Genomic DNA, 144,179 nt, shown 5'->3' on the forward strand with positions numbered 1-144,179 from the left:
TCGGTTGTTTTTCCCCCAAAAAACAACAACTCAGCCGCTACCTAAAGACAACAAGCTAACTTTTACTTTGTTCACCTGTCGGCTAGCCGCTCGAGCTAAAGTCACTTTAAACGGGGAAGTTCCGACGCTATTTATATGCAATGTATTAAATTCGCAATGTTTTCACTGTTTGTCATGTGAGCGGTTCTTCGTACCTGACACTACGGTTCATACAGCAGCCACACACCACAGCTCCACAGCCGCCGTTTGGCAACTGAACGAACTCCGCCGTTTCTACCTGATAAGTTCTGTCCGCTGGGAGGAACCAAACTGCTTTCAAAGAGAGGGGGGTCTGGCTGCACTAGTCAAGCCAATATAGTGATATTAATGCACAAACAATACTTTTGATGTCTTTTGTCTTAATATTAAGTGCAAAAAAATGCTTAATTTGAGAATAAAATGTAAAAATGTCTTTATTTACCCAATCTGAAAAATCCGATCGAGCATATCCCCTTTCGATTAAATGTGCACTACACCTCGGCCCTACTAACCACGTACAGGCTACCTAGCAATAAAAAAAAAAACCTCCAGCAACACCCCAGGAAAAATGTGCTTTAACCTGACATTGGCTTAGTTAGTCGGTACACACACTGCTCCTTTACAAAATGTAGGACTTGTAATATTTATATTAATTATTGTAAATGTTGTATTTTTGTTAATCACAAGACCACTTTCTGGTATTTTAGTAGCTCACCCAAAAGTCTACTAAAAAAAATACATTACGAAATAAACCATCAGTCACTTGTTAGAAAGAAAAAAAATATGTGCTTCCTCATGCTGTGGTATAACTGACACTAGATGTAAATGCAAGATACCAGGGCTGTATGATAGATACAATTCAAGCCTTTTGGGACAAAATAATTATTTGATTTTGTTAACAACAGTGAAAGATATCCTGCAATATCTCTTGTCAGGGCTTTATAATCTAAACGACATTTACAAAGGCAGATGAATTTTTTCTGCAGTGTTAATTAGCATAATAATATGTTATTTCTGCTACAGGACAGACCAGATGTTCGCTGCAATTAAGGGTGAAAAATATGTTCATATATTCAGTCAAATTAGTTGGCAAATATCACTATATTGTGTGTCAGCAAAAAATTACATCATACTTCCTTATTTCATACACAAAGCTGCTGAGGCTGATGGAAATGCCACAAGTGTTGCAGATCATAAAACCAAAGTATTCAGCTAGAACTTGACCTAACTTGGACCTCTGTCATCCTATGGGGAGGGACACGAATAACTGCATCCAATTCCATAGAACCAACCAACCATTTCACTGAAAAACAAACATGTCATCCTCATGGTTGCACTAAAGGAAAACAAAGTGATTAGGAATGTTGTTCTAATCCATCTAATGTTGCGCTGTTTCTCAGGGTAAGAGAAAAGGTTGACCTGCTGTTGTTGGCATCAGTAAAGCCAGAGGATTACTGTAGACTTTAGGACATGTTCTCTGGTGACCACAGATTTCTTAGCAATCCATCCCATAGTTGCTGAAATATTTAAATCTTGACCACATTGATGGACTGACTTTGTTGATCCCTCCATTAACTTGGCTGAAAATTTAGCTTTTTGATGGAGATTAGCTGGTGTTGCTATAACATAAGTTCAAAAAATAGCATGCGGCGACATGAAAATCAGCACCAAACGTGGGACAACAAAAAAAAATTAAAAATATTGTTGGCTGTTTCACAATTAAGGGCAGCACTCATTTTGGGGGGAAAAAATCAAGTCTTAAAATGAACAAGAAATTGAAGAAAACAAGAATGGTCTAATAAATTTTCCATGACTGCATGTTTACTCTCTATAACATTTGGAATGAAAAACTATTTCTGTTATCAAGAATAGTAGCGTGTTTATGTTTAGGGTCTATTTGACGACAGAAAAAACAAACACAATTTTAAAAAAGTTCAGGGCCCTACAGCTTTTTGAAGATGATAAAACTACATTTTATAGTGATGTTAGTGTCATCCAAAACAACCAAAACAAAACTGTGTAAAATGTTGATATTTCTTCTATACAGCGAAAAGCCTGGGGTCCAATTGCTCCAAAGAACACTGGTGGGTACAACATGTGTACAGGACATTTGGAAACATATCATCACGGTAACTTTATGTTCACCCAGTTGTCCCTGTTGAATTAGGAAAAGTCATTAAATATGAAGCGAAAAACAAAAAAGATGGCAGTCATGTATTTAGAGACGCTAAACACTGAATGGGGTCAAATTGAACCCACAGATAATAGGAGAGTTAAATGAAGTATATCAGAGTGACAAGAGTGCAGCAGCTGATATGACACTCCAGACCCGTAGCAAAACACTTTGGGAATACTATTTTGTACAAATCAAAGAAATACAATTGAGCTAATACAAAAAAAGAGTTTAATTTTTATATAAAATAATCTAAGACTGCAGTATTTCTGTCATTGTGTGTTTGACAGTCACATTTCAGTTGAAAAAAAAATTGTTTCATCACTATGTATGAGACTATGAAGAATTTAGACTATTATTCTAACTTCTGGGCACATTAGAGTGCTGTGCATTTATATGGAAATGAACATTTTTGGTGTCAAGACCCATCAAGAGTTTGTTGGCTGTATTGAAAATTCAAAGTTTTATAAGTTGGTGAATCGTGTTGCAGCAACATTTGTTTCATTTGAATATTTTGAGTTATTGTCAGGGTATAATCCTGCCTAGAGGGGGCATGAAAAAGCCTTTCCCAAATGATACCCTAGGGTATAAACTGTACTAGGCCAGACTATTCCTTTATGCTGGTATAAAACTGTCTGAGCAGAGGGTACACTGCAAAAACTGAAAATCTGGCCAAGTCTATTTGTTTATTTTTAGTCAAAATGTCTCATCCCACTTGATTTAAGATAAATTCACTTAAGTGACATTTCAGCAAGATGGGGGGACTTGTTTGAAGACAACGCATCTTAAATATCTTAAGACAAACAATCTTGAAATTATCTTGTTTTAACCCCCACGTCATCCTTTCAAAAAAAGTTTAAAATGTGGGAAAAAAAAAAAAAAAAAAAAAAAAATATATATATATATATATATATATATATATATATATATATATATTTGTTGGGAAATTTTTGAATATTTTTGGTGGAAAAAAATATCCAAAAAAAAAAAGTTTCTTTAAGAACATTCAGAAAAAAAATCAACCAAAATCCAGTGATTTTTTTCTCAAATGTTCTTCAAGAAAATATCAGAAGTTTTATTGATATAAATCACTTTAGATATTTTTAGGATTTTTTTTGGGAAGATTTTTACTCATTTTTATGAAAATATTTACAATTTTTAGATTTTTTAAATTTTTTATTTCTTGCAAAATCTGTTTTTTTTTAAATACAATTTTTAAGGGAAACTTTCAAGGAATTTTCTTCCTGAAGATTTTGTAAATTTGTTTATAAATTTGGGGATTTTTTTTGCTGAACTTTTTTTTTTTTTTTTTTCAGATGAGGGAACAATATTTATTTGTGCTGTAAATGAGGACAACAGGAGGGTTAAGACACCCGAGTTTGACAATCCTGGTAAAATATAGCTTAAAATAAGTTTTCCCAGCTAATTTTAAGATCTTAATATTCTAAATATATCTTATTTCAAGAAATCTTACCAAGCCATTTTCCCACTTGTTCTACTGGCAGATTTTTTTCACTTATTTCAAGGTAAAAGTTCTTTAAAAAATATTTTTCTTGTTTTGAGAGGGGCATTTTTTTCCACTGTATATTTTGGCCTTTTGCACCACACACATCTTCAGTCATTTAATTCAAGAAGTTCTGCTCCAGCAGCGTGAAAATGAACAGCGAAGAATCAAACACGCTAATATTATCAAAATAGATTTTATTCTAGACCTTGAGATCTGAGTGATATTACAACAGTCTGATCAGGAGGCTGCAGACTGCAACCATGTGAGTGAGAGAGAAAGAGAGTACAACATAGGTGAGGGAAAAGACAAAAAAAAAACATCTGCAAATTGGTATTTACATGTTCTGTGTGTTATAATACATCAACAATTAAATCCAGATTCTAAAGTTTTTGTTCATTTTGAGTACGTAGCTACAAATAAATCAAAATTACAAAAGTTTTGATAAGTACAAAACCTTCAAGGGCTCTCCAACGTAGCAAAGATAGAATTAACGTTAGTACTTTCGGTAGGAACAAAAAATAGCAAACACACTTGAATGCAGTGTAAAAAGCTTATCTAAAAACAAACCATTATAAAATACCATTCCACTGTCATAGACATCATTGGAAATAGTGTCTTTGTGATACAGCCCGATCACTGCTGACTGTATTAAAGCAAACGTTAAAATAGTCTATAGCTTCGGTAGAAAATTTCTTTTTTAAAACAAGTAACATTCGGAACAAAACGTCTGAAATGTCCGACGACGTGTGCACCTATCAAGCCGTTTAGATCTTGGACATGGCTGCGAGATGAGACCTGGAATGCCATGAAGCTGGCTTGTTTCTACTTAACGCACCCAAGGAGTCAGACGAGACACTATTCACCCTTATTTACTCACTGGAACGCTGCACGCTTTCTGCATCAATTCTGATTCACCCTTAAGAGCATTCTGAACATCGGATGTGTCTACGATGGCTTGAATAAACACACCTCCCTGTTTCTCCATTTTTAGTCTAAAGTGCAGGAAAAAAAGAATAAAAATCACCTCTCAAAGTGTCGCTCTTATTTTTTACATTTAGCTATGACTGTTTAATGGTATTTTATAAAAAAAAGAAAACCATTCCTCATGGTCACGACCCTCACTGACGCTCAAAAACATCAAACTGTATTTCAAGCATCTTCAAAAAGTTACTTTTAAATCCATCCTTAGCATAGGAGTGGCATAGAAAAGAATCCCCTGTAATAGCACAGATTTATATATATTTATATATATATACTGATGTAACATGGGGTCTGTTTATAAGGTATTTATCATATATTTTATATGCAGACACCATGTTGCATCAAGTCGTATGCTGCTGCGAGGCTGCTTTTGAACAACAAGCACAGACCTGCCTCAAAACGCCAACTCTGAACACTACAAACAAAAGCGCCATCTATCCGTGCATAGGCCTGAAAACAGCCCGTCTCCAGAGAATGTGTGTGTGTGTGTGTGTGTGTGTGATGGATGTGTGTGTGCATGTGTGTGTGCGTTAGCGCTGGGCAACAACTGCCTGCCAACAGCAAACCAAAGCAGGGACTGTAGTGTGTTCTTGGGTCGACACCGGACACGAAAGCTGCACAGAGTGAAAGTTTCGCAAACAGCCGCTGAATGTGACAAACTAATCTGCACTCCAGCACCGTCGCTTCAGCCGAGATGCGAGCGAACGCTGGTTAGTCTGGCAAAAGCGGCGACCACAGATCCCGTGCCTGCAGAGGCGGCGACACTCCAAATGACGTCCTGATGCATAATTACCAAGCAGGGGAAACAGGACACAATTAGGCCGACTTAGTCTGATTATCATTCAGCATTGGTTAGCAATCAGCCATAAATTGAGGAAGCAAGCACAATTACAACCAATAATTATTCACGTCTGATGGATGCAAGCTGCTGAGGGCCTGTTTTTCCCAAACCTACTGTTAGCTCACTACTGACACAAAAGCGCAGCCATCTATTCGTAACTGTAAGACACAGATCCAGGACGACCTCTGTTTCAGTGACGGGAACCTGACGCTGACTGCACTTTGATGTCTTTCGGTTGCGAGGATTATCTTTCGGCCAGGAGCTTTTTGAATTCCTTGGGGCTCCGTCTTAACCTGATGAATTGTGATCACCTGAAAACCATTTCTGAGGATAAAAGTTGCAAACAAAGGGCAGTCCATCCTCTGATTAACTGCTTTATACTTTGTTAAAAAAAAATGGCAAAAATGAAACAAACTTATTAGATAAAAATAGTTGACAAAACTATAGATCGTTTTCAGAGCTGTACATCTGCATTTTTGAACCTTAAAGAGCGCAGGCAAGAAGATTAATGGATCTCCCAACCGACAACTTTGAACATCCATTTTAAAAGACTCAACAACCGCTCTCTTCTCTCCCACCCCACATGTAATAGAAAACCTACAGAGATCAGTAAAATCCTAATTCAACACAACAATGTCCACAGGACACCAAATGCTGACATATGCAATATGCACACACCAACAGAGAACAAAAATCTTTACAATTCTGATACAAAGGATAAAAAGAGGAAAGCAAGAAGAATCCTGGTGTTTTGGTTCGCTTGTGACGGGTCCAACAAGTTTCTACTATGTGACAGAGAAATGTTTCTGGTCGGTGGAGCAACACAAACGTCCGTACAGACCTGTTGTATGTCTGATGCATGTGCGTAAAAACTGTGTGTGTGGTCCTTGTGTGTACGTATGAGGGAGGGAGCGCTCCGGTTGGCTGTAACGGCGGGCCATGGCATCTGATGGGACTACAGCAGTGTGGCGGACAGGCAGGGACAGTCATTTTGGCTATGTACACATTCGTAGTCGGTCCATGGCTCCCCCAGTCGTGTGTCATTTCCTCAGATCGAGAACACAAACCTGGAAAACAAGAAGCCACGGACAGTTAGACAAACCGATACTTTCTCCGCCACGCAGGTTTCACTTTCTGCTGCACGGAATGGGAAGATGATACATTTCTCATCAATGGTAAAAGATTTTTTACACGAGCCAAATTTAAATTCAAATGAGAACCTGATCTGTTGCTGTATAGCAAAGCAAACTTAACATAGTGAGAGTGTGTTTCTGCCATGGCCTTGCTTAGCATTCACGCAAAGCTGGTTACTTACTAAACCCAGAGTCTATGAATCCAACAATAAGCGTGTTCACAGAGGATGACTGATGAGACAAACAGAAGGCCAATCCCAAACACAGACCGGTCTAGAACTGCACATTTCTCACAAAGAGAAACTAGAATCCTAAACCAACATAAGAAATATCAAACTGTTACAGACTTAAAGCTGCATCCAAAAAACAAAAGTGCAGACTGTGAACGTGAGCTACTAGACTTACCAATAATAATAATACTACCTCATATAAGGAACAATCTGAATACCTTCTTAATTATGTACGAGCTGTTTAGATGTTGGTTTCTTATTAAACATTCAGTTCAACTATCATTATTTAGCAAGACTGAATGATGAATTCACACGTCGTCCCTTTATGCCATCAATAAAAGACTAATAATGTGAAGAATTAATTATTGAGCAATAAAAATAAAACAATTTTCATGCAAAATGAAAGACAAAAAATCCCGGACATTTAAAATGAAATAAGGCCGGCATCACAGATGAGCATCATGTTCTAGACGAGTTCTCCAAAGCGCTTGGATTAACTTTCCTGACAAGTGTACAAAGGAAAACTGGTTGTTTTGTAAAAACAAAATATAGATCTGATTTAGTCTAAGTCAGGTATTTAATATTCTTCATTATAATTAATATATATATATATATATGGCACAGTGGGTAGAGTGGCCGTCTTGTAACTGGAAGGTTGCCGGTTCGATCCTCGGCCCGTTGTGCTCATGTCGAGGTGTCCCTGAGCAAGACACCGAACCCCTAATTGCTCCTGATGGGTCGTGGTTAGCGCCTTGCATGGCAGCTTCCACCATCTGTGTGAGAATGGGTGAATGTGGAAAAGCGCTATATAAATACAGACCATTTACCATAATTGTGCTATTAAACACTCTGGCTTATTTATTTACTTATTTTTAACCTATCACAATTGTTTCAGGTGGTGCTAAGCCCAGGAGGCAGTAATGCTGCCCCCTGCAAAAGAAGTCTTGAGGGATTGTTTTAGTGAAACGTTAGCACCATGTGGCCTTGTTGCAACCTTCATAAAAACTTGACATTTTCATTGTGTGAGTGGCGCGGAGGTTGTTGTTGTTTCCTGTAGTGAAGGGAGTTTTAAAAACGATAACATAGTGGAAAGGGAGAAAGCTGTGTGATGTGCAGAGGAAAGTGGAAATTTCCACCTGAAGTTTACATCCGGTGAGTCACACTAGTTATTAAGGGGGAGTACACCTTATTTCACAGGTTCACAAAGCCATTATATTGTATAGGCTCTTAATGTTTGATATGACCCAATTTAACATGCCATACATCATTTTAAAGCTTATGAGTAGCAAATTCTCATTTTAACAGAAGTTACATGCAGTGATCCCTGGGGACAAAATCTTGTCATAAACATGCCAATACACATTTCCCGGTGACCCATCTTTAGATGCCATCTACTCAGAGTCCATAAATTTTGGGTTAATGACTATTATACCTTTTGATAAAGTAACCTACTGTAAAACAAATAATGGGTGCTTTGGGGATAACTTTTTCTTATTGCCACAGCAACCATTTCAATATAAATAACTCTTTACCTCAGAATGAAAATGGTCTTAAGTGGTCAGATTATAAAGTACTTAAAAAAGCATCCATTATATTAAGAAGTACTGTCTTAAGAACAATCTGTGAAAAAATCAGCATGATTGCTCAAATAGTTTAAAAGTTATTAGGTTTTATGTAACGCCTGTCCCAAAAAATACAGATATTGAGAAAATGCCAGATAAAGATTGTGAACCATGCACAAGTACTTGCCAAGCTGTTGTATGTCACTAACTAAACATTTCTTTGATACCTAATGAATAGTTCAAGCACTTAATTTTTTTTTTAGATTTTTTGAAGGCATATAAGGTGTTCTCCCTCCTTAACTGAAAACCGTTCATATTATTACTAAAAGCACCCGTACTTTACAGTTGGTGGTTAAAACAGGCTGACTGTTGGCTGTTAAGTTCTCCTTAACAGACCTTGTTTACAGCTGACATTTCCATTTGTCACAGCAGGAAAAACACACGTGAAATTAATGATGGCTGCATTCCACTAACGGGAAGGTCCTCTCTTAAACGAGCAGATTATTTCCATCTGTGCTTTCCCCTAACGTGATTAAAACGTCTGCTGTGAAGGAGGTCTTCTTCTGACGCCCTTCAACTCTATGTAGCCTGATCTCTAAACAAAAACAAACAAACAAACAAAAAAAAAACCACAGACAACATGACATATGAGCTGCCAATTCTCGGCATTCATTGCGGTGGTTAAAAGGAAACTTAAATGACCAGATTAACACAATATAGACTGATTATCAGCGTTTTAAAGCATTTATTGTTGTGACAAGGTGGCACACTAACAAGCAGCCTCTACTAATGAAACCTTTATCCTATTTGTAAGAATAGAAAAAAGATTGATTAAACTTTTTACTGGGGTTTTACCGATGACGACGTAATCATTACAGATCTAGATTTAAAATGAACACTACACAGAGATTAGCCAAACCTGTAACAGATAAATGAGAACGTTTAAATCAGGGGGGCTCCAGACTGCAAAGAGTGTGTAAGTGGAAATTTCGAGGGCATGATGATCATTAAGCTGTGTAGGTGTCGCTCTAACTGGCACATTCAGCAGCCGTACTGACCACAACGGAAACAAGTAGCACTTTTTTTAACTTTGGTGGACTGTAGTACTTGCATTTAATAATGAGGTCTTCTCGTGAAATGCAGAGTGACCGACATGCACTGTTTTTCTACTCATAGAAAATAGCGCATGTAGAAAAAAACTCACTCAGTTTCATACAAAGTTTTCCAGAGTAATTTTTGGTCACACACCTGTCCGAGCACCACGGCCAGAGCAGCTTCCACAGCCTGCACTATGGGGCGTTCAGGGAACATCGGTAAAGCTTAGTGTCTATCGATAAGAAAAAGTGCTGTGTTTTGCCTGAGACAAAGTCGAACTGGTGCTACCAGCGAAAAAGTTGGTGTTGAAATATCTGTTTTAAAACACTTTCTGATGTATTCTCTTTGGAGCTGGGTCAAATCCTAATCTACGGTTGTTTGAAACTAGAAAACACCCATTTTATTATCATTAGTTATATATCTTTTCTTTTTTCTTTCATGAATAAGCTACAGGTTTCACAGATCTAAAAGTGGGTTTTAGCTTGCTTTAACTCACCCTTTTCACGTTAAAACTGGATCTGCAGATGACAAATACCGAAGCATAACCCTGATTAAAAGCATCCTCTGTTAGTCCTGGACACTTTAATCCACTTCTAATGGGATCTTCACATATGGTTAGTGGTGTGAGAAGCTGCACTGTTTACTAGTTGTTTTCCAAGCCTGACATTAAAAAGAGGGTTTTTTTGTTTGTTTTTAACAGTTTTGAAAGAATTGAAAAAATATATTCCATTAAATTACATTTCATTTTGTAATTTAGGTTTCCGGCAACTTTATCCTTCCATTCAGAGTTCAGACAGAGAAGCAGTTTTTCTCCAGTACTCAGTGATGAGATTCTTACACTCAGCAAAAATATAAACGCAACACTTTTGTTTTCGCTCCCATTTTTTATGAGATGAACTCAAAGATCTAAAACTTTTTCCACATACACAATATCACCATTTCTCTCAAATATTGTTCATAAATCTGTGATAGTGAGCACTTCTCCTTTGCTGAGATAATCCATCCCACCTCACAGGTGTGCCTTAGACTGCCCACAATAAAAGGCCACTCTGAAATGTGCAGTTTTGTTTTATTGGCTGTGCGAAGCTGCTGGATATTTGTGGGAACTGGTACACGCTGTCGTACACGCCGATCCAGAGCATCCCAAACATGCTCAATGGGTGACATGTCCGGTGAGTATTGTGGGCAGTCTAAGGCACACCTGTGAGGTGGGATGGATTATCTCAGCAAAGGAGAAGTGCTCACTATCACAGATTTAGACAGATTTGTGAACAATATTTGAGAGAAATGGTGATATTGTGTATGTGGAAAAAGTTTTAGATCTTTGAGTTCATCTCATAAAAAATGGGAGCGAAAACAAAAATGTTGCGTTTATATTTTTGTTGAGTGTATGACTGAATATGCAAAACTTCAGTTTAGTTCTACATGTTATCCAGTCAAGACTACTTTAATTGGACTACACCTCAATTAAAGCAGGGTCAACAGTATTTTTCCACTGGTATTTTTTTCAGTTCAGCTCCTGCATCTCCTCCACCAATAACTTTCACATTTGAATAACCTGTTTTGATTATTTTGGAACCCTTGGAGACTTTTTTTTTTATTCACCAGCCCACAACTTGGTGCAGATACCATCATCCTGCAATTCTAACTTCATTCAACCTTGAATATTACTTCAGCTCTTAAACACTTTAGAGAATTGGATGAACACATTCTGAGGTTTATTTGGAAAGGGAAAAAAAGAGACCTCGAGTAACATAATGAACCTTGCAGCTGCTGAGGGAGGAATAGTATTGATTTGCTCTGTTAAGATCAGTAGTGTTTTGGTGTAACTCAGCCTTTGCAGCTACATGGAAAGACAGAATTTCCGTAATGGATACACGAGTACAGTGGACTGGTTGGTCTCGACAGGGTGAAAGAAATATTCCTATTACAGAATCAGTGTCTGTCTTTTTATTAAGAAGTAGCTAGGGCCGGTTAAACAATTCCAGCTCCAGAGTGAGGAAGAAGTATTAAGTTAGTCAGCGAACATAGCAAGATTCACACCAGCGTTGTCTAATCAAACCACAGATATACGCAAAGGACCAACATGGCATCACTGCTCTCTGTAGAATTACACCACGCACAGAGAATGTGGTAAGTTTCAGAAACAACGGCAATTATTCAAATTAAATAAGACAGGATTCTCACAAGTAGACCGTATCTTTTTCTGAAAAGACCCTGAAATGCTCTCTAAAATGATTTTCATGGATTCTTCTGAGGGCTACAAAGGGGTTAAAGGCAAACTATACAATGCTACAACCCCAATCAATTTAAAAAGGATGAAACGATGGTTTGTGTAGGGACAGCAGCTATCTCCTGAAGATTCGCATGTAAATAAAAACCTGTCTCCATTGACAGCTCTCTGGTTTTCGTGTTGGTTACACCTCTAACTATAGATGCAGTCTGCACAGGCAAAACCCAAATCTGAAACTGAACGTCGACACTGAGCGCTATTTATTGTTTGAATAATCAATGGAATAAGACACACCTGTCAGTCACATTTTACAATACTTTTGCTCACAAAAGTATTGTAAAAAAATGTGTGGTTTCAAACAAAAGGTGCTATCTTCTATGTTGTGTATCAGATCCACATGTAAACATCTGAAAGTAAAAGCTGAAATGTTGATCTCTTGTCGCGTATTCATTGTTAAGTGCCAAACCCAAATATTTTCAGTTGACAGCAAAATAAAGGAACTGCCCTCACTGTTCCAGTACTTTTGGATGGGAGTGTTTGTTGTTAATCATCTAAATTCCATGGAAAGATGATTTACACCCTTCATCAACAGAAAGATAGTGGGGAAATACTGGAAGAAATGGAACAGCTACTCAGAAAATAGCAAACCAATAAGCCCCACATCCCATTCTCTCTCTCTCTTATGCTGAAATGTCCTTAAAGTGTAAATGTTTGACGATACCAAACAACACCTCATGTTCCCTACCTCACATTAACTTCAAATGTCAAAAACAAATACATTTCAGCTTCCAGTTGTTGTGCAAAGATTTGACAGATTTTCAGAATATTCTAGACGACACGATGGTTTTCGCTTTCTTTTCATTAATAAATCTAACAAACTTAACAGGATGCCATGACACATAGTCAAGAGACTGTCTTTAGTCTTTTGCAGAAGTCCAGGGTGGTAATTTTAGCAGTGAGTTCTCTTGTAGACCACTCCACTACTTCTAACAGTTTCGCTCAAATTCACATCAAAACCTCACAACCTTTCTGACTTCAGCTGAGAAGTTTCCGTGAACAGATGGCTGTTAGAGTCCTTTCACTCCACAGTGGCTTCTCTCTGCCCACTAGGTCATAAATTCCTGACTGATGGAAGGTTGCAGTCACCTCTCTGATCATGCTGCTTCTCGCTCGCTGTGTTTGGCCAAAAAGACCAACAGCCAAAAAAATACATAATCCAATAAATGCGAACAGGGATCTGAATATTTTCCATCAAATGTTGAATAGTGCTGATAACAGGCTGCTGTTTGAGTGCTGAAAACTTAAGGTGGTTCATTTATTGAGCGGTAATTCACATTTCATGTACTAATGGCTCTATCTAGTGTCACCTAATGGCACTGCAGCATCAACTGTTATGTTTTCATTCAGTTTTTGAGTCTGCTCAGCTCAAGTTGCCCGAGTTGTCACAGCTGTGTGTTCAAATGCTGATCCCTCAGTCTTCACGACATTATTCACCACCACAAACACACTCATCCCTACATTAGCCATGAGTTTAATGACTGGATGCATGCGGGCTTTGAGTCACATCTGCGTCTGATTGGTCAAACACGGACTCCCCGTAAGCGCTGAACTTAATTCTTCAGAAGTCGGTCTGACCTCAGTTTCAACCCTGATTCCTACCCCGGGCATTTGAAGGCATCTGCTTACCCTTTATTACATATGGACGATGTGCACATTTCTCAGGTCAGGAGGCTGGTGTAAAATTCGTCCACAGAGTGGATGTGGGGGGCTGCTACTTTCAACAGTGATTATAATGTGGGTGACCAACTGCTCGGGCAGGAAAACTCACCGATCCATCTGACGCGCTGGCTCCTACTTTGTCTCCTGTGGCGTTCCAGCAAACTTCGAAGATCCCTCCTGTCCCTCGGTAGCTGTGGACTAAAGCACCCGTCTGAAGACACATACACACAGCTGGATCAATGGCAGGCAAAACCTATATCATGTATGTGTTGCATTAGTTCACTGTTTACTAAAATGCGTGGCTATACTGTGCTTATAAGAAGTATTCACGCTCACTTTGAGGTTTTTCCCTTCACAACAAGAATTTGCGAGAAAAAAAAGACTAGCCAAAGCAAAAACAGATTTCTACCAAGTAATATTAATTAAATAAAAATAGAAAATGCAATATAAGGGATTGCATTCATATTTGCCACCTTTCAAGGAAGTCACCTTATTCAACACACATGGAGCCAGTTTGTGCTAGAAGTCAAGTAATTAGAGAAATGGAGATCAGCTTAGTGCAGCAAACGTGTCAAGTGATTGTAGCATGAAGACACCTGCATCTGAAAAGTCCAGTCACTGAATCAGCATCAAAATCTATGTAACCACGCAAAAAACAGACTGCTGAGGGAGGCCAACCTTATGACACCTCTGATGGAAGTCCCAAGCTTCAGCAGTTAAGATTGGAGATGTTGCACACACAACAACTACTGCCTGGTTGGTTTTCGGTCAAAGCTTTTTCAGAGAAAGCCACTGATTAAAGCGCTCATTAGAAATCCTGACTAAAGTTTTCCAGAAGGCATGTGGGAGACTCTGAACTCAACTGACGGAAGGTTATTTGGCCTAATGTGACCAAACTTTCTGTCTATACTAGACCAAACACTTTACATCATTACAAACACAACATCCACACTATGAAGCATGGTGGTGGCAGCATCATGAAGTGGAGATGCTTCTCAGCAGTAAAAGTAGATAAAATGAATGCAGCAAAGACAACGAGACAACCTGATGCAGCCTGCAAGACAACTGTGACTTGGGAGAAGATTTCTTTTCCAGCAAGAGTACAAACCAAAGTTACACATAACTGGTTTTAAGACAACTAGGTGTACAATCCTGTCAAAAAAGTCAAAATATATTGACCATGTTTCAATGTTGAAAAGCAATAAAAGGGTAACACTTCCAAGGGTGGTGAATACTTTTTATAGGCACAGTAATTTCAAAGTATTATCCCAGACCTGAGTGTTCCAGATGTGGACACATTTGTCGAAGGAGCCGCTGGCGAGATGCCGGCCATCTGGGCTGAAGGCCACGCTGTAGACGGGCTCCTGGTGGCGGGTCAGTGTGTGGATGCACACCCCACGCTCTACATCCCACAGACGCACTGTAGAGTCAAAGGATGCACTGGAGAGAGACAGAAAGAGTGGAGGACGCAAAATGAGCTCGGTGTCATGTGTTCTGAACCATGTACCACAGCTATAAAAATATAATGTGTCAAGTGGACATGCTAACTAACTGAAACAATCCATTTACTGCACCTGTCTATGAAAGAATATTATCCTCTTCCTTTACTTATGCATCAACTGTGTCCAAAATCAGTGACAAAAACCTTACAAGCATTCAAAAGCCTTGCTAAATTAAGTCAAATGCTCAAGACAAAGATAAAATTCAGAGATGCACTGTGTGGAAAAACCAACATGGCACAACTGTTACATCTAAAAGATGAAGAAATGGAGAAATACTGTCTTTCAATAATTCACACTAGCTCTGTCAGTTCTATATAAACTATGACAATCTAATGAGTTGTGGAGGTGTAAAGCCCATTGTCATCTGTTTGACCCGGTTATTTCAGGCTTAGCTGAACCGCTGTGGACAGGGTGCTAACTACAGTGGAGCCACAGGGAGCTTGGCTCGTCTTAAGACATGAGCTCCCCTAAAACTATGATTGTGAAATTTTGTGTGGTCTGTTTTTGCCGTGCATTTATATTTTTATGTATCTTTGTCATCATGTATAAAATTAGAGTATGACTAATGTATGATTTATGCATCAGGTGGATTAATCTTGGAATCCCTTTAATAAAGACACCGTATGCATGCTGTTCCTGCCATCACCACTAAAGTGACGTGGTGCAGCCTCACTTGATTTAACTAAAAAATCTGGTTAATTGACAAAAAACTAAACAGAAGAACAAACCGAACCCTTTGTGGTGCTGAAAGCAGACACCAGCAGCCACTTCTCACTAGTTTTCTTATTCTTCATATTCTTGGCATCAAGTTCCAGGAGGAGGAAGATGGGTAAGGAAAATGCTGTTCTGTACTCTCACCTGGCCAGCATGAGGTTGGCGTTTGGGTTATTGGTCCCAGGGCCTGTGGGGCTCCACTTGATGGTATAGATTTCTTTACTGTGGGCCTGGAGGTCGTGAACACATGAGTCCTGCTTCATACTCCAGATCTATACCAGAGAGCACAGAGGCAGGAAAAAAAAAAGCGGTGGTGAGTATTACAACACATCAGTAATCAAAACAGATTTGAGTAAGGTCCACTTTATGCTTTTCTGGACCATTGGGTGACATCAGCTTGTTATGTGAACTGACCTTGAGTGTCATATCATCAGAGCAGGAGGCCAGCAAGCTGCCAGTGGGATCCCACTTGATGGCGTTAACTTCATTCTAACATGAAAAAGGAGTGTTAGAAAAACATGTGGCTGTTGTACTAAGCCAGAATGAATTTAGAAGAATAATGTGCAGTTAATGTATATACACTTAAATCAATGAAAAAGTATCTCAACCCTTGTTAGTAACTTAATTACATTATTTCCTGTTTTGTCACAGCAATTAGGGTGATTTTCAACAGGCAGATGTAGTCAGATCAGTGTCTTCATTTACTTTGAAGGCAATGAAACCCTGACTAGAAGCGTCATCCAGTGCAACCCCTCATATTATTTAACAGGAGTATATCTGGCCAGCTGGGCATTTCTGTTTCCCTCACTGTGAGAAAGCAGCACTCACACCAAAAGTGTCCTGACTTACCGTGTGTCCCTGGAAAGTCTTGACAGGTCTGTCCTGACCCAGCTTACACACATGGATGCACATGTCGGTGCTGCAGGACGCAAATGTGTTATTGCTCTGCCAGTCTACATCCAGAGCAGGAGCTGTTGGGAAGCAGAGACACAACTTAGCGCTAAAGCAGCAATGAATTATGCACACAAGCTATGAGACTAAATCTAGACTTCTGATTACCACATTTAACTTAGGTGAATTATAAATAGCACGATACCGTAAGTCAAGACCTTAGAATACAATAGAGAAAAACCTAACAGCTGCCCCTGAGAAAGTACTTTGTGATATTTGGGACAAACAAATACTTTTTGAAACCAGATATGACAGTAACTTAGATCAATACTATGATTATAGAGGTGTGACTTCTTGGTATGTGACATATCGCAACAAACCAAAAATACAAAGCTAGTTAGCAAAAGGTGTGAAGATAAGCTTGACGGAAGACGACATGATCAAAGACAATAATATTCATTGTCATCTTTACTTACAAAGCACTCTCTTAAACTCACATTTGTGGAACACAAACACCAAAACAAGCAGATCACAAAATCAAGTTAACAATGACCGTTTAATACATCTACACCAAGCATTACACGTACAGCCACACCTGCTACAACTATGCAACTAAATCCATTTATAGTAATTCTTTTAGTCATGTTTATTTATTTTGTAAATAAGTTGTCTGAAATGGAATGGACCTTGAATCAGCCTTTGTGGTTCTGAACATGCAACACAAATTAGAGCCTGAACAATATATTATTTGGTCAGTATCACAGATCCAACAGTTCCATGATGACGTTTTTCACACAACATACTGCAAAAAAGATGCTTCTGGTAATTTAGCAGCTATGGCATTGCATAGTTTATCCATCTGACTCACAACATCACCTGCAGCACATGAAGCAGAGCATGTTTCTCAGTGAAGCAGACGGTGGAGCAGAGGCAAGCTTTGTCTTCATAGCAAGTTTAGAACTAATTTTGTGAAATGCATTTCTGGAAAGTTAATTAGCAAGGACCCCGTCCTTTTTCAATATAACTCATATGTATACACAATATTGGAAAATATATCAAAATCTGAATCTCAAATATCCAATATTGGTCGGGCTCCAATATCTATAAAGGTGGCAATCTCAGCACCACTGAAGTTATAGCAATGCCTGCAAACAAGCACAGCAGCTACTGTGACTATCCCATCCACTGCATCCAAAGTAACTCTTGCAGCTACATGTAGCAACATCATGAGCACCTCAATCAGTAGCTACAGCAACACCTGCAACAAAACAGAAAAACTAGTATACCTGAACCAGCTCCCGACACTACAGGAATATCTAAAACTAGACAACATCCTGCCACACACCTGCCACTGAAACTAACAACTCCTGTAACTGACAGCACCAACTACTGAACCTAAATCAAACTGTTCTCGCAAATATACAAGGTAACTTCTGTAACCAAAGCACACACTGAAACTGAAGCCAGGCCATAAGTCACAATGTGAAGAAAGACTCGACGGCAGACAATAATGAATTTATGATCACTATGAGCTCACTGCAGTTCAGCAAAAGGTAACATCGGTCTAAAAGCGGAAAGTCTCCTGCATGAAAAGTCATGTGGAACAATCCAGCTGACTCCTGTCACTCACCCGAATGGAAAGGAAATTGTTGCTTCGCCTCTCCTGTGTGTGCGTCCCAAATAATTGTTGTCTGTGGGGAGGAGGAGACTGTCATTGTTTATAATAAACAACTGGCATCGTTCATGTCAAGAAATCAATAAAAAACATTACCTAGACTACAAAAAGGCGGTTTGGGTCTTATTTAAAAATGCTGCAAGTCATAATGAAAAATGTTCACCAGTAGAGATACACAGGGAGGCTAATAGATCACATTATCTAAATCCTCTTTGTACCTCCAAGACATCAGCACCAGAGTATTAATATGTATGTTGAAGCTCCATAATGCTTCCCTACACTAGGTGGCAGTGTTGAACCGCTTATACAATGAGCTTGATTGTGATTCTGACAGCATAAATCCATCTGATTTTTGATTATATGCCCCTCAATCATCTGTCAGCCTCACACATTTGTGAAGTGCACAAAGAACCTGATGTGCTGCACGGATCTGAGCAGTAACCAGTCAGTCCTCATTACATAGATATCTGTGGCCGAAAAGCATGACACCACTGTGCTACGCCTTCCCTTTTCATAACAAACGTTTGTAGTAGGGGTGATGTAATGCACTTCTTTGTGTACACACTGTAATGTCTGTTATTGTGACCTATTCACCTTTTATTGCAACCTATTGTTCTGTGTTTAACTGTATGTTTCACTGTTGTGTTTTCTTGGTGTGCTTTTTGCAATGTGCTTTTATTGTGACTTATTGTCTTATGTATCACTGTTACGTCCTTTTTCTGTTTTTTTTTTCTGCCTAGGCACTGCGGATGTAAATTAGCATTGTTGCTTATAATTCGGCTCATTTATGTCCATTGCTGTATAAACAGACGTTCATTAAAGTGCACTGTCCCTACCAAATAAAGAAATAAATAATATTGCTTGCTAACTGTAAAAATGTAATATATATATATATATATATATATATATATATATATATTTATTGCTAGTAATACACATATAATACAGCAAAACAAAAAATCAGAAACACTGTCTGACACTTCATCATAGTGGGGTGGTTAAACTTGACATTTAGTGATGGCAGATGTGGGGGTTTTTGTTTATATGTTCATCTCCTACACTTTTATACAGTTACAGACTCTCTTCCTACACTCAAGACAAACACAGAAGTCAAGTTAAAGGGGAACTTCATTTTTTTTCGCGCCAAAATACCGGTTTTGGCACGAGCTATCGCGCAATTTCAGAACGAGATTTGCTTTCTAGCGTCCTGAGATTTGGATACAGACCACAACAAATAGCGATCACCAAGTAATGTGGAGGTTTTCGTTCACTTCTCATCTCTAGTATGTTGTGGGACACTCGTTGAGACTATCTGAGCCGGTCAGTGTGGGAAAAAAAACACGTTAGGGAGGACTTTGATGTGGGGGGGGCCAGTTGCCCCATACTTTTCGCTAGCTGAGCTGCTAGCTGAGCTGCTAAGCTGCCTGCCTGGCTAAATACTGGAGCTATGTCGAAAATTCATTTCTCCATCACTCACATGTATGAAATGACATATGAAAACAGACCCCAGGTTGAAAAAAAAACGAAGTTCCCCTTTAAAGAAGAATTTGGCTCTTTTTATCCAAATTTTTTCTACAAACATTGTGATATTGTTATTCTGAATGATTTTATACAACATGTAATTGTATAATGAAGCCCTGTTTTGTACAAAATAACTTTAATCTAGTTATCAGAATGAAAATTTTGGCTATATCTTTTTTTTTATTACTATTGATCTGTTTTTGCATGACATCATTTGATAAAATGTTTAAATAAAATGACCAACACAGCCCAAGACAACCTCTTCAAGTCACTTATTTGGTCCCACCAGCAGGCCAGACATTCATAGACAATGAGTTTATAGAGCTATAAATCAGAAAACAAACTACAGCTAAAATCAGTATGCCTTACCTTGTCTACACCGGCACTGAGGATAAAGTTTCCTTTCTTATTCCACTTCAGTGCAAATATCGGGCCTTTATGCTGACCCAAAGTACTGGCAAGGTTACCTGAAAACACAATAACAAATGCAGCTCAGGAAGAGCTCAGAAACATAAGCTTACAAAGCTACGATGTTGTAAACGCCGAGAGTCTTACCGTCTTTTGTCCATATTCTAGCAAAGCCATCATATGAGCCTGTTGCTAGCAACGTACCCTCACTCTGAAAGAAAGAGATCGTCAGGTTCACTCAGTGGCATTAAATCTCTCCCAGTTCATAATCACGTCTTATTTCACAGATATATCCCTCTGTCTCTATTGAGGAGACACATTTTAAGTAGTTAATGACAGATAAAATATTAGGGCTCATTAGGGTGTTGTGCATTGACTTGTATTACTCAGAGAAAAAATAGTTAGCAGCTGAGTGGCATAAAAGGCCTTCATCCCTTGTGGGAGTGACTCACCCCCATATATATGGCTGGAAGGAATGCCTTTAGCAAATGCAGCGGTCACAGGCACGCACACACACACCAGTAGATTAGATTACTAAAAACTGCTCTCAGTGAAACACACACACACGGACACACAAACTCACATTCCAGTCTAGTGAGGTGACGTCTTTGTTGCTGGGTACGTCCTGGCCCCCTTCCCGTATGCAGTGCCTCAGAACCAGCTGGGTGGATCCGCCTGTGCTGTTCTCGCTCAGGTTCCAGATCCGGGCCGTCGAGTCCCCAGACCTGCCCGAGGCGAGACAACCTCACGTTAGGCGCCCGAACAGAGCTTCAGCTTCAAAAATCATTACTGAAAATATTACAAAACTGACCATCACTGCTCCTGAGTAGGGTTGGGGATTAAAGGCATTTTATTGAACCTGAACCCAAACCATCAAATCCAAAACCTTTTTAAATCCCTATCAAAACTTTTCACATCATCTGTTGAAGAAAAAGGAGAAAGACATTTTACAAGCACAAAACTCATTAACGTTTACGTGGCTCGTGTGGATATTTGCCCCCACATGCAGATCCTGATAAATCAGAGGGTTGTTCTAGATGTAATTACTCCAATTCTCCTTTTCTATCTCATCTGAAGAAGCGTGCCCATACTTAGGAGCAGGACTGCTGAATATACACCAAGTACCCAGCTGAACACTTACCTCCGTTGGACTATTTTCAGAACTGACACTAAATTGTTTAATTTAGGAGAAAGTCTAACATGATTTTAGAAAGATGACGAATTTCGTTTGGCAATGCAACATCATTTTCTCCAAGCATCGTGACCACACTGCGCTTATTTCTCACACTTGAATAATTTATTTCAGGAATCTCATTATTTTAATGTTTACTGCTGCATTTGGATTCAACAGAAACAAGCTGTGCATTTAGTTCAATTTTGCTTCTTTCCCCGCACTCCAAAATGTGGGGATCTCACTCGAGCCATGTTGACAAACACTGGAAAGGAGGAGTGGAGGATGTATGACATCATCTAAGCGGATAATTGATTCAATAAGGGGCTTTGTTTGACTTGGACATTTACAAATTGTTTAACCTTGGCCCTAATAATTAAATAAGAGCAGAGTGAAATGCCATGTTTGCGGTTAGGACCAATCAGCTAAGAGGTACACGGTGCACAGAACCCAACTCAGGCCATCTGCTGAAGCCAAAAAAAAAAGCCAATAAACACAGAGTGCAGACTGCTGATGGCAAAATGCACAGATTGCAGTGAACACCAGACATACTTGTTGTCAATTGATCCGTCAGTATGGGCGGGTTGAGTTATAGCTATTTAGTGAATTTGCTGCTCGGGTTCCAGCTGTTACTGGAATCTCTGGCACATTAGCAGCATAAGAGTAATATTCTGAGATACGCTTAACCAAAACGTCATCAACACTACACATTCATCTCTGATAACAATGACTCTGTTTGTTTGGTGACATAAAGGAGGAGTTATTTATTAAAACAAGGCTATTCTTTTAACAAACATAAAGTTACTTAAAACCAAATTTTGAGAGGTGTAATTACAGTTGGAAAAATTGGCTAGTTTGTTTATAATGAAAGGATAATTCCAATCGTACGATTGTTTCTTAATTTTGGATATAAAAAAAAAAATATGGACGTAAAATGTGGAATTGGCAATACTGTGCAAGAAAACTGCAACCACAAAACAGCCATACTATAATCCTACTGGGCATCTGTTCACCTTAGGAATGGGCATTGTTAAGATTTCAACAGCTCTTACTAATTATTGATGTACCATTTTAACAGTACTGTTGTTGTTTCTTTTTGCTATTTCTAACAAAATACATCAAAAACAGAATTGATGCTTCATTTTCCATCGCTGCAGTTTCTGGGCCACTCGTTGTTTTTGAGTAGAAAATTGAATGCAGGACTTTTTTAGGGATAAAGTTTCGAGTACTTCTTCTGCCACTGCCAAAATTGGCATTCAGAAAGAGGAAAAATAAAGCAAAAAACAGAGCTTGGTTGCAGCCACCTAATCACTAAATCCGTGCTGCATTGAGCACTCTCAGATGATGCTCCGAACATTTTAGGTTCAATTTAACACACCTATAATGGCTATATGGTAACTTTTAAATATTAGCCCATGTTCATACAAATGATTGTTTGCATATATAAGACAGTCGGGGCTCGAGAGATTAAAGTGCAAGCCATGCAGTCCAAAATTGCGCAATTGTGCGAGATGTTTCCGCTATTACATGCAAAAGACTTGTTGGCAAGACTTTAACATCAGTTCTAGTAAAGTGTAACTACACTTTTGAATGTTTACTTCTTTCTACCATTGTCACAAAGAGCAACGTTTCTCTGTGCATGTGTGACAGAGACAGTAGGATCTGCCCTTCACACAGGCTCACAGAGAGAGAGACCTTCTGGATAGAGATAAAAGACAAGATCATGTTTATGAAGCAATAATAAATAGGAATAAATATAGATTTTACACATTTTCTTCTCATGCAACTTCTACTGCAGAGTCAGTCACTTCTTTTTAAATCACTTCTTGAAACCCACTTTTATAGACTTGCTTTTATGTGAAGTTTACTTTTAGTTTTAGTGTTTTATTCTGTATTATGTTCTGTTTATTTTAGATGTTCTCTCTTGTTTTATTTTACTTTTAGCTGCCTGGTTCTTTGGTGTGAAGTTGTCTCTAATTTTTTTTCGCCTAGTTCCTTTGTTTGATTTGCGTGCTAATCTACCAAATCATTCATTTAATTTACTGTCATTTTTACTACTTATTATTAATTGACTGCTCTCACTCGTCTCCTATAGCTTGCTTGATTGTCTCCGTTTGCATTTTTTAACTGTCAAAGCAATTTGTGAACGCTGTTCTTAAGGGTGTTATAAAAATAAAGTTATTCTTAGTATTACTGTACAGACAACAGAACCAATGAGGTCAGAGCTCATCAATCCACTGCTATTCAATAATTTAGCCCAGATGTTTGATTAAAACCAGATTTTGATACCCATCTTTAGCCCTCATGACAGTAAAAGTTCTTGTTTGCAGAGATAGACGTGTTTAACGTGGAGTGCTGCGATGAAATCCCATAAAACGCGAGTTGGTGCAGGAAGATAAAAGTGTAAACATGAGCAAAAGTTAGAGAAAGCTGTCGAGGGAAGAATGAAGTCACGTTACAGAGTTACAATTGAGGAAGACACTGTTGTCAAAACACTCCACCTTGCTGACAATTGTGCTTTCAGTGACCATTTTGACCGGCTGACATCTGCCAGTCAGACAGACAGAAGAAATCCTACACCAAAACACCTCTTCAGAAAGAAAAACAGCATTCTAAGAGCAGAGGGATCTGCTGCTGACCGAAAGGTGGCAATGTTATCAAGTAGAGGTATTTTGTTGACCTAACTGTGACACACAATAGAACACTAGGATAATGGCAAAAACCACCACTTAGTCAGCAGTACATGTATGAGTAGATTACACTGCAGCCATTTTGCAGTTGTAAGTTGTATCACTGTTGCAATATTGGAGTGACCCCAAATATTTTTGTCCCTATTAATAATTTCCACGCATAAATATTAGAAAACAGGCATAAGGTTTAAAAATATTTGAATTATCCTTTAAATCATCATGATCTGTGAGTGAATTTTAACTTAAATCTCTTGACTACAAACAGGACCAGAGGAGCTAACTGAATTATGATTACTGTGGGTGGCCACAGCATCTAAAAATACAACAAATAAGCGACTAATACATATCAAAGAAGCTAACATATTGGTAAACTTGACTATCCCTGTCAGAATGATACTTTTTTTAGACACTAGACAAGCAGTGACAGATGTGGGGACAGACAGAGTGGTGCTACTGACCCAGAGGCAAGGAGGTCGTTCACTGGGTTCCAGGCACAGATAAAAACTTCGGATTCGTGGCCCCTCAAGACCATGGCTTTACTTTGGGGGATCTCCACATCCCTGTCCACCTCCATCATCTCTGAGTGGTGATCTACAGCAAAGAGAGTGACACAAAAACTTCAGCTTAAGGTTTGCAAAACATTATTCATTTAGTGCAATGCAATTACAACTTTCAATGGTAAGATAATATCAATAATATTTAGCGAATCATCACTTCCAGTAAAACAGCCCATTACTTGCAAAATGAATAACTAATGCTTCCCAACACCAAGGTTTTATTGTGGAAAGCACATTACCAACGAGGCGAGCTAAACTGCAAAAACATTTAACAATGGCAGAAGTTCATAATGACAGTCTGACATCATATAATTACTACAAACCAGACCAGTCCCACAGCAGCACACATGCACGTCACTGCTTGGTCTTAATTCAAACAGAGCGGCGACGCCAGTGTTTCTTAAGGAGATTTAAGTAAATGGTGCTGAACTGAGTACACTGGACCGACCAGCTGTGGAATTAAAGAGCAGGCTGTGCTGTTGTCAAACGGCTAACACCACCGTGTCCACACAGAAGGAGCAGCCTGCTCTGTGTCGAGGCATTCAGACACCGCACTCTGCATTCAGAGTCTAACAATCACTATAGCTATGCATGTCAAACTGCAAAATGAATGTAAAACAAGATAATGCACCTCGGATTGAGAAGAGTGTTTACAGCAAATCTGTCCCTGATATGAAATATACAAGTTATCAACCCCGTGTCATAAAGCCATTTTATACTGCAGGAACTTGCATGTCACTTTAGGGTGGCCTGAAACATTGTGCATGTTCTGACCTCAAGAACCACCCCTGTGGAACGTATTTCAGCAATCTTTTTTCAAGTGAGAAAAAGTACATAGCAGGTACTCCACACTGAAAAACTGCTGTGCGGGTCTCAACACTGACTGGTTCAACATGGAGAAAATATGCCAAAAATATTAAAAATGACAAACCCTTGAATATGCCATTCAAGCTAAGATGACAAACCCTCATTTTCCCCCCACTTCCTACACAGTCATAAAACTGGAGTCACATCCAGTAACTACCATTTACTGTTGTTTTGGCACATTTGGGGTTGCCATCACTGCCAAAGCTGCCAGATCAAGCATTACAGCGGACATAAGTCGCCACAAAGTACAGATTATAGGATAATATCTGTAAATATCGGTGCCCCCTTGCATCAGCCCCAAGTTCCTGCATTAGAAAGTTCAAAATGAGAATCTAAAATAATTTCAGTCTAATGTTTTGAGTATTATCAATAATTGGCGCACATGGGAGACCAACCAGGCCACAATTTTCCTCTTACATTTAAGCAAAGAGTTTTATGCTTCATTTGCAGCAGCTTCATTTGGCGTTCAGAATTCAGTATAATATACAGATTATGCGCCCTGATGTTCAACGCAAGGGAACGCTTTTATATACAGATACATTTAAACGGCTCTGCAGCCATTTTATACATTCTTCACACTGCTGAAATTAGGGATAGGGTTTTATTTCATACCTTTACTCGTGTGTGCAATATAAATTTCGGTCATACAACACTGCACCAAGTTACAGAATTTAAGCGCGTGTGGTTGTTTTGTTTTTTCATTTTGGGCAATGTGTGCAAAAGTCAACTCAGTTTTGTGGTGTAACCTCATACCAATGCAAAAATAACATCCCGCCTATGACCATTTCTTTTCTTTAACCCAAAAACATGCAAACAGCTACTGCGCAAGAAGCTGATTCAGAGATTGTTTACAAACACGAGTTAGATTACTGGCTAAGGCGTGGGATCCGTTCTCCTCCCCGTTGGCTGCACCCTCTCCGTTCTTGGTGCTTCCCTGTGGCCCTGTGCTGCTGCCACTGCCTGCTGCCGCCTGCTGCTGCTGGGCCAACTTGTCTCTGTAGGCCTGCTGTCTGGTCTGGACCACATCTGGCATCACGGCATCGATCAGAGACAGCGACTCGATGGGTCGACCGTCAAATAAGGTCCCGTCCTGCAAAGACGACATGCAACTTTACATAAGCGAAGTCGCCTTTTGGGGTTAATAATGGACGTTGTTGGTGATCAACTGAACAATAATGAAAAAATACCCTCCACTGTATAAGCCAACAGACTCACAAAGCTGACAGTGCACCTCTTCCTGCCACTACATTGCATGTTTCCACTAATTAGAAAATGACGATGTAAAGACGGAGCCTGACCTCATTGATGCTGACTTCAGCCTCCACGTACTGCAGGCCCTTCTGGATGATGGAGATGAGGGCAGCAGGGGGCACCAGGGCTCCATTGATGTTGGACTGGCTGATGTGGCTCTCTATGCCAAAGGTGAATGCTGAATGGGAGAAGCCTAGAGACGAAATGGATAATTTGGAAAGCAGTATGGATTCAAAGTTCATTTAATCAAGAGCATCACAGTGTAATATTACATTTGAATCATGTTTAAATTTGCGCAATTTACAGCCACTAGGACTGAAGTATTAGACAAAAAAATGCTCAGACATACCTGACTCTTGCAGGTATCTGTAAACCAGGAAATTAACCTCATCACTGCTTATGCTCATTTTTAGTCCTGGTGATTAAACCATTGGGTCAGCACAGGATAGGAGCCTGGAAAAGCAAAACAGAGCAAAGAGATTTAATTAATTAAAAGATAATGATAATATATGCCTTAGAAATGTGTTACAAGTTGGGTTTTGGTAGTGTTTGGAACATTAATACCATCAATTACATTCACTAACATCCTACTGAAACATAAACGGTACATAAAAAAAACAACCTGGCATTCTAGGGCACAGTCAGGTGTAAAAGAGAGCTATCACACACACACACCACAAGGATGGTGTTACACTAGAAGTTAACTACTAAATTGGCACACAGGATGAAAACAGAGAAGAGGAAGAGGTTAAAAAAACATCACCTTGCTTGACCTACATCTTGCAACTTCAAAAACAGAGAACTACGCAAAGGAAAATGGCATCTGATAAATAACGACGTCTGGTTCCTCTCTACTTTTGGTGGCTGCAGAAGTCTCCTGGGTTTAGGCTGGGCACCAGTTTCCATTCATTAACCTACAACTGGAAATAATTACCCACAGTCTTCACAAGGCAGGCTGGGTATTTTGGAGCAAAACGTCTGGAACAGACAGCTTTAAACCTCAGCAAAAACCCATCCTGCAGTGCTTGTGTTCGTCCTCCATATTTGCTCATGCAGAACCCGCACTGTTTAAATGAGACTGTGGAAATAAACAAGGGGTCTGGACGAGGGACAGAACCTCCACTGTTTTCACCATGCCAGCCCGATGAAAAAGTCAACATGTCTCCTGCCGCATCCCAGAGGCTGAGATCCAAGATCAACTGAATCAAGAGGCCTGGAATTTAGTAAAAGCCCTTCCGCAATCCCCAACAAGGTGGTCAGAAAGTCCTGATTGCTACTGTTTCTCACAACTTAGTGCTACCGCTAGAACCCAGCAAAACACGTGATAAAATCAGAATAGCTCACCCAAACTTTGTTAAAGACGAAACCAACAGTAAAAGATGCCAATATTTTTTCCACTTAAAAACACAAAATAGGTGCTGCCCCACAGCACCACTACTGTACTTGTGCTGTAACAGTGCACTGTGCTTTCCATGACATTTTGTCCAACGTTCAGTATGCTTAAGGCACACTAAAAGCATGTTGATTCAGCGCTCCTGCTTATCTGACACTCGCCTGGCTTTCAAAGGGTGCCGACAAAATGTCATCACCATGCAAGTGACGCAGGAGCACTGAACGGGGTCAGGGCTCAGTTACAAGAATAAGTCGACCATTTCATCTGGCTGATTCAATGTCCAATATCCAAATGTTTTACAAACATCACCACTGAATAACTGCTTTGTCGGAATCACCGACAGTTTGCTATTCACATCATTAAGCTATTCAAAAAAAGCAAACAGCATGTTTCTTTTCCTGTGGGAATAATCCAGCTGCTAGCTTAGACAAGGGAGATGCACAAGAAAATGAAATATCCTCACCTGACTGAATGATACCATATAACAGCATTATCAGGTTTAGATTTGTTCAGGAAGCATTTGACAGACTAATTAGCAGCAAGCTGCGTGGAAATCAGGCCGAAGCGGCAAGCGAGTGGTTGCCAGAGTCTCTCAGTTAACTTTCAAGTTTATGTGATCAAATTTTAATGCTCATCAGCTTAATAGTTCTGAGTCGTAAATCCCACAGATTCAGCGCTGCTACACTAAAACTGGCTCAAGCAGCTCGAATGGAGGTTGTGCAAGATATAATTTACATTCTACTGTTAGACTCACTGACATTTGTCCAACATTACTCCAAGTCCAGGCTGCATTTGCAATATGCCAATGCAGGTTTCACACTGAGTGAGTCTGCTGTTTTTAAGAGTGACAACTGACTACTCGTTATTGTTTTTGTACTTCAGTTTAAAGTTGATTACAAAGGCTCTGGCTTCTTTCAATGGAGCTAATTTTTGTTTATAGTTTCGAATTCAGCTTAACCCACATCTAAAAAACTGGCTGAAAGTGTGCTAATTTTGAGCTTGTCCCTCGCCAACAATGATGGTAAGATTTGGATTATTAATGATGCTTCAGTATCAAACTCAGGATATGATACAGCATGGAACTGATCAGAATTTAAAGCTGGAATTTTGAGACTAAAAACATGAAAGTTCATAGACAAAGAAAGCGGTTCATTTTCATGCCGCATGTTTAGCTCTCTGCAGTTTCTCCCGTCTTCCTTTCAGCCTCACTCACTCTCATCGCACTGACGGTTTTACAATGACCACCCACCAAATGTTTCTAAATAGTTTACACAGGTGTAAAAGACAACAAATGAGTCAACTGTACAAACAAGAAAGTCTGCCAAAGACATTTCCAGACTGTGGACTGACGAGCAGAAGTGTTTTTTTTTAAAGCGGCTATTGATTTATCAAAAATATTCTTACATAAATACGACACACAATTAAAAACATTAACACTGGTCAAAAGACAAAGTGTATTCAAGCAGTAACACACTCCACTAAACCTCAAGTGTGGCACAATCAACCTCAGCTCATTCTCAAAACAACAAGGCCTGCTGGTTGCAGGATTTTCATAACATTTACATTCAAGTGAACACTTCAACTGATTAAAGCTGCAAATGGGTTACTTCACAGGGTTTTCCCCGCCATAAAAAGGCTTAGGCGCAGCGCCCAAGTGTTTTTGCGGAGCGGCTTAAGCCCAATGACCGTAAAAAGACATTTAGGCAACATATCAGACTGAATGTAAAAACAGCAGTGAGAGTTATGTGAGAGGAGTGGTGGACTGGGCTCAAAAGAAAAGGTAAGCTGGCATCAGGAATAACCTGCCAATCAAGAATCTGTATTTGAATGAATGTCTGTGTGGCTGCTGTGTAATCCAACAGCTGACTGTATCGCCGATCTCTGCACTGTCAGCAAAGGATGGTATTTACAACCATAAACTCTGATAAACAAGTTGCAAACCACTGATAAGGTAGGCCTTAAAAAAAGAGCTAATGAAGCACAAATTTTTCTCTTGACGATGGTAATAATAGTGAGACTAAACATATCATTTAGCTACTGTAGCCTATTTTGCAATTAGATAGATTGCTAAATAAGCTACAGAGATATTAGGCCGGAGTGATAAAACCATAGCAATAGCAGAGATAAACACTTCATCAATACCAATAAGAACACTTTTAGCTGCAATGTTCAATAGTTTCACTTAAATGCATTAGATGCAAACTGCGATGAAACCACATAATAGAGACATAAAGATAACTTCCACAAACAAACTCCAAGCATGCTTCCTCTCTGGCTCATAAACAGCTTATGATATCCTTTAATAATGGAGCCAATTCGCCCTCAGTCACTCTCTCAGTGGTAGTCCACAGCCCTTTGAGCCTCTCCTCACCTTCGTCCACACCCACAGACCTCCCCTGCTGGATGGACCCACGCTTTACCTTACAAGACAGGCTTCACAGTCTAAAAACGCCCACGACCCTGTGTCCTCATACCACTTAAGTGATAACGGCCTGACGAACTTGATGTCAGAGTGCACAGAGAGGCCGGTGCACAGCCTCCCCTGGTGAGACCCAAACCAGGTTGGCTAATGATGACCTTAATCTCGACACTGGTCTCCCACTTTGCTCCTCTGAGTTTTCCTTTCTTATTTTGTCTTATTTGATAAGTATTAAGATGAGAAAAATTATTTTATCCTTTTTCATTGTCGTGTACCTTTAATACATTTCATATGCGTGATTTTCATTGTTGAGCTTACATTTAAGTCATTACCTGTATACACACACTAAAGTGGTTAAATTCCAAGTAAATATTTTTCTCCTGGTCTTTATTAAAAATAAGCAATTTTTAAAAAATTGACAGGCCTTCAGCTTTTTTGGACAGCCCGAACAGGAATCAAAGTACATACATTATCCAGTGACGACAGTTGATATTACCTACCTTGAGTGAACTAATGCAGTATCTAATGTAGCCTCGAAGCTTAAAAAATTAGGCCGTGCTTATACACAACATCTTTACTGTGACGAAAAACTCCTGTCAAAGCATTTTATCTTACAAAATTGCTGTTACAAAACGTAGTTGGCAGTTTCCTTTGTTAGCATAGCTTACACTAATCCAGAGTTACCATTAGGCAATGGACTAGTTTTGCAAGCAACTGAAAGAAGCACAAAGACGAACCAGAAACTCTTAGGAATTGCCTAGTTTTATTCCTCAAATGAATATTGGTGCCACAAGGTGTTTATTCCTTTAATGTGTAAAAGGCATCAACATATATTTTCTTTAAATCCAAAACATGTTATTTGGAATTTGGACGGTAAGTATCTCCGGTGTTGCTGGCATTCCATGGCAAACACCAATAGAAAGCCACCAATCCTCAAGAAAACTCTGATTTCAGGTATTTGAAGGTGAAGTTTGAACAAGTGTAATTTGTTTCATGGACATATTAAGTCCTAGTCTTTTTGGGGACATTCCAGATGCTAGCTGTTGTCTTGTCTAAATGACTTAGGGTTTCTTGTTCACCATCATACCACTGCTTAGACCAAAACTAAATCATCTTCTCTACGCGACGCCTGACACTTTGTAATAGTGATGTTCTGCAGGGCGACACAAGAGTGAAGCCATGAAAAGAGACTAAACAAAAGCTATACAAATAACAAAACAAAAGCATGACAATAAAAAAAAAGAGATACAATACCCATGTGATCAAGATATCTTCAGAGGTGCATCATGGCTCTGGTGTCCTCAGCAAGAACTGTCAGCCTTACAAGGGGAGAAAGAGAAAGAAACTGAATGTGTAATTTCAAAAATTTCTAAAATACTACGTATAGTACATGTTCAGATTATATAGATGATACAGACTGCATAGGTTCTCCAGAGTGCTAACACTTAGGAAAATCAGTATTGAGTTAATATACATATAGCAGTATTCCTGTCAGTAATCTTACAAACACAAATGGGAATCCTTCCTTTCATGTAACAGTGGCCGCATTTCCATACTTCAGATCGCATCCCATCATGTGTCGGGGTCGAATAATCTGTTCCAACTTTCCAAGAAACACCTAAGTAACACCTTTTGCATATGCAACAACAACCAGCACAAGAACCACGCAGACCCTGCCAAGTATTCATACAGGATGATGTCTCCATATCAGCACAGTGACAAATTACAGTAATTAGGATGGACATTTTAGCAGCAGCGTGTCAGAGACTGGGTGAAAAGGCAGCCAGAGGAAAGTGCTCTGAACGAAGGGGCGTGTCACCAAACAATGAGAGAAACTGGGTCAGCAATGTAAAAAGCCAAAACACCAAATGGGTATTTTGTGCCATGTATGACCTGGCTATTCCTGAAGGACTGCAGTTATAACACAACTCTCCTCATTTACTGTGTAAAGGAAATGAAACACAGACATGCCACTGCTGTTGTGTTTTAGTAAAGCTACATTTAAGGCATTTGCCCCCTGAAATATTACCAAACATCTCACAAGTGGTGCTGGATCACTGAGTAAAGCCCGGGACTGTGATGGTTTGTATGTTGCTATATTCAGCAGCACAAATCAGATGTTGTTTTATCGCCATTTCAGAGGAAATGTTGTCTATGTGACTTGCCATCTTATGTCTGATTGATGTCGTGCAAGTTATGTCACCACGCTAATCTGCCTGCAGCTAAATAAGCAAGATAGTCATGGCCAGCTACTTGCGGAAACACACCGGCTGCCTGCCCACCCAACACACACACAGAGGAGTGAATGGGCTGGACAAACTTCAGTGTTCACTTACACGTTGTATAAAGCAGTTAGACACCAGCCCCCAGTTTAAACTTTATGTATCTTTGCTGTTTTTAAACAAGTCAGAATAAATTGGCTCGTCCTTTGTTAACAGATTGCTAAAAGGTATTACAGCAGAGTACTTAAAAGTACTTGAAGTCATTACTACTGTACTGTCAGACTGACAATTGCCCACATGTAATGGGCAAGTGGATGAACGGGGCAATGGGAACGGGCGTTATCGGCCCCAGTATTCTATATAAATAGCCAAAAACACGCATCACTTGCATGTTTTTTAAATTTACTCCACTAAGAAAATTTGCAGTTTATTGTTTAAAAAAACATTTTAACGCGATGCCCGGTCTAACTGCCATTAGCCAAGTAGCGTTAGCTCCGTGGCTAACATGCGAGTTAACATTAGTTTTGCCTTGGCGGCGGCCGTACCCGTCACCACACATGCCAGTCAGGCAAGGCGGACTACAGTTCAGTTAATTTGATACAGCTCACCAACAATTAGCAACAATATATTCTGACATTATATATGCCGTGGTTGCTATTGTTGTTTTTGTATAGCAATGTAGTACTATAATGTCAAGTTAGTTTGCTTTAAACTTCATTTCTGACTAGTACAGTAAGGTCGTAAGCCCGCTACCACTCTAACAAGCTGCCAACAAGCTAGCTAGCACGCTAGCTGGCTTAGCCTAGCATGCTATGCTAATGACAGTTTAGCTACAATCTCGTACCTACTTGGATAAAACCTTTCAATTGACGATATCTTCCACAGCGCTTGTGTTCACGTCAGACCATGTTATCTCTTTAACCGATTGCACGGCGGATAGTTTTCGCACGTACATTAACTGTCGTAAGGTTATAATATTAAAGCTAAAGCCAGGCGGTAAGAAGCCAGCAACGGCTTCAGACATTAGACACAGTGGAGTGACCCGGCATGCACAAATGAGCTGCCTGTAACTACTGTTATTTCAAAGCGCCACACACTAAAGCTGAATATAAAGATTAACCCGTGACAACGGGAGTGGACCGTTCACTCACCGTGTCCTCTAACCTGTACAGCACCGTGTGTAATTAACTAAGAATAACAGCTAATTTCTAATTTCGACCGAGTGCCTGTGGAACATAACGTTGTGTCGGTAACTAACCTATTTTCAAAAAAGCCACCAAACACCAGCTCGTGTTTAGCAAAATCTGAAAGCAGTCCTCCAAGCGGTGATTATCGATTAGCTCCTGGTCCGTTTGACACGTTCACTGCGAGACGAAGCCGCATTTCCTCGTTGAAACCGACCGATGAGATGGAAACGAGGGGGAGGAAAAAACGAGGCCTCTGGAAGTTTGTCCCGCAGCCAAGCACCAGTCATAACACAGTCCTCGCCCATCCCCCACTACACCCCATTTGCGCGTGTCGGGTCACTACTAGCCGTGGATTAATGACACCCCACCCCCTCCGCTCTGCTCAGTCATTCAGACTGGGAAAGTCAACAACAAGCTTACATCATCATTGCAATCTGTGTTTTACACTGGGTGATTTTTTTTAGCTGCATACATAATCCATAATCATACCAATTTCCCCAACGCTCCTAATAAAAAATGCTGCAATGTTCACACTGTACTCTGATAAGGATCCACTCTAACATAAGTCGACCTTCAGAGTTCAGTATAATGCATGTATCCACTGTGATTAGTGGCTGTCCCCATTTAAGTAGCTGCACTGCTTTGGCATTTTCTTGTGTAATATGATGACATATTGTGAAATGCTGAATTGGGGATCATTAAATAACATGTATAATAGCAGAAACTGCATAGCATAGCCTCTGTTACACTGCATTTTCCTGTCTCCGCATATAATAATGTCTGATCTGGACACAGATGCAGCATCCCTTTCATTTCTCACACTTGATGCATACTCACAAATACATCACAATGATGTGTGTGTGTGTGTGTGTGTGTGTGTGTGTGTGTGTGTGTGTGTGTGTGTGTGTGTGTGTGTGTGATTATATATGCATATATATGCAGCTGATCGTTTATCATTTCCTCAGTGAGCTCTGCCAAAGATGCCACAGCATCTATAACCAAATCAGTGCTGATAATACAGCAGAGGTTTTGCATTTGCATGCAATCAGATGGAAAAAGTGTAAAAGCAGCGTTTATTTGTATAGCCTATCTGATTAGCTGTGTGCCTGAGTGATAAATTTGTCTGTAGCAGATAATGTATGTTACTGCAGTCCTCTGCTACTTCCCAGCCTCTGAGCTGTTTGATCCTCCCACTCAATAATCTCAATGCTCATCTGCCTCTTTGTCATCATCCTTGCAACTTGTCCACCAGACCTTCCTGTCTAATATCTTCTGCTGTGAATTCACCAACAGGGTGACACAATGTTAGAGTGCTTTGTAATTTATTTACTCAATGAAAAGCTGGGAGGATTCTAATACAAAAAAAGATAAAACATGGATTGGGGCTACGTTTGGACATCAAGCAAAACGGTGCACATAATTCTGCAAGAATGAGTGCTGTTTGTCTCCATTAGTTAATTTATGAGTGATTTCCCACATTCTGCCTCTCACTTTCTTTCTCCTCCAGCCAGGAGAAACAGAAATATGTGCTCCATCACTCCCACTGTGTGAGGGTGTTTTGGCTGCCAGTGCAGAAATGTGAAGCAAATTCCTCATCTCTGATGCCAGGCTTTACGCAATATATGATTCACTCTAAAGGCAAATATTGTGAATTGACTCACCTCTTCTCTGTGAGTGTAAATCCTACTCATCCAATTTTTTTTTTACCTACTGTACATGAACCGTATACTGTACATGTCTGTGTACATTTATACACCAGCAGGTCTGCTTGTGTCTGTACAGTACAGCACTTCTCCATAAGATGAGATTAGCATTGTTTCCCTTCATAAATGCGAGACTAGGAGTACAGCAGTGTGATATCTGTGTGGGGGCGGGGAACAAATCTGAAGGACAATAACAAGAAAGACCAGGCTTTATCAACTGCCTTGGCAACAGCAGTATTGCCTTTCCATTTGTGTGCATGTGTCTGTGTTTGTGCATAGAGAAGAGGGAAAAAAATGAACAGGAGATTGGAGGCCATTTTTCAGATAAGGACAAGTAATCTAAGGTTTTCATCTTTAAAAGAGGCACATGTAATAACTTGATAACAAGAAGCTCTGTTCTTTTTCATTTTTTTTCTTGCAGACCCCTTAAGATTTGCCTTGATCCCTTGTTGCAAGTGTTCATCTGCACATCAGCTGGTGTAAATATGTATAACTGAAGCTCAGTCTGACATTCAAGATGCACAGGTGACACACAAATATTAACACTGCTCCCTGTGTGCAAGGTGCTGCATGATAACAGCAGTTTAAATACGGCATCAGACCGACTCAGCCGCATTTGAGCCAGACGTCACCTCTCATGCATCATTAGCATGATGCATTACGCGTGAGAAAGTGGGAGATAGTGGGGGGGAAGAAAGAGGAAAAGGGAGCAAGAGAAGGGACTGCAGCTAAGCTTCACTGCCTGCTCAGCAAGAGCTATTTTTAGATCCCGAGAAACAAAGAAGCAGAATCGCCTTTCATCCCCCCTGTAACTGTGTTGTTTCACCTCCAAATGTGGCACTTGAAGACAGTCTGCACTTGGTAGCTATGTTTAGCCTTCACCTCAAATACATACAAATGCCTTTCCATCTGCCCTTGAGTGTTTTTTTTCTTCTCATGCTGCTATATTTGCATGAATGTCTCCCTACTGTCTTACTGTATGCAAAAGGGAATGTTGTTTATCTTTCAAGGCTAAACCCAAGGCCGGGGTGTAATTAAAGGAGAAAGCATCTGAGACGAGAGCCCTGGAGTTCTTCAGAGGGATTGTCTTGTGTTGTGCTTGTACTCACTGGTCATCAGCTGAATGGAGCTTAGGGGAGGCAGTGTGAGTGGAAGGCAGTGACTCCTAACAGTATCTAATCTGATGCTGCGACAGACATTCATAATCACACACATCCAAGCGGGATGAGGAAAGACTGCAGCCAAGATGGCTCATCAGCCGGGGTCAGAGAGGAAAAATACCCCATCTGTTCAGGCTGTTGAGGAAATGACTGCACACAGAGAGGTTGTGCAATAATAATAATAATTTTTAAAAATATGCTAGAAAACCTCTACAGATTAAATATGGCACAAAAATACACAATGTCATCAGTCACGTTGTATTTGATTTTTCATAAGCAAAACATTTTACAGAGGTCAACTGTAAATTTAACCTCTTAAGTTAACCTGCAATGCTTCACTGGCAATTTACCCTGTTGTTTACAAGGCTAATCTATTCAAGGGTCTTTGAAAATAACATGTACAATATTAAACACACAATCACATACAATGATTCCACTTTTCTCTGGCCCAAAATGGAGAAATTAGAATCTCTTACACCTGCGAAGATTTGCTCTCAGTCTTTCTTTCTTTTAAAACTGAATTTTGTTGCCATTATTACCTTTATTAGACAAAACAACACAGAGAAAGACAGAAAAAGGATGAGAGAGAAGTGTACGAGATACATCAAGGGTCCCCAGCTGAAATAAAAGCAGCGATGCCATGGTTATCTGCTGTGGCCTTCCGCCTTTTCCAATCTGACCTTTTCCACACATAGTAACACATCCTCCTACAAAATATTACACATCTACACCCGTCTTTTTCTACCAGGATAAAAGCAAAATCCCTCAAAATTAAAAGCTTTCCATCCGTTACGGGTAATCAGTCATAGAGGAAACCCCCCACCCAAAAAAAAAAGAAAAAAAAAAGATCTTTCTCCAGTTTCTGAGGTTGCAGAGACACCTTGTGGCCACATGGAGCCACAAGTCTTCATTTTGTCCCAGTGTTTGACTTTCAACTTGCCTATACATACTGTACATTTATGACATGCAACAGCAGAGGTGTTTGAAATAACAGCTCCCAGATTCCTCTGTACATGTGCAGCAGTGTCTGCAACAAACATAGCAACAGTCCAGCCAGTTATTCAGAGGTACAGTGGAGAGGCATTGTGCTGGACCGGTTCATTTTAAGCTTGAAGGCATTGTACAAGGAACTCATATTACTGACACAGGTATGGCGGGAATCCTGTTCACTTGAGTTTAAATAAGAGGTAGCCAGCTGCCATCCCTTGGAGCCCAGACCACGATGGAGAGCCACTGCTGACAGTCGCAAACCAAACTCTGGATTATCATAACAACCCCTCGACAAGAGGTAGGACCTCACTGCTTGTACGTATTATCACCGCTATTTTGAATCAACATACACTAGCCCCATGCAAAAGCTGGGGATTACTGCAGTTTGACTGTGATAAGAAAGAGATTATCACAGGTACTGGGGAGAAACACTGGATAACACGGTGGATAACAGAGACCATGTGCTTAAAAATGATCCAGAACACAACAAAGTGTTGATAGAAAGCTGGAAACACAAAAAAAGTTCTAATCTCTTTCTGGTTTCATACATGTGATATTGATTTATAGGAACATTTTATAACTGACCTGCAGAATAAGATAATTCAGAGCTTATTTCTTGGGATCCCTTATGAATCCTAATTGGATATTAGGCTCATGCTGTTATTTACTCACTTTGAGGAACACAGTAAAAGCTGTAAAATACACCGAATACAATTATGGATGGATGTTTTGGTTTTGACATTATATTCAATGCAGTAATTTCAACACCGTGTACAACGTGCTTGAGGCGCGCGGTGCACTGTTCACGTTATTCAATTGTCAGTTTGTACACCTCAGGTAAGTGTTTACTGCTTTGTTATACCTCTGTGGGGAGCTGTGCGGCACAGCATGTGACATTTTTAAGGCAACAGCGCTGGGACACATGATGGAGAAACAATAATCACTGGAAGGACAAGGCAAAAAATACATCCTGAGACATTCTTGATCAGAGAAAGTGTTGATGGGAGGCCAGATTTCAAATTCCTCAGTGCTAAACACTAAAGCAAAAGATTAAAAGTGAGCCCCCAGACTATTCTCTGTCTATTACACGCAGCGTTATTTGACTTTTATGATGTGTATGCAATATGAGCTCAATAAAGTCTAAAGAAAGTCACAAATTTAGGAGTTATAAAAGATTATGGCTACATTATGAGACAATGGGCCCCAGGGTACCAACCAGCACACATAGGAACAAAGGGAAACAATACCACCACCAGGGATGTGTCTGCTTTGTGTGTCTTGTTGCATTTCCTTAAAATTTTTGTAGTTATGTTGCCATTTTGTGTCTGAATCTCTTTGTAGTTGTGTTGTGTCCTTTGAATGTCTTTGTAATCATGTTCTCTTGTCTTTTTTGTGACTTATTCTATTATTTTCCACCTCTTTTTCCTTTCCTTGTGGTCATTTTGCGTCTGTCTGTATGTTTTATGGTTGGAGTGTTTGTGCATGTAATCTTTCTTTGTAATAGCTTTTCATATATTTCTGTCTGTGTGTCTCTTTGTGATTGTTTGTGTCTCTTTGTAGAACTTTTATTTGTTTATACTTTTCTGTGTGTCTTTGTGTCTCTTTTCATGTCTTGTGTAATTATTTTGCATCTCTTTTGTGTTCATTTTGCATCTACTTTGTTATGTGTTTGTGGTAATTCTGTGCCTCTTCATAGTTGTTTTGCAGCACTTGGTAGGCGTTTTGTCTATTTGTAGCTGTATCGGGGTTTTGTCTTTTGCATCTCTTTGTTAGCATTTTTGCATGTCTTTTTACGAATTTTATGTTGCATTGAAATTCTGCAGGTGCTGCTGTTGTTTAAAAAATGCAGCTGAACTTCAGTAGTTAACATTTTAGGTCAAGAGCTGTTACTGGCTTCAGGACCAGCCCCAAATAGGCCATTTTTAATAATCTGTCTAAGTATACAATAACACCTGCTCTACAATTATGTAGTCTATCACGTGCCATTTTGGTTTACTGTCACTCATTCAGTCCCACTTCCAGTCTCACATGATTGGAGAGAGGCAGCTGGAAGAAATATGAACTAAGGACACACCCATAAAGAACATACAGGGAGGTTGGCTGATCCTATCTGCCTCTGGCTCAGGATATTCATTAAACTGATAACAGGAAAGGCTGAACAATACATTCCTGCTGTTGTAAGCAGTTCCACACTTGTGCCAGGCGTTGGAGGATCTCTTCAAATACACAAAGACTGTCAGCCTGCAGTGCTTCATGTGGTGACACTGCAGACTCGGGAGCTTTTTAAATAAGCAGAGATATGAGGACGGACACAAATATAGTCAAAATCAAATTTTCAAGCGGGTGACTGTCGTTCAGATCCACTTTTCACCCGACTATGATGCTATTTCAGCTCAGTTTTCACCATTTCAGTATATATTTTTTTGATTTTCAGGGGTCTCTCTTGAACTTGACTAGAATCATCATCACTTTTTTCTGATTTCATTTGGCTAAAGCATGAAATATGTTTTAAAAAATGGAGTTTATCTGGCAAATTTGAACTTATTGTCTTAATATTTTCGGTTCTTTCTGTCATTTGGAGCTCAGTCTGCCCTGCAAGGTCAGGCTCAGACTGAGAGGCTGCCTGCTCCATATATCATTAGGAACTGTCACAGTCCATTCCTTATAAGTTATTAGGCTGCCACAGTAAATCCAGCCTGCGTAGGGTATGACGTACAGCTACCAACACATTTACAGCCCTCAAACCCTTTCAAAACTTCTGCTTGACTGTAAAGTGGATACAAGGGAGTATGGCGGTCTTTCTGAAGGTGTGTGTGAGTGTCCATGTTTAGCTGAAATCAATACAGTTATGTGTGGAACTTGAGACCCCCAGGAGGCAATGGTCAGTGTGCTTTTACGGAGGGGAAAAGCTGGAAAGTAGTGAGACAGAGCGTAAAATTCATGTGAGTGAAAGTCTTTGTTGTGGGTACGCATGCATATTTATGTGGAATTTTTCGAGGAAAGCATATCTGTAGATAACATTTATGGTTTCCTTCAGATGTCTTGTGTCACACTGGGGTTGCCTCTGAGCAACATTTCCCCTAAGCAGCTGGGAATGTGATACAATGAGGAAATTACTCATCTAAGAGGAACTTGTTGGCTTGTTTTCTAACTATCCTGCTCTCAGCTCTCTGGCAATGTTGTTATCCCCACAAAAAGGGAAGCAGACTGCTTATTCTGCTGCATGTCATTTGACCGAGAACAAAAAATCCATTCAGAAGGGGTGTAAATAAACAATATGGTTTGATTTTTTTTTCCCATTTCCACTTTATCGATCACTACTTCTAATTAAATTTTGCCTCACAATGGAACAGATGTTTGATTTTTCTAATGAAAAGCAGTGACATTATTGCTTTGATATGAGCACATTATCTCAAAACCTCACCCATGGAAATGCATTTGTTCTGAATGGTGTTTTTGAGTAAATGTCAATTCCCAGAGTACATTCGCTGTTGCCGTGTGAGTAACCCTTGGCTGACCCAGAACTAATAACTCATAACGTCTCAGCTCCTCAATCATTTGCCTTGGAATCAAAGCTAATCTTATTTGTGGGTCCAAAAGCTGCATGTGGAGCACTGAACGCTATGTTTTCTGCAGATGGTGGGACCTGCAGAGAGCGAGATGAGGCACATGCAAGGTGTTGTTGTTGTGCCAAGAGAGGATCCAATGACTTTGTGTTGACAGCACAAGTGTTCATGATACAGCAGGTAGGTTTTTCATGAGCACCACATCAACATGAACACCTTTCATCCGTAGCTATCTGTCATCCTGCCTCGCTTTTGTAGCATTTCCTTGTGTTGAAAATGACATGTTTACCTGGTGGGGTCCTCTATATCAGCGATCCATCCTGTCCCAACTCATCATAATGAGGCACTGCTGCTTGCAGGGTTGTTAGAAGAAGCATTTATCCTTTACAAACTGGACATATTTACAATAAATAAGGTGTCTGACAGCAAATATGTACCAAAGGTGAAGTATGATTTGTCTCGACTTACGCATTTTGCTTTGTAACCGGTGACTTGGGATTTGTGCTATGTTTATGACCCTGGTAGTGAATGTTCAATTCATTGCAACATAAAACCGGCTGTAATTTTTCTCAGATCTCTCCAGCGGTCTTTCCGTTCCTCTTCGGCAAGCAAGGGGGGACGAAGATCATCAGGAAAGATGTTCTTCGTGGCGGGGGCCAAAAGCTCAGGAGGATCACGGGGAGGAAGTGAAAGGAGGTAACAGATTTATACTATTTTCAGGCCCAAAAAATACAGACTTAAAATGCAGTGTGGTGGATGGGAGAAGCTTTTACTGATCATGCACCTAAGCTTGCAAAATTTTCCATCATCAGGTCTATTTATCTGAAATTTCGGGATGTAGATATACTGGACAAGAAGAAGGCAGTGACAGCGCTGCAGGCTGGAGAGGATCGGGCCATTCTTCTGGGACTTGGAATGATCCTGTGTTCGGTCATGATGTATTTTGTCCTGGGCATCACCATATTACGCTCCTACGCAGACAGGTACCGGCCTGCTGGTAGAACTGTCCTTTCAGGGGTTAACTCTGATATTTCTGCCATGTTTTATTCATCAGATGTGCTTGTTGACAAACTGTTTCACTGCTCTCTCAACCTGAAAATTGCAAAAATGAATACTTTATGAGAGCAGATTTTCAGGAACAAATTATACCCCAAACAGAGTTGATATCATGCCATGAAACCCCCCCCCCCCCTCAAAAATGTTCTCTGCCTTTTAAATTTTTTTTCGTTATTTGCATTAAATTGGGTCTGCATTTAAATGTCAACGCAGCGTGTGGACAGAGGAGGGTGTGTGTGTTGTCCTGAACTCCACGGTCACAGCAGACATGAACTGTTCCTACAACTGTGGGTCAGACTGCTGGAGAGTGTCCAAATACCCCTGTCTGCAGGTCTATGTGAGCGTCAATAACACGGGCCATGTCAGCCGTTTATCTCACAATGAAGAGACCCAGGATGCCAGCTCTGAAGTGAGTACCATGCCAGAGGGAAAATACTGGGAATTACTGAACCATTTCAAATGTTGACACCGGCTGTCAGATGGTGGCCGGGTGATAGACTTTACTCTATTCACAGCTCACAAATTGTTGGCATTCAGGGTTGTGAAATAAAAGAAACTCGGTCCTAATCGCCACCAAATACCCTCTCGATAACCTCCTTCACCTCTGTCCTCGCAGTGCTTCTATGTGCCCCGGTGCCAGAAGGACAGCGTGGCCATGCACACCATGATTATGAACATTTCCCAGCGTCTGAAGGCGAACCAGCAGGTGCCGTGTTACTACGACCCCAGCGAGCAGCGGGAGACGGTTCTGCTGACCCGGCTCTACGACCACAACGTCGTGGTCCACTCGCTGCTCTGGCCCTCCTGCATGCTCACGGGAGGCGCCCTCATCATCGTGATGGTGAAGCTCACGCAGTACCTCTCCAGACTGTGCGAGGAAATAGGGAAGATTAATAGGTGAAGCAGCAGCTGTGAACATACGGCGGTTTGGCGATGGCACATGTGACATGAGAAGGGGTTGTTTGAACCGGGCGACCTTGCTGTGACCTCTCGCAAACTTTCCTCCTCGGCTGAGACATTCGGAGCAGCTGACTTTCCCTCCGGATGTCACTGTTTATAAAAGTGAACTGAATGTTCCTGGGTGGAAATTGCCAGACACGTAACTGTCTGTTACCTATGACTGGATTTTGCATGGTGTTATAAGTTTTGTGAAAAGCTTAAAGGGGGCTTTGGTTACAAGTGTTTGCCATACTTAAACATAGAATAGCCTATGTCACATATGATACACATGACAATGCCAATTTTTATTTAGACTATGGAGGAAAACACAGCTGTCTGTACCAAAATATCCTCTTTGTGGTTGATAATGTTGAGAACTGTCATGTAATTTGATAACACTGTGATTGTTTTCTGAAATAATTTCTTATTTTATATCCACTACACCGGCGACCAAATAAAATGTGGAGGTCTTTCATTGTGAGTTATCTTTTATAAATGAATATAAGGTACACATATAGGGGATTTCATGCATATGGACACCATCTAAAGAGGTTTGCTTTAGCCACTGCCAAAGAAAAATCACCAGAATGATAGGGAATGAGAATTATTATTTTTTGGACAAGTTGGGTTAATTTATCTTTCATTTTCTTTGTTAACAGATGGTCAGGAATACCAGGCAGAGGCATCTGTCACATATGTTAACACTTACTCACCAGCTTTACTGTATGTGGACTGGTCATACCCCAAAGGCACATTCACAGCTGAGAAAAACCCTAGCAACACCTGCCATGTGTTTTTTCTTTTTTTGTCATGACAATAGAGAAACTTTGGAAATGTAGCTCAATTAACTGAATTATTGGCCGAACATTTCAAGTACTTAGCAGTTTATAGGTGCAGATTCATAGGAAAAACATGGCTTGTCAAGACCCTTTCTGGAGAAAAACTATATTTTAAACCTTGTTAACATATCCATATTGTGTTTTTTGTATGCTGGGAAACATAAAGAGCGAAATAAGCTCGGTACTTCCATCTTAATGCTGTAGTGTACTGATGACAATCTGAGAAACAGATTCAAACTTTCAGGATTTCATAAATGTAACAAATCTAAAGCGGCATTTTGTGTCATTTTTCATATCAATCTGTTTCTAGTTATGGCTATATGGTGACAATATTCCAATATCACAATTTGCAATAATTTACTATAGTTTGGACAGAGTCGCTGGTGAGCTGGTGTGCTCAAGCTGCACCGAGTAGCAGAAGGTTGGGTGGAGAGAGAAGCAAGGACTTCGTATTTCTGCACATTTTCCAGAAAGCAACAGTGGAGAGTTACTTCTAAGCCATTTTAAGGCATAAAAGGATTATTTTCATGAAAAAAAAAATCTTCCAAACGTGTAACTTCGATGCAGAGAGATGAGTTTTTAGGAGGTTTAATCAATGACCAGACTTTAAAATGAGATTCCAGGTTCCAGGGTCACAAATCCATTGTTTAACTAAACACCTTACATGTCCACCTCAAGGCTATCTCCCAGATAAAAACAGCAATTTAATTTTCTCATTGTGGTGGCACTGGTTCTTCACACTGTGGCCGGGTACCTGTAATAAAGTAGCACCTCCTCAGGATATTTGTGAACAAGGAAGCACGAAGGCACAGGGCTGCACAATCTTATTACATTTTTGGGTTGTTTAAAAGATAGAAAAGGGCTTAGAAAGTGTTTTATTTTTTTCCTAAGACCTGGATCAAAACATACATAATGGTGAGTGGCTGAAAAACCCTATTTTAAATATATGACTTCTACAAAAATGGCTGTGCAAAGTTTTAACTCCACAATACATTTATTAGTTTGCTGCTCCCTTATTTATTTGCGCATTGCCCTCTAGTCACCACTAAAATAGCTAAATAGATACTCTATTAAAGACGGAGAAAACATGATACCCTGGGTGGAAGTTTAAAAAAATGCACTGAAAAATTAAACGATTATTCATCTTTTAAAATGCAGTTTCCCTGGAGGATCCATCCACACACATGCTGCATTAGGAATTTGCTTTGGGCTGCTGCATATGACTGAGTTCAGCAGCAGAACAACAACAACAACAACTTTGGCTCTGTGTTTTTTCTTTTTGGTTCATGTGCCCTTTGATGGCGTTTTCTTAAGAGTCACTTCATCTCCCATCGAAGCAAACAGTGAACATGCGGCTTTCTTTCTGTGAATTCCCTCGTCCCATCTCATGACAGGCTGCCTCTCCTCACTCACTCTGTGTGGGAGGGCGCTCCGAGAGGATGAGCCTGCTAGCAGCGCTGGGTCAGGCTAGCCGTGCGGAGCTAGCGTGCTACCAAACAGTGCAGTTTGTTTTCGGGACGGCACGATGAAGAACAACATGAAGTATTACGGACTCATTCCGCAGCAGCGTATTGACAACATCACCGGGAGCTAGGGCCGTCTTTTCTCCACTAAAGCGAGGCAGTCCCGACCCCTCGGTGCCATTGTTTGGATGGACTAACGCTACAGCTAGCACCGCAGCTTGAGACTTCCCGAGCGGGCACGGATGGGATTTCTTCAGCTAGCCGCGGCTAATGGTTGTGCTGGCTGACTAGCTTCGCGGCTAACCGGTTGGCGTTAGCTATCTGACCCAGGTAGCTTTATGTTTCTTTTTCGTTTATCTGCTGTTTGCTCGCTTTTGTTGTTATTGGAAACAGCCACTCAGTTAGTCACACGACGAGCTTTCCGGTCGCACCCTTTTCTTATAGTAACTAAAATTAGCTTATGTATGAGACGAGGTTTTCATATTGCAAATGACATTGATCTGCTTACTGAACTTGGCTAGCATGGTTGGCTAGCTCGCTAACAAACAACACTTCGGTAAAGTTGATCCACAAACAGCAGCACAACTCAAACTAGCCGAGCAGGTTGTCATCCTAATGTTGAAGCCCTACATATGTAAGCTACGTTAAGTATTTTTGAGTTAGGTTAGCTAGCAAATTTGTTTACATGGTTTTTGTAGTTCTCTCAGTCGACATCACTTGACACTTATCAGTTCTTCTTCTAGCATAAATTATTTTGACAGTAACTCAACAAAGTGAAAGTGTTTTAATCAAATTTCCGTCTCTGGATCGATGGGAAGTTTTGTAACCTCCGACATAGTTACTTTAGTAAAAAAAAAAAAACCGCAATGACATTTTCAGTTACTCCAAGTTGCATTGTTAAATTGTGCTAAGATGTATATAACTTTGCATAATGTTTACCTGCAATGTGATAAGTTCGAACACACCGAAGCAGTAGACTGTCTATAGACCTTTGCTAGTAAATACTAAATTTGTCTGAAGACTTTAGGCAGCCAGTTTTAAATTTGGATAACTCTCGTCATGTGTAGTTTGTGTTTACAATTTCCAAAAATTAATCCAAATGTTTACGTTGAATGTACTGCATTATTTTACACAGGTCAAAAGTTCTTATGTAATTCTGTGTCCTTCTTTCTCACAGTTGGTTCGCATCATCTGGTAATTACCAGGCTCTGAATAGAGCAGATTTGCTAGCACAACCATGCCTCCCAGACCCTCCTCAGGAGAACTATGGGGGATGCACTTGATGCCCCCCAGCATCCTAGTGGACTGCCTTCTGCCAAATGGCATGATTCTCACATTGGAGTGCCTCCGAGAGGCCACACTTATCACAGTCAAGCATGAGCTGTTCAAAGAAGCCAGGAAGTACCCTCTCTACCATCTGCTGCAAGAGGAGAGCTCCTACATCTTTGTCAGTGTCACCCAAGAGGCAGAGCGGGAGGAGTTTTACGATGAGACCAGGAGGTTGTGCGATCTCAGGCTTTTCCAGGCCTACCTCAAAGTTATTGAGCCAGTAGGCAACAGGGAAGAGAAAATTCTCAACAGAGAGATAGGTATGATTTTTGACTTGTCTAGTTATACAACACACTGTAGTTCGTAGTAATTTAATCTAACAGCTGTTGCCTCTGGCAGTGTCTACCCAAACCAGCTGATTTCATTTTCCCCGGTTCTTTGTAGCATTGTTTTAAAAAGCGTTGCATAAATACAGTTTATTACAAACTGAAAAGGATTAACATAATACTGTGCAACATATACATTACATTATGTTTTGTGTCACTGTATAATATTATTTTACCTGTCGTGAAAACAATGTGTTTCCTTGTAGGTTTCGCTATTGGAATGCCGATATGCGAGTTTGAATTGGTAAAAGACTCAGAAGTGCAGGACTTTAGAAGGAACATTTTAAACGTTTGTAAAGAAGCTGTGGACCTCAGAGACAGTAATGGACCCCACAGCAGAGCTTTGTACGTCTATCCTCCCAATGTAGAGTCCTCGGCAGAACTTCCCAGGCACATCTATAACAAGCTAGACAAAGGTAGGACATTTTACTCTGGGGTGGGCAGCAAATGTTTACTATATTAACAATATTGCACCTTAAATGTGCATAAAACATATCTGATTGTTTATTTTCTTCCTTCAGGTCAAATCATTGTGGTGATTTGGGTCATCGTTTCACCCAGCAATGACAAACAGAAGTACACCCTGAAGATCAACCACGACTATGTGCCAGAACAGGTGATTGCTGAAGCCATCCGTAAGAAGACGCGGAGCATGCTGCTCTCCCAAGAGCAGCTGAAGATGTGTGTGCAAGAGTATCAGGGAAAGTACATCCTCAAAGTATGCGGCTGTGATGAGTACTTACTGGAGAAATACCCTCTGAGTCAGTACAAGGTAATCTAATTTAATCTTAGCTTAGCTGCATCTGATGTTATTGCACTTAGAGGGCAAGAGATCCACTTCACATCAAATTATTATCTAGCTCAAATGTGCTTGGCATTCATGACGTGAAATTAAATTTATGAGACATGTTTTGCCTGTCTAATGTCATTCAAGAAAAAAATCACGCATATCACACTGTGTACGGACTGAATGTTTCAGATATTGCTTAGTTGTAGTTGTAGAATCTCATAATTTACATGTTGATAAGCTTAGAAATTCTGTGAATGGCTTCAAAATGTCAAACGACATGTATGGCAACAAAATGTCACAGCTACTTGAAAATGTCACTTTGTCTTCAACAGTACGTGCGCAGCTGTATTATGCTGGGAAGGATGCCCAACTTGATGCTAATGGCAAAAGACAGCCTGTACTCACAACTGCCCATGGACAACTTCACCATGCCGTCATATGCGAGGCGAATATCCACAGCAACGCCCTACATGAACGGCGAGACAGCCACCAAGTCTCTATGGACTATCAACGGAACGCTGAGGATCAAGATACTGTGCGCCACTTATGTCAATGTCAACATCAGAGACATTGACAAGGTACGATTGCAAATCAAAGATGTAGTGCTGTGACTTTTTCATCTTGTTTTCTTTGCAAATTTTTAGATTTGACTAAATCTTCTCGCCAAGCTCACATATCACATTGGATGTTATTAGAAGATGTTGTGCAGAGTCTCACAGACTTTTTCTGTCAGAAATATGCCGAAAGATATCTTTATTGCTTCAATGGATTAGTTGTTGTTCTCTTTGCTGCTATAGATCTACGTCAGGACTGGGATATACCACGGTGGAGAGCAGTTATGTGACAATGTCAACACCCAGCGCGTGCCCTGCTCAAACCCCAGGTAGTGCAAAGTGAAGAATAATGCTGGGATTTCAGTGAGCTCTGTGATGACAACATGACTGATTGTATTAATGGTTTGTTTCCTGTTGACTCCAGGTGGAACGAATGGCTGAACTATGACATGTACATTCCAGAAATTCCCCGAGCTGCCCGGCTCTGCCTCTCCATCTGCTCTGTGAAAGGAAGAAAGGGAGCCAAAGAGGTTAGTAGTAACATTCACTTTCTGATGGTGCTGTTCTAATTTCAATACACTTTAGTTTTAAAATCAAATTTAATAAATATCATCATGATCTGCAGTAGGAGAGTGCAAAGGAATAGCAACAGGAGAGATGATAAATCTGGCCAATGCTAACTATCTCGATGTGCTAAACTTGTCTTCAGAATCTCAGAGTGCGCCGTTAAGATTTCACATCACTTTGATTTTGGTCATGGGTAGTACCAGTATATGCAGTTTAATAGCAAAGCGAACACTTTTTGAATGGTGCTTTTGTCAAAACGGTATTAAAAGACTGAGTGACATTTTCTGCTTGCAGCCAAACAAACTAGCATTGTTTTAACGAAGAAGTCAATCAGTTATTGGCCTTTTTCCAGCAGGCCAGGGGCAAATGCGATTAAATTTCATGGTGTGCATGACTTGACTACTTTTCAACACCAGAACAGGGCAGAGTGAAAGGAGTCTGAAGTCTTGTCATCTGTAGCTCTTCATCTGGGACATTATTGTGGCTTCTGCTGTTTTATTTCATCGCTTCCTGCAATAGTTACAACTGATGTGGTGTATAAAAGGGCAGAAAACAACCATGTGATGTTTTGTAGACATGTTTTTCATCATTAACTGTCATTATCAGCCAAAAAGAGTGGCATTGGGGTGTAGTCAACGAAAGAAAATCTTCGTTGTTTAAACTCCAACATACTGTTCAACCCTGCTGTACAAGCAGTGTTGTTGGCAAGGTCCACCATTTGTTGCAGGGAAAATATCGGCTTTTTGTCTCTAGATTAACTAGATAGACCACAATGCACTAAATTCGCTGTGCCTGCGAGCCTTATCAGCCGAAAATTATTCTTAACAAACACATAAAACTAGTACTTGATGCATATTAAACGATTTTAATCTGGTTTTTGTATGCTAGAATGTGCCCAAATTTACACGATTTCTTTGATCTATATCAGCTGGTCATCACGGTACCAGAAACACTGAGGAATGCATACCTTCTTTAGATGATGTGCTATGTTGGTTGTTGAGGTGTCATCTAAACGAATTCCCGCTCACAAGGTTTACAATCAACTTTTTGGCCATCTTTAACCCTTTAAGCTTCAGTGTACCGCCGGCGGTACACCTACTAATTTGCATAGGAATTTCAGGAATGTCCGACGGGTGCAAACGCGATTATACAAACACTATACACCGATGGAAAGCTTAGATTCTCATGAATCCGCCGGTATAAACCACTTTCAGATGCGATTACCACAGCGGGTGAGAAAAACACATTTGTCCGACAAAAACAAATATTCATCCATCCGTTCTCTATACACGGCTTCAAAGCACACAGTGCGACTCACATTTCCGGGTTTATTATTACACAAAAAAAAAAAATTCCACAAAAAACGGCCATAATCCAACCTTTTACATCCAGATGACACAAGCCAGTAAACTATTTTGTCCAAAACATGTCCTGAAGTCGGTATAAAATCCCCGAATCGGTCGTTTTCAAGGAAATGCACCTCCCGATGCGCGTCCAATATTCCCCGTATTTTTCGTAATTTTTTTTATTTAAAAATAGAATATTAGCGATTTTTTGTACTGAAAACGGCTGGAATTGACTGAAGCTTAAAGGGTTAATCTGGTTTTTGTATGCTAGAATGTGCCCAAATTTACACGATTTCTTTGATCTATATCAGCTGGTCATCACGGTACCAGAAACACTGAGGAATGCATACCTTCTTTAGATGATGTGCTATGTTGGTTGTTGAGGTGTCATCTAAACAAATTCCCACTCACAAGGTTTACAATCAACTTTTTGGCCATCTTTAAGGAAGTTTGACCTTGGTTTTGACACTAAAGTCTTCATTGATGATCACTCTTTGGTCAATTCTCCTCTCTCATAATATCAAAGTGGATTAAAGCATTTTTGCTGTGCTGATGGTAAATAAACACTCTCCTGTGTTCTGCACTGTACCGGTGTTACTCCATAGCCTCAAGCTGTTGCCTTTCTGCTTGATTTTCATATGCATCATCTTACTTCTGTTCTCCTGTAGGAGCATTGTCCTCTCGCCTGGGGCAACATCAACCTGTTTGATTACACCCACACTCTGGTAGCAGGAAAAATGGCTCTGAACCTGTGGCCTGTTCCACATGGACTGGAAGACCTGCTCAACCCCATCGGCGTCACAGGCTCCAATCCCAACAAGGTGAACAGCAAACATCTGTGTGAACATAAAGCTCATTCGCTTATTTGTGGCTCCAGTATTTTCTTTTTTTTTTTTTTACAGCGCAAGTGATGGTGTGATTTGTAAAGAGACATTAATCTGTCTACTGTGATGCTTTAATGTTGTTTTTCAAGTTAACTCGAAAACATGTTTTTGACAGACCAATAATTTTGCAACTATACATTATTTTAGTTATATGGAGCCGAATGGAGCATGACAAGACATTGAGAAGGTCGGATTTTCGCACAAAACAATCACAGTTGCCAAACATTTTAAGCTGTTCTTGTATGTACTGTGTCTGCGCTAGCCACTGACCTCTAAGCCCCATGACCCAGTTTTAACAGAGCTGGTGACGAGCTGTACAGTTTCAGAGCTGGACTTAAGCTGCCTCGATTTAAGCGACCAAGCTTCTTATCCCACTTAATTAATTACTCATTGGCACACCTTTCTTTGATTACACTAAACACCTTGAGTGACCTTCCTCCCGTCATACACTTTCTAAACACACAGGAAACCCCTTGTCTGGAGCTGGAGTTTGACCATTTCAGCTGCCCTGTCAAGTTCCCTGACATGACCACAATTGAGGACCATGCAAACTGGATTATATCCAGAGAGCTTGGCTTTAATTACTGCCACACCGGTTTGGTAAGATAACAAGCATGCTTGTTTTTTTATTATTTGTCTTGCGTCACTTATCAGATTCATTGTGAGATCTGATTTTCTTTCCGAGCAGCTGTCACATCGTAGTTCATGTGCACCACACTGAGAGATCTAAATATCACCTTTTAATTCACACGTTAAACCTTATGTGACAAGTGCTTGTAGACGCCTCACAGTGCTGCCATTGTTATTCATATTAATTCATCAAACTGTGTGCTGTTTGGTGTCACAGAGTAACAGACTGGCCCGTGACAACCCTCTGACTGACAGCGACAACGAGCAGCTACGGCAAGTCGGTAACAGAGACCCACTGTCTGAAATTACTGAGCAGGAGAAAGACTTTCTATGGAGGCACAGGTAATGTGTGTGTGTGGGTGTACTGTTATAACGGGTGTTCGAGGCGTCTGTTTGGATTAAATGTCAGCATTCTGTAATCGGAAGCATTCCACAAAAGTCATTGTTCAAACAGAGCTGTCCAAGATGTTACAAAAGTTGTACTTAAACTGTTTTAGACACGACTGCATCAACATGCCAGAGATCCTTCCCAAGATCCTCCTGGCTGTGAAATGGAACTCCAGAGATGAGGTTTCACAGGTGAGATCAGGTTTCTACTGCTGACACGCCTTTATTTTGAAGGCTGACTGTAAACACAGATTGTACACACACTTTCACACATTGTAGAGTTGTTCAAAATTGCTACAATACCAAAATATAGTGTATATCTGTACTCAGTGACTTGTTTTCATTTCAGATGTATTGCCTTCTGAAGGACTGGCCTGCTATCAAACCAGAACAAGCCATGGAGTTGCTGGATTGCAACTTCCCAGATCCCATGATCAGAGACTTTGCTGTGAAGTGCCTTGAGAAATACCTAACTGATGACAAACTCTCTCAGTACCTTATTCAGCTGGTTCAGGTGTGTTTTGTCCTCATCTGGCTGCAAACACAAGCTATGCAAACAGAGTCAACGTTTTTCATTTTGGCATGTTATTCTGATAAGTCAGATGATGTTTCAAGTTGATAAACTGAAGCTGTTTTCTGTATTTTCTGTGCCTGTGCCCAGGTTTTAAAATATGAGCAGTACCTTGATAACCCACTTGCACGCTTCCTGCTGAAAAAGGCGTTGACCAATCAGAGGATAGGACATTTCTTCTTCTGGCATTTAAAGTGAGTTAATATAAAACAGTCTTCTTCCAGAAAGTTGGAGCTGTTTATATGTGAAAGGTTAAACTCTTGGTTGAATGTCACTAACTGTCTGTTCCCAAGTAGCGTTGGATTTAAGGAAGTTCTTTGAAAATATCTAATTTCAGATCATGTTTTGGGATGCTGTGTACATTTTAGAGGCTGGATGCGCGTTCCATTGGGACACAGCCTCTTTAATGCGTTTTTCTTGCTCACATTTGAAGGTCAGAGATGCACAACAAGACAGTGAGCCAGCGGTTTGGCCTGCTGCTGGAGTCGTACTGCCGGGCCTGCGGCATGTATCTGAAGCACCTGAGCAGACAGGTGGAGGCCATGGAGAAGCTCATCAATCTCACCGACCTCCTCAAACAAGAGAAGAAAGATGAAGCACAGAAGGTAAGCTGACATCTGGCAGCTGTTAATTGTGATCCACTGAATCGTTGGGTTTAATCTCGATGACAGCTGGACCAATCTGGCCACAGAGATGCCCCTGTATATTACAGTGATGCAGTTTGGACAGTTTCTTTTTCCGTTTGCTTGCAGTGAAATAAATTTCACCAAATCATGATAAGACATTTCTGATAACTTAGTTTCTTTCCAAATAAGACAAAGAGCAAAATGTGGGAAAAAATAATCTGAATTAATGGTAACTGTACAAGCAGTGTTATTGGCAAGGTCCAGCATAATCCATATCTCCACAGCATTGGTTTCATCTGTGAAATGTAACGCAGTCCACTACCACAGCTCTTCCAAAGCTCTTTCGTTTACGGTGTTTGTTTATGTTCTCAAGAAGGTGTTGATTTAACTCTCTTTCTTTTTTTGATCCTCTGAAAACTAAGCAGTTTCTAGGCGTTGTTTGCTAGTGTCAGAAAAATCTTTTGTACAGCATGACTCAGTTATAATGAAATGAATCAATAGGAAAAGAAAAAAAAATAAAGTTAGACTTTATAAAACCTGAGAAACGTTGAGAAAATAATCAACATGTACAACATTTTTCAAAATACCCTTGGGTATTATGGTACTAGATAAACAGGTTTGCTGTACATACAACAGATATTTTAGTGCTTCCAGTTTTAATCTGTTTGTCTCCTACCAGCTCTGTGTAAACACAACCTGCAGCTCAGTCCAGTTCAGCTGACAAGCCCTTGAATTTTTTGTCATGTGACAAAAAAAGCTGTGCGAAGAAATGCAGAATAAATTAAACCTGTTGGAAAATGTGCTTTTAAAGAAATATCATGATTTTGGGGTTAGATTTGGTAAAGTTTTAAAGGAATGGCACATTACAGATGAGTGCCTCAAGAACTGCTGAAGGTTAAAAAAATTTCTCGCTGTCTTTTTGCAATATGTGGCTCTGATAAATGGTGTGATTTTAATTTTTTATTTTTTTTTAATTTAAATGCACTGGGATTTTGGACTTTAACATGTTGAGGTCATAGTAGATGGTGATAGTATTCTGGACTGAATTAAAGTCAAAAGTATCTCCAATATTTTGCCCCCCTTGTATGTATGAGGGGGCATTCTAACTGGATAGACAAAATATTACAAGGACTTCTCAGTGTAATGCAGTGCAGTACACGACCACCCACAATGACCTTAAGAATAAACAAAAAGCAGAATTGTCACTTCATAAGAGTTGAATCTATGCTAGAACTGTTGCACTGAGTTACTTTAGCTTTAACAGTTACACCTGAAAAAGGACCATTGAGTGTAGTTCTTCTGTTGAGTTTATAAACTTTGCTCTGTCTTGTTATTAAGCTGGCCAACAAGTCGCGTATCGTTTTAATTCAGAAAGCCCCAACGGCCATGAATAAATGAAATGTTGAAAGTGAGTTTCCACTAACAATGAAAGCATAAAAAGCACATTAGATAAGAAATAAGTGAAATATGTTACTAAAATGTATCATTACTAAAGTTCACTTAAAGAATAAGAAAGAAACTGGATCACTACTGAAGACCTAACAGTTTTATAATAATATTTAGATATATGATAAGTTGGCTCTGCATCAAGATAAGCAATGCTAAATTTAACAGCTGTTTTCTGGCCCTGACTAATTTGCCCGTCACACTAGTTTTGTTAGCTTTCTAAGGAGTTAGCTAGCTATCTAGCAAACTGACTTGAATCTGAATCTAAATTCCGTTTTATGTCCAGCAGTGGTGCTCTTTTGATCACTCTCGGGTCTCAAAGCCCCTTAAACTAATTTCACTTGTCATTGCCACAGCTGTGGACCTTCAGCATGGCCACCAGAGGGTGCATGTCATTAGCTAGAAGCACCTCTATGAAGTCGCATTACCTCATTGTAAGAGCTAAATAATTTTGCTAATGAAAAGCGGCAGTACGTTGACACTGTTTGCTGCATATTGACCAGACCGGTCTATTGCACCAGCCGCTCGACACCAAGATATTCATAGCCGATGGATTTGTTTATCTCCTCTCAGGTTCAGATGAAGTTTCTGGTAGAGCAGATGAGAAGGCCCGACTACATGGACGCACTGCAAAGCTTCACCTCCCCGCTGAATCCAGCACACCAGCTGGGAAACCTCCGGTACATCATGTCTCTTTTATCTAACACTGTTCTCAGAAATGGTTGGAATCTGATGTTTTGTTTCTTTTACAAGTGTTGCTTTGGGCTTTTCCTTTACATATTACCAGAAACCATAAAAAATGTTCTGTTCTGTGTGTGGATGAAGGACATTGAGAGCTCAGCCTCTTTTTATTGTAAACCCAATCCATGTGACTTGGCTGAGACTAAATAATGTTTGCATTGTTGTGGATCGGGACTCCCCATCAGCACAGCCATAAACACTGAAAGCTCACTAATATCCTTCCTATATAGACAGATGTTTAAAAAATCATGTCTGTGTTTCAGCTTGGAGGAATGCAGGATGATGTCGTCAGCAAAGCGGCCTCTGTGGCTTAACTGGGAAAACCCAGATATGATGTCAGAGCTGCTCTTTCAGAACAACGAAATCATCTTCAAAAATGGAGATGGTGAGTTCTTTCTGTGTTTCCCTCTTCGATCTCTCAGATTTCCTCCCTGCTTCTCCGTCTCAGTACACACACACACACACACACACACACACGCAAGCCTGCTGCTCTTGCTGAGCGTGCAGCATAATTCAGTCTAAGCCTGCAGGTTGTATCGCGGTGCACAAACACAAACCTATCTATGTTCTTTACACAGAATTCAGGAAGAACAACACTTTATTCGAATCTCACTTTACCTGCAGCAGCTTCTGCGTTTTGCTGCGCCATCTGCCACCAGCCCGACTTTGAAAGCTCTGCTCCATAATGCATCATGGAGTTGATCAAAGCGGCTAATATTCACCTCACTGTTACCCACCTCCCTGTCTCTCTTTTTGCCTCCGCAGATCTGAGGCAGGACATGCTGACGCTGCAGATCATTAGGATAATGGAGAACATCTGGCAGAACCAGGGCCTTGATCTCAGGTAGGCTCCTCACTTCGCCATGACAGCAGGGATGCAGGTACACGTTAACAGGCGCTGGACCTTTCATGTTCTGCGCTCCATACTTGAATGCAGATTAGCGGCTACCCCTGCAGGCCACCCCAGGTCATTTAACATAAAGTCCATCATTGCTGTCTTCGGTTTTTATTCTGCCTCTCTCATGTTCTCTGTCCTTCCTCCCTCAGGATGCTTCCGTATGGCTGTCTGTCAATCGGCGACTGTGTGGGCTTGATTGAGGTGGTGAGGAACTCTCATACCATCATGCAGATCCAGTGTAAAGGAGGCCTGAAGGGGGCGCTGCAGTTCAACAGCCACACACTGCATCAGTGGCTTAAAGATAAGAACAAGGGAGAGATGTGAGTTACATAAAGCAGCGATTTATACAGATTTTCCGCCTCATGTGCTGAGCAGAGGGGATGGTGATAGTGTTAGGGTGACATATCACAATGCACTGAATGCAGTGACTGAATCATCTCTGATATGTTTTCTGCTTGTGTGATGTCTCAGGTATGACCAGGCCATAGATCTGTTCACACGCTCATGTGCAGGCTACTGTGTAGCCACCTTTATCCTGGGTATAGGAGACCGACACAACAGCAACATTATGGTCAAAGATGACGGACAGGTGAAGATTACAGCTCAGATTACCTCTCTGTTGTTCTTTGTATGCTAACTTTTTGTTGTTTAAATATCTATGTAACATTTTACTTCATGTTTTGTCTTCACAGCTGTTCCACATAGACTTTGGACATTTTCTTGACCACAAAAAGAAGAAGTTTGGATACAAAAGAGAGCGCGTTCCCTTTGTGCTTACACAGGATTTCCTGATCGTTATTAGCAAAGGAACACAAGAGTGCACCAAAACGAGAGAGTTCGAAAGGTAGCACGACCCAAATACTCAAATACTTGGTAGCACGACCCAAGTATTTGACTTTTCCTGTCGTCTAAAACACACACACACACACACACACCGTCGGACGATCCGACTATTCAGGCCAGCCCTACTCATTAGTTATTTGTTGCTCTGTCCCCATGTTTCTTCCCTATTTTTTTGACGTCATATTTCTTCCCCCCCCCTCAGGTTCCAGGAGATGTGTTACAAGGCGTACTTGGCAATCCGGCAACACGCCAACCTCTTCATCAACCTCTTCTCCATGATGCTGGGCTCGGGAATGCCTGAGCTGCAGTCTTTCGACGACATCGCTTACATCAGGAAGACCCTGGCCCTGGACAAGTCGGAGCAGGAGGCCCTCGACTACTTCATGAAGCAGATGAACGACGCTCACCACGGCGGCTGGACTACCAAGATGGACTGGATCTTCCACACTATTCGCCAGCACGCCATGAACTAAGGAAAGAGAGGAGCAAAGAGCTGTGGCAACGACGGCACGCTACAAGACACAAGAGTTGTGAGAAACAAGCAAGTTCTTTTCCCCAAACACACTACGGCCTGGTTAATATTTCTGCCAGCGTGTGACTGAATCATTATCTGCCAGCACACCACAAAGTGAGGATGCTCAGAAGAGCCTTTTTCAGGGACATAAATTTCTAACCACTCCTGTATCTACAGGCGTCTGAAATTTGTCTCCCTGCATTATGAACTTCAGAAGACAGGGTGGAGTTATATTTCATCTGTCTTCTTCATAGGAACTCAAGTATATTGGACCTCAACAACATTGGCCTTCATGTGAACCAACAATTGACAAATGTTATTTTTCTGATTCTTTTTATTCCTTTCAGTACATCTACAACCATCAGCATTTAGAGAGGAACGTCATGAAGTGGTGTACCGTGAGCACAGGCGGCTTTTTCTAAACTGACAGAGTGCAACTGAATTATTTCTACTACTTGTTTTGAACCGATGAAGGTGGGGATGGGGGAGGGGGTGGCTGGTTATCGGTGCACACAGCCAGGCTGGTGGTCACCAACGAGCAGGCGAGCGCTTACAGGGTCATTATTTTCCCCTCACAATTACATAAACGGGCGAGAACACTGTAATTACGGGGCTGACAGGATGTGTTGTTGAAAATCCTTAATGAGCATTTAACAGTTTATGGAGCAAACTGAAATAATGGCCTATTTGTAGCCTACCAATGATGACGTGTCCTCAGTTTAGGAATCGTGGCTCGTCACAGAACTGACTTTTGTACAGCAGTATATCCATATACTTGTATGCATTCGGTGCACATATTCCTTTTTGAGTCTATTTTCTACTGAGCCAAAGTCCTAGATGTATAACCCCACTACTCAGCAGTCTTATTGTAAAAAAACTAAACAAAATAGTCACTATATTCCAAGTCTTGTGTGTACTCCTCATAGCACTGATCTCCACAGTATTTGTTTTGTTTCGTCTATCAGTATTATTCTGTGTCAGATGTTGAGGCACAAACCTTCTTCATCCACCCGATGCAGATGGACCGGAAAAAGAGCTTTGATGGCCAGCTGTATAACATGTTGTGAAGCGGTTTTTTTTGTTTGTTTTTTTTATTGTTGTTTTTGTTATTCGGCAGACACAGGCAAGAGGGGAAAAAGGATGCGTATTTGTGTTTGTTTTGTGTGCTGTGCTGTTACACTATGCAAGTTGTGATCCTAACATGTACTGTATACTGCAACAAAAAAACCTAAAAAGTTGATGTCAGAGTAAGGCAGAGAGTGAACCGCGTCTCCCACCGACACACAGACAAGTGTGTCGGTGAACTTTGTACAGACAGTACATGGAAGAAAAGAAAAACAAACAAAGAAAAAATGCACAATGCTGCCGTGTAACAGTATCGTCTACTTCTTCCCAGCGAAACAGAACTGTGAGAAACACCTTTCGGACCCCGCCTTCTCCTTACCGGGCTTCTAACTAACTTTGGAGCTTCAATCTAAGCCATCTGTAATGCATCTCAGATGTTTTGTGTGTCTCCTCCTTCTCAATCACAGACTCTCTCTTCTCAAAAATTTGCCAGATTGTGACATCCAGGTAGAGAAAAGTAACCGAAGTGATATTTTTGAAACCTTCCAAGTGTCTTCTTCCCTCCTCTTTCCTGTGATTACCGCCCTTGCGTGTGGAGGAGTAGTCGTCGCAGGTTTGATCACTGCACAGACTGGCGCGCAAGAGGCCCTTAAGTGTTCTAGCTTTACTAAATGATACATCACGGGGCGGTTTCCTGGACACTTGAGTCTGTCTGAGAGTCCAGTTTGCGTTTTCTGTACATGGGTGAGGACTTAAAACTGCTCAGGAAACCGATCCTGCTTAAATGCATGTGCTTTCTGTGCAGGATACAGAGCAGTGGGCCGGACCCGAACTGAGAAAACTAAACCCAGTGTACTTTATAGAAGAACTATCTAAATGATGCTATTTCCTTTGTACTTGTTCTGATTGTTTTTGTTTCTCACACTGCATTATGCATGAGGTCCTCAAATATCTACTTTTTTTTGTTTGTTTTTTTTGTTTGACCTGATGTTGTTTACTTGAATTTCATGTATAGAAATGACCTTGTTACTTGTTTGAGGTACAACAAAGTCACAATGAAGGTAACAGATACTGCTACTGCTACTACATGTGCAAATGCTTTCCTTGAATAACTACAGAGGTAATATATTTTTGTATTTTTAAATGTAAACAAACTCATATATGTACCTGCTAACCAAAAAGAAAAAGGAGGAATCACGCGTAACATGCACCATCCTCATACAAAGTCCAACAGCCAGCCTCTAGTTGTTGAAAGGATATGAATGACAAAGCAGAGCTGAATGAAGGACAAAGACGTGATGCTGTTGTCAGAGTACCATCTTCACTTCAAGTGGAGACTTCTTGTCCTATGTGGAAATCTGTAAGCACAATAAGGAAGTAGAAACTATGTCTGCATGTTTATAAAAAAGAAACAAACTCATGTTAGTTATCTATTCATCTGTATATATATCATTAAAAAAACCTTCAAATACTTGTTTTAATCATCCTCATATGACCATGTCTGATACAAAACTGTATGCATTCATTTATTGTGCTGTTGAATAAAATCATTTCTCCTTATCTCATTGGATTTCCGGAGTAATTTCATTACATTGTTATACAGTTGATGGAAAGTTTGGTAATTTAGAAGACACTTCTACATTGTTGTGCTTTATGGGAAACATTGACAATGCAAGGCAAGACTCCCAAATTGAAGTATTTTCAATCTTTCCCACGAGATCTACAAAAACAAGACTCTTAATTTGGTGAACTGGTGTATAAAACAATATTACTGATTTGTATGACTAAAAAAATGCATCTAACATTTATCACAACCCCCAGATCACATGAGTTAACCCTGTAAAACCCAAATATTAAAAAAAGTTAAAATACATTTATTTAGATCTAAAATTTTCTAAAAATATAAAAATGTAATATATATACAGTATGTGTATATATATGGATGTGTTTAATGAGAGAAGCCAAACAATCCAACTTCCAGCAGTGAAACTACCAGTGGTTGTGTAGCAGGAATCCATCCTGGTGACCTGTGGTCCAGTTCAGTTCTTTTCAAGTGTTTTAAATATGTAAATCTGTAAAACCCAAATATCTAAAAAAAAAAAAAAAAGGTAATCAATATTTAGATATAAATAAAACTAATAATGTATATATATATATATATATATATATATATATATATATACCTATATACTGACAGTCATTAAAAACTTTGAGACCATATTTTTCAACATAATTTTTATTTTGAAGCCCGAAACTGGATTTTCTTCATATGAATCATTTGTTTAGCATATTGGCATACAGAAACAAAAATCTAAAGTTTCAAGAATGATTTCAAAATAAAGAATTTCACAAAAGAAAACGGCACCTCCCAAACACAAAGTCACAACAGTCAATACAGAGTATGGCCTCCATTTGCTTCGATGCAGGCAGCAATCCGTCGGCGCATGCTTTGGACCAGGCTTCTGATTGTGGGTTGGGAACAGCCCATACGCCTGGCTACATCACTGTAGCTCAAACCGGCCTCCACCATACCCAGTGCCCGGAGACGTTGTTCATGTGATAGACGCGGCATGATGCTGTTCACTGGACTAACAATGGTGGCCTTTTCTGGGCCTTTATATAGGCCTTCAAAACCCATTCTCAAACTGTGCAGATACTCACTGAGTATTGCTTGGTGTGTATTTGGTTCACTTTTGCAAAGTGACCAACCCATGTGCAATGAATCATGACAAAATGACAACTCAACATTATCTCAACTACCAGGGCACTAGATCATCAGTAAATCCACAATGAATAATTACAACCCCCCTACAAGTAGAATTCTGCGTACATTTCTACCTCAAAGTTTCTATTGACTGTCAGTATATATATATATATATATATATATATATATAATAACATAAATAAAAATAAACCTGATGTTGTAAAACAGTGGGTTTTACAGGGTTAAAAGAAGCAAAAGGGAAATTAGCAACAGTAGAAACAGAACAAAATCACTCAAGAAGGAACCAAGAGGAGAGGGGGACACCGACTGGCTGTTGCCACTTTACGTTGGTAATCACACGTTAGTATTGTATTATTTTTAAGTTAAAGTGCAGACTATTAGATTGTTTTTGTATTACACCGATCAGCTGCAATATTAAAACCTATAATCATCTACAATGCAATGCTCTGCTAAGAAATCTTGGGTCCTGAATTTATCTGGATGTTACTTTAACACCCACTTAGAAATATTGTTCTAACCAAACACATCTCCTCATGGCAGCTGCACTCCTGGCATGCCCTACCACACGGCAAAAAATGCTCCGAATCGATTCGAGGAACATGACCAAGAGTCAGAAAAAAGAGCTGTTTTAATGCTGTGGCTGATCAGCGTACATGTATGATTAGAAATGAACAGGTTACTTAGACTACACTGAAAACACAGGCCTGACAGTAGCTTCACTGTTTTAGTTCACTCTCTCCTTCCTCACAGTGCCTGTTTTTGGTCACAGCAGGCAAACTGTTTTCAGACAGAAAGCTCTAAAAATCCACTACCTGCTCAGCACCAAACAGCAGACAGACACAGTCAGAGACTCGCTGTGAACATGGAGGAGTGTTCAGTAGCTGAACAACAAGATATCAAATGTAGGCTTAAACATGAGAGGCGCAAACAGCTGAGTCTTTTCCATTATGAATTTAATCATCTGAGCTTTGTGATTTGTGGGTAATGTGACACACCTTGTGTCCCTCTAGCAGCCTGTTAAGAATACCTGAGTCCTCTGCTGCTGTGTTTCTACTATTAACACCTGCTGGTCATCTGTAACTGGACTCCAGGAAAAAAAATAAACAATGATGACTGGTAGAGGCTGATAAAGGCTTTGTTTTTACTCCACCTGATGACCATACACTCATTTGTTCCTCTGTCAGGAATCGTCGTCAGACTTCCAGAGACCTTAAAAATGAGTGGGCACTGTCGAGAAATGTGATTTGTTCTGCAAGGACAGTTGGAAACCGACTTCTTGAAGCTAGTCTGAAGTCACACAGGGCGAAAGAAGCCCTTCATTAAAAAAAGGCAGAGCAAAGCCCGGTTACTCTTTACTGAGGATCACAAGGATTGGACTGTTGATGATTGGACTAAGGTTCTCTTCAGTGATGAATCCAATTTTCAGTTGATGCCCACTCCAGCCAACTTACTGGTTAGGAGGAAGCCTGGAGAAGCTACAAACCAGACTGTCTGCCCCTACAGTAAAACATGGGGGTGGATCAGTGACCATCTGGGGTTGTTTTGTTATAGGTGGAACGAGGCAAATGCAATTGTGTGAAGGGCAAATGAACCAGGTCATGTACAGGGCTACGCTTGAAAACAGTCTTCTTCCATCAGCTGGAAAACTCTTTATTAGGAAGTGTTCTTGGACAGGGCTGCACAGTTAAGTAGTGGTTAGCCCTTTTGCCTTGCAGCAAGAAGATCCCTGGTTTGAATCCCAGGGTGGGCCTGGGATCTTTCTGCATGGAGTTTGCATGTTCTCCTTGTGCATGCGTGGGTTTCCTCCGGGTACTCCGGCTTCCTCCCACAGTCCAAAAACATGCTGAGGTTAATTGATTACTCTAAATTGCCCGTAGGTGTGAATGTGAGTGTGATTGTTTGTCTGTATATGTAGCCCTGTGACAGACTGGCGACCTGTCCAGGGTGTCCCCTGCCTTCGCCCGAGTCAGCTGGGATAGGCTCCAGCACCCCCCGCGAACCTAGTGAGGATAAAGCGGAGTATAGAGAATGGATGGATGGATATTCTTGGACCAAAATTACAACCAAGAATTTCCTTTATTTTAAAAAAAAATCTCCAAACATCTGAGATAAATGTGATTTACTTTTCAAACCTGCCTTATTTAATTCTTCTGCCGTTCCTAATTTGTTCTATGAAAAAGACGATTCAAATTTTAGAACTTGTTGGTAATGTTAACCAACTCAAAAGGCACTACATGGCACTCATTCTCTAGAATTAGACTAAAGCTATGACATTTTAGGACTTTGACACTTAACCCTCCTGTCGTCCTTCAGGTCAAATTGACAGATTTTAAAGTTTAAAAATTTCACAGTGAAAACTTCCACATTTTCAAACATTTTTTAGGAAATTTATGAACATTTTTGGGTGAAAAAAAACAAATAAAAAATGTTTAAGAACACTTAAAAAAATCAACCAAAATCCAGTGAATTTCGCTGTCAAATTTGGGTATTTTTTATTTAAAAAAATTAAAACTTTTGAGTGAAACTTTTCAGGAATTTTCTGCCTGAAGATTTTTCAATTTTTTATAAATTTGGGGAAATTTTTTCTGAATTTTTGGACTTTTTTAAGACAAGGCAACAACATTTTTTGGTAAAGAACAACACGAGGGTTAAGAACAACATTTTTCCTCTCTTTACAATCCAGCCCTAGTAATTAAATTTAGTAGTTTTTGGGATACTGCAGCATAAACACCGGCTGTGTCACGTAGGAGACTGCAGGCTGGATCTTCGGAGGAGTCTGTACAGTTTTCCCTGAGTGTATCTTGAAGTCATCCTGGCTCCTGTAGTCTCGCTGCACACCTCAGAGGACAGATGAGCTAAGCACTGTGTCAGCTTCACGAGTCCCACCAGCAGAGCTCCGCCGCCCAGCATCACACAGGGCCACAGCAGAGCCAGCAGCGCCTTCCTCAGAGTGTACTTCCTGCTCAGGATGACGTGCTCGGGGTGTCTGGTGTGGTCGATGAAGCACGACGAGGTGCTGCCCAGCTGGCCGTCCAAGCTGCTCTTCACCCTCCGGACTTCATCCTGCAGCGCTTTTCTGTCCATTTGACATTTGGGTATGTAGAAACACTGGGAGAGAAAAGACAGGAGTCGAGTGTAATTCTTTTTTATCAAGTGACCCGCTTGTTACCGTCGGCAGCACTGATTGCAATCAGCAAGGCCGACTGCAAGGGCCTTTTTTTTGGATTCTGTTTTTTGTCTGTTTTAAAAAAAGAGAGAGAACATTTTCTCGCTTCAATTTGCTGTAATGGCACTGAAAGAATATTCGATGCAATCTCTCTGAATGGAGCAGAAGTGCAGTGCGAGAGCATTGCCTAATAATATCTGCTGGCTTATTCACAAGAGCAGAGGAATTAGGGTACTGCTGCTATTTCATCCTGTCAGGTAGTTCGGAGCAGTTATTTGCCTCGACTGCTTTCTCAAGTCCCTACTTATATGTCTAATATAAAACTGGGATTACTGTGAGTCCTGAGAAGTAGCATTAAGTCCTATTTAAACAGAGCAGTCACACATGTGAGTGGTGGGACATGGACACCAAGTCAGAGGTGCTCCAAAGCTGATCCAAACATACAGCTCTATTAATTCACAGAAGCTGGAATCTACCTCCATAACTTCCTACCTCAGTTGCGAGGAGAACCGATTCCTCGTCAAAGTGCAGAAAGGCCTCCTGATTGGAGCCTGTGAGGTTGACTGTCACCCTGAGGCAGGGCACTGTGCTCACACCTCTGCAGTCCACCCACTCCTCCGGCAGCTCGGTCTGCTGCAGCACACAGCTCACCTCCTGATCCCAGTCACTGCAAGACAAACACCAGGGAGAGAAGTCAGAGAAGTCAGACCTCATCTTCCAGCATGCAAACTCACAGCAGAAAGACACTAATTGAAACACTGCAGCTATACATTATTCTTATTGTTTCATCTGGAACAGGTGCACAATACATTTCACTGTGCATTATACTATGTATAACTGGGCTTGTGTTAAATAAAGGTCTTGAGTCAGTAGGATGGTGTGACATCAGATGTTGCACAGACACTGATGGTGCCCAATAATAAACGAGACAGAATTCACAGTTTTTCGCTCACCATTCACAGTCGAAGCTTCTGATGTGCCCTCTGACATGCAACTTGAAATAATCGATTTGCAGTGTGATGTAGAACTGAAGGACAGATTTGCCTCTGTGGGCTTGGAAACATTTGATCAGTATCTCCTCCAGGCTACCTTAAATTAACAGCACTGGCTGCAAAAATGTTGTGCACGTTTGGGACGACCGATCTTTGTGAGCAAGTTTTCTCAGTAATGAACATTAATAAAACAAAACTGTGCACAACGCTCACACATAAGCACTTAACTGACACGCTGAAGTTGGCTGCTGCTCAGGACATGATGCCTGATACTGATGCACTTGTGCAGGCTAAAAGATGTCAAGTTTCAGGAGCAAATACGAAGCAAGAATAAATCCTGTAAAATGCTGCTTTAGACATTGTTGCCCTAGGAAAAAAAACAGTTGCTAAATGAAAACTTGCTGTAGTAAATACTGTGAAATTCAGTGTTGGTCATCAGATTCACTACAAAAGTGCTTGGTTGAGTGGAATATTATTTCTAATGGATGCATCCATGTTATGTATGTAGTTTTTAATGTATATTTTACATATAAATTTTATACATAAACAAGGCAGATGACAACTTAACTTTAACTGTCTGTATAAAATAGCTGCTACTTAAGATTTAAAGGTGTGCAGAGTTAATTTAGGTGTTCACAATTACTTTCCAGATGTGGAAAACAGACTTCAAAAAATTTCTATATCTTGATAAGTTTGATTTTTTTTTTATTCCAGGACTATGTTTTTAAGTTACACATACCTGTGACTAAATATGTTGTGCCATTGTACAATCACTGTGATCAGTTGTAATGCACACAAATAAATGTTAAACTGAGTCATAGTGTTGTTGAAATTGCACTTACTTTAATCTCTGGTTGTTTCTAATATAGTTTTTAAAAGGACAGTTCATTACATATACAGATTTTTCTAATATACTTGTTCTGCTTTGCACTAAAACGTCGGAAAAACTTAGACTTATTTTTGCAGCAAAATTGCAGGTATTAACCTCAACAATCTCTCTGATGTGTATAAGCTCAGAGCCTTAAATAAGGCCCGCACACTCCTCACTGACCAGAGCCACCCCTTGGTTGGTGAGTTTGTGCGGCTCTTGTCAGGCCGCAGGTATATCCTGCCAAGATGCAGGACAAATAGACTTAAACATTCCTTTGTCCCTGCTGCAATTGTCCTGCTAAACAAGTGACTGACTAACCCATTTGTGCTATCCATTGTTGTTATTATTGTCTGTGCTTGGTACTCTGCGATGTGATTGTTGTTGACTTGCTCTGATGGCTGTATAGTGATTTGCCCCACGGGGATAATAAAGATTCCTTGAACCTTGAACTTCTCAGTAATTATGCTATAAGTTTACTGATCCGGCCCCTTTGAGATCAAATTAGGCCGTATGCGACCCCTGGACCAAAATGAGTTTGACACCCCTGTACTAAACTATGATGTTTTTGTCATATTTTGGAAGACATACTCAACTGTGATGTTTTTTTCCACATTTTGGACGACATACTAAACTATGAAGTTTGTTTCCACATTTTGGATGGCATACTAAAACATGATGTTTTTGTCACATTTTGGACGACGTACTACACTATGACTCTTTTTTCTGGCAGCTACATCTTGCCACCCTGATCGTCACATAACTCTGCCTCATTCCTTGGCAGAGTAATGAAATTTTCAATTTAAGTTAGAATACTGTCTATCATATGACTTCCACTCAGCATCCTCAGACAGACAGTGTACCTGTTAACGTAGGGTTTGACTGTCGTGATGCCGACCACAAAGAACATGAGCACAGAGAAGGCCATCATGGTGAAGCCCAGCAGGATGGCCCGGTCCTCCCCAACACTCGACACCGGCGTCTGGGTCCGAGCTCCCTGCCCTCCTCGTCCATCGGCTCCTCGGCTGCTCTCATGTTCCTGAGCTACAGATGCATGGAGGAACTCCCTGTGACTCACATAACCACACATAAATACCATAAATACATTAATGGACAGCAGGGGTGCAACAGCTTAATGCAGCAGTGACTTGTTTTTTAATGTGATGCATTAACAGAGTTCATGTTTGACTCTCAAGCTACATTATTGTTTGACTTAGCTGAAAAACAAAAAGCATCTGAGCCGGTTTACTGAGATTTTTGATTGAAAAACAAGTCAGTGCTTCTTTGGAAGTGGAAGCATGCTAGCACAGCAGGGGTTTTTTAGCACAGTTCTAATGTTGGCATGCTAGCAAGCTCACATTGACAACTTCGCTGATGTTTGACCAGCTGACTGATGAATAAACCAGCATCTCCTCTCTAAAGAGAACAATTAAATTAATGCAGCAGAGGCCAAGAGATCCTGACCTTTAGTTACTGTAAGTGGAGCTACAAAAACACGGGTCCTTCATTTTCCAATAATCCAATACAAAATGCATTTTTTTGCTAAACTAAGCATGCAAATGACTTTTAAACTCCCCAATTCATGATATAGACTTTTAGACTCCTGTTTCCCATCGTATTACTGTTCTACCATTGGCGGTTTAAATCAAAGTTAAAGGTTCGTCTTTATTCCTTCATTTTAATTCTTCTTGAAGTTGCCTCAGTCACGTCCACTCTTAGTTTCTTTTATCACCCTGCTGTTTTGTATTGATCGTTTGCCTCATTTCACTCAGTTTTCTCTTTAAGTCTTTTGCTTTTTTAGCTGTAACACTTTTCTAAACAGCCAACGTGCTTTACCTCAGCAATCCTGCTCATATGGTTGTATGACATGCGTTCATGCTTGGTTTTCTGTTATTCTTGCCACTTCATGCATTCACGTTGCACTTTTGCATGTTATTCACCGTGTCTTCTCTGCTGTAGGGTCTGCTTTGTTCCGTCAGTCCTCTCTCTCTGTACCTCTCTGCAGTGTTTATGCTCCCTAGCTTGTTCTCTATTTGTTTCTGCTGTTGTATTCTCTCATTTTCGCCCTCACTCAAACCAGTCAAGGCAGACGTCCACCTTCCCTGACCTGGTTCTGCTGAAGGTCTCTTAATGTTGAAAGGAAGGCGTTTCTCTCTTCTGTTTTCAATATTCTACTTACAGCAAATCTTTCAATTTATTAGGTTTTCTATGTCGAATTTTGTCGGGTCTTAACTGTAATTTTGTAAGCCGGTCAGATAAATCCAGTAATATTATGGAGACTAAACCTGAATGTTTAATTTATTCTGGTATATTTATATTTTATATAATGTTGCAAGGACCCTACAGAGGATAAAGCAGTGCATAGACAACGGATGGATATAATCTTGGACGGTCTTAACTGTAGTATTTACATTACTCAAGTGAATGTGCACAATATACAATACTGCACAGTCTTTACCTAAATATTCCTCCGTGTTTGGTAAATTTGTGACTTGGAAAGGACTTTAGCTTAACAGCTGTATTTTTAAATGTTCTGTATAAATCCTAATGACTTGGCTTGAACATAGTCGTTTTTTTAAATTATATTTCTGTATGCTTTTAAGTTGTGCATTGTTGTAATCCAATGCCCTGCTTCACTGCCATGTTGATGCTTCTTTTCATTTCTTTCACCTTTTCTTGACCATTGAAACTGACCGATTTTGTGTCCTGCCGTCAACATGCTCATGTGCTTTCATGTATGTATGAAAACTAAACCCACTCAAACTGAGATTGGGACTTTTGAAGTCTATGGGATATATCTTTCATACATTTTTATTAAAAATAATAATAAAAAGAAGTTCATTATGATCATGTCTTTACAAATCCCAGAATTATTTATTATGAAAACAATCACTTATTAATAAAAAATGACTGGATATCACTAAAATGTCAACTAAATAACCGTCCGAATTTAACAACAACCACCTTCTAATTAGCTAAACGATAATAAAGTGAGCTTATTCAAAAACAATTTTGATTGTGCTACTTTTATTAAGTTGGGATAATCATGACAGATATTTATTTTTTGGCAATATGTCAAATTTTATATGGGAAATAAATTGTATCTGTGTTAGCCATTGCAAAAACACCTCTCAAGGAAGTGAAAAAAAAGAAAAAAACATATAAATCCTAAAAAAAAAAAAAAAAAAAACTCTCAAGGAAGTGTTAATTCCAGATCACATGACTTGCTCCACATGATGTCATTTCCTCCTGAAGGAAAGACTGGAAGACTCCAAGGCTTTCTGAGTTCTTTAATATAAAGTAGTGTGTGAGTCAAGTGTGGATTTATGGCATGTCAACAGGTTTACTACAATATCTTTATAAATAACTTTTAATTTCAATTTAACTCAGTTGTATCTATAATATCTAGAAGAATCTCTCTCTAAAAATGCCATGTGGTGTTTGGTTATAGGCGGCCATGTTGATTTTAGGCCTGAAAACAGCAATAATATCAACTATGTTACAAAAAGTCCCGCAATCATATATTAACTCGATTACAACACCACTGGTGGAGAACACCTCCATGAAGCACCTTTAAAGCAACAACCCTGATGACATCATTAGGGTTATTGTCCTTCTCCAGAGATGAGAAAACACACAGCACTTTCACAGGCTAATAGTCTTCATGTGCAGAATCAGTGGAATGCAGAGTTAACGGATTCTAGTCAATACAACTTTGCATATCTTAACATGCATTTTTAATACAGCCCCAGTGAGCGCCTACAGTGTGTATAATACGCAGCTCTGTTTAAATTCAGCACTTTTTTTTTTCTGTCATAATGAACTCCCAGCAGTGTTCTCCAAAGTCCTGCTGCCTGTCTCAGTCGATCATCTGCTCTTACCGTGTCTGACGCCTGCGAGCCCCATGCAGGTTGATGTTAATGGGGATGCTGAACGATCTCCGGGGAGAAGCTGTGTTCAAGAACATGCCCACTCCTCTGCCGGCCACCTCCCAGCTCCAAGTATGTACAGTATATCCCCCTAACAAGCTCTGCTCTATCTGAAAGTCAAATGTCCTTCTGCCGACAGCTGATCACCATCGTGTCTCCAGCAGGCTCCAGTGCAGTGACCAGACTGTGTTTTATCCACCAGGGAACTTCCTGTTGTTTACCAAGGCTCAAAGGTGAGTGTAACAACACCTTCCACCCTCAAGTGTGTTTCTATAGAAACCGCCACAGGTAAGGCAGGTAGGATGCTAATGGCCTCTCAGTGGGCCGGTACGCTCAGCTGCAGATGTTTGTCATGGAAAAGCTGAGCCGAATGACTCCCTTCTTGATTATTAACTTGTTGCACAGAGTGAAGCTTCACAGTGACACTTTACTGCTCACATATTCTTGATGAAATCATTTTAACCCTTGTGTTGTCCTGTGGGTCAAAATTGACCTGTTTTAAAGTTTAAAAATGTGGGGAAAAAAAATTTCACAATGAAACTTCTGATGTCCACATTTTTAACATTTTGGGGAAATCTTTGAACATTTTTTGGTGGAAAAAAAGATGTTAAAAATGTTTCTTAAGAACATTCACAAAAAAAATCTGGATTTTGGTTGATTTTTATGTGAATGTTCTCAAAGAAAATATCAGAAGTTTTACTGATACATATATATGTAATCACTTTAGATATTTTTAGGATTTTTTAGGAAGATTTTTGCTAATTTTCTGATAATATTTACAATATTTTTTTAAATAAAAATTTAAGGGAAACTTTTAAGGAATTATTGGAATTTTCTTCCTGAAGGTTTTTGCAAATTTTCAGAAATTTGGGGAATTTTTTTTGCTTGGATTTTTTCAGACAAGGAAACAAGATTTTTTTGGTGCCTGTAAATGAGGACAACAACAATACATAAAGTGGCAATTGTATACCAAACCAACCATCTGTACACACGACTATACACACGTATAGAAGAGATACTGACCCAAAAACATGAGTCCTGCGACTTTTCATTCCCTCTTCAGCCCGTTGAACTCGAAAACCTCTCAGTTGGTCCAAACACTGTCTGTGGTGTGAGTGCAGGCCAGTTTATATGTGTTATTCAAACAATCGAAACGCCTTGTATTATTCATGGGCTGCTGAAAAACATATGGAGGTATTATCTTAGTGACAGTTCTGTTTAATATAACAAGCCCAAGGCCAGGAACACGGCAGCAGCTTGAAAACAGAGCAACCATTCAACAAAACAGACAGCACTGTCACACCTAATTTATTCACTATTGAATACAGTTGAGCATTAATTTGAATATTTCCCTTTGTCACACACGCTGGTGTTAAAGCTCCATATTTTGGGATACACGATGCTTTTTTATCACATCTATTTCATTTATTTTTATGGCTATAGCTGTGTGATTTATTATATGTGTGACCTGCTATGAAGAACTCACAAAGTTATTCATATCTACAACCTGCAGAGCGGAGAGGCTTGACACATTTCTTCACGGAGTTTGCAGAGAATCAAGTGCTTTTGATGAAACTGAAGAAAACAAGATTAAAAATGTATAAAGCTCTGGGTACTTTACCTCACCTGGTAACCTGAGACACTGCTTTGACCGTGAGGCTCGCAGCATGACGGCGCACTACAGACGTGACTCAAACAGAATTTCATCTTTAACATAAATGCCTAATGGGATCGGACGGCTGCAATCATTTCAGCTGGAGCTGTTTTGTTTCTGATGCTGACTCGATGGGCTTCAGGCTTCACACCAGCTTTCTGATCTGTTTCCAGGGCATTCTGAAATGACCTTCGTCAATGGTGCGATGGATTCCTCTGATTATCCGGCCCAGCAGTCGTAAGTGGACGAATGGTGTCTCTTGTTATCTAATTATGCTTCTGAACAACATTTCAGAGCAACATGCACAGACAGAGGTTGGTGTATAAAAAGCTGCAAGTTCCCGAGCACAATGGATGATCGCCAGAAGAGGAATTTAACGTTTTTCACCATCGGGCTGATATTTATGCTGAGCGGCATAGAGTACGGTAAGTTCATTCTGCAGTGCACATCACAGCTGATTAAGCATCTGATTTAATTTCAATATATTTTGCTGCGAGTAAATGAAGCTTGTCATTTACACATCTGCCTCCTTTGCCTTCCCTCGCTCCTCCGTCATCGGCTCAGCTGTCATTCTGCCGACAATATGGAAGTACCTGCAGATTCTAGAGGCCCCACCTTACTTCCTGGGTCTGGGCCTGTCTGCCTTCAGTCTGAGCGGGCTGCTAACAGGCCCCGTTTTTGGACTCTGGTCAGATCGGAGCAAAACTACAAAGCCCATCATCCTTTTCTCCAATATTTTTGAGATTGCTGGTGAGTCAAAGCACAAGACAAAGCTCATGACCGGCTCACATTTAGACAGTGTGAAGCTCTGCAGGCCCTATTTGGTGTCAGAACTCTAAACTGATTTGTTTGCACTGCAAGCTACACAGGGAATGTAGATGGCTAGAAGTGTGTAAAATGGCAAAATTTTAAAAGAAAATTCAGGTCACAGGCCATTTTGTGCGTAAAATTCCATATGAATTTTGATTTGCTTATCTATTTAATGCCTGTTTTATCGTTGTTTACTGTTATTGTGTTTTATTTGTCCTCCTTTTGCAAAGACACTTTCTAGCATTGTTTAAAAAAACTTCTGGTCTTAGTATTTTAATATTTTATGCTTCTTGTACTATTTTGTCTTGTTTTTCTTTTACAATTTTAATTCTTACTCCTGCTACTATTGACTGTCTTTTAACATGGTTAGCACTTTGGTGAACTCAGGTTGTTTTAAAACATGCTGCATAAATGAATCAACTTGATTAGATTTGATATAAATAAATCTTATTATTATATATTAGTTAACTTAAATGGTAGTTTCGAATAGTGAGCATGAATTCATTTTATTACTGCATTATCAGAGTAATGCGACTTCAGTGTGTTTAGACATGATGTTGAGTCGCCTTTTTTTTAAGAAAGCTGCAAAATTTGACAATTGAGCCAACAAATCGTGCCAGATGTATCTACATACTAGATAAAAGCTAATATTAACATCCAAACCACAGACAGTACACACAAAATGGATGTTAGTCATTAATTTGAGGGCTACGACATGTTTTTTTTATTAAGCATAACTTTTTATTATCTTTTTTAGTCTAAATGGGACCATAATTTACAAAATGAGCACCAAGTTGTCTTCAAAAAGTCTTGAAACTAGTGATTGAGACCATGAAGTCATTAGTTAAATGTTTACTGTGGTAATAAATCAAGTGAGAAGTAGAATCATTTTATCATGGACTTCTATACAATCAGAACTGTTTTGCAATCAGAGGAGTCGCCCCCTGCTGGCTGTTAGAGAGAAATGGCTTAACACTTCAGACTTGAGGGCTATTACCATCTTTTATTTATAGTTTATGATTCTAACATACTTGCACTGGCAGTATGAACAAGCTAAAGTTGCTCAATATGGTGATGTAAAGATGATGTCTATACATCACCATGAAAGCATTCGCTAATTAGCAGTAAGTAGAATAGAAAGTAATTGGCATGTTTGATGAACTTTTCATAACAACTAATCTTAGTAATAATCATTATCATTATGATACTACTACTATTAAAACTACTAATAATAATAATGATAATAATTATAAATCTTATGATGGCTTAGAAACACAAAATAAATCATGTAAAAGAGAAACCATAACTACAGTTAAAGAAAACTGAGATAAAATTAGCAATAAAAACAACAAAAATTATTAAAACAATATAATTATTAGGAATAAACAGAGCAAAAAAGACTTCAGAAAAGGTAAGTCTACTGAAAGAAGACTAGCTGGAGGTAAAATAAGATAAAAGTAAAGCTATAATTACCCTTAGGATAAAAATGAAATATAAATAAAACGGATAAAAATTATTTCCCTGCAGGTTGCAGGTGCACAGTGGATGAACTGGATATCCAGTGTCAGTACAAACAGCCGGCACCTGCCATGTAATCCAATCATTTAAGTGTGTTAGGTAAGAGCTTAGAATAAAAGACAGCATCCATCCATCCATTCTCTATACACCGCTTTATCCTCACTAGGGTTGTGGGGGGTGCTGGAGTCTATCCCAGCTGACTCCGGCAAAGGGAGGGGACACCCTGGACAGGTCACCAGTCTGTCACAGGGCTACATATACAGACAGTCACACTCACATTCACACCTACGGGCAATTTAGAGTAACCAATTAACCTCAGCATATTTTTGGACTGTGGGAGGAAGCCGGAGTACCCGGAGAAAACCCACGCATGCACAGGGAGAACATGCAAACTCCATGCAGAAAGATCCCAGGCCTAAAAGACTGCAGTGAATCTATATAATATGGTTAAAAATAAACAGTTGGGGATTAAATAAATCAATCACATTAAACACCAAGGCTGAATTACATGCGACTTAAAGAAGAAAATGCAGAGAACTAAACAGTCAAAAACAAGCCAAGAATTTCTTAGTTTGGCTTTCTTAACTGTGGCTCACAGGCATGATTTTCTTCTCTGTTTGTCCTCAGGTAACTTCATGTATTTTATTGGATATTCAAAGTGGCTGTTGCTGTGCAGTCGTCTTGTGGCAGGTGACGTTTACACACAGGCATGAACTAGTTAACACCCAACACGTGTACTGTATCAAACACGTGTGAACTTCCTGCTGGTTGACAGAGGTTTTCCTCTCAGGTATCGGTGCAGGAGCAGGCTCCTCCATCTTCGGTTTCCTGACCCGGAGCACGCGACCAGAGGAGCGCGCCGGTATCTTCGCCGCCATCATGGCCGCTCGGCAAGCCGGCCTCCTCATTGGTCAGTTTTGCTTTTTCACTAAAATCAGATGTGTCCCTCTGTTTCCTCTATATTCTGAAAAAAAATCAGGCTCTGGAAAGGATTTGATCTCCTTTGATGTTCAGTTTCAGCTGCGAGGACAGGAAGACATTCAGCAAAATCACGAAGGTGTCGGCTACTGTCTGCCGTACAGCCTCCATTTATCTCATCTTTAAAGCACTTCCTCCTTGTCTCTCCAGGGCCGGCGTTCAACCTGTTCCTGCGGCTGTGTGATTTCAAACTGGGGCCCTTTGTTGTGAACAAGTATACATCTCCTGGGGTAACAGCTTGCAGATAATCAGTAATCTAAGGTTTCTCTGAGAGACTCATGAATACAGAAACAATCTTCAGAAATAGTCGCTCCACATTCTGCACTCGCATGTACTTTTTTCCCTCCTTCTTTTGTTCTCCTCTGAGTAGGAAGAATACAAAACACCTGCAGCGATACTCGGCCCGTAACAGCCTGTATCGATCTACTTCCATCTCATGAGTGTGTCTGAATAGAACACCTGTAGCACGGATGTGGCTTAACTGAGATGTAACAAAGCTCCTCTATCCCTGCATCCGTTTTTCCACATAATTTGCCTCTGAAAGTCTCTCCGTGCCAGGTTGCTCCTCTACAAATGAAATCTCTCCTGATAGCTTCTTTTTTTTTTTGCAAATATTTGAGGACAATTGTGCCTTTTTATTCCCTCCACGTGCTGTCAGATCTTCATGTGCCTGTTGTGGGTGCTGCTCCAGTTTGCTGTCCTGGCTATGTACTGGGATGTGCCACCCATCAGCTCGGAGGAGGGAGCAGCGGTGAATCTGGAGATGAAAAGGGAAGGGGAGGAGGCGCCGCTGATGGGGTCCGACGAGGGGCCGGTGAACACCTACAGGGCCCTCGGCACCGACCAATTGGAGAGCTCCGCCTCGTGTGAGATGCAGCCTGTGAACGGAGCCTCGAACCCTTTCAAAAACTTCAGCGCCAGCAGAGGTGAGCGAGCAGGTTTCTGAATGCCCGTCCTGAGCAATGAGTGTCAGCTTCTCCTCTCTGGCCCGTTTGTGGGGTTCAAGTAGGAAGAGGTGTCACTGCCAATGCACACGTTTCCTATCTGCTCTATTGATTTTCTTGCATTCACAATCGCTCACACATACACTTCCCATTCTCCTGGTCTCTCTCAGGAATTTTGTGTAGCATGTCAGATCAGATTCCTTGTGTGTTGATCTGACTTATGGGTGTGTGTGTGTGTGTTTGTTTGTGTATGATGCCAGGTGTCCTATAGGATTAGTGTCATAGTAGGTTTACATAGAATATGAGCAGTGATTGTGTGTCGCTGTTGATTATCTTTTCCTGTACTTTGTTAGACTGTGTATGTGCGTGTGTGTGTGTGTGTGTGCGTGTGTGCACACGTGTCAAACCTTCATATCGATTCTCTCACTCTTTGAAGATGTGGCAAAGGGATGGATAGCAGACTTCCTCTTTTATTGACCGGCTTGCTGTGGTTGACTTGTGGATGAAATGGAGAAAGAATGTCTAATGTGGCCAACATTCTTCGTATCGATTCTTTTTTTGTTCTGAAGAGAATCTACAGCGGCAGAAACTCTGCAGAAGTGGAGGTTGTCTGCTGTAGCGCAATACAGTAGGAGTGTGTGTTAGCCGTTACAGTGTGCCCGGTGCTCGCTCTCTTGAATTATTGATCCTCTAAGACTTCTTTTCTTCTTTTTTTTTTTGTGAATGTTTGAAGAACCTTTGAAAATCAGACACATCTTTCACTTTCTTTCATCAAGTCTTTCTTTAAAAAAAATGGTAGGGGTCATGGTGCAAGGAAAAAATGAACACGAGTAAAATCTGTGTGGATTTTTGTTTTCGAAACATGGAAAATTACACAACTCCCTACTTCACATTTGGCCTGAACTGCTGTATTTTACTCTGTTTCAGTAAATATACACACACTCACGTACATAAGTATCACAGAGCTCCCTCCCATTGTGCTTTTTTAAATCTGATTTCATTATACCTTTTAATCTGGTAACTGTCTGATCATAACTGGATTTGAATTGTGAAGAAATTCATACAGACAAGAGAGAAAAAGATTTTTTTTAATGTCCCTAAAACTGCCTGACGACACACAAAAACATCGAATATTATGATTACCAGTGATACTGAAAGAGTTTTGCAAAAAAAAAAAAATCCCCACTCGCATTAAAATATCTGTTACTGTGGTTAAATGATCCCTTTTGGAAGTTAATGAAGCTGAGAGACTGCACTGAGGGCTGCTCTTAAATCTGGATTAACACATGACAGAAGAAAATTTCAGAACTTGAGAAATAAGGCAGTAAAGCAACTGAGGCAGGCCACAGCTGATTATTAAACTAATAAATGAGTCTAAGGGAAATAGTAAATTACTCTGTGAAAGTATTGACATAATACCAAAAATGGAGGGCAATTTACTTCCAAACTGGGTAATAAAGGAACAATCAGAAGCGATAGAAGACAAAGAGCAAATAGCTACAAACTTTCATGTTTTGAGGATTCAGTCTAGACTTCTTGAGCCTGAAAATGCTCCATCTTCTGCTTTTACTCAGTGTTTCAGAATCAATGGTATTAAAGCACTTGATTGCTTAACCCTGTAAAACCCACTGTTGCAAAAATACAACATATCTGTCTATCTATCTATCTGTATTGCACTTTCCTTGTTTTCTTTTATTAGATTTTTTTGCAAAGTTTTTCAATTATTTTTTGTTTTTATTTATTTCTTGCTCATTGTTTCCTATATTTGGGTTTATATATATATATATATATATATATATATATATATATATATATATATAATACATTTTTTATTTATTTTTTTCATTTTTTTCCAAATTTATTGTTTGTTTATTTAATTTATTTTTGTCATTGTTTTACTCATTTTTTCTATATGTGGACCTTACAGGGTTAAAAGGGTCAAAGTCTAAGCATGCTTTTGATATTGATGTAATTTTAAAAAAATAATAATGTATTACTATGTAAGCCTTTGACTAATTTGACAAATCTATCAATAACAACCTTTAATTTTCCCTCTTGAATACTTGCAGTAGTGACAAGTGTTGTTAAATCAGGCGAAAATGACCTAAGGCCCTATTAGTACCCTCCTGATAGCCTCACATTGCGGAAAAAGGTCATCTATGATCAGCTGGTGTCTCATTTGGACGGTAGTTAATTTACTTTACATTTTCTGCAGTTTGGTTTCTGAAAGCATCATCCGACAGAGACGGCAAACTGTTTTCTTGTTGAACAAATCAGATGTTATCTTGATAGAGGTGGTGTTGTCGAAGCTGTGTTTTCAGATTTGAAGAAGACATTTGACACAGTTAATAATGGCATTTTACTTTATAATTTAAATTTATCTGTCAGGGCCTCGACCTTGAGGGAATCCTACTGAAATGAGAGGAATAATTTACGATAGTGGGTGACAGTGTTCCACATTTGCTAGTTTTACAGTATGAATTCCTCAAAGGTCTATTTTAGGACCAATTTTATTTTGTGTACATATTGATGACCTTCCTCAAGTGTGTCCAGATGTAACTGTCCAGATGTTTGTTGGTGAGGCTGTGATTTTTACTCATGCACAATCTAAAGAACGTGCTGCAGCCAAACAAACAGCTACAGTGAGCAACGTGTCAGACACAACAACGAGTCAATGAGGTCACCAGCAATGGTAAATTTAGTGGCGCCACTTGTCTCCGTCTGCTTGTTGTACTCATGTTTTCCTCATCTGTCTCACTGCATTACAACCCGTCACAGGCAGGTATAACTGCATCCAATCCTGTGCACTCACTGTACAAGCAAATCATAAAAGTACTAGATAAAAAGCCATAAGATCACCATCACTGCAGTATCCTAAAAAATACAATTTCCTCAGTCTTGTTATTTCCTCTATTACTCTGATACATCAGTGATGTTTAAAATTATTCATAATCTTGCATCCTCCGCTCTGCCTCTCTGAGGATGTCTGGCCCAAACAGGCGGCAGCATTACAGGTAGGATGAGAGCATCTACTGATGGATACCACAGTTAAGAAAACCAGCTTTTGGTCAATTTGTTTTCTCGGCTAAAGTAGTACAGAAGTAGAATTCCATCCCCTCAAACGTTTGGCATTCAGGAAGCTTAGCAGTGTTTAAAACCAGCCTCAAGGTTTGGCTGAAGTCAGCACAGAATTATCCACCAATGATTACCTTTTATTTATAGTTTTTATTAATTATCTTATACTGACACCCTTTTAGTTTAATATTATTTGATGCAGTGTGTTTATACTCCGCTAAGAAACGATGGGTATGTTTGTCTGTCTGTTAACAAGATTATTCAAAAACAGACAAACGGATTTGGGTTAAATTTTCAGGGAAGGTCAGAAGTGACACATGGACCACCTCATTATATTTTTGGAGTGATGTGGCTTATAGACTGAATCCACGGATTAGTTAAATATTTCTGTATCATTGTGAGTCACTATAACCATGACAACACTGAACACTACAACAGCTGCCTGTTGACGATCACATGATTGCAATCCTACTACAAATCGACCGTTTCGGACTTATCAGAAATCATACAGGGAAAAATTGATTAATTTGTGGGGGTGTTTTTGAGTCTTATCAATTCTGTTACATATTTAGCTCATGCTATTTGGTATCCATACATAACATACACATGCATAACACACGCCTGTGCTCAATGTTAGGTAATTTTTTATAAAGATTTCATCCATCGGACATGATACAAAGACTGAGCCGCCTTGCCAGACTTCGCCCTTCTTGTGTTGTGGTCATTTCTTTTTTTGTATCAGCCCAGAGACAACAGATGCAAATTAGCTGCTAGCTACCTCTGGTGGAACACTCTGCAGCCATCTTGGTAGTGCCATTTAGTGGTTATTTTGAGCCAACAGGGCCAGGCTCCCATCTGAATAAATGGGGAGGTAGTCATTATTACAGTTCTAATTCTAATCTCAGAATGGTCACTTGGGCATAAAAACTGCATGTATTGAGTCACAAATTAATTCCGCTTAAAAGAATTAAAACCCTTTAGAAAGTTAAGTGGGTAACTTTGGCCTAAAATAAAATTCAAAAAGTATTTTTCCTCACACTTCTCTGACAAAAGTGTATTGAAATAAAGTTACATTAAAGTGTGGCTGTATTAAGAGAGCTGCACATGGGAATGTCTCTCAGCGTTGGTGCCAGTTTTTCCCAGCGGTCGCTTTTCATTGGCATCACAACAAAAAAATCCCCTGCTGTTCATATTGAACACAGAAAAACGCACAGACCCCCGTGGACATTTCTGAAAAGCTCTGACTTTGCACTTTTTGCAGAATATAGAAGTTAGCTACAGACCGGGCTGTAGCATCAAATAACTACTCTCTGAGGGGCGTCGAGCACAGTGGGCGGATATAGCTCAGGATTTCTGGAGATTTTAGAACTTTCTACTGTGTTTGCGCACCGTTGATGGAAATCATCCACAAATTAAAGTCAGGCAGGAGCTACATCAGTTAAAACTCTTTAATGATGAATTATAAAGATGTGCGTGATGGAGAGTTTCCTTGTACTGTCGCTTCTCATAGCAAGCATTCGATTTCTCGGCAAATGTGCAGTTGGTTCACTTGCAAGTACGGACAGTCTATGAACATCATGAACATCTCCGCCCATGGACTTGGGTGGATGAGGAAATTTTATATTACACTTTGCATTGAAGAAATATGGACACAGAAAACATGAATTGGCCTTAAAGCTCCACTACTCTTCAAGTCAGTGAAGCTGGAGACAAAAAAACGTATAAATACGTTACTTTTAGGTTTTTTAATCTATAGTTTTATATCCATAAAACTTCACCAGAGTCCAGGAAAGTGTTTATTCCAATATATAGCGTATGAGCCCAGCAGGTGAGTGTGTGCAGGGCTTGCAGGAAAAAAATACTCAACTTTTTTTTTGGCTTCTGCACCAGGCGAGTTGCTTTCATTGATGTGATTGAGCACCATCTTTAAGTCTGGGATCGAGCTCTTCTAATATAGCCATAATGTAGACTCACACCAGGGACTAAAGGTCAGGAAATCTCAGCCTCTGCTGCATTGATTTTTAAAAAATCGGTCTCCCAACTTTATGGAGTGCAATACCTAATCACTCCAGGGCCTTTTTAAACCCACATCAACCTATAAGTACCCAAGAACAGCCTCCTCATGCTGCGTGTATCCAAACAGGCACAACTAGTAGTATATAAAAATGAAATCATGTAAATAAATAATCGTGCAAACACTGAATAGAGAGAGCTGAACCATAGAAGATCACACGCAATATCAAGCCGTTCCTCCAGCCATCTGGCATCTACATCCAAATTTAGCAGCGAGCCCAGCTCTTTTCCTCCTCTCCAAGTCCATAAGGGAGTTCTTGTTCCAGGAAAAGCTGGTATCAGAATTTGGAATTTATAAAAATATAGTTTTTTTCTTGTTTTATCATGTTTTGGACACAAGCAAAAGGAAAAAAAAGCAGAATGCACAGTTATCTCTAGCAAAAGAAAGAGGCTGCTTATTGGACTCGAGGATCAGCATGTCCAAGCCGCCAGGATTCGTCACGCCTGCCTTCTTCAATCTGAAGATCGCTTTCAGATAGTCCAAGTTTTCTTTTCTCTTTAAACTTCTTTATCTTGACCTTACTTTCCAATCGAAACTTTCAATTTAATGATACCAGTCGAACTTGTTTCGCGATTCTCTCGTTGGGTTTTCTTCTATTTGGCAGCGCATGTATCTCATCGTCTTTTTCTCTTCTTGCAGAGTTCCTGAGAGAAGAGGTGGTCGTTCTCCTCACGGCTCAGTTCATCACTCTCTTCAATCAGACAGCGTTGGAGGTGAGCGAGCTGAGATCCATCAGCCAGAGTTTCCAAACATTTCTCACAATATCACACTATTTTACTTCATCCACGCTGAATCCAACCGAGGTTTGCCTGGAAGGACCTTCAGAAAATAGAAAGTATTGCTTATCGCTGAAGCAAAACTGATGTAACAAGTGCAAATAATCAGCCTCTGTGTGTGAAACAGAGAAAATGAAGAGGCCCTTCTTCGGTACTTACCTGGTTTATGTCATTTTTAGATCAAAACTGAATCACTCTTTTGATCTGGGTTGACTGAAGCTGCTTGTCTCAGCTCTAACAAGAATCTCTGACTTGCTGACCTTGTGGGCATCTTTCTAAAAAAACATCCCGCAGACCATGGTGACTCCTCTGACGCAGCGCTACTTCGGTTTTGGCGAGCTGGGCAACAGTCTGATGTACAGCCTGTGTGGGGTGGAGGTCATCCTGGGCTTCTTCTTCGTGCGCTGGCTGAGCAGCAAGGTGGCGGACCGAGCCGTGCTGGCAGTGGGCCTGGTCATCTGCTGCACCGCCTGTATCTGGTGCCTCGTCTTCCTTTGCAACCCGCGAGGTGCTAACCTGCCAGGGAAAACACACAAACACACACATGCAAAAGGCGCACGCAGACTCAAAAATGTCTCGTTTTCCGAGCCAGACCCTCTCTGTGCGACCAGTGTTTGGTGTGTAGAGCACAGCGGAGCCATATTGGGTTACACACTGGCTGAATTGAAGGCGCTCTTGTAAATAATATCACTCAGGCTCTGGTAGTCCAGCAGGAGATCATACAGGCAAACCGGATCCTGTATGTTCATGTTGGCCTGCGTCTCTTGCGGCTCGTCACGTTTATCGCTGTGATTACAAGTGACAGGTGCTGGAGCTGGGTAGTGCCTGGGTACATATAAAAGGATTACACTAATCTAATTACACAAAAACGCTATTTGTTAAAGCATAACCGACATTTGTTCACTATTTGTTACAGTTACAGCTAAAACGACCAAACAAAGACGTGAAACCTAAAAGACATACCTGAAAATGAGGATTTTTTTTAGACCACGAAGAAACACGCTTGATTGGTGAAATTTCATTTTGATCATAAGATTATAGAGTTTGAGCTCACGCGGGAACATCCAACAGTTTGAGTGGGCACAAATTCACACAAACATGTGCATGATGCAAAGCAGCAGAGAACAAAAATCGAGTGGCTGCCAGCTTGGCAGTAGTTTCGTTTTCAGAGAGAGCTATCTCCGGTAGTGCCAGCCCATTTGTGGAAGAAACTTAAAAACCGATGGAAGAGGGGCTGGGCAACTGAAGTATGATCTGTCGCACTGTTTGAGTGTTTACCGCCACATACAAAGAAGAAAAAGCAACAAAATATTAACATTTAATCACGACGAGATCCACCGAATACATGCGTGCAGATAAGAGAGGGTTGCTGTGAGAGTACAGTAAATGTTTAATGATATATTTCTTGTGATTCGGGAGCAAACTATTGTAATTTGGTGATACCGTGATATTATCCTTCCACCCCTGCCAGGTGGTTATGGATGGGAGCTGTCGGCCTTCATCATCGGAGTGTTTCTGCAGCTGCTTGGGCTTCCCTTCGTGGCAGTGTCTCAGGTGTCTCTCTTCTCCAAAGTTACTGCTGAGAAAACACAAGGTTGGCTCGCTTTACCTTGGCACTGTTTGCACGGCTCGACACATTGAAACAACAGATTGTTGCTCAGTGTATGTAAAAAAAAAAAGTACACATACTGCGCTTTCAAGCCATATTGTAATCTTACTAGAAGAGAGAAAAAGCTTTTATTTATTTACTTCTTCTTTTTGTGTGTGTGTGTGTGATGCCTCACCAAAAGGATTCAGCCAAGGTGTCAGACGCTCAGTCGGGGGCCTGGCCACCATCTTGGGTCCTTTGTGGGCTGGAGGACTGACCAATAATTTGTACATAATGCTGGGCATGATGCTCGCTCTCCTCGTGATGATCACAGTAAGTAGAGCAAGTAGCCTTAATTGACTGGCTGTACGATGAATTGAAGTTGATTTGGAAAATTAGCCTAGCTTAACTCAGCGTAGCATAAGCACTACCATTGTTATCACACTCATGTACAAAACCCACTGTGATAAACAATAGTTAGATGAGAATGTGAAGCTGCTGTCTAAGAGCTGGTTGGCTTGAAAACAGCCATCTTGCATTTTTAAGGACTCCAAAACAACAACCTAGACATAAACAACCATTTTTAAGCCTCTGAAACCTTGAATTTAAATCTTAAGATAAGAAAACTGACACCACTGTCTCATCTGTATGATAAATGTGTGATAAATGTTACTGGTTAGCTTAGCATAAAGACTGAAAACAGGTGCAAACTGCTCTGTTTTGTGCCTACTATCATCTCTGAAGTACCTTATGTTCAATATTTACAAAAGTCATCAATTTAGCATAACAAAAAGCACAAATTGTTGCTTTTATATTTTATTTTTTAATACATTAAACAAAGCAGACATAAAACACTAAATTTAATGAGTTTCAGAAGGGTTGGTAGGAAGCTTTTTTGTCATTTTTAGTCTGGGTAGCTGTTAGACTTTTTCATTCTCGATGCTAAGCTAAGCAATGCATATTTACTACGTATAACATACATGAGTGTGGGGTCAGTCCTTGTCAATTAACTCTTGTTTTTCCCAAAATCTCAAGCTTACTTTAATGCTACCAGGGAGTCGGAGGTGACATAACATAATGGATTGTGTTTCTTTTTAAAAGTATCCAAAGCTGTGGCTTCAAGAACACTTTATTTTTTTTATTATTATTGTTATTATTTGTCGTCCACCCAAAGTGAAAAACAGCCTCAGGGTGTTCTTGCCAGTAAAATCCTGAACTCAGCATGTCTGTGATAGCCTCTATTTATTACTTGGTGCTCTCGACTCTCTGAAGCATGTCATGTTATAATGTTTAAAAATGTAAAAGCATCAATTTTGTATAAAAACAGCAATTGCTGTTTATACATGTTTATTGTACCTTGATTAAACAAGGCAGACATGAAATATTAATCAGTGAGTTTCCAGGATGCTGGTAGGATGATGATGTTTCTTGTACTTGTTACTTGTACTTGTCCATTCTTTATGCTAAGCTACGCTAAGCTAAGCTTGTTGGTGGCATATTTTCTGCACATACATGAGTGTGGTATAAAATTTCACAGTTAGCTCTTCTATTTCTCAGATTCTAAAGCTCTTAGTTCAATTTCAATGTAGTAAGAAGCTGGAGTTGTTTGACCTTCATCTCATTCTTTATGCTAAGCTAAATGGTTGCATTTATATAGCGCTTTTATCCAAAGCGCTTTACATGATACATCACATTCACCCATTCACACACTGATGGCGGGAGCTGCCATGCAAGGCGCTAACCACGACCCATCAGGAGCAATTAGGGGTTAGGTGTCTTGCTCAGAGACACCTCGACATGAGCACGACAGGCTGGGGGATCGAACCACAACCCTCCAGTTGCGAGATGACCACTCTGCCCACTGATCTATGCCACAAGCTAAGCTGTCAGCAAATTTACTGCACATACATAAGTGTGGTGTCAATCTTTCCATCTAGCACTTGTATTTCACAAAATCTCAAGCTCTTAGCTCAGTTTTAATTTAAGAAAGTGGAGCTGTTTAACCTTCTTTCTATTCTTTATGCTAGGCTAAGCTAACCTAAGCAGTCAGCATATTTACTGCGCATACATGAGTGTGGTGTCAAATTTTCCATCTAGCTCTTCTGTTTCTCAAAATCTCAAGCTCTTAGTTCAATTTTAATGTTGTAGAAAGATGGAGTTGAAATATTGTAGTGGATAGTTTCTCAATTCTAAACTATCCAAAGCTGTGGCTTAAGAAAAACTTTTTTTCCTTCATCCACCTAGAGTGAAAAACAGCCACAGGGTGTTCTTGCCAGTAAAATCCTTAACTCAGCATGTCTATGATAGCCTCTACTTATTACTCGGTGCTCTCTATTCTCTAAAGCCATATCACACTGTACATTTTCACAGGTTATGACGGCACTGTCCTACGACCGGCTGACTGAGTCCAGGGCAGTGCAGTGTGCGCACAGCTCTGACAGCGGAGGATAGAGCTGCAGTCTGTCTGAAGAGCAAGGCGAGGCTAAAGACGGACGGAGGGAATGCCCTTCACATCTGAGAGAATCAATACAAGTTTACTGCAGAGGAAAGGGTATGAGTGTGGAATAAAAATGTTGAAAACACTTGCTGGACCTCAGAACCTGCCACAGAGGTGATCACACTTCACAGGTAAAGAAAAAAAAACTGTGTGTTTTTGGGCTCTGCAGCATCTCTTCTGCTTTCAGATGTTATTAGAATCTACTATGTAACTATTAGACTATTAATTATATTTTACACAAGGGGGCACCATTGCCCTCATGTTGAATATTCAGAGGCGTAATTGAAGATGAAAGCTATTATTTTTAAACTGAACTATTTATATTCCCTGGTGTTGACGAAAAAATATGAGAGCAGGTTTTTCCGTGTGACCCGTGTACCGAAATTTTGTTTCTTGTGCCTAGTCTGTCTTCCAGTAATAATTTAAAAAAAACTCTCTGAAAATGAAACAGTTGACACAATGAGTGCAGAAGTGAAGTTGTCAACATCTTAGCAGCTCCATGTCAGTTGTAGCTGATAGAAGGGGAGGGTCAAAGAGAGAGAAGCTTTATAGATTTGTTGGTGTGTTTTTGGATTGTGTTGGAGTAAAACTAGACACTTAAATATAATCCCAGACAAATCCAAAAGCCTTGGATGTAATTTAAAAAGTTGTTGTTATCTGAATCTGTTCCTCCGCAGCTTGTGCAAATGAGAAGCTCCTGAATTAAAAACCAAATTTAAAAAAGCACTTGTTAATTAGCCATCTCTATCTTTTTACTATGGGGGAAGACTTAAAGTTTAATTGCCTGTATTCATAATTCAAAATGTGGCAAGGTGTGTGTAGTGTACCGTCAGCTGTTCTTGCCTATATTCTCCTCTAGGATGTGCTGCATGCTACATGTCTGTGCATGAGAGGTGCTGGCTGAAAGCAACATCAAGGCATTGTTGATTCTCTTTGTACCATTGAACATGGGCTTGGCCGGTCTCTGTGTTTTTGCATAATTGCAGATAAGACTCAGTAACCTTTCCAGTTTTCTACACTCAGCATGTGATGTTTGGCTTTCTGGTGGCTTTTTGCCTGAAATGGAAATTCTAATCTCTGGGACTCAAGGACATAATACATATAAGTACTTTCATGCCCTGATCAGCATATTCAGGTACTTGACATTTTAACGGAGATAACAGGGTGCAAGGAATCAGGTCAAGCCTGAATTTACTCTTTGAACTGGCTCGCTTTTTTTCCTGCATGATTCCCGGTGTCTTGTTTTTAAAGAAATTCCTTGACAACGAGCTAAATACACACAACCACTGAGCAGTTTTTAAGGAAAACTTGGATTAAAAACTTGAGTATTTGCCTTAAGCATTAGATATTCATGGCTAAATACGAATCAATCAAAGGGAAATCAGGGGGAAACAGAACAAGTAACTATTGAATTAAAGTATAACACATTCCTCCTCTTGCACAAGTTCAGTTTGTGGACATTAACTGCACTCTTTCTCGGAGTTTTCTCAGGAGTTTTGTTGCTACTGCATTTTTCGCTCTGGTGTGACCTGGTGTTTATGGAAGCTAGTATAAGCTAGCTTTATGGAGTAGTTTTTGAGTAAATATTGCTGCTGTCTACCGTCTTTCTGACATTTGTGCCTACAATTTTGCATGTAGCAGATGAAGATTTTAGCCACAAATACAACAAGAAGCAAACACGCTGCACTTTACAAGGCTACATATGTGCGATCAGGGAAAAAAAATAACATTATGTCTATTTTATTTGAGTTTTTCTTCAGCATGTTTGCCCTCATATGACTGTCTGATAACGGTATGGCAGTGAGGCATTCATTCACTCAAACCAAGGACATCACGAATACACGAACAGCAATCCATGATCCTGCTTTCATATACAAGACAGCGTGGACGAGCGCAGTCGGTTATCTTCCAATTCTGCCTCTGCAACAGCCTATAGAAGCAGCAACCAACCATCCCCCCCACTCCACAAAGACATAAATAGAAAAGTCAGAGGCCGTGGGCTTTTATGTTAAATATACCAAAGGAAGGCACGGATGCACAAGTTATGAAATTTTAAAGATACACAGAACAACCATTTGGTGCAGAAGCAAACAATTATTTCTACTATGAGCCGTGGATGAGAGTTTGTCGCTATGGAGATGGGATTTTGTGAGGAAGTGGGGGGAGAAAGTAAGAAGCCGAAGATAAAATAACATTACGTAATTGAGAGAGTGGAAACCCAGGTTTTTTGCAGTGTGGAACAGATGAACGTGTAGTAGAGCTTCAGTGGAGGCATCTGCATATTTTACTACTACGTGTCTATAAATGAGTCAGTGTGCTTTCTATATGCTGTAACTATTTTCATGACATGTCAGGGAAGAATAAGCCTGCTATGTGCGGTGTAAAAATATCTTGATGTAACCGTTGCTCAGTGTTTAGTGCTTTTTTTGTGTTACTGCTGTTCTACAATGAACTGAGCTGTTAAGAAACTACAGTTTAGGCTTTTATATCGAGTCGTATTGTTGCGAGAAATCGATTACACCAAGCATGGACTTTTTCTCTCTCTGCATGTCATTACATGAAATCTACTTGACCCCCTAGACAATATATACACTATTGTTTAAAAGTTAATGTCACTTAGAAATGTCCTTATTTAAAAAAGAAAAGCAAATTTTGTCAATGAAGATAACATTAAATGACTCAGAAATACAGTCTAGACCAGGGGTGTCATTTTAGTTCAGGGGCCACATACATCTCAATTTGATCTAAAGTGGATCGCACCAGTAAAATCACAGCACAATAACCTATAAATAACCACAACTCCAAGTTTTCCCTTTGGTTTCAGCGCAAAAATATACATTCTGAAAATGTTCACATAGGGATTAAGGAGCTATCTTTTTACGAATTTTATAAACAAACTGACATTTGTTAAGAAAAACTAATTTAAATTTCAACAACTTTATTCCTCACTTTATCCTTTACACATCACAACTTCCAGATCACAGATTATCTACAAAAGAACAAAACATTTAGTCGCAGGTATCTGGAACAGAACGATGTAGTGTTTTACTTTAAAATAGACAAAAAGCAACACAAACAAGACAAAATATTGCAAAAATGAGACAAAAAACAACAAAGCCAGAAACAAAATGACAAAAAAATTAGACAAACGACACGACACAATAAAAAAGAGACACAAATGACTAAAGCAAGAAACAAAATGACAAAAACGATTCCCAAAACAATGAATAAAGCAAAACACAAAATGACAAAAATGAGACAAAAACACAAGCTAGACAAAAAGGAAACGCAAAACGACAAAAACACGACACAAACGACGAAAGTCAGACAGAAAAAGACAATACAAAATATTACAAAAATGAGACGTAAAATGAGAAAAGAGCAATCTAGTATTTTGCTTTGTGATCAAAACAACTGGTCGTGGTCCAGGAGTTATTTTAAATTCATAGTTTTACAAATTGCAGTGAATGTCTTCTCTGTAATTTTTACACTTTACAAAGTCATCCTGCGGGCCGGATTGGACTCTCTGGAGGGCCGATTTTGGACCGCGGGCCGCATGTTTGACACCCGTGGTCTAGACATTGTTAATGTGGTAAATGACTATTCTAGCTGGAAAGGGCTGATTTTTAATGGAATATCTACACAGGAGTACAGAGGAACATTTCCAGCAACCATCACTCCTGTGTTCTAATGCTACATTGTGTTAGCTAATGGTGTTGAAAGGCTAATTGATGATTAGAAAACCCTTGTGCAGTTACACTCAACAAAAATATAAACGCAACACTTTTGTTTTTGCTCCCATTTTTTATGAGATGAACTCAAAGATCTAAAACTTTTTCCACATACACAATATCACCATTTCTCTCAAATATTGTTCACAAATCTGTCTAAATCTGTGATAGTGAGCACTTCTCCTTTGCTGAGATAATCCATCCCACCTCACAGGTGTGTCATATCAAGATGCTGATTAGACACCATGATTAGTGCACAGGTGTGCCTTAGACTGCCCACAATAAAAGGTCACTCTGAAAGGTGCAGTTTTGTTTTATTGGTGGGGGGGTCCACTCCTCTTCAATGGCTGTGCGAAGTTGCTGGATATTGGCAGGAACTGGTACACGCTGTCGTATACGCCGATCCAGAGCATTGTGGGCAGTCTAAGGCACACCTGTGAGGTGGGATGGATTATCTCAGCAAAGGAGAAGTGCTCACTATCACAGATTTAGACAGATTTGTGAACAATGTTCGAGAGAAATGGTGATACTGTGCATGTGGAAAAAGTTTTAGATCTTTGAGTTCATCCCATAAAAGATGGGAGTAAAAACAAAAGTGGTGCGTTTATAATTTTGTTGAGTGTACGTTAACTACATGAATAAAAATGTGAGCTTTCATTGAAAACATGAAATTGCCTGGGTGACCCCAAACTTTTGAATGGTGGTGTAAATATTTCATGAAATGTTCCTTCATAATGTTGCATTTTTTGGGTCAGTGCACACTTACAGAAAGCAGCGTCACATGTGGCAGGAAAAACTAGGACTGTTTAAAGCCTTTAAATCGAGATAACTTGTTGATTTAAAGGCTTGAATCTCTTCACAGGCATAAATAATGTTTTTATTCATATGTTTCTAAAGCAGTTTTTTTCCCATTTGTTGTCTCAAGGCAACACTTTGGCTGCACTATTATACTCTCAATGGTGATGTATTAAAACGATGATAAAATCTACTAAATGTCTACTAATACTTACTGGCAATGATGGACACGTGTTAACTTAACGGTCTGCAGCAGTAAAAAGAACCTGACCTCCTGTTATGATCAGTTGTCTGGGAGTGTCTGTAAAGGAACTACACATTTTTTGTTATACATTTCTTTTTTGGGATTCTATTTTTGGCCATTTTTATGCTTTTGATTGCAGTGGAGAGTGGAGACGAAGGGAAAAAAGGGTGCGCAGCAAATGCACTGACTGTATATAAAGACAGATGAAGCCTTTGCGACGTCACCCACAGGTTTCTTGAAGAGCTGTTTTGAAGTGTGGTGGCATCCACTATCTAATATGATCTAAATGGCTGAGCTGAATAAAACTCCCCCCTCCCTGTACTGTTGTCATGAGCAAATGAGCTTATAGAGATCAAAACCTTTTTTTTTTTTTTTTTTTTTTTGCACCAGGCTGTAAACATGTTTATTTCTGCTGTAAAGCTCTGCATGTTAACATGTGGGTCTATGGGGATTTACTCACTTTTACAGGCCTGGAGGTTGCCGCTTTCGCAAATGGTCCCCGTGGAATCGAACCTGGGACTCGCTGGTTTAGGCACTTGCAGGCATGTAGTGTACGGCCCAAGCTATTAGATCACCCAGAATTATACATTTCTTAAACTAATAACCACCCAAGTTTGCCATAGATAAAAGGACAAGCAGTGTTTTACAGCCATATCGTATTTTTTATGTAAAGGGAGCATGCAGCAAAATGTAATCCAAAAAGAATGAGGTGAAAATATTAGCAGATATGCCATATGTGCAGACAGGTTGCAAATTAAACACAAAATCTGAAGCTTTGACCCCTACAGAGAGAAGATCCTGTGGCTCTGTTATGGGGGTATTTTCTTGGCATGGATTGTCCCCTAAAATTAATACCGAGTTATTCTGAATGATCACATTTATCCTATAATGAGGCATTTCTTTCCCAATCAGAGTCACAATTTCTTTATTTATACAACATAAAGGGTCACTGAATGATTTGATAAGTATGAAAATGATCATATGTTGTAGCCTTAACAGTCAATGGATTTCAACTCGAATAAACACATGTGAGATGATGCACTGACATGTTCGCCATCATCAAAACACCTAATGAGGGAATATATTTTAACAGTTGTGTTGTCCAGCGGGTCAAAATTGACCCGTTTTAAAGTTTGAAAATGTGGAAAAAAAATACATATTTTCACAGCGAAAACTTCTGATGTCCACATTTTCAACATTTTTGGGAAATCTATGAACATTTTTTGGTGGAAAAAAGAAAATTTAAAATTCACAAAAAATCACCCAAAATCCAGCGAATTTTGCTGGATTTTGGTTGATTTTTTTGGTGAATGTTCTTAAAGAATATATTAGAAATTTTACTGATATATATGTAATCACTTTCGATATTTTTTGGATTTTTTGGAAGATTTTTACTCATTTTTTTGAAAATATTTACAAGAATTTTCTTGACAATTTTTTTTTTCAAATAAAACTTTCAAGGAATTATTGGAATTTTCTTCCTGAAGGTTTTGCAAATTTTCAGAAATTTGGGGAATTTTTTGCTGAATTTTGGGATTTTTTCAGACAAGGAAACTATATTCTTTGGTGCCCATAAATGAGGACAACAGGCGGGTTAAAATAGTGGTGCTATGGCAGCCCACTGGTGACCCAATACCTTATTAAACCAATATGTCACCCATATAATTGCATTAATGTCCCTTTCTAATGCATGTGATTTTTTTGAGTGAAGACATCCAAATTTTTGTCACAAAAAATGGATTTCTGCACCTAAAAATGTTTAAATAGGGTGGGATATTGTTTTTTTTCCATTATAAGATCACTTTTTAAATACAGTGACGCCTCTTTGACCCATTGGAGCAAAATCCTACAAAGGAGATTTCATCAAATACATCTAATCCACTTTCATCAAGGAGAAATTTACCAATGGCTCTTTTTAGACCTTGACCGGCTTTGAAGCCAAATTAACGGAGTCATCTGGCAAAGACAGAGGTATTCGGCCCCTAAGAGGAAAAAAAACAGCCTTTGACTGGAGCCAATATGTAACAATTATGTTCGCAGCAGCAGAAAGGCAGCGAGTGGCTCTTCTCCTCCTGATAGCTGGACGGAGGACGGTTGTTAATAGGTCGGAGATGATAGATGAGTTATTAGTTACGAAGGAGGAGAGGAGGGGGGATGAAATCAGGCCAGCTATATTCATTCCACGATTCAGTCTCTTTTTTTTTCCTTTTAACTCCCCCCCTCTTTCCTGCTGCCGTCCATATTTTGCGCGGAGAGATTTGTCCTTACAAATCATTTCTTAAGAGGTTTAATTTTACAGGAATATATTTATTCAGGATGTAATTTTGTAGGAGACAATTTATCAAGAAATCTTTTAAATAGACGTCAGCCGTTGGTCTCCCGCCAGCTCGGTCAAAGATTTACAGTTTCACACGCGGTTATTGTTGCTGACTTAAGAATCTGACTTCTGGATGTCATTGCCTGGGTGTGGCTCGTGTCCAATGCTGTTTGCAGGAGGGAGATTCACAGCTTCACACAGGCAGGATTCGAGGAAGGAAAGTTTTTTTTCTTCCTTTTTTTTCCCCCCGACCAATTATGCGAAAGTTTTTCTTTATCTAATTCGCAGTATTATGTGTGTGTGCAGGCATAATTAGGCGAGAATCCACACCTTATAGCAATATCGAGATGGGCGACTAATGAGCTGACAGGGGAGTGGGAGAAGAGAGGAAGAGGAGAGGGGACAGTGTGTGCTGGTGGCTCCGTATCGAGGAATACAAATCACACTTTTTCATGTCTCTGTCTTCTCATAAGCAGCTTTAGATTTCGAAAACAGGACTGGCTGGCGGGAAGGCAAATGATTTGATTCATTACATGCGACGCTGGCACTCGGGGGCATGTATATGTTAGAGGCTACAGTCGCTCAGGTAGCCCCCATCCCCAGCCGCCCACTGCATTTCTTATAGCTTCCATCGCTTTGTTTTTGTATTCTGTGTGGCTGGCATCGCCTCAGATGCATTGAATCAATTGCCTCAACCCACACCAGGCATCCACCCCCATACTCATATGTGAGTGAAATTAATGCCTGTGGGACGTACACGAGTTTAAGGCAGCCACGCTCATTGATTGGAGCCTATTGTAATAGCAATGGAAATATATTCAGATAATTATCAGACTCATTTAGGTATGTGGCTTGGTTATGAACCTGATGCTGCTTTGTGGAGGGTTTTTTTCTTTTTTCTTCCTTTCCCTCGGCGGCGGCACCACAGAGCCTCAGAGCTGACAGTAAATTTGCTCATCAACCAGTTTCGTTCCAGTGCGAGGTAAAAAATTATCCAATATTTCACGGTCTGGCCCTTTGAAGGCGGTGTTACTCAGCAGAGCTGGGCGCTGAAATGTAGAGATGCAAACTTGTGCGCGAACGAAGAGACGAGGAAAGTCTTCACGTAGACCGAGGAATCAAGTAAATAACCAGAGCTCATATTTCATTCCCCTGCTTTATCCTCCTGCGGGCCCAGTCATGCTTGTTGTCTGACAGCGTTAAGGTCAAGGTTTATCTGTGTGCGGACCTGTGGGAGCCCATTGATCTCATTAACAGTATGTGTGTAAAATGATGAGAACTTCATAGGAGGTCAGCGGAGGATCAATATTAAATCCTATCTCATTTATAATCCTGCAGAGCAGAGAGGCTCCGCGGGGCTTAGCTGCTTAAAAGAGGCAGCGTTTGACAATTTACTTTAATGCTCATATGAATAAACGTAATGACACGCAAATGCTTTGAGATAAGATTTTTTTTTTATTGTCTGTTTGCAGGCACTTTAGTACTGTTTCAGTGTCAACAAATGCACTATAAATACCCTGATGGATGATAGAAGGGGGAGGCTTGACCAGAAAGCGCTTTGCAAACACAAACACCATCAAGGAGAATATCGACATGGAAGCAATATGAAATTAAAATCAATTCATCAAATGTTTGTTACATCTGCTGGCAGATTGATGTTGCGTCCTCAGCTATTTTTAAGGAGATTTGGCTACTCTTATCTGCCATCTCCACCTTCTTACCCTCAGCATCTTCAGATCAGGGATTAAGCTTCTGATTATACATATCACTTAGAGGATTAACCCCTTTGCACACTCTTATCTCCCCAAGTTAGGAATCTGACCGCTGATGGATGCGAAAACCCGATGAGGAGGCGTTTCATGAGAGCGATTTTTGAGGCAAATTCCGGGAGGCAGCTGCGAAGAGAAACTTTTTCACCCAGCTTCTTCTAGATCTCGGAATTTAACCTTTAATTTTGTATGTTCCTGAGCCAATTAAGCTGTGAGATCTGTTTGAAGTGGTAGATTGAAAAGAAGAACTCGCCGGTTTCGGGCCCAAACAGTGCAGGGAGACCACAGGGGTCCAGGTTCCCAGAGCCTGCATGTGTAATCCACTCTAACATGCATGCAAATCTCATCTGTGCCCGCACACAATGGCCTGTCTGTGTGGAGGCGGGAGGAAGGGAAGCTTGAAAGAGGGAGAGAGGAAAAGCTGTAAGTGTGTGTCCTCTGTGCCAGAGCATATGCCATGATAGGCCTACGGAGACCTGCACAGACAAACTAAGGTTCACAGACTAGTAAGAGTCTTTGATCAGGGTTGATATTTAAACATCTGCATAATTAATCCAATATCTGTGGAGCTCTCTGAGGGAGGAAAAAAACACAGCATCGCCCGTGGAAAGGAGAACATTGTAAATTCCTGGCACCGCTCTGTTCTGCTTCTTCTCTGCGGTGTAAAAACAAAAGTTGGCAACCCAGATCTCAGGGGAAATTAAGAATCTTTGTCTTATCCAGCCAATTAAATGAAATACACTTTTCTGTACATGGCTGGAGCCGGCCTCTGGAATCTATTTATGCCCGTGTTGTGGTTACCACTTCTACTACGCCGCTCACCGCTCAGAGCTTCCCTTCACCCTGCAGATGAGACTGGAAATCAGGGATGTGGGGTGAGAGGTGCAGGGTTTTTTTTCCCTCTTTTTCCCAGAGACACAGAGAACTTACTTTCCATCTGTCTCAATCATATAGATTTATAGGATTAGACCAAATGCTGTTTTAGTCCTCAGCAGAGGCTCAACTCTTTCATGTGAAACATTGGATTAGATAGTCAGGGAGGCTTTTGTGTGTGTCGTCTCCAAACCTCCAATGGCTCCTTTCTCTGGCATCTTATTGTTGTGCGGTGGGCTGTTTGCGTATGCGCGGCGTGCCTTGAACTTTATTACGTTTCGATAACTTCATACATGTGTGCGCGTCTTTATTCTCCCGAGCTAGCACCTCTGCTCTGCTGGGACCCCGGTGAGGAGACCATAGCTCAGCGGGGGGCCTTCGCTCCAATTTGCCATCGTTTGTCACCATTTGTTCATCCTGACAAACAAAACGCTGGCCCTCGGTCGCCCGGGATCAGCTGCTCTCTTCTTCTCATGGCTCTATTTTAGCGGGATCCCTTTGTTTTGTTTTTTTGCTGAATGATTCCGCTCCACATGCTGGACTTAAAATAGTTTCTCGCCATCTAATTGCCTTATTTCATCAGACATTAATATTGTAGCATGTTGCCGCTGCATTATTGATGGTGTGTTTGTCTTGGTGTATGAGATGTTAATTAAATGATAAACTGGAGCTGTGACTGTATGACAGTCTCTTTATCCGTGAGTCAACAGGCTTCCACCCTGTTTCCCAGCCTATTGTTGAGCCAGTCAGACTCTGTCTCTTGCAGCCTCGGCTTCATTGTGCACTCAGATATCTCTATTACAGGCCCCTCAGATTAGAAGGTAATAGCATAATGCACTTTAAAGGCAGTTTTATGATAAACTCTGGCTGGACAGGCTTCCATGTACGAGAGGCCAGCTGTCCTGTCGAACGTGGTCGAGATGTTTCAGGCTGATACGAGCTTCAGCATAGTGAACCGTCTCCCCGGTCAGTCACTTAATGCTGATTTTCAGCCTCATATCACTTTCTTGAATCTCTGCGGGTGCAGCAAAGAAGCTAAAACATGTAGAATTGCTCCCCGGCTCCATAAAAACACGGGAAGGTCATGCAGTTAAAGCGCTCTCTGTGGCTTCCTGGGAGAGCGAAGCGTCTCTCTGGGCTGCTTACAAATGGACAAGCAATAAACTTTAGGTGACTGCATGGCGTTAACAGCAAAGGAGTGAATCCAGATGAGGATTCGGTTTCACTCACTCCTCCCCTCCTCCTCCGTTCTTCTGTCTGATGTTCAGGTTTTAGCTGGAAGTCGTGAGATGAACCGACAGATGACCGCACCATTACAGGCTGGAGTGGCTGGCTGGTTCTTTGGTCAGCAAGGCCGCGGTGACAAATAAGTTGGCAAAGTTTCAGACAAGAGGCTCCTTGGCACCAAAGCTCAGACTGCTTGCTTTCGGCCCCAGTGAGGGACGAGGAACAGATGTCTGGTTTAAAGCCACAGAGTTTCTCTCAAGCTGCAAATTTCTTCTTGTTTGAAGTGAGCCCCGAGGCATATCTCATTTTCAGCCCTTGTTCCAAATCATATGCATACCTTTATTCACATCTTGAAGACTCTCATTACGTGAAATGAAGAGTGTCAGATACGGAGGAAGCTATTAAGGAAGAGCAGCGAGCCCACTGGTCTGTCGTAATTGTAGACAATAGTGCTGAGATGAGCTTTATATTACCAATGCCAGAGTAAACACTGACCTTGCTGTTTTCATGTTTGTGGCCCTGAGGGCTTTTTGTGTTTTTTTTTTTGTCTCTTGTTGTGATTCATAGAAAAGTAATGTTGAAACATAAATTCAATCTCAGATAAGACTGCAGATGTGTTGGCTTTCGCCCAAAAGAGAATGAAATGATGCTTTGATCATGAACTGATTCATGTTTTAGAAAGTTGAGAGGCTTAAAGGCTACGTCTGGTGAGATTTTAAATTTTTTGTAGTTGTCTTTAAATCCCGAGAAAAGACAAAAAACAAAAAACAAAGAGCGAGTATTGTCTGTGAAGCTGTAGCCTGATAGAATGAATTCCGCCAGATCTCTGCTGTTGCTCAGAAACTCTTAAAACACAAGTGAGTCACAATAATCCTTTATTACGAACACTGTGAACGTGGTCCTTTTTTTTTGAGTCAGTCCAACATGACTTGCTGTAAATACTCACTATAGCAGTGGTTCCAAAGACACCGAGAGGGGATTTTGAGATGATGTCTTGAAATCAATAAATCGATCGATAAATAGAGATTGCCACTAAACCCTGAGGATGATCTCCAAGTGGCCGTCTCCAATTTTAAACCAAGAATGGATTTGCTATGTAGTGCCCTCCCGCCTTCATAGGTGAGTTTAAGGTTAAATCGAAAGAAAGGAGTAAAAAGCAGCAACATAGAAACATCATCTGATCTCTTACACACCGTATGTTTACTCACTATTACAGTTTACACACTGACGTTACTCTGATGCTTCGTGCTACATTACTTGCAGCTGCATGCAATATTTATAAGTTCCAACCACCTCCAGGGATCGTGAGTCTGTGGAACTGTCATTTAAGGGGTTGGAGGCTGTAAAGTTTGAGAACTACTGCACAGGAGCAGCAAATGTGTAGCTCTGGTCAGACACAGACTCCATTCCATGATTCTGACGGCAACTGAACAAGTCGGCTTCATGCTTTAATGACCAAAAGTTGCAATGCCGCTCTTACTATGTCGGACTTCGTATCATTTGTATATTAACCCTTCTGTTGTCCTCATTTACGGGCACCAAAAAATATTGTTTCCTTGTCTGAAAAAAATCCAAAAATTTAGCAAAAAAATTCCCCAAATTTCTGAAAATTTGCAAAACCTTCAGGAAGCAAATTCCAATAATTCCTTAAAAGTTTTATTTTAAAAAAAAAACCCTAAATTTGGTAAGGAAATTCTTATAAATATTTTTCAAAAAATGAGTAAAAATCTTCCAACAAAAAAAAAATCTAAAAATATCTAAAGTGATTACATATATATCAGTGAAACTTCTAATATTTTCTTTAAGAACATTCACAAAAACAATCAACCAAAATCCAGCGAATTTCACTGGATTTTGTTGTTTTTTTTGGTGAATGTTTTTGAACATTTTTAACATTTCTTTTTTTTCCACCAAAAAAGGTTCAAAGATCTCCCAAAAATGTTGAAAATGTGGACATCTGAAGTTTCACTGTGAAAATATATTTTTTCCCACATTTTCAAACTTTAGAACGGGTCAGTTTTGACCTGCAGGACGACACGAGGGTTAATGTCAGAACACCACAAGTCTGAGCTGCATCCATTCACATTACTGAACAGGCACACATAAGTGACCTTGAGCTGTGTGAAGTGATTTAGGAGAGGCTTTTCTCCACATTTCTGCACCTATATTGGTCCAAAAACATCCCAGAGAGCAAAAGACACAGGTTGAGTGCCAAAATCATAAAACACTTTGCCCTACAAGTTCACATGTGTGAGGCTAAAAACTGAAATGTCCATAATAGTGCGACTTTACTGCGATAGCAATAAAGATGGTAATCCTTTTTCTTTTGACAAAACTTTACCAGGAGTAGAAGTTTAGTTTGACGTTTCCCGTTGTTTGTAGAAGTCCTTTCTCTAAGTTTGTTAAATACCAGCAGCATCAAGCAGCAGCTGGATCCATATGTGCACATTTGTGCCGGTAACCTGAATAAACTCTAAGAATTCTATATTATCTTGTACATGGAAACTGGATCCATCAGGATTTAACGGCAGGTTCCACTGTGTGCTTTTCTTCACTTCAAATTACTGATGTGTCACACAAAAAGTCACAGTTTATCAGCAACAGTTAATTCATTTGTTACATAGAGGTTTTCCTCAGGTTGTGTCCTGAGCTCCATCACAGCTCTCTGGATATTTTTCTTTTACTTTTCATGAAGTATTAGTTGGATATTCATGACATATAGACAGAATTTCAGGGAAATCATGCGTAAACTAGGCTATACACTTTGATAAGTTGCTATCGGTTTATATTTGGTCTTTCACTTAGTGGATTATTATGTATTATATTGTCATTTGCTGTAGTGTTCAGTTTCAAGTCCATAACAAATGTGGTGCTCATCATGGCCCTCTCTGTCACTGTATGTCTGAATGAGGCATATTGAGGAACATCAACATAATAGTGATCCGTGTCTGTCTGACTGACTGACAGCTGTCACTTTAACACACGCAGTTCTATTTCTTTCTGTTTATCAGTGATCAGAATAGATGATAACTTACCTACTGGGCCAACTGTAGGTGGACCACATGTATGGGAAAGATGTGTGCTGATAATGGATCATTTAATAGGTTTATGACGTTCTAATCAGGACTTAGTTTAGTGTGCAGGATTACAAACATTTGTTTATTAGCACTGAACACAATGTACAGCTGAATCTTGAATTTTCCTCAGGATTAATAAAGTATCTATCCATCCATCCATCCATCCATCTATCTATCTATCTATCTATCTATCTAATATGTCGGCCTGATGGTGACACCAAAGCAAGTTTACCAACATTTTTTTACATTTTGTTCCTTTTGAAGGGGTGTGTTCATAGCAAATCATTGGAATCCCTTCAACAGAAACTTTTTTTTTTTTTTTTAAAGATTTGCATTTTCAGTAGGAATCAGAATTGGAGAGTGAGTGACATGTGAAGTACAGAGGGAGCTGTGTTCCCATAATATGTGGATTTTGAAGTATCGCATTAGAAAAGGTTAATGGAAACTACAAATTTTTAAAAAAAACGTTTCCGTAAAAGTTTTATCTCTCACTTGAGGTGGCTTTTGAGTTTTTCCAAAAAGAATAATATCGTTTCCTAGGAGACGGAAACACCGTTTTTGAGTTAGTTCGAACTTAATGAATATTTAACTCACATGAATGATCAGACTCTGACGTGGCTAATAATAGCTGACATGAAAAAATAATTACAACTTGCCATACTGGAAAAACAATTTAAATAAATTCGTACTCGAATATATGGCCAAACAGACTGATTTGTTTGTCTGGTGGTGTTATGAGATTGTGCATCTGTTGCTGAATATTTTCCACCAATAAACACCCTGTTTTTGAAAAATTTTCAAGCATTCAGATAATCAAGACAATCATTTATCTCTGCGATAGCAATTATTTCACCTGAATCCTCCGTCTGAGCACTAAATTATAGATTTAAATGACTACAATAAAAATCTCGCCAGGAATTTCATTTTTTAATTGGAGGCAGCAAGCTGAGCAGTTTGGTCACTTCTCGGTTGATTTATGTCTCAGGCTGATTCAGCTGACATTCAGACTCCCCCATGGGTCTCCGTGTGAAATAATCTCCGTTTGTAAATTCACTTTGCCCCCGCTGCACTGGGAAGTCAGAGGTCAGAGTCACTATTGGACTCAGTGTTGTGATTTCCAGCAGGAGGCTGTGAGCGGCTGCTGTGGTTGAGGGTTTGTCTCTTTATTCGGTGCACCACGGAGCTGCTGTAATACCCACATGTAATCAGTCTGCCGGATTATTAGAGCAAATTAAATCAGAAACGGTTTCTGAAAATCAGCACTCCAGTTCAACAAGTAAGATTTTTGTTATAACCAAAATTATTTTTATATATTTTGCCCTGTAATGTGGATAATAACATAAAATCCGCTGGTGTCTGTGTTAAAGGCTCTTTTTTACGAGAGGTGCAATCAGTGGCTGTCATATGAAGCACTTCAAAGTTGAATTAACGGCGGTTTTCCAGTCGTCATTTCATAACCATCCGCCATTTTCTAATCAAATCGCTTTCATCAAGAGCTCATCTAGTTGTTTCGAACTATGTTAATATGTTAAAATGAGCAGAGGATCCACCAGTGTGGTCGCAATCAGCACAGACTTTCATTACTGTATGTTCGAAAATAATGGGAAGGCAGAGCAGAGGAAAAACAAGACGATTATGAGTCAGCACCGGGAAAAATCTCCCTCCTAATTAAATCAAGCGTGCCCTTCACTTCACTAAACTTCCATATCTTGTTTTGATCGCGCGGTGGATGCTGGTAACCTGCACAGAAAAATAAAGTCCCAGAATTCGATTAAACTCTGTTCCTTGCTGTTTTCATCAGCGTCCTTAAATGGAAATCATTCAGGAAAAAAGGTGTGTGTTTCAAGCAGATGGAAGGTCGACTCATCTTAGACCTGCAGCTATAAGACGCCGACTTCAAGCGAAAGCTTTAACCGCCGGTTTTCAGAAAGGATGAAAAACAAGTTAATTAATCTTGTTTTCACTGCTTTGTGTTCAGGGTTGAAGAGTCTCGACTGATGTACATCCCGTTCTTGGTATTTAAAGAGTCACAATATGAAAGATGATTCAAGGGGTGTTAAAATATTATTAAATTACCTACAATACAATGAAAGCTGTCAGCCCAGGAGTGTGCCGTAATCAATCATGCACATCCAATGCAAAGACAAAACTAAGATTAAAATAAAACCCAGCTTTAGTCACAGTTAATAAAACTTTTACCAATTATAAAGACATCAGCTATAAACCATCAATAAGAGAAGCTTGCAAGGTTGACGTATTTCATCAATGCAAACAAATCTATACAAGTCTGAAGGTATAAATGCTACTACTACTACTTATATAAGATAATACTGATCACATTTCAAAATTCAGGTTTCACGGCAGCAAAGTAAAACAGACAAGTTATTAAATCCTTACGATTTAAAAAACATGAAAGATAACATAATGTAACAACCAACACAGCGGTCAAAGAGCTAAAACACTGTTAAAAGGAATAAGAGACGGCTCTGAAGAAATACAAACTCAAATAACATCAGGAAAAGGCCCTCTGATAAAAGTGTGTTTTAAGAAGAGACTTCAAAGAGGTCACTGAGTCAGCCGACCTGATTTCCTCGGGCAGATTTTCTCACAGCTTCGAGGCCTCGACAGTGAACGTTCTGTCCCCTTTAGTTTTAAGATTAAAGACTTCTGCCTGAGGATCTCAAAGTGGTGTACACTATACTAAAAGGTCAAGAATCTAACTAGGAGAGAGGCCATGAAGAATTTCAAACGGTAAAATCTTAAAATCTGTCCTAAAACATAATGAGAGCTGGTGTAGAGAAGCTAAACAGGGAGTGATGCGCTCACACTCGGCGGTTCTGGTTCTGCTGAGTCGATCATCAAGGGTTTTTATCCATCAGTTCTGCAGTGGTTCAGGTAAGTCGTCAAACTGTTCAACCATGCAAAGAGCTGAGCTTCATGCATGTCCGCAGATTGAGAGGTAATTTTAAGCTTCATTACAGACAGACAAAAGTTGACAGGCGATCAAGGGAAACAAGACTCTCAGTTCCAGTCCATTGTGTTTGTCGTAGACATTGACTGTTTACAGTATAAAGATGGACAAACTCTCTGTGGCGTCGCCCCAGGTTACCATGACGCTACGACAGGTTTCCTAAAGGTCAGTGTGGTGACTTCAGCTGCCACCATCGTGTCTGACTCATCCTAACATTAAAATAGTTACTTGTGTTGTGAACTTTGGTAAGAAGCAGAAACTTTAGCGTTGCCATGGATACGTGAGTGTTAAATTCTGTCCATGTTTCATTTTGTGAAATGCAGTCCAGCAGATGAGTTTGTTTTTACTGCCAGCTACCATTCAGTCTGAGATATTAAGAATAAATAAATGTGCATAATGTGGAAATTAGCAGATTTTATTTTTATTTATTCCTACAGCCAGAATATGGAGGAATTTAGTCTCACAATCACAGACAATAAATATGATCTGAAAGTCGGGTTATTGTTGTGTATCACAATACAAAAAGATTCATGTCAGAAATATTCCAGTGATGACCCTAGAATGTCATGATTTATGTAATTTTACCTCAATAATATGAATGTTCAGGTTGAGATTGTGCAGTGATATTTATTATGTAAGTTTAGCTGATTAAAGTTTATGACTCTTCACTACAATATTATTTATTATTTAAATTCCCATCATTTTATAATATTTATGGTCAGACTCTACAGTATTGAGATTAAGAAATCAAATATTCTATAAAATGTAAATACACTGAACTAATTTGTATATATTTAAGTGAGACTACAATATTATTTGACACAAATCTATCGAAATCAACATTTTAATCATTTTTACTCCAAACATTTACTAGACTGATTTGAATAATAAAATCACTCCTTTCTAATCCTCTGCTGTACGTTCAAACCTGAGGCCTTAAATAGAAACACGCAAGTATCTGATTGAAGGAACTTCAGCAGCAGAGCCCTGGTTCCAGAACATGATGAGAGAATTGTAGACAAACTTTAACAAAAGCTGCCTGAGAGTTTACAGGTTTTTATGTCAGATTTCTTCAGTAATATAATGAGAGTTATCAGCAAAAATCAAGTTTTCATTTGATAAACTTAATTTCTTAAAACATCCAGAGTTGGAGCTCATATCTTTGGCAACTGTAAAGTTTTTGCTCCTTCAAAGCTCACAACACAATGAATGGATTCCTAAAACACTCTCAGTGCTGGAGAGCGTTTGTGATGCTGAAGCAGTGACCAGTTTTTCTGTTTCTTCTCTGGAGATGCACAACGAGGGACGTCTGCAGCGACTGAGGAAGTGTCTCACCACATCCTGATACGAGGAAAAAGACTTTATTGAAGACGTCAATGAGAAAACTGTCAGGCAGCAGACAGCATGCATTCAAGGTGAGCTTTGAACATCTGATCTGGAACAGGAATTCAGTAACAGCAGCATGAGCTTCATTTCAATCTGCAGCTGCTGAATTCATGGATGAATCATCTGCCACTAGAGAGGAAGACCATCAAACATCCACGTCAGCTGATGGAGGTCCAAGAGTCTCACCAAACAAACAACCTACAGAGTGAAGACCTCTAACCTGACTGAACGGCCTCCTATTCAGCCACATGTATGAACAAATGCCTCTGAGTTGATATGTTTTCTAAAATAAATCTAGTTTGAGTCCTAATTTATGCCTGTGTGTTTGCTGTTTTACACTGCTGTTTACAGTTCAGGCTGTTAGATTGTTCCAGATAAGACAAATACAAGATACTTCAGAGCTGTTCTACCAGGAGCCTGACAGGAAGAACTCCAATAGCTGCTGAATGTTCCTGTGGTCCCCTCAAGGCTACAGGAGGAGTCCTACGAGGACGAGCCGGTCCACCTGATGCCGGCTAGTCGCTGTAGTTCGAAGCCAACACCGACTACGTGGACTTCTACTGGACCACACGGAGACCAACAAGTTCACTGACTCCCTGACTTGTGGGTCTGAGGACGCCGCTGAGCCTCAGCCCAGCCGGCCGCCTGTCTGTGGGTGTTTGAGTGCTGAGAGGTTTGTGGATGCATGTGAACGTGTCTGTGCTGAAACAGCAGCTTTTGACTCAGTAATGCCGGTAAAAACCAAGAGCTCCTTTATTTGTGACTTCCACTAAAAAAACTGATGAAAATAAATTTGCCAGAGTTCTGACTGATAGCAGGTTAGTAAATAAAGAAAATAATAGTTTAAATGTTCCTTTAATCAATCCTTTTAGGTCTACATTTCCTTTACACTGACTTCTTGGTGTATGTACAAGTATTTTGGGTGGAATATACCATTAAGCCCAATGTTCAAGGGTTCTTCTGGGAATAAACCATGAAACCAACCTTTTAGGTAAATGTTTTAGGATGTTGGGTAGAATATACCATCTGATCAACCTCTCAGACCTTCTACATTGGAAGATTTTAGAGTAGAATATTACTCCAAACCATCCTTTAGGTCTACATTTAAGGTGGAATACTCCTTTACACGAAGATTTTTTGGTCTACATTGAAGGATTTTAGGTGGAATATTCCTTTGATCAAAATTGTTAAGTTTATGTTCAAGGATGTTTGGTGGAATATACCATCAGACCAACCTCCAAGGTCTACAGTAGTGAATTTTAGGTGGAATATACCATTAAACTCAACTTTTAGGTCTACATTGGAGGATTTTAGGTGGAATTTTCTTCCAAACCGTCTTTTAGTCTACATTTAAGGATGTTTAGGATATTCTTATATCCTATATTCTTCCAAACCAACTTCTCAGGTCTACATTTCAGGTGGGATATTCCTCCATGCTAACTTTTTTAGTCTACATTGAAGGATTTGAGGTTTTAGGTGGAATATCCCTTTTAACCAGCCCCTCAGGTCTCTTTGAGGATTTTGGATGGAATACTCGGTTAAACCAACATTTTAGGTGCATGTCCAGGGATTTTTGGTGGAATGGTCCTTTAAGGTCGATGTGTGAGAACCTTGTAGGTGGAATACTGTGACGTTTTTACAGTGAAGAATCTACTATGAAACCGGTTTGACATGTTCAGGCGTTCTATGTGTGAAAACTCAGAGATTTCAGGTATCAGAAGGTGGTTTTCAACTTTCTTTGTTAAAGGGGAACTTCGTTTTGTTTCAACCTGGGGTCTGTTTTCATATGTCATTTCATACATGTGAGTGATAGAGAACTGAATTTTTGACATAGCTCCAGTATTTAGCCAGGCAGGCAGCTTAGCAGCTCAGCTAGTGAAAAGTATGGGGCAACTTGCCCTCCGCGTCAAAGTCCGCCCTAACGTGCTATATTTCCCACACTGACCGGCTCGAATAGTCTCAACGAGTGTCCCACAACATACTAGAGATGAGAAGTGAATGAAAACCTCCACATTACTTGGCGATCGCTATTTGTCGTGGTCTGTATCCAAATCTCAGGACGCGAGAAAGCAAATCTCGTTCTGAAATCGCGCGATAGCTCGCGCCAAAACCGGTCAGTGAAGACTCTCCACTGACAGTTTTATTAACTAAATGCACCACATTACACAAACACAACACAACACACTTCAACTGTTTACATGAAACTCTACACAAACATCGTTAGCTTAATGCTACGTTAGCTTTAATCAGGCTACGACTGAGCAGCTAGCTCGGTTAGCATTGCTAACATTAAAGCTAATATTTACTGGATGCTAACTCTCTTCTTTGGTCAATAAACATTGAAAAAAACTCCAACATTTGGAGTGCATGGCACACATTATATCTGACACTACAGTTGCATATAAAGTGCATTAATAGCGGCACCGATACGAAAATAAACACTTACCGAACTATCAGAGTCCTTTCAGTGTCTGCTGGTAGAATCAGCCGAAGGTAGGAAACTGGTTAAAACAAGCCAACAGGCAGGAAAACTGTTTGTGGAAAATGTTCTGCTGCTCCACCGACAAATAAACCAACAGTTACTATATCAGAGTTAATCAAAACGAGGAGAGCACAGTCTGGGCTGCCTCCTCCCACAGACTGTATATCTTTATATACAGTCTATGCCTCCTCCATAGGACCTGTCAAATATTCCAGACCGGACTGTTTATCAAGTAACCCTGCCCCCTGGCTTAACAAAACTTTAACGCTCTATAACAACAACAAAAAAATCAATATTGGTTTATTTTAAGATCGGCCACCTGATCTCTCATTATGACCATGAAAACTAACGGGAAAAAAATGTATATACAGTCTATGCACCGTACTCTGTTTGGCTCCACACCTGCTGATGACCACTTCCGGTCTCAGAAAATGAAAAAAAACTGACCTTTTTTCGTTTCTGCCTCTTACTGATTTTATTTTCTTGTTATTGTAAATATAAAATGAAAATCAAAGCATTTTTAAAATTTCATTAGCAAGTTATGTTATACTGTGAATAACAAACTTGCAGACAACGGGGCAATAATTATTCTTTATTCATGAGGATTAGATATCTGTGAACACTAATTTACTTGATATTGCAAAAAAGGACATTGTGATGTTGTAAAGAGTCTTGTTGGAGATTAGCCCTTTAACTGATGTTCTCATATTTGTAAAATGTAAGTTGTGATGGAACTGTTTCCTTGCAGAGGAAAAAGAGATGATAGTGTTATCAGAAAGTGCAACACCTTTTATTTTATTTTTTTATTTAATATTTTTATTTCTTCTTTAATTTCATTTTTAAGGTTTAGATATCCTTGAACACTTATTTGAACAGAATATAGATTCTGATATTGTAAAGTATAATGTTGGAGATGTGCACTCATGTTGGAATAAATCCTTATTGTGAAGCAACCCTTACTTGCACTGAATTGGAAATATTTTAGAAAAACACACTGAATTACAAGACTTTGCAGAACACTGTGCTATTGTAGACTTAACATGCAAGGCTAGAATTACATGATTTTAATAGTAATAGGTCGTGATCTAAAGTGGGCCGGTCTGAGGATGAAAGTCCAGGGCTGAAAATGAGTCCCACTCCGGCCCTGATATTATGCATAATTTTAAGCCCTAATATAATAGAAATGGGTGAGTTATATGACAGTTCATCCCCTGTATAGTTGCTATGAACAGGGAAATACGCGACAGAGACCAAAACAATTTTTGTACCAGGCACATTTATTCCTGCTGTAAAGTTGGACATTTTAACATGGATACCAGTGAAGACTGAATCCCTTATGGAGGCAGCCTGAAGTGTCAGATTTTGGAAAGTATTTTTTTTGCCACTTGGTCTTATTTCAAGCACTATGAAGATGCTTCCTAAGGGAGTTTTCTTATTACGGCAGTCCATGAAGCTTTCAGAAATTATATCAACTGATCTTTGTCAATATCTCAGTCTAGTAAACGAAGGCCGAGATGGGCCAAAATTATTTGGCCCATCTTGGCCTTCGTCAAGACATTTTCCAACAATGACCTTACATGCTATTCTCTGCTAATTTGGTGATTGTAACATGTAAAGAAAAGCATGACCACACACAGTACTGTGACAAGTACACTGACCATCTCGTTGCAGTGCAATGTTCTGCTCGGAAACACTGAATCGTGCAGTTCGTGTGAATGTTACGTTGACACAAAACAACCACACTCCCATGGCAATGATACTCCATGGTGGACTCCTCCAGCAGGACAATCTGCAAAAAGCTACCTAAAGATGGCTCGAGGAACACAACCACGAGCTCCAGGCGTTGACCAGGCAAACTTCCAAGATCTGAATCTGATCAAGCACCTGCATCACACCGGAGAACAAGCCGGATCCAAACAGTCTCCATGAACCCAAAGGACACCCTAGAAGTCTTGTTTTCATTCCCCAACAGGTCAAAGTTGTGTTTATGGCATGAGAAGGAACTTACACAATATTAGACGGCCGGTGGTTTCAATGTTGTGACTGACTGTACCAAAACAACATATCTAATGGATGAGGACTTTTGTAAGTCATTCAGAGTTATATAATCATGTGAACTACTTGTGTCTTAGACGAACCACAACTCTTTAGAGCACAAAATGTCATGGAATCTCACTGTTCAAACCTCAGGGGGGAAAAAGCTCGTAAATGGGATCTTCCTTTCCTCAGAACATGAATGATTTATTAACCATTAAAAGACATCAGAAACCCTGTATAAAGTCACTTGGGATAAAAACAGCAGCCCAATGAATCTAATGTAATGAGCTCAATGTTGAACCAGATCATTCCAAAACAAGCAACAGAGTTCAGTTTCAGCCTGCTGAGGTTGTACAGCCTAAGTCTAAAGTTATATAATGTAGCAACATTCATGTGATTAGTAAATTACCTATACCTTTGATTAATTGTAATGCCACTTTAAATTGATGTACAAAGATCAATAGAAGACCAGACTATGATTCAATATATATGCACATGCCAATACAAACCTCAAAATGTTAATGATTTTTAGTGTCTTTTACTATTCTAAACACATCTTTATGAATCCAAAACACAGCTATAACCCAGCCAGCTGACTGTTTACACCAAAACAGCAGTAAAGTCTCTTCTTCTACAGTCCTCTAAAATCAGATTACAGTCTGAGTTTCTGCCAACACTTTGATGACCAGGACTGAGGCTGAATAGTTAAAAAAAAAAAAAGAATGATGTCTTCTGCTGAAGCATATTTCCTCAAAAACATTAGAAGGTCAGAGAAAGATGTGACAGAATTTAAAAGTATATCTGCATTTATACTTGGCTATGTAATCATGCAATGTTGGATGTTGTTGGTGTGAGATTGCTATGAGTGGCATGTCACTGAGCGTTGCTGCTGCAAAGAATTATGGGTCAACATTATTTCTTCTCCTTTCATTGAGGATGGACCAGTGTATCCTACATGAATGGAGATAAAAAAGGAAGCACTGACGCACCTCTCCTTGGCATTTAGAGAATTTAACCAGGTCCCATCAAGGCTGCCACTTCTTTATCCTTTCGCACAGTGTGGAACCTTCCTAAGTTTAAAAAAAAAAAAAAAAGATTATTTAACCACAACCTAGGACACGACAGTATGCATAGGTCTTTTATTCCTACCTATCTGATCTCTAAAATGTTCCTGTGAGCAATACCTGTTCGTGGCACTTAGTGTATATTTTAAAAAAGGAGGAAAAGTCGCACCACCACTTTTGATGTATCCCAGATGTGTTATTGTGTAATTGTGAATTTCAGTGTGAATATTGTCCACGCCAGCCAACTTACTGGTTAGGAGGAAGCCTGCAGAAGCCTACAAACCAAACTGTCTTGCTCCTACAGTAAAACATGGGGGTGGATCAGTGACGATCTGGAGCTGTTTCAGTTTGGGTGGAACAGGGCAAATGAACCAGGCCATGCACAGGGCTACTCTTGTAAACAGTCTTCTTCCATCAGCTGGAAAACTCTTTCCTGCCTCCAATGACTGGATTTTCCAACAAGACGATGCCCCTTGCCACACGGCGAGGTCAGTTTAAGCCTGGATGGAGAACCAGAACACTGGAACCATGCCTTGGCCTTCTGAATCACCAGATCTAAATCCAATTGAAACCCTGTGGAAAATCATCAGACACAACAAGGAGAACCAAAAGCCTAAAAACAAAGCAAATTTGTTTGAACTTGTGCAACAGGAATGGGAATGCTGTGACAGTAGAACAATATCAGAAGCTGGTGGAGAGCATGCCAAGAAACATGGCTGCGGTCATCAGAAACAACGGTTATGTATCACTACTAACTCCTGTGTGAATCATTTGACTAAAACAGACAGAAAAGAAAACATGGATTCCTAAAAGCTGTTTTTGGCAGTACAATGCCATAGCTATTGATGGAGGAACTAAAATGATTTAGGTTATTATCAAGAAAATCACAGAAAATGTCTAGATTCCAGCTCTTAAATTAAACACTTATGAGCTATTTTTGTTGCTATCATTGTATTTGTCCAAACAAATGTACCTTTAGTTGCACCAGGCACTAAAATGAACAAGAAATTGAAGAAAACAAGGGTGGTCTAATAGTTTTTTCCATTACTATATACTACTTAAAGTCCTTCTTCATTTATCTTCCTATAAAGTGCTATTTACTTAAAGCCTTATGGCAAGATAAAATCTCTATTTAGAGTTTAACTTGGCAGAATCATTGTCTCCTTACAGCAGTCAGCATCGAGAAAACAGCAGCAATTCTTGAGACTGATCACCACTTTCACATTTCGTACAGTAAATAGGAAGAATAAACAGCAGGCTTTGCTGGTAAAGATAATGTACGCTATAAATAATTCAACTTAAACAGATGAATTAGTTTAATTACACTCACTGAACCAGATTGAGCATTTTTTTCTGGCATATAACTAATTGGAATTGCCCCATAACAAGAAAATAGATTTTTAACCGCGAGTGCATCTTGAATTATAGTGATTTCTAAGTTATTATGCAGTTTCAGAGGATTAGTTATTTGACCCATGCTTAAGATGTCAGCAGCTGTGTGATGTGTGTGTGTACAAAATGAGGAGGCAGATTAAAAACGCGAATCTTTGGAGAGTTTAGAAATCTATTTGAGGCCACATTATTAACTTTTCCTTGACACAGAGTGTACGCTATAATAATGTTTTTGTTTGTCAGTTTGTATTTCAGCTGAGAAGCCGGCGAGGGAGTCCAAAGGGACACATAAAGCTGCATAGTGCATGATCCTGTCAGACAAATGACTGGAAAAAAAACAAGCAAGTGTGATACAAACATCATGATTATTATGATCTTTCTGAGTGACATGTGAGGGCATCTGAGCGTGAACATGAGAACATCTGTCAGTGAAGCATCTATAGCATGATTAAAACCAATTATCACATGGAAATGAACACATGAAACCTGCACTGATTTAAATCTGTGTGCAAACTGCGAAGCCTCCCTGTGGACGCTAAAAGACAAATTTATTGTATTTTACCGTTTCTACTTTGCCCTCTGGCTGTATAGTTTATTTTTTGAGGTGAATTTACATTTTCATTAGCATAGTGAAAAGGCTCATTTACATGTTTTAGTAAAGTCAGCTTTCGAGTTTGTTGTCTTCGTTCATTTAGCTGCAGCGGCTGAGTCAGTCTGGCTGAGATCCTGAAATCACATTTACTGTTCGTCACTCCTTCGCCGAACAAAATGTGCAAATGATGCTGCAAAACAGTCTCCGCATATTATGAAGTGCAGCCGTGGCTTTATTTTAAAGTAAGACACTTTGCAATTGGATGTAAATCATCTATTACCGGTCATGAAAATTGAAGGGTTTTTTTGTGCTTCCGGAACACTTTCAGGACAAGGTGTTGTTTAGCAAAGAACAAGTCCTGAAGTCCCTCTTCTCGGTGCTTTTCTCCCGACTTTTCATTATCCTCACAAATCTCCCAGTGTGCTAACAAGCCGCTACGCTCAGTGACTGAACAGACGGAGCTCAGGGGGGAGAGGAGGATCAGAGAGACTTGGAGCTCTTGGGTTGGTGTGTGCTTAGAGATTCACATCTTTTTTTTTTTTTCTCAACATACAGCTGGGGCTCAATTAGTGTCCATTTTTGCTAATTAAGTACACTCTGTCTGAATCAGTGGTGCAAAAACTAGCGTTGTTTGTCAAATCATAGGCTGTATCCGGCTTGCTGCCCCTGAGGCAGGCTGGAGGCCCTTCTACTGTACATTGCTTTTCCTCTTCCTTTTCTTCCTCTCTCTTCATGTGTTCAGAGATGAAGAGAGGAAATGTAGAATTCCCTGTGGTTTTCCATAGCTAGTGAGTGTTTTCTTCCCCAGTCTTGTTTACACAAAATGCTGCTTGCTAGGAGAGCAGTTTTAACAAATTAGGGAAGAGCAAGAGTGTCGATATTTAATTTGTCGCCCTACAAAAAACCCTGTTCTTTTGAAACCGCAGCCCTTGATGCTGAACGTCCGTTTTCTGCAATGACATTGGTTGCTGTAGCAGCATGCTAAAGCCCAGCTAAAGGCATGGTAGTGGAGTTTTGTGCATATTTTCCTAACAATGTGAAGCAGAGTAAGCTTGGCACCGCAGATAAATCCTAAAGGACTTGAAGAAGAGACCCACAGTCACAGACATTTACAGTGTGAAAATACTCTCACTAGTGTCTGAAGTTAACACTTTGTAGTATGATATGTGTTAAATTGCTCTCACAGAGAGAATTTGGTCCAAGACTGTCAATCTCTACACACCATCTGCGTATGGTATTAATTTCCCAGACAAGACGACGGTCCTTCTGCAGAAGGGTCAGACTTCTCCAAAATGATCTGTCAACCCCTTCATCCCCTGTCGCACTCTTATCAATGCTGCACACTTCCCTCTCCACTGTTGCCATGGCTACGGTTTGGCAGGGATGAGCAGTATCAAAAGCGCTCTGGAGTTTAGCGAAGACTCCTCTCCACACTTACCTCTGTTATGTAGCTCTAATCCCTTCCTTTTGATCTTCTTTTGATGGAGACATTAAACCTGGAGGAATTCAGGATGTACCTTACAAAACCTTATGCTTCTGTTTGACTGGATGAGACGCCGATTCTCTGCGGACAGATGCACTGGTCCGGCTGGGCTGCTCTCTTCCAGCTAACAGATACCACCTCATTATCTGCAGTCCACAGATAGGGAACCTCTAGCAGTCAGCAGCACGGCTTTCTTCTGCTGCACTCTTTGAAGCCGGAGCAAAAACAATGAACTTCACAATTTCAGCCTGACGAACCCTGTAAAAAAAAGTAGCACTCTCTTGAGCCAAATTACGATTTTAAAATACTTTGCAGACTTTGGAAAAAAGGCATCGAGATTTAAATAAGCTTCTGCTGCCAGGCCGTGGTCCTTTGAGTTAAATGCGAACGTCAGCATCTGTTCACCATGAGTTTAGCCGCTTTCATTAGCACTAATATAAAGTTCACTCAAGGCTGATGGGGAAGTCATTTTGCAGGTATTTGGATCTCAACAGAACTACAGCACGCATTTAAACGTTGACCTGATGAGAGGAAAGTTTCGGATAAGTAGAATATCACAATTCATCCAGAGGGAACGTCTGTATGAAATTCAAAATGTTTGCTGAGAAACTTCACTAAGAGCCCCTTGGCCTGTAGTACAGCTGCAGATAGAATCAGGAGGTCGCCAAAATCAGTGGGATTCATCCTCAGGGGACAATAAATGTCTTTAAACAAGAGTGTGCAGCTCTCTGAGGCTGCTAACACAATGGCTCTTTGAGCTAAATGTCAACCCCAGCATGCATTGTCGTTATGACAATGCTCACAGTTACATGTTTAGACAATATCTGTTCATCATCTTAAGCCCTTTTTAAATATTGGGCATGTAATGTTGCTGCTTCATCAGTACACTAAAGAGATGGCATTCAGACATAGGTCGCTTTTATGTTAATGTTCCTCACAGCTTTGTTCAAACCTACCAATCACAGTCACAGTATGTACACCCCCTGTCAAACGTTTTAGGACACTGTCTCATTCAAATAAAGTAGAACCTGTCCTACAACTTTTGACAGGGGGTGTATTTCATCATATGGATGTGATCAGGGCAGGACTCTGATCATACATGTAAAGCTTCAGGCAGATTGGAGCATGTTCAGGGCATTTACACAGCATTTGAAATTTCATGGCGAAGGATCAAAATTCCAGAGGCCGCCACGGACACGCCCTTTGGCTTTGGAAAAAGATTTTAATAACTTTGGATCATTAAGGCCTCCTGTATGTACTGGCCGAATTTGAGGTGAATTGGAGTTTCCCCCTAGGAGGAGTTCCCTCTCGAAAAAAATGAAAAATGGACAAAATCTGACATTGAACTCAAAACAGCTCACTTCCTGTTGGGTTTGGAATGTGGCTGTCACTGACTTTTTGTTCAGCCTGATGTGCTTCATATGTGTACCAAATTTGGTAGATACACCCCCTGTCAAAAGTTGTAGGACAGGTTCTACTTTATTTGAATGAGAAAGTGTCCTAAAACTTTTGACAGGGGGTGTATTTATCGCCTACATACAAGACTGGACAGAACATTAAGCAAATAAACAAAAAAATCTAAATTAATAGCTAGTTCATCAAACTGTCCAGTTAATTTCGGATTTCTGAATCACTGAAAAGTCCGTCTATGTGTGATGACAATCTAACTAGCATTTGCAAAGAGTAAAATATAGAAAATATCCTGACAGCAGTGATGGAGCTCAGAACTCAGCTCTGTAACTAAGGATTTGTCTGTGTGATAGCTCACAGCAGGATTTACTGTTTGATTTGGATCAATCCTGTCTCCATGTTGGGGATAATTCATAATTAAAAGGAGTCAAGATACGTGAAGCTCTTTTATATGGAGCTGCTGCTGTTTGATGAGGCAGGTATTTCATAAACTCAGAGGAAAGACTTCTACAAACAACCAGAAGCAACAAACTAAACATCAGCTCCGGTTTTGTCAAAATCCAGAATACATTTATTATTGGTAAGTATCATTAATCTGACCTGCTAAAGTCTGTCTTCAGTTTAATTTTGTTCGACATTTGATATGAAATTGTTTTGCTAAATGTGATGCTTTTTGATTAATACTGGAACTAAAACATGGTAATTTGTAAATCCAGCAGTATGCAGTTTAGTGTGCTATGTTGAAAATAATACTGAAACATTACTAGATACAACCTAGTACAATTACTGTAGTAAAATGATCAAAGCCGAGATGCTTAGATGCCATCAGAATAATGGAAAGGAGTATTCGTCTGAAAGTAAATCGCATTTGCTAGTTAGCTCTACGGTAGCTCCTTCATGTCCATGTTGTTGATCATAAACCGAGCATTTCACACATTAACCCTTTTTTGTGCTGTATTTGATGAAAAAAAAACCCCACTGACTATATTACAGTTAATCCTGGAAGGAGCATCAATATCTGTTTCAAATCATGAAAATTGTTTTAAAAAAAAACATATTTGGACAGCTAAACTATCAGCAAACTTACACAGGTAAGTAATGAGTATTTGATCCATAGAAAAACACATTTTTTTACTCAACTCTAAACTAAAATGTTCCACTATAATAAACAAAGGTTGTCTCTTGATCAACAACTACCAGATCCAGCCATAGACTGCGTGTAGAAGATGGATTTAGTGAACATGATACCACCCATTGGTTTGTGGACTGCTGTTCTGTAGCCTTGAGTTTGGAATTTAGGATTTTCTGAAGTCATTTCCACATCGGCATCACTTTTCAGACCCACATCCATGTTTTATATCCAGTCTATGGATACAGCTCAGTTCACAGACCAGTGGAAATAGGATCAACGGGTAAGTGTACAGTGGGAGAGTGATACAGCGGAAACCATTCATAAGCTCCAAAAAATAAGACCGTTAGGATTAAATTTGCAGAATAAAATGCACTAAAAGACAGCAGCTTTCAAAAAGGTGTGTGAGAGACCAAATTCAGCCTACGAGGATCTGATGGTGGAGAGTTTGTGTGGAAAAAGCCAGGATATGGTAACAAATGGAGGTGGGAATGTCAAAGTCTGTCGCTGGTTTTCTTACCGAGGTGTCAGTGAACTCATATTTATTGATGGAAACATGAAGTCTGAAGTGTCGAAGGACGCCAGACACCTGCTGAATGAACGTTTTCCTCAGGAGAAAATCAAAATCTTAGCTAAGGGATTACGGCACACACTTTGACCTGGACCTGAACGACACAGAGCACCTATGGGTGCAAACTATCGAGAAAAAATATCTCACTTCTTTGATGCTGCTGAAAGCTCTCCTGCCCGAAACTTTCACCGCAGCTTTTACAGAGACTGGTCAATTCTGGTGCCAGACGCAGCCGAGCAGCTCTGCAAGCTAATGACTGTCAAACTGAAAACTGTAACTGTGATCTTTAGTGAAGCCACTGGATGTCCAAATGTATTACTGTCCTCATTCTGAACCGTGTATCAAGTGTTCATTTAAAGTCTGACAGTCTGATTTTTGTGGAAAATGTTTCCTTGACAACTGCACATCTGTTATCTTCATTTAAAATAAATGCCACGTGCCTTGACATATTGTTATCTAGTGAAATGAAATTCATGCATTTTTAATTGAGGCTCAAGTTTTTCTTTTTGGTGCCACCGTGTTTCCCTGCAAATCACAATTCTGAGCCTGATGTTGGTGCTGGAGGAAAAATCTTCAAAAACACTGAGATTCAATCCCTATGGGCCACAAATGCTTTTATTTCAGGGCAGTCAACCCTATATTATCAGTATAGTTCAATCTGAGTCAAAGCAGTTGCACTAAAACACTCACATTGCCATGCCTAAAGCTTATTAACTGTATGTATATAGAGATAGAAGAACCCTCTCTACCGTCACACGGGCTTTAAGAGCAGTGTTGGAGCTCAGTGTGGTGGCTCTGGGTCGTCATCTTAGTTGTACCTGACGATCATGCATGCAGACCGATGCAAACACAGTGCTATTCATGCTACAACAGCAATAGAGCTGGTTTATTCTCACTTTGCCGGCCCATTCTGTTGAACATAATAGAACCTCTGCAGCACATTTTCAATCAGATATCGGTGGAAAAATGCTTTGGCTTGTTTGTATTTGCTTAAACCAGTCACAGTGGAGTTATGCAAGGGTTTCAGCTTCAGTGTTCCTTCTAAATAGTGATGACTGGAATTGTTTTGGTGGAACTTTAGCATTGGGGTGACAAGCACAGTGATTAAAATGGATAATTCACCCCCCAAAAAACTGGTAAAGCTTCCTTACTTGGATGCACAATCCAAATCCTCTGCAAAACTTGAAATTTTCACAGTGCAACGATGCTGCTTGGAGATTCCCGTTGTTCTTTCCTGTAAAGAAGAAAACAGACTAAGCTGAGTGAAATGAGCTACCAATGGCTGGTTTATCCTACATCCTGAGTCAGACTAGCTTTGGCCTGCTACAAGCATGAATTTGCTTAATCTCTCAGCTAATTCAAAAAGAAGCAAAGACGTGAAGCTGAGGTCATAGACTGGCACCGATCCGTCACCAAAGTGGCCACAACTTCAGTTATTTGTATTTGTGCAGAACTTTAAGCCTGATACAATTTAAATGGGAGATTTATGGAAAAATTTCCCCCCTGGACAGTTGTCATGAATGAGGAAATCAGCTACAGAGACCAAAACAGCTCCTTCTTCCAGGCTGTAAACATGTTTACTTATGCTGTAAGTTGGGCTGTTTAACATGGGGGTCTATGGGGATTAAATCACTTTTGTTGTCATTTGAGTAACTGCAGTTTTTGGCACCTCCATGTTGGCATCATTTTTCAGCCCTGGAGGTTGCCGCTTGCTAAAGCCACACCATTTGTGTTGCTAACAAGCGATGAAATCTAACTTGACTATTTGCAGATTATGATTTAACATACATCAGCTGTGACCACTGCATCATTTTTATGCTGCTTTTACTTCAGTATAAAAAAAAGTGAATGCTTCTCTCACCACCAGCTAAAACTGTCCAGCATGAAGACAAACCTTCAGGTTTCTATATCTGTCCCCAGACTGGGAGTGTGAAGGAGTGATGAGAAGATGTGTATGACTACATCCCACAAATATTTCTTCACTCTCTCTCCTTTCCGTCATCCTGTGCCCTGCAGCTCTCTGTGAGAAACATCAATATCACTGACAGATGGTTGAAGCACAGCAAGAGTGAGGAGAAAAAAATCTAACAGCTACATACAGTAGGACTATTTGTGCCGTGCGTAATTCCTCATCCAGTTTCATTTAAAGCCCCAGAATTTCCATTTGTGTCGATGCTAAATGAGGCTCTGATTCCTGAATATTCATACAGTTGCGATGCGGCACGCGTGGCTGACTGATAAAAACTGCACAGCGCATTAAAGTCAGTAGCATCTTAATAAATTCACTTTCACCTGTCACATTACCACTAAAGACTGACAATTAACGTGGAGGGGAAGAGCATGATGCAACGCGGCTCGTGCACGTGGCTGACATGCAGCGGAGCTCTAATAAGGAGATTTGACTTTGAATGCATCATGATGCGCTGACGTGTTTTGTGTGGCTACTTGTCAGCAGCGGGTCTAATAAGTTGAGAGTGTGACTTGTTGTTGTGAATATGCTGGAGTTTATATGGGCTGCATGATGAATAGCTGGTGTCAGGTGTTACCATGGGGATGATTACTTGAAAGCAGCCAAGGCAGTATAAGCATTTGGGATTTCTAGCCAACCCATCAAATGCTTGGCAGGCCATTTATTTCGAATATACAGGTAGTTTCAGGCGATAAGAATCAGCCTGTGTGCGTGCGTGTGTGTCACTTTGTGATGTAGACAAAAAAAGATCAGACTGAATTCCAGCCATACAGCCTCTTCCCATTTAATTACAAACCTGCAGTGACACATATCACTGTCAGCATCGGCGTCGCTGACCTCGGTAACAGGACCAGACAGTGCGACACACTGGCTCGCCCCTGCTCTCGACTCGGACTGCGAGGAAGTGTTTTTGTTCCTTGTCTCTCCTCATCTTGCCAGCGAACTGTAAAGCCCTCCACATGTAGAGAAGAGTCCCTGAAGCCAGCCAGCCAGCCTTCTCACTCACGGCCTTGTTACTAACACGCCCCACAGGCCACAACAAAGGAGGCTCTGAAAACAAGCTCTCAAAACTTTGACTGGCAGCCTGGTGGTTGCGATCCGCCCCGATGCTCCACACACATACTTTGCAGATTTGGAGAGATAGGAGTTAAGCTCAGGATCCACCAATCCCCCTTTGGTCTCCTTTTCTTTTCTTTGCCAATTTGGGACATCTGCTCTGAGACCACAGCATCACACGCCCCCACTACGTTTGCTCAAAAGCCTAAAGTCTGTCTCTTCCTGCCCCTCTCTATCTATGGCCTTTCCCCTCCCCTAGTGGGGATTTGTGATTCAAACTGGGCTGAGGGACCTAAACCCCTCTATCTCATCAGCAAACATACAAATGCATAATCTGCTCTTTCTTTCCATCCCATTCACATGCATGCTAATGATCTCTGTTGGCCCCTCTTTTCACTCAGAGCTCACTGCTTTGGGGCTTTGAAACGCACCCTGGCAGACAGGCTGTGCTCTTTCAGACTCTGCATCAGGCTGGATTTTGTTATATTTCCTACAATGGACAGTGTTACAGTGTTTTCTGTGACGGTCTACCCTTCGTGGCGACATGACAGTGCAGTCATGGCCTCCTGGGCAAAGCAGGCGCAAAACTCAGCCGTGAAATATCACATCCTCGTCTTGTCAGAGTCATGTTTAGCAGCCAACAATTAGTGTGACATTTTAGGAAGTACACTTTCTCGCTAAGAGTTAGATAAGAAGATTGATATCACTGTCTGTATGTCTGTGAGGCAAATACGAAGCTGAAGCAGGTATCCAGTTAGCTCAGCTCTATGAGCTCTGGGCTACTTTCAGGGTAATTTCATTACCTTCACTTTAAAGCTCCTATCTTGGTCATTATAAGGACAAGACATACTTCCTATAGAACAGTCTGGGTATCTTACATGATTTGATATGATAATGCTTGCAGATTTTTACATTAGCTTTCTTATCAAGGAAATGTTTTTCGTGTATCTTACCATAAAATGCTGGCAGTGGAGGTGTCTTTTCATGGTTATGTAGAGGAGAATGTTATGAATCTGAAAAGTAAATCCATTATTTTGGGTTTCATTTTCATTCTAAGTATCAGAAACTTTGCCGAAATTTGCTGTAATTTCAGAACTGGATCTAGCATCATCCAAAAGAGTAGATTCTACAGTTTATTCTAAGAGCTGTAGTTTGTAGCAACTGGACTTGAAAATGTTTCTTGAAGGCATTTTGCCTTTCATCCAACGGGAAACCAATAGGAGGAGGTGAAACATCTTCAAGTCCACTTGCTTTTTGCTGAAACTTGTATAATGACCAGGGTGATAGATGTGTTGCATTGTTAAACTATCAGGGCTTCATGTTTATGGTATTATTTTAGTGTGTACACATATGTAATGATTACAAAGCTCTTGCTCGCCTCTTTATAGTGATATAACATTAACATACCATTACATAGAGCTGTTTCTGTCTTTGAAGCAATGCAGTGATTGCATTACGTAGACTAATGGGTGTGGAGATGGATGCAGAGCTGTATGCGGATGGTAACTATGATTAAATATGATACAAGTTCAGTCTTATTTTTCCCACCAGCACTTTGTCACACAGGCAACCAGCTGGTATTTTTAGAAAGGTCAAGTCATGCGGTTTCATTTGATGGTTACACCTCGCTGCAGTAAATACTTTAAGAGCAATTCAGCAGAGAATAAGAGAGGTGAATTTGAATGCAAAGTGTGTTTGTGTTAAGTTAACAGGAAGACAACCTAGTTTGGTTCTTTACAAATAAGACTCCCACCACCTCTAAAGTTCACTAAAAGACAAATCATACCTTGTTTGAGTAATCCCTACAGAAATGTAGAACGTGAACGTAAGTTACAGTTATAACCCTGCGTCACTTTCGGGCATTCGAGGCTTCATTCGCCTAGTTTAACTCAATATAGCGTCGCATTCGGCATGTCTGTCAGCTACTTCTAAATTAAAGAATGTTCAGTGGTTCATTTTACACATCCTGGTGTTCATTTCATCACTCACTATAAGCAACTTGAAAAGTGAAAGACTCAGCGGAAAACTTTTTTTTTACCTTATTAACACGTCCATATGGTGTTTGTGTACGCTGGAAGACACAATGTGAGCGAAAAAAAAAAAAAAAAACACTTTGAAACTGCAGCGAACTGCCAAACCAAAAACTTCCGAAAATGTAACTTCAATACACAGAGATGGGATTTTAGGGGTTTCATCAAAGACCAGAGAAGGGCTTTGAATGATTACTCGGTGGGATAATACTCGTATGACAATTTCTGGACTAACCACAACCTCTGGGCTCATTCATCTTTTGCCTGCTGTGACCTTTAACCCAAGACTGTCTGCAGCTTACGAAAAATACATAAAAGCACTGAATAAACAATATCTGTTTTGCCAGATTGCTAGATACTGTAATACACAACTGCTCTAAAATGGTATATTTTCATCCCAAAGTGAATAAGTATGTTTTCCAAAATGCATCAGTTTAATACAACACAGCTCCAAACTAACGGGCAGCAGTGCTTTATCCCAAATCCCTCCTCATCCTTACATCCTCTCCTAATTCCTTCCTCGCTCCCTTCGTCCTCCTGACCTCAATCGCTGCTCTGTCCCTGCTGATTCTCCTCAAACTGTGGAGGCTGTGGCCCAGAGATCAGCAGCCCTGGCAGCAACAGAACTGTATCAGGATGGTGGACGTGGAAGAGGAGGGAGGGAGGGATGGAGGGGTGGTTTAGCAGCTAGCAGCCATTTTTCTGATGCACAGTATCCCGTCCTTCAAACCCAACAGGGTGCTGACACCCGTTAATCAATGGCCGTGACTTTAGAGGCCATTTAATGGATCACACACGCCGCAGAACTCCAGCCACCAACAGGAGGAGGTGGGCAAAGCCTCTCCGAGCACAAAATGCACCGTCATGCTAATCGGCCCATCCCTGCAACACTGAGGGCTTTTACGAGGACGGTGCTGGGAGGTAAAAAGGCAGAACTGGGAAGCATTATTTACCACCGCAGACATGTGAGAGTGTTCCTGTGTTACAGCTTTTTTTTTTTTAATTAAATGTGAACAAATCATTTGAGGGGAAAATTGAGTATTTCCGTAATGAGACATTCCACAGCTCCCCCATTTATGTTTTCCATTAGATGTGAAGCTGCAGCAAAGATTACGGTTGCATTTAGTGCCAGCTGCTTCACAGAAATGCTCGCATATAATACTTGAAGACCAGGGTGAGAGAGTAACGGATTATCTTTAACAAGATTACAATAATCTGGTTATGAGAAATGGTAAATGTAATCCATTAATTTGGATTAAATGAAGAAGAATGTCTCGTAACTTTATGGCTTTGTAGGGGATTGCAGATTGAAATGCAAAATTATGAGCAAATTAATATATATATATATATTTTCTAAAGGTTCTTAATGGCTAATTAGTGTGTCAGGAAGCAAAATTAAATTAAGTAATTTATTACATACACTTTGCTTTCTTATAATAATGGAATATAGCTGTAGCTGTGGAGTACTGAAGGTGATTCTGTAGAGGCTGAGCTGCATATTCTATCTATAATCCTACTGATATAATCAATGACAGGGATGTGGATTAATCAAAGCTTTATGCAAACAAGGCTTCACAGATAATATAGTTGACCTTTTTAATAATAAAGTCAAAAATGCATGACCGTCAAAGCTGTTTCTGGAACATTTTGGAGATAAAAAGTTTCCTTTCGACTGTCATATATAATTAAAGCACAGCGTCACATGCTACGCTTTTCCAGCAACACTGCAGCTATCTGGTCTCTATGCACTGTTTCCTTCATGTGCTTCCTGCTCACCCTCAACACCCCGCCGTACAGTATCTCTCGGAATATTCAATTAAAATAGAAGCCATTTTACATAAAAATTAGTGCTGAAAAGACTTTGATTTCCATTTGTGCTTGCGGTGCAGAGATGCAGAAATTCCTCCACGCACGCACACACCCGTAGCGAGTAAAAGAAGCCGGTAACACCTCGTTAAAAAGCCCGAGATTTTTGTGTCTTCTCCTCACAGTTTGGGCTTAGTGCTGCATGCGCTTCACCATAAAGAGGGTAGTTTTCCATTGATGAGCCGGCGCAGGCAGCTTCAGCACCAGCAGCAGCAGCAAATCACTACTCTGTTAAAAGGCCCTGATGCGTAGCAAACTCTCCTGCCAAGCCTCCTCGCTCCAAATCTGCCTGCTTGCAGACCCCCTGTAATTGGAGGCATTAAACTTGCTTTGGACAGGATGGCAAATGAGTGCTTTGAGCTTGGAAGAGAACTGACTGGTGCATTCAGAAAGGGTACACCAGTAGATGCAGCTAAATCTGACAAATCACTGCCAATCCAGCAGATCTGTGCGTGAGTGGAGGGTGCATAGTTGAGCATTTGAATGTGCTGCTAGTCTTTTTTTATTTTTCCCTCCGTGGGATCTGTCTTGGCGGGTGTTAGCGATTATGTGCAGGCAGTATAACAGACGAGCTGCCGTTAATCTTGCAGTAATCGTCTGGGATCACCGCGGTGATGTCGGGATTTGATGTTGAACCGAAGACTTGTCTGGTCAACGATGAGCAACCAGCAGCCATGAAATAAAAACTGTCTGTCACGCTGCCGTTGCTCCCTTCAGCTCTCCCGTCCACCGCTCACGAAAACCTCAGCGAGGAAGTGTCGCAGCTGATTTCTCACCACTTAATGGTCCGTAATAAAATAATGAGATATTTTCCTTTCGCTTTGCTGCCATTTTGCATCATCTTTAAGATGCAGCAGTGAAAGAACATTACACATTCGGCTGTGCTGAGATGGGAGGGTTGGAGTGCTGTCTCTGGAGAGCAGCGAGCCAGAGCAGGCCTGCAAAGCTGGAAACGGTTCAATGTCAATGTTTGGCGGTAAACAGGGCGAAAACTCTCACTTTTGACATTGTGTCGGATCTCGGATGTAACCGCAAATACAGTGAAGCCGTGATTGAAAGCTCAGGCCCTCGAAAAAATGCAGACTGTTAGCGAAGGAATTCCTTCTCTTCCTGCATAATAGCGTCCTCCAAGGTCAAGAGTCGCTATACATGAACAGAAAGAACAAACTGTATCACCACAAAGCGTTTATCCAGGATCTCCCCACAGAGCTGGTGATAAATGCCAAGTGGCTCGGCGTTGACCTGGTACGTGTACATCCTCTGAGAGCAGCAGGCATGATTAGAGAATATGCAGCGAACTCAACGCCAGTCTTCCCTTTGGTGGCCGATCATGCAGCTGCTGTCTGAGCAGCGACTCAGAGATGGTTAAGTGTGAACCCCGGGAGCCCCCCCTCCCCGACAGATGAGCCTCCTCTCAGTCAATAAAAACAGAAGGTGACAGCTTCACTCATCTGCGCTGGCATCCAAGAGACCCACGGTTTGTATCCTGGACGGCAGATTAAAGCCAAACAACAGGGACATTTGGTGCGGAGCCAGATTAACTTTACCTCCTTAAAGCCTCTCCAGCAGCAACAGAGACTGAAAATCCCCAGAATAGTCCTGTGGTCTCGCTAATTGGCGAGCTGTGTGGACCGAGCTTTGATTAATCTTAAATCTTAATGAGTCCGTCCAAAGCTGCTGTGATATTCCGACTGAGGAGGTAAAACACGCTCGCTTTCTCCCCCTTTTCATCCCTCGGCTGGATGAGAGGAGACCTGGAACTTCGGCCTAGTGAACCCGTGGAGGAATCAAAGAGAATACCAGAGATCCGTTTAATAATTTATTTGCATATGATTATCGTAAAAATACTGAAAGAGAAATGCTTATTTTTGTTCTAGTTTTCTGGCAATTTTTTTTTTTTTTTTTACAATCTAATACACCTTTAATTGCACAGGAAAAAAAAGAAGTCTGCCCTAACAGACACATTTTTCTTCTTTCATTGTGACATATAGTTTCAGATATGTAATGACCGTTTAATTGTAATTTCTCCATCTGTTTGCTCCGCGACAATAAACAAACAAGCATATAAACGAGGGTCATAGAGAGGCCAAAGTCGGGTCTGATAGTTTTAAATGCTGAGCGGATTGGTCTAATACAAATATAGTATTATATACAGGCAGTTGTTTTAAATAGGAAACTGCACTGACAGCTGGCGTGCTGAAGAAAACACACGTGAGGAAAAGTGAACCAAGTGATTTGCTCTACATGGATGTTTGTAGGTCAGGTCAATATTAAGGTCATGACACTATCATCTGGATAGTGACCTTTCAAAATCCCACTGATCTGCAACACGTTTGCCAAAAGGATTAAAAAAAAAAGTACAACACAGCACTACCACGGGCGCTTTTCATTTAAAAAACAAAACAAAAAAACAGATTGAAAGGCCTAACAGCGATCGTACAGTGTTTTTAAAGGTAATTAGTCTGTCTGAGCAGAGCTATTCCACCTTAATCCACTCATTCATGTCTGTCTGGTTTGTCAATGTGTGAAAAAACAAGCATCGTAATAAAAAAGTTAAGCCCAGGTACTCGTAAAAAAACACAAAAAAACCACCTCTTTGCAGGAATAGATAATAACTTAGCATTCAAAACAATGCGTATATGAATCAAATAAGATTAAGAAAACATGGACGTTAAAGCCCATACAGCGAAATGCCACCAAAGCAACAGTTAATGTGGAACCTATTTGTACTTCTCTTACGAACAAACGTTTCCACTTTGGCATGCACATGATGTGTCCCGCACAGTGTCAGTTACATCTCCCCTCTGGCAGAGAGACGGTGTGAAGACTCGGATGCTTTGTACAGATTCGTAACACGTAAATCTCCCAGTACATGTGGAAGACAGTATTTAAGAGGAAGTGGATGAAAAGTGTTTTTTTTTTCTTGTTTCCAAAAAAGAAAATAAAAGAGGAGGATAAAACTATATTTGGTTGGGTTGGAAAAAGAAAAATAATGAAAAAGAAACGATTGATTGATGGTCTAAAGAGGTCAAGCTGTCTTGGAGTTAGTTTCTCAGCAAATGTCTGCTTTATCTTGGCACTGTTGCATCACCTGGTCGCCTCTGTGAGCTCGCCCGTCCTCTGTGTGAGGGTGAAGAGAAGGAAAAGACCGATTCCCAACCAGCAGAAAACACATGCAGACATGCAAACACAACCTGAGAGGGAGCAAGAAGAAGTTTGGCTTTATGTCAATAGTCACAAATCCACAAGTGTCAAGTAATGAACACACACACTGCAATGGAAAGTTCTCTTTAAACAGACATTAAATCTCCAGTGGGAAAGAAATCTCCAAAACGGTCCTCTTTCGCTGCGCAGCCGGAGCTTCCATCTTTTTATTTTTCTTCTTTTTATTTTACATCGGGCTCTCCTGGTCAGAGTTTCTAGGTAGTTTTTTTCATTCGCTCTGTATCCTCCAGTGCGCGGCGGCTCACACTCTGATGGGGAGAGTTTGGCTCATCTGTTGCCGAATGATTTCCTGACTGTTGTCCGGACTCTTCCTGTTGTGTCCGGGCAGCGTTCCTCCCAGCCGCAGCAGGTCCCTGCCAACACAAAGCCACACAGGTCAGCAGCAGGTTCACAGCCACTTTAAACAAAAGGTACAAGTCATTATTACTCCGCTAAGTGCTCTCATTGAAGGTGGATAAAGGTCTAATCCATCTAAGTGTCAGTGCAGCTAAATTCTGCAGAGACTATATGCTTAAATCTCACGGTTATGAACTGTAAAAATATTGCAGCGGGAGAATAAGCTCAAAAGTGCTGATCAGGAGCTTCATCTGCTATAAACAACTGAAATGCCAAGCCAGATCTATTCATCACATGTCCAGATTTAATAAAAGTTCAACATATTTCTCTGCTATCTTGGGGAAAAAAAGCGCTGCAGCTTCCGAGTGTCCTTTGTTCCTCAGCCAGTGTCCTTGTTTTTAAGGCCCTCGTGGCTGAAGATACTCCACAGATAGCGCCGCATCTCATATCCTCTCTCTCCCTCCGTTATCTGCCCCAACATCATTGAGCAGCCAATGGCAGGTGAGCAGCAGCGAGCGTTTCTCCGCCTCAGACGCAAACACAGGAGACGCTCACTAAATCATGCTCTGACAACATGATCCTTTCTCCCTCCTTCTCCTCCTCCTGTTCCTTCTCCATCTATCTGTTTCTGCAGCATACTGATGAGACCATAAATTAATCATTGGCATGTCATCGGCACACAACGACAACATAACATGCATCCACACACACACAAACACACACAGAAGCATCACACACATCCCTTTCCTATTCGCCCATCACGGCATTGGACGCACCCTCCCCTGATGCATTAAAAAGCTCATTAGCAACCTAATTAAACACATTCCTCTCTTTTAGCTTCTCCTCAATCTCCCTTATTACTCACACTTCATCACCTCCTGCTTTTCCACATCAGCAGCTCTGGCTGCTGTCTGTCCTATCACCTACATTCCAGCATCCAGCCAAGTATAGGGGGAATTAAACCGAGGTCAGCCATTACATTTCCACACACAATTAGCTTCACTGAGTCCAAATCCTGGCATAGGAATCGCCCTTGGGGCTCGGTGTTAGAGTGGAACTGTGAGCCAAGGAGCTGGCACCAGACCTGGATGCTCCATGTATGAATTCTGCCTTATGTGTTTGTTGGAAAGAGGATACCATCGCCAGCGCTGGAGACACAGAGTCGTGGATGTGCGCTTGATTCATTATACATCACAAAAGAGCTGAGGATCTAGCATCTAAACCGCAACTAATCATACTGTTGACTGGATGCCAGGCTAACAAAATTCACAACAAACATGTCAGTGAAGGAAAAAAAAAAATCGCTGGAAGATTTGGAGTCACTGCGCTCAGAAACAAAGCAGGAAAACAACTCATCAAGGCGAAGACAGCTACCTATGAATAAGTCAACTGTTACACTTCCAAGAGAAGTGCCAGAGAGAAAGAGGCAGACGCCTGTCTGGCAGCAAAACCCTTCAGCTCAAAGAGGTATCCTCCCAAGTCAACCGAAAGCATAAAACAAACCAAACCAAACAAGCATGAACCTTGTTGTGCCTCTCTTTAGGCCAGCCATAATATTTTCACCGTGACATCTTATTCCAACAACCCAGAGGCGCTACTCTGCTCGTCTCTGTAGCAGGAGTCGTCTTCATCCTGCACTCCACAGCCGTCATATACAATACAGAGGACAATTTCACACCAGGTGAAAGACAAGGGATTGCATCACTGCTTTTTTGTATTTGCTCTATTTCTGCTGGTATTGTAGAAAAACCTGAAAAGCATTTGATGCCTGTATGAGAAAGTCAATAACACAATGATTATATTTTCAGCAAAGGTCGGCTACAGCAGGCGCCAAGTTAGCCACAACACACACAACACTTTATAATTAGAATTCCTCCAAATTTGTTATCAAACATTATAACAATTTAACTCTGAGATACTTTAAATTGACAAGAAGTTGTGGGATAGTGTTGCAGACACATATCCACTTGGTCAAACTTTCTACCCTTCTGAGATATTTTGCTGCAGAAACTGAATTCAGCAAGTCTCTCTGTAAAGTTGCTAAATCTCACAGCAAACTTGCCAAGGTGGCAACATTGCAGTGCTTTCTAAAAAAGACTGAGATATAGCACTTTTCCAAAAGCAGGCGCTTTCCATCCACTTTGCTGCTTCTCCACATTCACTTCAATGCCAGAAAGGTAGTTTCTGATCAATGCTAAGGCACAATTTATGACACTGGTCTTTCTTTATTTTTTTAAAAACAAAAAAATGTGTGGAAAAGCTACTTAAGGCTCAGAGTGAGGGCTCAAGGCGTCGATATGTTTCACATGAAGTGCTCGTTGGAAGGTCGAGGAGCATCTGAGACACCCTTTAAACCCTTCCAACAATGGAACAACTTAACAAAACACACTGCTGTTGGAGGAGAGGAAGGACGCAGAGTTGGAACCTTCATTTCGTTTGCACAGCCGAGTGCAGCGCTACAAATGTTTTTACAGACGCCACATCTGAAGCCAACTCGTCGACAGTTTCACCTTCAGCTGCAGCCCTTTAAAGCACACCTGCCTTCAGGTCTTCTTGGCGGGAAGACGTGTCACAGAGACCGGTTTGCCGACACCTTTAAACTGCGTTTGGACTCACCCTGAGTAGGTGCTGGTCACCACCTTGAGGCTGGCAGCGTTACGGAGCAGCTTGTCCAAGGTGCTGACGATACGGGAGAATTTGGGCCTCAGGTTTCTTTCTTTCATCCAGCACTCTAGCATCAGCTGGTGCAGCACCATGGGACAGTCCATGGGTGGAGGCAGCCGGTAGTCCTGCTCTACTGCCGTCATCACCTGAGGAACAGCGAGACAATGTTAACAGAGTGAAGGTCTACAGGAGGGACTTACTGTAGATTGGGCTGCTTGTGGGCAATTTTTGTGAAATAACAAGAGGTAAGAGGAACAAAATAAAAGCATTACATCCTTCTTTAAAGCTACTGATGATCAAATTAAGTGACAAACAATGGATATTACAGTTACATTTACTTTCAGTGTGAATTAGAAAAAGGTTTGTGGACCAGTCAGCAACTGACAGCGTGCGATGTAACAGTGATGCTAAATGCTAGCATATCCACAGTGATAATGATATAATTGTATAATATTAACAAGTTCATATTATTATTACCTTTTGGGTTTTACTAGACTGTTTTTAGAGGATTTAACGTTCAACATGCTACATCCTGCAGCACCTCTTCTCGTTATCTGCCTGAAACTGTCTCTTTAAGCCCCGCCTCCTGCAAAGCCCAGTCTGCTCTGATTGGTCAGCTGGCCCGATGAAAGTTTAATACCGTAATTATGAGACCTCTTAGTAAAAGCAGAGAAATGTATCTCTAGCAGAAGCCTCTCTAGTAATAATGGTGGACAGGTTGAGGAAGCTGCTCATTCTTCGTTGTTCCACAGTAGTGTTATGTAAATGTGTTACATGCTGTACATATGTAACAGAAGTAAAGCCTGGACTTTAAACGAGGCATTGCAGACAGATAAGGAGCTGTGTTTTCTATGGGAGAGCATTATTAACTTTGGTGTGCACAGAAAAACTACAATACACTAATAGAAGAGAAACCCAAAAAAATGATTTGGGCTCTTTAAACATTTTTAGCATGTTAGCATTTAAGGCTAATGAGAGGGCCATTAGTTTGGCAGGTATCTGGTTAGAACTCAAATTAGTCAAGTGGAAAAAATCTGAAAATTGCTTGGTTATTAAATGTCATCTATTCAGGGTGTTGAATAACTGTGGCTAATTTCATCTGGTATCTGAAATTATATTTTACTCAAAACCAACTGTGAACTTCATGATGGCACCAGACGAAAAATTTAAAAAAAAAAAAATCACTGAAATCATTAGTTAATTCTCTAAAGAGGATGATTATCTGTATAAAATGTGCCAAAAAATTTACAGCAACCTTTTCAAAAATAAAATAAATAATAAAAAATAGAAGCTAGCTTTGCTGTCCACAGAGCTCCTCCGCCGCCATGGAAAGCAACATGAACACGTTTCAAATAAAATGAGCATTTAAATTTCATTTACTACGCTAGATATCAACCCAGAAAATCGCGCAGGACTTCAGCAGATTAGATGTGGCAGCTCCACAAAGCGCCGCCATTTGGCTCTGACTCATTCGTATTATGCTCGTTCCGTTTGGCCTTTGTTAGCGCGGTGTAAGAGTAATCACCGGTGACTGTATTATGTCACGCTGTCACATATTCCACTCTTTCTTTACAAACTATAAAAACAATATTCTCAAATTTGTCACTTCAGAGCCGGAGTGATTGATGGGAGGAACAATACGTGAAGGAGAGACACATTGGCTCATTGATTTGATTTCGCCTAGCAACTGCATTTGCCTCCATAAGCTCTGTATGGGTTTTAACTCCCCACAACAATAAAAAATTGCCATTTGGGAACAATAAAGTATTTCTGCTGCACTCCTCTTCTCCTGCTGCTTGTCCTTTGATTTTTATGTCGTGCTTCTAGCCAGCGAGTACCTCTGTTTATATCTCGTATTTGTTGACTCTGTTGCTTATTGAGCGATGACTGTGGCACAAAGGCTATTGGGAACAATAGAAGGCCTCTGCTTTGATGCTTTCATTACTGCATGTGGGTTTTGTCTTGAAAGTTATACATACATTACTGGCATTTTTCATTTTGGCTCCTTTTTTTCCCGGTTGCTTTATCGCTATCAGCCTTACAAGTCTCTTTTTGAAGCACAATACAGAGCAAATATTCCTCGGAGAATTAAGTGGAGGTGTACACATTGCTTCAGTACTTTGTTCAGGGAGGGGGAACCAAGAGATTTCTCTTTTCTTTCCTCACAGCTCACTGCTGTAGTTACAATGTCTGTGCAGTGCAGATAGCCTACAGGTAACAACGCCCGTAAAAAAAAAAAAAAAGAAAGAAAAAAAGAAGAAGCCTTTCCTGAGTATGCCTTTGTGAGTGTGAGGAGGGAGGCTTTGCCGTATGGATTTGTAGGGGGGTGGGCTGCAAATAAGGTGGTAAAAAACTAGAACACAGGCACACAGCTGCACCAGCATCTGCAGCGAGGAGATAAAGACAGCAGAACAGGCCCGGGTCCAACATGTCACGCTGGAAATCAAAGCCACAGCAGCTCAGAGAAACTCTCAGCTGGCCCTAAACTTAGACATAACACTCCTTCCATGTGCATTTTGGCATGTAGATGTGTGTCAAGCGAACTCACGTCTTGGTTGCTCATGTCCCAGTATGGCCTCTCTCCGTAGGACACCACCTCCCACATGACGATGCCGTAACTCCACACGTCACTGGCAGACGTGAACTTCCTGAAGGCAATGGCCTCCGGTGCCGTCCACCGAATGGGAATCTTCCCTCCCTAAAACACACATAAAGAGTTGGGGGATGGTATCGACACCCCGGAGGACACTAGAACGACACGCACACGCAGAAAAAAAAGCGAACGCAAATTTCACAGACGCTCTCGCAGGCAAATATTGGCACACATGATCACTCGCACATACATCCATATGCACACGAGAACCAAGTGGAGGGGATCAAATTAGCAGGCTTAATTAAGCATGAACAGAGTATACAAACATTGAGGAGCACAGTTTGAACCCACACACACACAGTTCACTGACCAGGGAGCTCGTGTAAGTCGGGTCAGCGGATGTGTCGTCCAGAAAGCGTGACAGGCCGAAGTCAGAGACCTTGCAGACCAAGTTGCTGTTGACCAGGATATTCCGGGCGGCGAGGTCTCGGTGCACATAGTTCATGTCTGACAGGTACTTCATCCCCGCAGCGATGCCGCGCAGCATCCCGACCAGCTGCGTCATCGTGAAGCGGCCGTCGTTCAGCTGCAGGAACATGGTCGGAGAGACGAAGAGGGAGGCAGGAGGAGGCGGTTAATGAACAGGGAGGAGTGAAAAATGAGAAAAGATGTGTTGAAATATGGAGAAGCAGACGGTTGGGACGAGTACGGGAGATAAGAGGAGCACCAGAGGGAGCCAATCAGTCACCGAGGCCACATAAACATGACATCTGTCAAAATGCTTCACGGCTGCTCCTGACAGTCACTGACAGCTGACCTTTTCGTGCATGCTGTCCAATTAGCTGATTAATTAGACTCTTTACTGTCATACTAAAGTTATTAGGGCTCAGTATTGACTCCACACGGAAACCGAAATCAAACCAGACCTCTGCAGGTATCCATTCCACTCTGTGACTGATAAACTAGTTGTGGGTACAGGCTGTACACGGCTGTTAACGTGGGCCCTTTCACACTAAAAGCTTTCCTTGCATTTTTTTTTTGCTTACAAACATTAAAGCAAAGTCAGGCTGTCAACTAGATTACAATGGCACGTTGCTCAGAGCTGTTTTTCCTTATTTGAAAGTCCTTGATTTGCAGAATTTTGCTTTTTGTGTGTGTGTGTTAACATCTGAGAAGCATGAAACAAAGCTTAGATTAGCCCTTTCAAGGTTTAATTTACAATTCTCCACATTTGTGAAGCGCACCACAAAATCAAAATCACAATAAAATCAGCACCCGCTCCGACCTGTGCAGCCTTGTGAACCGGGATGTGCGAGAGCTGAACTAAGACGAATCAATGGAATGTCAATATACAATTAAAAAATGGATAGGAATTTCTGCAAAACTGAATGAAGCTACGCTGCGAGGTTTTCTCTCATGACCTGAATTTTTAATACGAGCAGAATCAGGAGAGGGGGGAGGGGGAAAAAAAACGCTATTTTCGACATAATCATTTCCTTCTTTGACTTCACAATGAGAAGGCAAAGAACACAAGACGTGACATGACAAAACCATAAACACGCTGCTTTGTCGTCTGCACACTCCAATGAAGTCTGACAGCCAAACAAGCCAGGATGGATGGATGTATAAACAGCCATGATTCACAGCAGGCCTGCAAAGCCACCGTGGCATGCATGCATGTGTGTGTCTTATTTCTACATATCTGCAAAGCATCTGCATGTGCATGCGTCGTGTATGTGTTCATGTCCTCAGTCGATATTCTCATGTGGGTTGACACACTCCGACAGTTTTTGCATGTGTACGTTTGTGAGTTAACTCTATAGTTTCCTCGTTAGAGCAGAACTCTGAGTTCCTCTGAGTCACAGTCGATGTGACACCGAGCGGGGGTGACGAGAGCACAGACCAGCCAGCTCCTTTTTTTTTTTTTTCCTTTCTTTTTTCTGTTATTTGTGGGACAGCTGGCTGAGAGGAGTGGGTGAGAAGGAGGGAAGAAGCTCCGGCTGGACGATCAGATGTGGGGCTACAACTGATGACGGTTTACATTTTCAATGAATCCTTTTAGAAACTCGAAGAAATCACTGAAGAAATAAAACAGAATAGAGTGAAAGTGTTCATCGGGATTTACAAGAAGTGGTTTGCACTTAAAAGGGAAGCAGATAGTTATTCGATTGATTGACAGATTGTCAGAATTGTCACAGTTGACTGAAGAAAAAATGAGCTTCTTCTTGCCTTTGTATGACATTATATGCTAATAAACGGAAGATGTGTGAGGATGTTGTCTCGGGCTCCACTTTTTTTTTGCCATTTTTCAGACAATTTATCAATTGTACAAGAAAATAAATGACATAACAATTGACAATAGAAGTCCAACAATGATTATTTTTTTATTTTGATTAATCTGTCCATTGTTTTCTCAAGCAAATGGTTGATTTTTCAATTCTGCTTCTACTCCGTCAACACATTATTTGGATGTTTCAAGACATTATGATGGATATTCTTTTTAAATCAACAATCAAAACGGGGCTGCAAGTAATTATCAACTCCATTGCTGACAAATCCATCGATTATTTTTAAAAATTAACTGGTTGTAGCAGTCAGAAAACGGTGAAACATTTCAATCAGCTTGAGGCAATGTTCTTAAATGTCTTGTTTCCTCCAAAAATATTCAGTTTGCTGCCATAGAAGAGAAGAGAAAGCAGAAAGTACTCACATTTAAGAATTAAAATCAGAGGATAAAGAATTTGATTTAACCAGTTAATTTGACTGCTGTTGCCATAATTGATAGAAAATAATTTTTAGTGCAGCCCTGTTTGTTTGGTCCAAGCAACAGCACAAAACACAAACATATTGGGAGTATATATATATATTTTAAACTAGTAAATCAGCACTTTTAAATAGTTTGGAAGCAGCAAAAGCAATTTAGCTTCATAAATTACTTAAAATCTAAATTGATTATCAAAATCATTGTCACAGAAGTGACAATCATTACTTTGTCCGCTGCGTCCTCAGCACCATGTATTAAAAACTTCTAAGTGTCAACATTCAGCAGTGAATGAGTGATTAGTCTCATTCAGTCACTCTTTAAAAATATTTTCAACCTCAACTTCACCTCAAATATACACTGCAGCGTAAATATTAGTCACAGATTAATAATTGTGGAGTAAAAATACTTTTCTTTATTTCTTTTGTCCAACCAAAAGTCAAAAGATATCTAATTTAAAATGATTCAACACAAAAAAGCAGCAAACAAATTTTGACAAAATAAGAGAAGCAACAAAATACTGCTTGATAAACGAATGAAACAATTATTGTCATAATTATCTTCATAATTATCAGAACCGGTGAATTTTCTGTCCATTGAAAAAGGAGAAAAGGAAGGAGCGCCATCTGGACTGTAGAGCTGCAAACTGACATTTTCATTACTAACAAACCGCTTGTTTTGTTTTCAATTAATCGTTGAAGCCTCACTCTATGAAATGACAGAAAATAAGGAGAAATGCCAATTATTATTTTCCAGAACCCAAGAGGACAACTTCAAATTGCTTATTTTTTTCTTGTAAACAATCCAAAACCCAGAAATATTCAATATAGGCGGACTGAAAACAGATAAAAGCTGGTAAACTCGTGCTTGTCAATTAATTTCCTGTCACGGAAATGACAGACGTGGGTATTGAACCTCCGCTCTTTTAGCACCGAAGTGACAACTGGCGACAAATCGATTCATAATCAGATCTACGGTTTCTTCAATCATGCATTCGCAGATCGCAGTCTTCATTTAGCCAATTTTGGCTTTAGTTTTTGTCAGGAAACTTTTAACATTTCAGAAGTTTGCAAATCATAATTTGTGGGCACAAGTGCTGCAGATTTGGCTACAGGGCATCAAATCCACTAAAACAACAACATATCAGGACAAGCTGGTTAATATCAGAGCTCTCAATATCATTGATGATGCTCCCAACAATTTCTGCTCGCTGAATCTGCTATTAATCCCCAGAATTGACTCATCACAAGCTCTGCGTAACCTCGTTCAGCCTAAAAGCTGCACTAAGTACACTTCCTCGCAGTGCAGCCACACAAGAAAACACATTTTGTCGAATGTAAATGACATGTAATAGCCACCACGCAGCTGGAAATGTACCTTGTGACACTTCGTTTCTCATCCTGCCTTTGTTCAGCGTTTTGTGTAGGTGGTGTGGTCTGAACTGCAAACTCTGATCAGTAATTTATTCTCTGGTTGTACAAAGACTCTCTAATACACCGAAGCAAACCTATCCAAAGGTCTGTGTGTGACAGATTTCCACCAGGAGTTTGTGCATTGTGGAAAGCCTGTCAGCATCAGTCAGTCACGTCAAGCAGAGACACTATGCCTGTCTCCAGGCGTTATATTGCACATTTAATCTCTATCAGTCAGCGAGCGAGCGCCTCGGGGTGTTTTACACAGAGTAAAACATTCCGATAACCCAAAGGTATCGTGAACGACTGTCTGTGTGTGTGTTCTTTTTGGCTTTGATACAAACAGAAAGCAATCTTCTCTGTCAGAGGTGCTGCGCCGCACACTTCCCGCCGAGCTTACCCTGAGGAAGGAATCCAGCGCTCCGTTCTCCATGAACTCGGTGATGATGAGGACGGGGCAGCTCCGGGTCAGGACGCCCTCCAGCCGGATCACGTTGGGATGGTCGAACTGGCCCATGATCGAGGCCTCGGCCAGGAAGTCCCTCCTCTGGCGCTCGGTGTAGCCGGCCTTCAGCGTTTTTATCGCCACCACCATTTCTCTGCGACCGGGCTGCTTGAGACGGCCGCGGCAAACCTCGCCAAACTCACCTGGAGCGACACAACAAACAAGGCGGGGGGAGGAGGAAGGGGTGATGGGAGGGGGTGAGTGAGCAGAGGAAAGAAGAGGAAGAGGTGGAGGGGACGTGGAGGGAGGGGGGTAAATGCGGGGAGAGTTATTGGTCGGATTTGGGAGTGAAGGAGCTGATTTGAGAGAGTTGAGGGTCGGCTTCAACTGTGGGAGAGAATATCGAAAAGAGACGAGGAGGTACGGGAGGTCAGAGGTCAAAGATGTTGGGGAGGGAGGGAGCAACCAGCATCGATCGACTGTGCAACCTGGGAGCGGTGCAGGGAGACAGAGGACGGGCGAGGTACTTGAGGGTTTTGTATTTGGTGTCTGAGTGCAAATGTTTACAAGGGAAAGAAGGAGAAAGAAAGAAAAGATAGGGAGGAAGGTTGAACGAGCAGGAGCAGACCGTCATTTGAGGTAAAGTTAGGACACAACATGCAGCTGGAGACAGAAAAAAAAGTAGACTAGGGAGGAAAAGCTACAGAAAAGATTTTCTCTTCAATCCCTCCCACCCAAAGCTCTCATGCACACTTTGAATCCCAACCCTCTTTCTCCCAGAGAGGCCTCTCTTACAGAGCAGACCCAGGGGCTTGATGGCACACTCCTGTTCAAATAAATGATTAATCAACTTGCATTATTTTCCATCCTCTTGGACAAAAACAGCGGTATCTTTTACCTGCTCCGATGACTTCTTCTATTTTCACACAGGAGATGTCTATCTCTTTGGCGAACTCATGGATGGCGTCGTTGGGATCCTCGTAGGTGAAAGGGTCGATGTACACTTTGACCCCTGGAGAAACTGAGAGGGAAAAGAAAAATCATCCCCTTAAATGTATAGTATATGAATCTGTTTATCAAAAGACAGAAGTAACATAACTTAAATCAATATTCAGATAAAAATGAGACCTATTTGCAGCCATGCTAATCCTGGCTGTACTATTTCAACAGCTAGAGGGTGTGTTGCCATAAAATTCTGTACAGGCATTTAAGCTTTTAAGAGGATAAATCCAGTTTTTCATGTAACACCATCATCAAATTCAAATTTAAGGCTCAATACTTTGGTTGAGAACAGAACACATGCAAAAATAAGGACATTTCCATCAGACACAGCTGCACTGTTCCTTAATTGCTAATTAGCATATGTAGCGTGCTCACATGCTAACTAAAATCGTGATTAGAAGCATGTTAGCACTGTCATTGTGAGCACATTTACACGCTGACTTTAGCTCCAGCCATCGCTGTTTTTAAGTTAAGCTTCAGAAACCTGCCAGCATTGCAGTGGACTGTTAACCATGTTGCAATGTTGTTAGCATATGTCTTAACATTTACATGCAATCAGGTCAGTGATTTGTACAATCAACACTTCTCCGTTTTCATGCAATAAATCAGACTACACTCCACACACAAAAAAAGAATTATCGTAAAATAAGATTTATTTTTGATAAGACTGGTTCATTTGTTTTGAAAATGACCTTTGGTTGAAACTGTCTTAACATTTGACATGACTGATTTGTTTCAAGGAGCATGATTGATTTCCACTTTTGTTGCTTTCCAACATTAAATCATGGTCAACTTAATTTGCCTTTTTGAAGCAGAATTTACCAAAAAGACTCCTTCATGTCAAAGTAAAAACAGATTTCTATAAAGTAACGTCAACTTTTCCTTTATTAAAAGAAAGAAAACGACTGATGACCTAGCTAATGCTAATACATACCAGCATTACATCATTTGTAATAAATGAAGTTTCATGATTTAACATTTTGTCTTTTGGTCTTTAATTGACAGCATTAGGTAGTGAGGCAGACAGCAGAAGAGATGCAGAAAAGACCCTGGCAGAATGCAAACTAAGAACATCTACTGTTTATGAAATTCATATTACAGCCCCAAGGCCATACAACTTTCACAAAAAAACGTAATTTATAAATCAGAATTTGTGTGTAAACATTTCAACAAATACTACTTGATATATTTCTATATATTTATTCTGATTCCAACATTTAATTTGGCATTCAGTGTTTGCTAATGTGGAATTATTTAAAGCACAAAGGAGGAAAGCGTGACCATCCAACACAGGGCTGGTATCGGACACAGAAAAAGGAAATGGAGAGGCTTTCTGCACACTGAAATGTTGTCAGGCGAAGACCTTGTAGGCAAAAATGTTGCACTAACAAAAATGCAGATGCTTTCACATTTCAGTGCACGGACAGCTTCTCTTTTTCCGGTATTGATTTATCTCCCCGCTGTACAAGTACCTGCTTTATATTTTTTCAACTCAGCTGATCTGCGTGGTCGGACTTCCTCTGAGCAAACAGGGAGATGTGTTCATGCCTCAAACAGGTGATTGGATAATTGATTGAATCATGGCTAACTGTGCAGGCATGACCAAAGGAGCACAGACGGTTCCCAAGCTGAACACACAGACTTACTGTATTGCTGCAGTTTCTCGGTGTACTCTAGCTCTGACCCGCTGCGCTGCTTCCTGTAAACAAGCAGCACATGAACAAAGTCACATTCACATAATCAGTCTTGGCCCTTTGCAGGTACAGCGAATCAAACCGACATCTCAGCTCCGCTATCAGATACAGCCACAGACCGAAGAAGAAACTCACAGAGAAGCTGTTTTTTTTTCTCCTTTTTGGAGCTAAATCTGCTAGAGTAGCTAAAAGTATAAAACCCCTTTAAAAGCATGTTAAAATTTAATGAGGCTCTTTGTTCAAAGTCTAACGAACAAAATGAAACATGTAGTTCAGCCTGTCAGTAATAAAAATCAAACACTTACTTAAGGCAGACAACAGCGATAACCACCAAGGCAACAATGACCACCAGACCTGCGGACGCCGAGCCGATGATGAGAGGCAGCTGGTCCTGCACCGACTTCTGAGGGTCACCTGGGCCACGTAACACGCACAGATGAATAAATAACAGCAGAGAGATTAAAGGGTGCCTTGTACTGCATGTGTAATGGCTACCAATTAAGGCGCCCATAAAAACTATTAAGCTTGAACCCTCATTAAGAAAACCGTGGCAGCAGATCATCAAGAACAGACTGTAAAGTGGGAGGGAATGTGTCCGTACTGTGGAGGCTGGTGCTGAAGTCCATGGGGTTGCTGTAGCGTCCATACCCAGCGACGGTTCGAGCTCTGACCTGCACCACGTACGGTGTGGCGGCCCTCAGACCTTCCACTTTAGCCGAGCTGTGCTGGGATGTGACAGTGTGAGACATCGCCTGGCCCTGAAGGAAAACACAGGACCGTTAAAGCCGCACTGCCACTGATTTTCACATGGTACAATATGGTGTTTTGGTCCTCAGTTAGCATTATGCAATAAATCTTTCTCAATCTTTCTCTTAAATACTCAAATTTCTGGTATTTCATTGGTTTTCCAAACAGTATTGACCCGGCATGTAGCCAGACTGTAATTTGGCTATTTATGGTTGCTCTGACAGGACAAACCACCTTCTCTTCCGTTAAAAGCAGCCTCTCAAAGCAGGGTTGCAGCTAAAAAAAATACTGTTACTGAACTGGAAGTCTCCATCAGCTCCATGTGGCTCAACGAGACGCTTTCTGTTGCCAAGATAAAACAGATTTCTTATAGCTAAGGGGATTCACTACACTATTTCCAGAAGGTGTCAAAAAGATTTTTAGTTTTTCTTGATGAGATCCAGTTATAGAACTATAACATATGAGCTTAGCTGCTATATTGTATCTTTTTTTTTTTTTTTGCACAAACCGTGTCCCATGTTTGCTTGTTTATTTGTAGTCTACACTCTCTGTAAGGGGCAGATTCCTATTTTGACATCTGTCTTTCGGCTATGTGTAATGATATTGGGTGCTTCATTCCCACTGTGTGCATGTTTGTCTGATTGTACAAAAGTTAGATGTAAAATAACTTCAAAAAGCAAATAAACTTGAATTCATGAATAAAATAGTTCATTTCAAAAGAGGTTTTGCTGCTGCAGGTTGCTTCAATTTTGAGTGACAAGTAACTTGTGGTTGCTAATAAGTTAAGGAAGACATCTGACAAAAACTAGAAATTCAAATTTAGCTGTTAGCTGCTTTGCATTTTTCTGAGGCCAGTGTTATGTTATCTATATGTGCGTGATGTAAATTTCACTATCTTTTCAAGTTTGCAAGAGTTTAGGCGGACAACTTCACACCTGTGCAGCCCAAAATGTGCTTCCATTTATGTCAACCCTACAAGAGCAATAGTGTGTGCATGCTCAGCAGTAGTGTGTATACGTGGTATGTGTAGTCGCAGGTTTTGACGGCGTAAAATGTGGTGTCTTGATACGTCTTTCTAGAGCACCATGAAAAGTGGCGCTATGCCAGCTTCTGACGGCCTAAAAGGTGGTTTTGTAATTAGAGCACTGTACCTTTGGTTTTGGACAGCATAAAAAGCTTTGATTTCAACAGTGGGCAGAGGTAAACTGTGGCACTTTTGGCTTTCCATAGGTTAGACCTATTGCCCATGTATGCAATGGAGTCTTCCAAGCGGACTGACGCAGACTACAAAAGCAGTATAATCACAACAACTTTGCATCCATTATACAATTATCGGGAATACTTTATAATCAAGGCTTAAGTTTGCATTCAAAAGCCGAATGCAAAAAAGGTTGATAAATTTTGAGGGCTCCTTCAACCTGTCCCAGGATTCAAAGTGGGATTTAAAAAAAAAAAAAAAAAACAGCGGACTCCACAAGCAACAGCTTAAGTTTACACTTCTAAATTTAAGTACTGGGTCACATCAATTTTCTCCACTATACCATTTTACAAACAAACAAACTAAAAATGTCTGGACTGTTAGCTTCAGTAATCAAGGTTGTTAGCGCTAGCACTCCGAAACACAAGTTAGGGCGGGAATAGCTGGTAGCACAAATATGAAGTCTTCCTGGGTCTGACTGTCTCATTTACAAGCTTAGTTTGAATTAAGTTAACTTTCAAAAACTCAAATTCAGCTCAAGTCACATTTACAAGCAAAAAAACACATCTTTACTCGATAAAACAGAGAGACGGGTTTTGCAACTACAGCATCTTTCCATGAATATGAGCAGTAACCTCTGGTGGCTAAAGTTGCTAATGTTAGCTAACAACATGGATCCTGCAAACCGAGACAACTGTGCAAGTCGCACTTGACTCTTCTCTTCAACTGGTATATTGCTACAATACATGTTATCATAATTGAAATTGTCACTTACAAAGTCCAGGTTTAAGATAGTATTCATACCAACATTAGCACTGCATGGACAAAATGCAACCCCTTTTAGAAGTAATAATTATCATTCATGTTGCAAATTTAAATATATTTTCCTCCAGTTTAGTTCAAAGAGGCACAGCAGCTGACTATATAGTTTGCTAATTAATGCTAAAAATCCTTATTATTATTGATAGCAGCTACTATTTGGTCAAACAGAGCTTTGCGCTTCAGATTTATTCGCATCTGCACGGAACTTCTGAGGCTCATTAATTTCAAAATGCATTCAGCAAAAAAAAGCTGAACCTGGCTCAACTTTTGCCACAATTCCACATGAAGTCATCCAGGAAGGCTGATCAAATGCATGCAAATTACTTTGTGTACATGAATCTAGTAATTCTACCATTTGCATCACAGTTGCTGAGATGGAATTTTAAACTGGGGAGCGATGACGCTGCAGTGAAATATTCATGAAATTCTCTCTGACATGGAGAGAAAATGCTTTGTAGTGTTTTTGTATCTGTAAAGGTTTGAATTCTGGCCCCAGTGGAGCCGACGCAGACCCTTAAATTCTTTGAATACAGTGCTGGAGGGGTCGAAAGGTCAACGGTTTAACCATCAAAGGTTATAAAGATCGTATTGTATCTGCAGGATTTTCCTCGAGGGGCTAATCAATACTAATGATGACGCATGCAATCTGATCAGCCCACACACATTGCATTTAAACATATCAGCATCCATGATAATAATTCTCTTTGTATGGGTCGAAAAGGCATGCACTTTGACCTGCACAGAGCAACAAAATCAGCGCTTACTCTTTCGTGGTATTTAATCTCATAGTCCAGGATGACTCCGTTGGGTTTTTCGGGGGGAAGCCACGACAGGCTGAGGGTGTCCGAGGTGGAGCGCATCAGATGGACTGTAGGGACCGCTGAAGGTGCTGTGGTTGGACATCAGAAAAGGCAAACTGTTACCACACTGCTACTGGGAAAGTTACTTCATATTCAGGTTGGAGCATCGTCACTTCAAGATGCCAAGATTTTCTCTTTTGAAGTCACATAGCAGCCCAGTAA

The 144,179-nt window shown here is 40.4% G+C and overlaps 6 protein-coding genes and 1 long non-coding RNA gene across 9 annotated transcripts in view; 4 read left to right on the forward strand and 3 right to left on the reverse strand.

Moving 5' to 3' along the window:
• Window positions 1–3,875: 3,875 nt before the first annotated feature.
• tbl1xr1b (TBL1X/Y related 1b) lies at window positions 3,876–34,274 on the reverse strand. Of its 3 annotated transcripts, none has more exons than XM_022213394.2 (16): window positions 34,032–34,274; window positions 31,806–31,870; window positions 27,089–27,192; window positions 26,787–26,932; window positions 26,359–26,578; window positions 24,523–24,655; window positions 20,787–20,928; window positions 20,351–20,414; window positions 20,165–20,262; window positions 18,230–18,290; window positions 16,558–16,679; window positions 16,123–16,197; window positions 15,853–15,980; window positions 14,767–14,932; window positions 13,602–13,703; window positions 3,876–6,587 (listed from the first exon to the last, which is right to left on the reverse strand). In XM_022213394.2, the coding sequence occupies exons 3-16, from the start codon at window positions 27,144–27,146 to the stop codon at window positions 6,561–6,563; spliced, it is 1,542 nt and encodes a 513-aa protein (XP_022069086.1). In that variant the 5' UTR covers window positions 27,147–27,192; window positions 31,806–31,870; window positions 34,032–34,274; the 3' UTR covers window positions 3,876–6,560. The 3 variants fall into 3 exon arrangements, with proteins under 3 accessions (XP_022069086.1, XP_022069079.1, XP_022069094.1); XM_022213387.2 differs by lacking the exon at window positions 34,032–34,274 and adding an exon at window positions 33,622–33,825; XM_022213402.2 differs by lacking the exon at window positions 34,032–34,274 and adding an exon at window positions 33,618–33,825.
• Window positions 34,275–41,974: 7,700 nt separating this feature from the next.
• kcnmb2 (potassium large conductance calcium-activated channel, subfamily M, beta member 2) lies at window positions 41,975–43,817 on the forward strand. The gene is made up of 4 exons (XM_022212664.2): window positions 41,975–42,075; window positions 42,192–42,362; window positions 42,649–42,844; window positions 43,052–43,817. The coding sequence occupies exons 1-4, from the start codon at window positions 42,017–42,019 to the stop codon at window positions 43,334–43,336; spliced, it is 711 nt and encodes a 236-aa protein (XP_022068356.1). The 5' UTR covers window positions 41,975–42,016; the 3' UTR covers window positions 43,337–43,817.
• Window positions 43,818–45,609: 1,792 nt separating this feature from the next.
• On the forward strand, window positions 45,610–60,758 carry LOC110964599 (phosphatidylinositol 4,5-bisphosphate 3-kinase catalytic subunit alpha isoform). The gene is made up of 21 exons (XM_022213378.2): window positions 45,610–46,006; window positions 46,854–47,265; window positions 47,538–47,747; window positions 47,853–48,103; window positions 48,454–48,699; window positions 48,919–49,004; window positions 49,100–49,205; window positions 51,257–51,409; window positions 51,938–52,072; window positions 52,320–52,444; window positions 52,600–52,681; window positions 52,839–53,003; window positions 53,151–53,254; window positions 53,494–53,665; window positions 55,706–55,812; window positions 56,137–56,258; window positions 56,639–56,717; window positions 56,921–57,091; window positions 57,243–57,360; window positions 57,464–57,615; window positions 57,817–60,758. Exons 2-21 carry the CDS (start codon window positions 46,914–46,916, stop codon window positions 58,085–58,087), a joined length of 3,207 nt encoding a protein of 1,068 aa, XP_022069070.1. The 5' UTR covers window positions 45,610–46,006; window positions 46,854–46,913; the 3' UTR covers window positions 58,088–60,758.
• A 3,808-nt stretch (window positions 60,759–64,566) lies between these two features.
• kcnmb3 (potassium calcium-activated channel subfamily M regulatory beta subunit 3) lies at window positions 64,567–70,911 on the reverse strand. Its single transcript, XM_022212689.2, has 4 exons — window positions 70,826–70,911; window positions 67,808–68,011; window positions 65,577–65,751; window positions 64,567–65,026 (listed from the first exon to the last, which is right to left on the reverse strand). Exons 1-4 carry the CDS (start codon window positions 70,909–70,911, stop codon window positions 64,658–64,660), a joined length of 834 nt encoding a protein of 277 aa, XP_022068381.2. The 3' UTR covers window positions 64,567–64,657.
• A 1,709-nt stretch (window positions 70,912–72,620) lies between these two features.
• Window positions 72,621–87,209, forward strand: mfsd8l2 (major facilitator superfamily domain containing 8-like 2). Its single transcript, XM_022213173.2, has 11 exons — window positions 72,621–72,952; window positions 73,092–73,277; window positions 75,483–75,545; window positions 75,646–75,765; window positions 75,984–76,063; window positions 76,492–76,759; window positions 82,566–82,639; window positions 82,997–83,210; window positions 84,174–84,296; window positions 84,493–84,623; window positions 86,661–87,209. The coding sequence occupies exons 1-11, from the start codon at window positions 72,877–72,879 to the stop codon at window positions 86,739–86,741; spliced, it is 1,416 nt and encodes a 471-aa protein (XP_022068865.1). The 5' UTR covers window positions 72,621–72,876; the 3' UTR covers window positions 86,742–87,209.
• Window positions 87,210–92,993: 5,784 nt separating this feature from the next.
• LOC110964576 (uncharacterized) lies at window positions 92,994–108,613 on the forward strand. The gene is made up of 3 exons (XR_002596603.2): window positions 92,994–105,206; window positions 105,277–105,427; window positions 105,529–108,613. It is a non-coding gene; the product is annotated as an uncharacterized LOC110964576 (long non-coding RNA).
• A 17,451-nt stretch (window positions 108,614–126,064) lies between these two features.
• Window positions 126,065–144,179, reverse strand: part of ephb3a (eph receptor B3a) — a 36,804-nt gene continuing 18,689 nt past the window's right edge. The window contains exons 6-15 of the mRNA XM_022213070.2: window positions 143,922–144,046; window positions 140,992–141,148; window positions 140,696–140,804; window positions 140,343–140,395; window positions 138,593–138,715; window positions 137,650–137,897; window positions 133,447–133,662; window positions 133,032–133,181; window positions 130,436–130,629; window positions 126,065–127,836 (exon numbers count right to left, since the gene is read on the reverse strand). Coding sequence (XP_022068762.1) covers window positions 127,725–127,836; window positions 130,436–130,629; window positions 133,032–133,181; window positions 133,447–133,662; window positions 137,650–137,897; window positions 138,593–138,715; window positions 140,343–140,395; window positions 140,696–140,804; window positions 140,992–141,148; window positions 143,922–144,046 — 1,487 coding nt within the window. The 3' untranslated portion in view covers window positions 126,065–127,724. The remainder of the gene's footprint in view (window positions 127,837–130,435; window positions 130,630–133,031; window positions 133,182–133,446; window positions 133,663–137,649; window positions 137,898–138,592; window positions 138,716–140,342; window positions 140,396–140,695; window positions 140,805–140,991; window positions 141,149–143,921; window positions 144,047–144,179) is intronic.

This window comes from Acanthochromis polyacanthus, chromosome 9, assembly GCF_021347895.1.
Source record: "Acanthochromis polyacanthus isolate Apoly-LR-REF ecotype Palm Island chromosome 9, KAUST_Apoly_ChrSc, whole genome shotgun sequence".
In the NCBI taxonomy this organism is placed as follows: Eukaryota; Metazoa; Chordata; class Actinopteri; family Pomacentridae; genus Acanthochromis; species Acanthochromis polyacanthus.

What these genes read in the sequence shown, in the direction of transcription:
- kcnmb3 (XM_022212689.2), bottom strand. Translation starts at nt 70,911, where the DNA reads ATGTTCTTGAACACAGCTTCTCCCCGGAGATCGTTCAGCATCCCCATT. An exon ending in GCTCGCAGGCGTCAGACACG is followed by an intron (nt 68,012 to 70,825) that starts GTAAGAGCAGAT and finishes TGTGAGTCACAG; the next exon opens with GGAGTTCCTCCATGCATCTG. An exon ending in GTCAAACCCTACGTTAACAG is followed by an intron (nt 65,752 to 67,807) that starts GTACACTGTCTG and finishes TTTGTCTTGCAG; the next exon opens with TGACTGGGATCAGGAGGTGA.
- LOC110964599 (XM_022213378.2), top strand. Translation starts at nt 46,914, where the DNA reads ATGCCTCCCAGACCCTCCTCAGGAGAACTATGGGGGATGCACTTGATG. An exon ending in AATTCTCAACAGAGAGATAG is followed by an intron (nt 47,266 to 47,537) that starts GTATGATTTTTG and finishes GTTTCCTTGTAG; the next exon opens with GTTTCGCTATTGGAATGCCG. An exon ending in CTATAACAAGCTAGACAAAG is followed by an intron (nt 47,748 to 47,852) that starts GTAGGACATTTT and finishes TTCTTCCTTCAG; the next exon opens with GTCAAATCATTGTGGTGATT.
- mfsd8l2 (XM_022213173.2), top strand. Translation starts at nt 72,877, where the DNA reads ATGGATGATCGCCAGAAGAGGAATTTAACGTTTTTCACCATCGGGCTG. An exon ending in TCAATCAGACAGCGTTGGAG is followed by an intron (nt 82,640 to 82,996) that starts GTGAGCGAGCTG and finishes AACATCCCGCAG; the next exon opens with ACCATGGTGACTCCTCTGAC. An exon ending in CTTCCTTTGCAACCCGCGAG is followed by an intron (nt 83,211 to 84,173) that starts GTGCTAACCTGC and finishes CACCCCTGCCAG; the next exon opens with GTGGTTATGGATGGGAGCTG.
- tbl1xr1b (XM_022213394.2), bottom strand. Translation starts at nt 27,146, where the DNA reads ATGAGCATAAGCAGTGATGAGGTTAATTTCCTGGTTTACAGATACCTG. An exon ending in CGGATCCCACGCCTTAGCCA is followed by an intron (nt 24,656 to 26,358) that starts GTAATCTAACTC and finishes TCTTTGCTGTAG; the next exon opens with ATCACCACTCAGAGATGATG. An exon ending in AGACTTTCCAGGGACACACG is followed by an intron (nt 16,198 to 16,557) that starts GTAAGTCAGGAC and finishes TTTTCATGTTAG; the next exon opens with AATGAAGTTAACGCCATCAA.
- kcnmb2 (XM_022212664.2), top strand. Translation starts at nt 42,017, where the DNA reads ATGTTCTTCGTGGCGGGGGCCAAAAGCTCAGGAGGATCACGGGGAGGA. An exon ending in TTACGCTCCTACGCAGACAG is followed by an intron (nt 42,363 to 42,648) that starts GTACCGGCCTGC and finishes ATGTCAACGCAG; the next exon opens with CGTGTGGACAGAGGAGGGTG. An exon ending in CCCAGGATGCCAGCTCTGAA is followed by an intron (nt 42,845 to 43,051) that starts GTGAGTACCATG and finishes CTGTCCTCGCAG; the next exon opens with TGCTTCTATGTGCCCCGGTG.